Consider the following 127,030-nt stretch of genomic DNA (forward strand, 5'->3'; position numbering starts at 1 on the left):
TCAGAAGAAATTAACTTCTTCCTGCCTCGAAGGTACTGTCAGAATTCAGAGGAAGAAGCTGACACTGACCAGACACAATCCTGTGTTTGAATGGAGTTTATGCATCACGTATGAGGTGTATGAATATGCAACAGGCTGTTGTTTTTAAGGGTTAATCCTCTGTTAATGTGTGTCCTTTTTTGGGCTTATGCTGCCCAGATAAAGGTACCCGGACATCCCTAACTCTTTGTCTTTATTGTCTCATATTGTCCTAATCCAAATTGTCCAAATTATTATTACTCTAACTGTATTACTCTTTTTATAACCATTTTATTACTATTAAACTTTTAAAATTTTAAAAACAAGTGATTGGCGTTTTTCACAGTGGATGAAGGGCACGGCACGGTATGGAAAGGCAGGGGAGGGGGATCAATTGGCTGTGATCCTAATTGCCTAATTGAACAGAATTGCCTAGTCCCTGTGGCAATTTTGGTATGCACAGGGATGGAGGAGCCCAGGAGGTTGTGTTTCCTCTCCCAGGGGATGGGGTGATGTCCAGGGTGATGCCAAGCGTTGCCTTGAGTCAGCAAAGCCCTGAGCTCAGGACGCACCTGGCCGGGAGCAGAGAGCGCCTGGAGCTCCTCACAGGGACAGCAAGGTGGCAACTGGGGGCAAGCACAGCAGGGACAGATCCTGGGCTGATTACTCTGACCTTACTCAGTGGGAATTTTTGCCTGAACAACAACTGAGTAATCACTTTGCCTGTTGGCACACACATGACACACCATTGCGTTTTATATGGGAGTTGTCTCGATTTCTAATTAGTTTGTGCTTGTCCTGGTTGTATTTTGACAAAACAGCACTAGACAAGTCTATTTTCTTCTCCCCCCTCCTGTGTTTAATAACACCTGGGAAGCATCTGGGGGATCCAGCTCCCTGCTGCAGCCAGAGCACAGCTTGGAGGTGCACAAGGACAGACTCACTGCAGGCTGTGGGTGTGCTCCAGGGATGGTGGCAGGGAAATCCAGCTCTGCTGCTGGGCCTCAGGATGGACAGGGGCTTTTCCACCATGTTCATGGCTGGGTTTTATCCACCATCTCCTGTCCCATAAGGTGCTGTGACTGTGACTGCAAAGATGTGCCCTTGTGCTGTGTTTGCTGAAGGCTGTGGGGCAGCTGGGGTTCATGGGGCAAGGAAAGCCCTCCAACACCCTCTGCCCCCTGATTTCAGCTCTGATTCACCACCTAGGGCACAGGTCATGAAGCAGTTCTCTGCCCAGAACTGCCCATTTGTGGTTTAATGCTTCTCCACAATCAGAGTGTTTGGGAAGAACTCCCAAAGCAGCGCCTCCGATCCAGCTCTGCTCCAAAATCCCCAGGCTGCCTGACCTCCTCCCCACCACACACCCTGACCTGTGATGACTCTTCTCCCCAGCCCAATTTCCTGGCCAAAGTGCTCCAGCACACACTTAACTTGTTATATAACACCCTCTAAGTGCTGTAATGTGTTTCAGCATCATCACAACATCATTTTTGAAGGTGAGAAATAAAACCCCGGCACCTTCACAGATCTCTGCCACCAAAGGTAATTGCAGAATTCATTCCAGCTGAGGCTGAAAGGAGAGATAAGGCAAGTTGTACAAGAGGGCTCTGATTTGTTGGAATTGATAGAGATGCCCCTTGCAGACACCTGCAATTTTATTTCTAAACCCAAAGCAGGACATGTGTATGTAATTACACAGCAACGTGCTTTTAGCTGTGGATTTAATAGTAAGGCACCGGAAAGAAAAACACCACGTGTGTCAAAGTAAATATTGTCCTTATGAAATGGAGTGATAACAGCCCAAATCAGAGCCCAGAGTGCAACACACACTGCAAAAAGCCCCAAAAGTGACATTTCTGTACAGTGGAGGGGTTCACATCCCTCCCACAACCTCCCTGAAGCTGAAGGGAGTGCAAAGAGCAGCCAAGCCCAACATTCTGTTCAGTCTTAAACCTTCACCTGTTGCAACAAATGTGTTGCTATAGGAGATATACTGCCAGCATTTAGCACCTTTAAAATCTATTTTGATCTGCAGATAAGATCAGTTTACTAAAACAAGCACAGAGATTGCAAAGGTCTTGTTGTTACAGCTTAGAGCAGAGCAGTTCCAGCAAAGCTTTGCAGGGCATGGGTCAAGCAGGCCATGCCAAGTTTAATAGCTGCAATTTAGGATGCTGCTGCTGCCTGCTCAGGTGTTTGCAACCCAGGCCATTACACTGCAGGCCCAGCCACCAGCAAGGCTGGAAAACAGAGCAGGGCTGAGCTCAGGCTGGTTCAGACCCTTTTGTGGGCAATCCCTTGGCACCAAAGCAGCCAAAGCACAGGTGCACAATCCCTGCCACTGCAGGGACACTGCCGAAAGTCACACTGACCTTAAACCACCGTGGGTACTTCTGGCCCAAATGAGTTTTTTAACCTCGTTTCACTGGCACAATTAGAAGTGTGCTCAAATAAGGAAATTGGGCAAGAACCCAAAAGCAGACTGGCATACAGCACCTGACGGGTTCCTTTCCAAAACATGAAGAAATTCAGATTTCAAAACTGGCCAGATGAGTGTTCTGCTCATTTTGAACACATTTACTATCCATCTCAAGTGCAGGATGACTACAGAATCACCAGATTTATTTAGGGTTTTTTTTGCCCATTACCATTTGTCATACAGACCTTGCTGTGTAGTCTGGCATTTTACTGAATAAGTCTGTTGACATATATAACTTTCCTTAACTGGCAAGGAAGTTCACTCTGAATCTATTTCTGAAGTTACCACACAGGATAACTCATTGCAACAGGATCTATAAATCCCTGCACACATAAAGCCTTAAGAAAAAACCCCATTACTCACTTGAACTTTGTCATTGTGTGACTGCTCTGCAGACTGCATACAAGAGGCAACAAGTGTACGTGCAGAGTTACACAAAAAGAACCTCTGCCATTTTCATACATTTTCATACACAAACTTGAGTTTCCTGACAAAAATATTTTTGAATGAAAAATTATTCTGACCTCAGAATTAAAATTTTTTTTTTGGTGCAGTTTCAGTTTTATCTGGGCAGCTCCACACCGCATTTCCAAAATCACTCACACAGGACAGAAATGTCCTTATTGTTTCCTAATGAGCTGGATTTCTTAGAACATTTAGACTTTTCTGGTATATTTTCTACTCATCCAAGCCAAATAATATTTCCTCAGTGGAGATGTTTTTCAGCACAGAAGCTTGATCCTAAAAGAAGAGAGGACATGACAAGCCCTAATTCCAGTTCAAGCTGGACACCTGAAAATCCAGTGGCAGCAACTGACAGCTTCTAATCTGAATAATTTATGAACTTTTTTTTTAAAGATAGTTTTATAGTTGGCATAAAAACATATAAGCTTTTCAACTGAAAAGGAAACCCAGGTTTCATTTGCCTATAAATATCTCCTTATCTACTCATATCTGTAGAGATACAGAATATCACCTGTACTAAGAACTGACCTCTGTACATTTTACAAGATATTCCTGTGCTGACAATAAACTTGTGCTTTTATGAAAGGGTCCCTTTGTTCCACACCTTTATACAACCCAGTTCTGTTGATAATCAACCACTAAAAAAAAAAAAAAAAAAACCAACAAAAGAAGAACAAAACAAAAAAAACCTCAAGACTCTCTCCTCCCCTCAAAAAATCCCAAGAATTTTAAGTGTGGATGAGTACTTGGGGAAGCAGGAAGACAAGGTGTCAACAGACAAGTTACCATCCCAAAGCATTCATGTTTAGCAGAAAAACAGATGAGGCAATAATAGTTCTTTTGAGGGCAATTAATTCTTGAAATTCAGATGAGACACTTGTCAGTCAATGGAGCTGCTTAGTGCAAGTAATCTCTCGGTCTCCCCAAAAAATATCAGCATGAAGAGGGAAAAAGAACATAATGAAAGAATCACCCCTAAAACAACTCTCCAAAGAGCATTTCCTTCCTCTACTAGTTGAAAAATTCCCTCCTACAGATTATTTTTGGGCTTGCTTTGTAAATATCTAATTTTTTCTCATTGTGGCTCAGCACTGAAGTAAATAATTTTTTCAGTGAGAGGTTTAGGAAACAAAGGGGAGGAGGAGTGGCTTGTTTGGAAACAGAATGACACAGCCGGACACACTCAATGTCAACAGAGATTTCAGTGCCCTTGCACAAGATGATATTGTGGGAGAGGTCTGCAGGGTAACTGGGTGAAATATTCTTGTATCAATAATGTATCATCATTACAGGGCAAATCTGTCTGTGCCAGGCTCAGCCTTGTGCCATTGGGACAGACACTCATTACCAAGTCACCTCTGGTTACAAGAAATAACAGATCATTTCTTTCAGCATCCCAGGAGTGACCTGTCTACAGACACCTGAGTTCTCAGCCCCAGCACACGGCTGGCACGACAGCCTTGGAGAGGATTGCTTCATTTGTGAAGAAAAATCTCAGTCTATTAATTACATTCCTGTGTTGAAAGATGCACAGATTTTAGAATCATGTTTCATGAAGGGTTGTCCCTGACAGATTTTATGTGCGCGCACTTTCCCCCCAAAAAACATTTTTGAAATAATTGTCCTGTCCTCCTAAGAAATCTGGTGTTTGGAAAATTATTTCTTTGAGTGAAGGTATTTCAAATAATACCAAGAAAACAAAGAAAGACAGCCACAGGAAGAAAACACAGATCCTTTTCCTGAGCACAGACTGGCATCTCCTCCCAGATCTTGCTGTGCAGCTCAGGGTCACCCCCAGCTCCATCCTCCCCAGCCCTGGCAGGGTGGCTGCTGCCCCTGCTCTGCCCCCTGTGCTCCATGCCCTGCTGCCAGGCAGGAGTTCAAGGCAAGGCTCAGCTCCACAGGTGGAAGCTCCTGCTCTCCTTCCTCCCTTCCTCCTCCTCCTCCCTCCTCCCACACCACGGCGGGGAGCCAGGTGAGGACATTGGGGTGTGCAGGGGGAGGGCAACCAGGGTTTGGCCTCTGAGCAGTCACCTCTTCTCTGTTTAATGCACTCCTAGTCTATTCTCTTATTCTCTGCTCCTTTGCTTTTTGGTTTTTTGGTTTTGTTTTTTTGTTTTTTGGTTTGGTGGTTTTTTTTTTGTTTTTGTTTTTTTTTTTTTTTTTTTTTTTTTTTGCATGAGAAGCCTGATGGTCACATCTAACTTCTCCTATTATTTTCATTTTTGTGGACCTGATCTTGCTGCTGTGAAAAATGCATGTACTTTATGACTTTATGACTGGCTTTTTGCAAATATTAAAATGAACATTATATGTGTTAGAAAATAATACTGTATTAGTTCTCTTAAGTAGTGTGTTAAATATAATCTTAGGTTATAAAAATTGTTAAAATAGAAACTATACTATGTAGGATACTTTTTTAAAGAAAGGACTTGCACTGAGATAGCAGCAACAGGACTCCTAAATCTTTCAGAGAAAGAGAATTTATTGCTCCATTATCAGAAGAAACAAACTTCTTCCCGCCTCAAAGGCGCTGTCAGGATTCAGAGGAAGAAGTTGACACTGACCAGACAGAATCCTGTGTTTGAATGGAATTTATGCATCATGTGTGAGGTGTATGAATATGCAACAGGCTGTTGCTTTTAAGGGTTAATCCTTTGTTAACGGGTGTCCTTTTTCAGGCTCATGCTGCCCAGAAAAAGGTACCCGGACTGCCTGTAACTCTTTGTCTTTATTGTCTCATATTGTCCTAATCCAAATTGTCCAAATTATTATTGCTCTAATAGTATTTCTATCTTTATAACCATTTTATTACTATTAAACTTCTAAAATTTTAAGAACAAGTGATTGGCATTTTTCACACTGCTGACTCAGGTAGGGGCCAACTCAAGTGTTCCATTCACTTAAATAAGTAAGTTTAATTCTATATTAAAATATCCTCAAACGAAATATTCTGCAGCTTCTTGTTCACGCTGCCCACTCGGTATGACTACACCTGTAACTGGACTTGTTTTTCTTTTTGTTCTGGAGTCCACCTTGGGCATGCAAGCAATCCCAAACTTTATGAAAACACAGATAGATATTTTTCTATATCTATTTCCATGGATGTTAAGGCTTAATGGGGAAACTAAATCTCAGCCTCAGTGCTACTCCTACTGCAAAAGCTGAGCTCCACAAAGATCAGGACATGTCTGTGCAGAAAGATAGCAGAGCACGTGGTTTGTGAGCCTGGTTTGCAAACCCAGACACAAAGTGTGAGCTCAGGGTTGTTTTGCTTTTCATGGTTTTTAGTGGACAAGAGCTGTTTGTCACAGGGGAGCCCTGCCAAAATAAGAAGAGCAGAGACAGTCCCACAGGCCTGAGCTTGCACAGGTCTCCAAACAATGGCTGGGCAGGCAGAGCTGTCTTGGGCACCTGGCCCTGAGCAGGGCAGAGTGACAGCAGGGACAGCTCAGTGCCAGCACTGGCTCCTCACACTTGGGTTTTCTGCAGGTTAAACAAAGCCTTTTCTGCAGGTTGAACAAAACCTGCAGTAGGTATGGGGATCATAAACTCTGCAGGGAGAAAAAGGCAACAAAAGGGGAAGAAATGACCCAAAAGTCAAAATGAGAGTTTGGAGCATGGAAGGACAAGAGGAGGCAGCAGAGTCAGACAAGTCAGAAATAGCAGCAACCTTAAGGGCTAGTCTGTGAAGGAACCATTCAAAAATCCCACTAATTAAAGACCAGAGAAAAATTATAACCTTGCTCCCTCTGTGCTTCTTGATAACAAGGTTTCTTCTACCAGATGAAGCCCTGACCTTAGAGATAGCTATTCCTATAAAGGAGCTACAAATAAAAATTAAAAAAAAAACAAACAAAATCTGCTACCATGAGGCCAGAGAGGAGTTTTTGGGCTGAGATCCCTCCCACCCTGAACTGCCAGCCCTGTAAGTGATGAGGAGCAGCCACGGCACACCTGGCCTGCCCTAAAATCTGCCATGTCTTCCCAAAGAGTGCCTTGGACACAGAAAACTCCTGGAGATTTCCTCAGGGGAATTATCCCTGAGCTAATTCCCCCCAGCAGGAATGGTGGCTGAGCTTCCTGCTCCAACCTGATGCTTGCTGGGGCTTTCAAAGCACCCAGCTTTGATAAATATGTGATAAATGATTTATCTTTTCCCCAGCACAGGTCGGCTCCCCTCCCACCTCACAATACCCCAAGGGTACAATTAAAGCCCTTCTGGATAACAGGAACACTCCCTGGAGTGCTAATCATGTCAAAGAGATTGCTGGAGCATTTAGAAACCTAAAGCTTATCTTCTGCCCCGTACAAAAGAGGATCTGCTTCTGCAGACATCCTAATCTGCAGGATTCTATTTAAATTTCAGGTGATTCCCAGTGCCACACCGGAGAATGAGAAAAAGCTGATTAGAAGCTGGGTGAATCAATATGTGCTGAATGGCCTAGAGAAGCAGGAGCATTCATCTTGGCAGCAATAAAACTGGGAAAGCTGTGGGTGGATGACTCAAAGGAACAAAGGGCTGCTTAGCAGCGTTGAGCTAGGGTAAAAAGGCCAGGAAGAAAAGCACCCATAAAACTTTATGACTAAGAGCAGAATGAGATGAGAAATGCTCTGGGAGAAGTGTTGGATCAGGAAACATGTCACTCAAACCCAGGGTGAGTCACAGCAGCTCCTGCCCTGACTCCTGCCTTTTAGGACATCAGGTCTGCCTTGCTGAGAAGGTCAAGTTCCCCTCTTGGATGTCCCCATGGAGGGGGAGGTTTCCTTCAGGGAATTCTTGGGACTACTGAAGGGAGATCCAAGAGCAGAGGAAAGGAGATCCACAGGAGCAGGGAGGTCATCCTTCCCCTGTGCTCAGCACTGCTGAGGTCACACCTCGAGTGCTGTGTCCAATTCTGGCCCCTCAGCTTGGGAAGGACCTTGGGACACTGAGCACATCCAGAGGGGCTGGGAACACAAACCCTGTGAGGAAGCCCTGAGGGAGCTGGGGGTGCTCAGCCTGGAGAAAAGGAGACTCAGGGCTGCCCCCATCACTCTGCACAGCTCCTGAAAGGTGCCTGTGCTCACCTGGGGCTGGGCTCTTGCTCCAGCAGCACTGACACACCCAGAGCACACAGCCTCGAGCTGCACCAAGGGAAATACAGGTTGGAGAGCAGGGAAAGGCTTTTTATGGAAAGAGCGAGAAAGTTCTGGAATGGCTGCCTGGGGGTGGAGTCCCCATGCCTGGGTGTGTTTAACAAAGCCTGGATGTGGCACTGGGGGCCAGGGTTCAGCTGAGCTGTTGGGGCTGGGCTGGACTCGATGGTCTTGAAGTTCTCTTCCAACCCAGTGACTCTGTGAATTCATTCTGCGGATTCTGAGAACCTCCCATTTCAGAGCAAGATAAGCGCGAAGGCGCCAGAGCCGCCCGCTGCCTGCTCCGGAGTTCCAGCATTATGACAAAGGGGAAAAAATTACCTAGAGGAGTTACAGGGCCACAGATGTGCCCTGAAGGACTCAAAATGAGGAGAAAGAGCAGCAGCCCTGGGGAAGAGAGGCTGAGCATTCAGCCAGGCTGGAAACGGGGTGACCTGGGGCCAGTGTTGCAGCGCTTTGTCAGGGCCCTGTTTGTTCTGCCCTTGCTTTATTTGCCCCGGGGATATTTAGGGAACTTTCTTCTCTCCAGTTATCAATTTGCAAGTCTCATGAGTGCTTAGCTCGCTTAATAATCTGGGTTTTGCTAATGTGTATTTTCATCTTGCAGTCTCTGTTCATTAAAAACAATTTTCTTGTAGAAATATAGGATAGTTTCAATATTTTGAAACAGCAACATGTGAGGTCCCATGGAGAGCTAGTGTTCAGACTTATTAAAAAGATTACTGAAACATTCAAATTAAAAAGATTACTGAAACATTCAAATAAGATTGTTTTCTGTTATGTTTCAGAAGCAGAATTCAATATTAAAAACAAATATAGCACTGGGATAGACACCTAAGGGTGCCTGGGGTTTTGTGTCTTCTAATGGTTTTGCCTTCCCTCTCATCACCCTTAAAATCCAAAATCCAGATTTTAGAATCTGGTCTGCTACACACCACCTTTCACAGTGATGTGTAGTAGACCATAAACAACACTGAGCACAGATTTGTAATTACAGGTTTAGTCATGAGGTCACTGTGCCCCTCACAGAGCTTCAGTCCAGACTTTGATTACTTTTAAAGATTATTTACAAAGCTCATTAGGAATGCTAACACAAAAATTCCAGAACTACACAGAAAAAAAACAAAACAGTGGGATTTTTAGGTTGTTGTTTGTGGTTTGTGGTTTTTTTTTTTTAATTTAGTACAGATATATTTGTTTTCATACAATCTGAACCACAGTCCTTGTCTGTGTGCTGATTTTCTGCCTGAAAGTCTTCAAACACCTCTGCTTTCTACAGAGATTTTCAACTCTTGCTGTCTAAAAAGGCAATGAGTGAGATTAAATGGGGTTCACTGAAGTGAAGCAGAGATGAACTTGGAGCCTTCCACACCCTTCCTAGCACTTCCAGCAAAGCAAAAGGAGAGGTCTGAGGCAGTAGTAATACAGCAGTGGCTGGAATATTCCTAATCCCACAGCAAAAAATGCAGCAAAATACTCAGAAAAAAATCTTCTGATTGCCAGGTGACCTTCACTGATTAGAGAGGTTTGCAAGGTCAGGTAAAATCTGTTCGCCTGCACACACACTTGGGTAGTTCCACATTGATGCTGATGAATATTGATTCCATTTTGATTCTAGACATTCTAAATAAATACATTATTGATTGTAAGTTGTTCGAATTGGATGTCTGTTCCTCTTCTGAGCACACAGCACATCCACAGTGCGTGGAACACTCATTTAAAAGTCTCGTTGCTTCCCACACCTCGCATTCCAGCTCTGCTCCGAGTAACTCTGACAGACGAGGGACACCTAGTGGGGCTGTGCTCAAGTGCCAGCACCACAAAACTTCTAGCAGAAAACTCTTCTTTATGTTTTAAATACATATTATATTGCTGGCTTTTCGCAAATATTAAGATGAATACTTTATGTAAAATGTTAAAATGAATTTGCTTTTATTTATTTTTTATTGTTATATTTATTTTTTATTATTTATCCTGTTTAGTCAGGAAAACATCCAGTAAACATGTATTAAAGACCCTAATATTAATATGCCAACTCTCAGCATCTACCATCTGAAGACAATATAGATAAAGCCCAAACTTAAAATATAAAGATATTATCTATAATATAATAAAGAAAACAGACCAAAACCACAGCCAAAAAACACATATACTCTAAAAAAGCAGACCCAAAAAAAGAACCATACAAAATAGTTCCTAAAATAGATAAGCTAATTGATAAAAATTAATAATATGCATAAAAGTCTATAAATATACAACAATTTGATGTAATAAAAATATTTAAAGAGTATTTCTGAAAATAAGTGTACTTTTAACTAAATACCAAACACCCAACTGTTTTTAACCTTTTACTTTGTCTCTTACTGTCCTTTTATCAGACTTTTAAAATTTTACCAAGAAAATAAACCTCCTTTTTCACAGTTAAAAAAATATTATCACACAGATTTTTTTTTTTAATTTAGTTGCTGATGCTACAGAAAAAAAAATCCCAGTGTATTTTCCCAAAAGTTTTCTCAGCTTGGGCACAGCACCCACACACTGCTTTGGTTCCTTTCCCTTTCCACCTTCTTTGCCTGGTGTTTGGAGTCAAGAGATTGCTGCCACATTTTGAAAGTGTTTCATGCCCTAAAGCCAGAATCCATTGGCATTAACAAGCTCATCAGCATCACTGCCTAGAACGGCTCCATGGCCAGCACAGCTCCAAACTCCAGGACTGCAACCAATAATTTAAACTGCAGACAGGCAGAACTTTTCATTTTTATCCCCTTGGAATGACTAGAATATTACCCTGTCAACAGAAAAACAAATACTTGCCTAAAATCTTATTGTTGAGTCACTTACACATTATTGGTGCTGTTGGCAGGGTTTTTACAGTGGGCACTGTAAAAATCAGCTCATAATTTCTGTTTTAATAAACAGGAGTAACAACATGAAGACGCTGTAGGATGCAGCCTGATCCTTGAGAGATTTTTTTTTTTTTTTTTTTGGTGGGCTAAAACACTTCTATCCTCTGGATTTCTCTAAGCTGGACCCTGCTGTTTTGGATTACTGCAGCTACATGAGAAGGTTTTTTAAAAAAGAGCCATAGCTAAGTGCTTTGTGTCACTTTGCGATTCTCAGTCCATCTTCTGCTTTAGTCCTAAACTTTTATTAGCCCAGAACTCTGGAAAAGTTATTTCCTACTTTTATCTCTTCCAGGGTATTGATTTGGAGCACTACCTGAAACCATGAGACACTGAGCAGGTAAAGCAACAACTTTATCCACTTCATTGCAGATTTAGCTAAAAGAGAAACACAAAGAAATGCCCAGACAACCCCTGTCCTGTACCTGCAGAACTGAATGTGCTGAGTACCTGCACAGTTCTTTCATGTCTCCAGGTAGATCTTGCAGTGATTGATAACTCAGCCTCTGCTCCAGCCTGCTCCTTAATTGCCTTAAATACCTGTTTCATCACATTCCCTCTGCTGGCTCCCAAATCTGAGAGGCAGACAAAGCCAGGGGAGTGATGTTTGATGGCTTCAAAGTCAAGCAGAGACAGCAGAACCTCTTCCCACCCCTCCCAATCAAAGCTGAACATACTTTAAGGGGGGATTGATTGGGCAGGGCCATTTCTCCTGCTCTCTCTGGTGGAAACACAAAGCAAAAAACTTCCCAAAAAAGCAGCACAAGCCTGAAGCAGGTCAGAGGATGTGGGGAGGGGAAGATGAATGGACAAGCAGCACCAATACAGTCAAAACTCAGAGACTATTTCAGTTTTTCATACTAGGAAGGTAGCAATGTTAAACTGGCAACTGAACCACTGTTTAGTCTCTCTCTGGATGAATTCACCAAAATGGGCAGGGCAATTCCCTGCTACAACAGTACTGTTAATTTTTTTATTGTGTGAAATCAAACTGCTGTCACAGTCATATTTTCTGAAAAATCCCCTTTGCCCAGCATTTTCTCCTGTGAAGCTGAGAAGCCTTGGCTTCTCCATGTTTTGCTGCTCTGGAATGTGGTCTGGAGATTGTTTACCCAAACATGTGAATTGTTTTTACTTAATGACCAATCACCATCAGCTGTGTCAGGCTTCAGGAGTCAGTCACAAGTTTTTATTATTCATTTTTGTTAAGCCTTCTCATGTATCCTTTCTCTTTCTGTAGTATAGTTTTAGTACAGCATTCTTTCTATAAAATTAATATAATAGATAATATACATTATATATCATGGGATATGCTGATAATATAGTAATATAATATAATATAACATAATATAATATAACATATAATGTAATATATAATGCAATACATAATATAATATATCCTATAATATATAATGTATAATATACTATATTATATATAGTGTATTATACATTATATAATCTATAATCAATAATACAATATATACTATAAATAATATAATACATATAATATATAGTATATAATATAGAATATAAATAATGCATAATATCACGTGTAATATCACATGTAATGTATATCATAAAATAATAAATCAGCCTTCTGAGAACATGGAGCCCAGTCATGTCCCTGACTGGAGGCAAGCTGCAGATAGGGACGCTGCTCCTTGGGGAGTTCAGGATGATGCCCTTCCCATCACCTGGGTGCCAGGCCAGCCCTGCTGCAGGAGGTTTCCCTCCTGCCCACCCTGCTCCTGCTGACTGAGCTCCCATTGTCAGCCAGGAGCTGCACAGAGGCTCCTTTGTTCCCCAAACCGAGGGGTTTGCGTAACACCCAGCGTGCAGTTCATGCTAGGACACTCTCTGAACATCCCTCCAGGATGACAGGCTGGGAAATTCAGAGCTCTGAGAGGGAAGCAGAGGTAGGATGAGCTGTCAGAGCATGAATTAGTACCTCACCACACTGCTGAGTGCAGTGAGCCCTGGTGCTGTTTCTCTGAGCAGACATGACGTGTGATGGTGTCTCTAGTGTTGAGATGACCCTGAGGTGTTGGAAAGTCTCTTTTTCCCAGCCCTGAGACTGAAGAAGGAGGCAGAATTCCTTGGCTCTGGTTCTCAAGGTTGTTTATTTGCTCTTCTCTACTACATTGTCTTTCTGACCTGCTGAGGTCTGTCCAGCAGGTTCACCACCCTCAGGGCAGCGTTATCTTTTTATACAAAATCTACGTGTACATTATTTACAATAATTTTCCAATACCTATCACCTGTGTTAGACAGTCTGTCTCTACTCTAAACCAATCCAGAAGTGCCACCATCACAGCAGAAAATGGACGACAAGAAGAAGAAGAAAGACAGGACATGCCCAGATTCCTCCATCTTGCCTTTTGAACCCCCATTCTAAAACCCCAAAATTCTACTTTTTCACCCTGTGATAAATTCACTATCTTTCTACTCAAACCCTTGTGGCTTGTAACTCCTCACACCAAGTTGGTAATTGTTTCCATGGGTTAAAATCAAAGGCACAGGTGGTTTTGACTCCTTGCCAAGGTCTCTGAGCCCCCTGCCACAAAGGCACCATCAGGGTCTTGAGTCCTCCAGGGCAGTCAGAGGAATGTCCTGGGTTCTGACAGACATGCTCTGGGCTGAAGGAGGAGTCACAGCAGACTATTCATGGACAGAGCCACAAGAGAACCATTTTTTTGTGGAAAAGTCTCCATAACATTAACAAGAGGGACTTCTCTCCCTAAGTGAACTGCAGAAAGCCTATTTTAGAGGTGGTAAACTGACTGAAATTTTAGTTTTGTTTCTTTATATTGCCAGTGGGAAAGAAAAGATTGTAGGGGGAGGAGAAGTGTCCTGAAGGTTTTGTTCTGATTCTTATTACCCTTTCTTTTAGTTACTGTTAATAATTTTTTCTTTAAACCCTTTTAAAGTTTTGAGCCTGCTTTGCCTTTCTCCTAATCCTGTATCACAGTAAGTACATTTTAGTGAGTGCACTGGTGATTGGCCAGCACTGAACGCACCACACTAAGTGGTGAACCAAAACCACTACAGGCATCACCAGTGCTTTTCCCATCACCCAGGGACACCCTCAGCTGTGTGACAGGAAAGCTCCCCTGTAATTACACCCCAATGAAAAACCAGAGATCTGCTGGGTTATCTCCCTTTCAGTGCTCTCTAAACCTTTGTTCAGTGCTAAAACAACACTGACACACTTGTTCCATCTTCCTCTTTGAAGGCCAGGACTTTTCCAGACTCTTGGTGTTGGGATTAAGGATTCTTCAGGGAAAGTGAGCAAGCCTTGCCCAGTTCCTTGTTTTGAACAAGTCATGAACCATCATTGAAACCCTACTGACAGATAAACAGAGTCAGCCTCTGCTTCTACCCTGAACTTTGAGGAAAAATAGCAAAGTTTGGGATATGAACAATCTCATTCTCTTTTTAAAATGTTTGGTTTTCTGTGTCTTATGCTACATTGTTAATCTTCAGAATATTTTTTAGCACTTCCTCCCCGAACATCCCCTTGGCACAGGGCAGAGACTGTGCCAAACAGTTCCTGCATTTCAAACATTTATCAGGATAAAGAAAGATTATCAACAGATAAGATGGGGAGGGGAGGATTAGCCTGCAAAGGCCACGAATACAAGGCAGACTCAATGGTTGAAGATTTTTTTCCTGTGCTTGCAGTGGGTAGTGACCCTGTAATCTCCCCTCTGCCTCCTCTGGCCACTCATTATTGTGAGGTTTCATCATCAGAATTTGTGTCCTGCCAGGCTGTTTTCTTCTCTTTTACAATGCTTCCCTACCTGGCTTCAAAACTTACAAGAGTTACAAATTCTTTTGCTTTTATCACTGTAGTCCCACATTGTTTTTTTAAACTCAAATATAAACTCCCAAAGGCAAGCTGTTAAGCAGAAATCCCAGGCTTCATTCAACAGCAGTAATAATATTTAAATATTTCCAGATGTCAGAAATGCTAAAAAATATTCTGAAGATTAACAATGTAGCATAAGACACAGAAAACCAAACATTTTAAAAAGAGAATGAGATTGTTCATATCCCAAACTTTTTTTTTTCCTCAAATAAAATTATTTTCCCCCCACCTGGAGTGAATAAAAGAGGATGAAGCTCGAGTCAGTGTTGACTGTGTGGGATTAATAATACTGAATTTTACAGTTAATTTTACAAATAAAATCTGATCAGTTTAACAAAGTTGAATCCTCCTCATATAAGGAGGAAGGATGGTTCTAAAACTTGTTTATTGTTCTAATCCCTGTTACAAAGGCCACAGTTTAATTGAAAATTAATTCTGCCTTGTTTTTGCTATTGTTTGCACAGCACCACGAGAGCACCAGACACTTTACAAACACCGTAGGCTGACTTAAATAACTGAAATATGAAAACATGACCTTAATGTGGAGGGTGGAAGCAGAGAATTCTTTAGTTACGGTCTCTGGCTGGTCCCAGGCTGTACCTTTTGCTAAGCTGAATAGCATTAGAGGTACAAAACTTTGCTTTGTGCAGCACTGGCACCAGAGGGAGGCAGGCAGGTCCAGGCCCACAATGGGTGTCCTGTTCCTCCAGGACAGCTGGTGTCCTCACCAGAAAACGCTGAAATGCCATCGGCTCCTCGCGTGTGTCTCGCACACAAACGCATCACTCAGATCACCTCACCCCAGGGACTCCCTCACAGAGTTTATTCACTGCAGCCCCACAAAGGCACCATGAACCCTCAGGTGAGGGCACACCATTGTACATTTCACCACCTAAACCAGCAGCACAAAAATGAGAGCTTCCAGAGGGGAGCCAACGCTCACAGCCTCAAATTTAGGCAGTGATACCCCAAAGTGAGGAGTGGGCAAACAGGATCAGGTAGAGAGGGCAAGTTCACACACAGCAGCCACTGAGGAGTTTGGAATTTTATTTATTTATTCATGTATTTAGTTAATGAAAGTCCATTTATGTCCACTGAAGAGGTGCATTTGCCAGCCACCACAACTCCTGAACCCCTTCAGCTCTGCCATTCACTATTTCAGTGCACAACATCCAGAGGAGAGCACAAAACTGCTCAGGGCACAGAATCAGGCTCTCAAAGTGAGACTCAAAGGAATTCTCATCCAGGAGATGCCTGAATAAGGCACAATTACAGCCTCAGTGTGGTATTTACTGAGGATGAAGTGTTTACAATATTCCATTTGCCTGTTAAGCAGTTATGCACTAATATATGACAGACTTTTAATGACAAAGGAACACTGGAAGCATGTGAAATCCACCATTCCCAGGATATCTGTTGCAACTTTGTCTTTAATCTCCTCCAATCTATGTAGCGTGAACAAATGAAAGACAAAAGCTTGAGTTCATGAGTCTGGACCCCAGTGGGGTGAGCTGAGGGCACCTGTGGCTCTCAAATCCTGTTAACCAATGTCAGAGTCTGGAGGCAGAGTGTCCCAAATCCACCTGCCTTCCTCTGGCTCCATCCCTCCTTCCCACAGCTCCCAACAGCCAGGGAAAATCACCAGCCACACTTGGATCCCTCAAATCCAACAATTTCCTTTCACCAAAGCAAAACTCAACCTTTTCATCCCACACCTTGTTTTGAAAGGTACCCAGTGAAAAGACAGAAAGCAGAACCAAGCAAAACAAAAAGGAGAATAACACTGAGATGCTTTCATTCTCACCTTCTGTCTCATGGAATAATCTTCCCAGGTGATGTGAGAATCCACAAAATCAGAGGGTTTTGCCAGGCCTTTCCTGGCACAGGGAAGTTGCAATAATTGCATCTCTTAGCCCAAAATGTACACTGCCTCTTAAAACAACAGCAACACACCCAATCAAAAAGAGAAACTCCCTACAATCTCATCAGATTATATAGATTCTGAGGGCACTGAAAGGGAAACACAGAGCACCTGGGAAGTCTTTAAAAATCGCAGCTGCAGGAAACCTCCTCGCATGATTGATCTATCAAGGTCTGACTCTGCAGAAAAACAAAAGTGGTTTCAGCTGTGTTTTAAGGCAAGCCACAAGCTTGAACAGGGGTTGTTGCTGCATGGCAATTTTGTTTTTCCTGTGGTGAACAGGATGGGCCTTTTGCTGTAGAGGAATGAGTTCACACATCTTTCAGGATTTGTCCAAATTAGCACATGGCAATACAGTGTGTGTCCCTCCACACCCACTGCTCCAGTGCTCTCTCTTGATATAATTAATTAGACAATTAATTACATTACAATTAATAAAGACAAAGGAGCAGCTGGGAATTTGCTGTGGCAAGAGACTGATATGAGGTGGCACTGCAGCCTCCCTGCTGCTTCCAGGCAAATTGAGGAGGAGATGCCCCATCCCTGGAAGTGTCCCAGGCCAGGCTGGATGGGGCTCTGAGCAGCCTGGGATAGTGAAAGGTGTCCCTGCCCATGGCGGGCAGGGGCTGGAACTGGGTGATCTTTAAGGTCCCTTCCAATCCAAACCATTCCATGTTTCCTTGTTTCTATCATAATGGTCCATCAAACATCACTTACAGAAGTTTGGGGTGTCTTGCCTTGCTGAGGAGCAGAGCTGGTTGTGCTTGATAAAGAATTTGGTTCTGTAACCTTTCAGTACTGACAGGGCAAATCACTCCCCTGTGTGAGAAGTTAAAGCCTTGCTGTGGCTCCAGGCAATGGTTTAAATTCTCTGTTCCAGGTCTGCTCCAGAGGCAGCTGTGTCACTCTCTTGTTCAATTCTTCCTTCTCTGCTTTGCTTCACAGCCACCCTTTATGCTTCCACATCCTTTGCCAAAATTCTGTCTCCTTTAGAGCATCTTCCCTTCAATTCACCTGCTGCTCCACACATCCACCTTCCACACAACCTTGCTCCCCTGGAAGCTCTCCTGTTTTTCAAGGCAAAATTTTGTTACTTGTGCCTCTGTTTGCCTCCATCACCTCTGCTGCTTCAAGCCCCTCAGCATCCAGCTCTCATCCTGCCCCAGTCACTCTGCAGTGCCTGTGGAACTGAAATATTTGATATTTCACTGACATAATTCTGAGGTAAAGGGCACTCCACAGCTCAAGGCATCTTCAGTCAGATGAGGGCAGTGTTACAAAACAGGTAACAGAGCTGCCCTTCCCTGCTCCTCCTCCCTGTGCACTGCTGGCTCTGAAATTATCTGGGCTGGAAGCAAATAAACTAAAAAATAAAAAGGGAAAGGGAAAGGAAGAGGAGATTTATGCCAACTCATCACAGAGTTGACATCAAGGCCACACTGGCACATTTGCAGATGTGTGGCCAAGGACAAGGAGAATTTCTGAGGCAGAACTTCTCTGCCACAGGCAACATCTTCCTGCAGCCTAAGATTTGTTTTTAGACCTGAAATTTGAAATTGATCTGGCACCTACTGCAAATTAGAATTCCTTTGTGTGTACATCACTCTTTTATTTGAATCTCTGTCCCCTTCCTCTAAGTTCTTCCAAATTGGTTGCCACAAGAAATTACTTGGAGTAGTAATTTCCTTCTTTGAATAGCCAAGTGGTAAAGATGACAATTCCTGCCTCGGTGTAGTGGTGGAAGCCAATCTCTAGCATATGATAAATTTAACATATTTAGTGAATTTCCTTGGAGAAGAGAGGGAGTTGGTCAAATCTAACAGAGCAATCTTTGCCAGCAGAGAAGTGAAGTCGAGCATATTCAGGATATTTAACTTTTGGAACAGCTCATTTATGATTAATAGTTCATTTTCAGTGCAGTACTCTGAAAAGCAGCCATGGAATTGCCATTGGTGGTAATATAAAAATTGCAGCTAATTTCACAGGGAACATTTTTCTTCACCAGGTTAATTCAGGCTGAGGATATTTAATTCTGCTAGTCTGGTCCTCAAGGGGCTTATTCTACAGGGAAGGAGCTGAACAATACTAAGAATTGGCCTCAGAAGCAGTGGGTAACTGGAATACAAACTAAGGAGAATGGTAAAACTCATCTAGCAATCCTGCAATGGGCTACAGGTTGAATTAGCAGGGTCCATCCATGAGGATGACAGGGATGATCTGGTGTTTAGGCTGAGGTTATAGGCTGGACTTTACCAGAATCCCCTGATCACAGTTCCCACAGACATGAATTTAATTCAGTACTTGAGCAAAATCACTTTCTTCCTCTTCTCACTCTTTCCTCTACACCCAGAGCCATGATTCCAAATTCAGTTCCAGGCCAGGGAAGCAAACAGTGCTTGAGTTTTTAACAGTTGCTTGATCACTTCATTTTAACGTCAAACTTCATCTCAGCATGATTTTCCTTCCATGAAAACAGCTACCAAATGCTGGAATTCAAGTATTCAACATATAAAATGGATAGGATTACTACTAACACAAATGAGAAATGAAATAACAATGTGGTTGCTAATCAGAAGAATTTTTACCTAACAGTTAACTCACAGGCAGAAAGCTGTATCTGTAAATTATATATAGGCAATCTATTAGCAGTATCTCCTCCATGAAATATTGATTTGAGGTTATTTCTCCATCATTTGCCAGGTGGTCTCCAAAGGCCACCTTGGCAGTTGCTAAGGAACAGCTCCACAGCCCAGGGAGGGCAGCCCTGACCACTGCTCATGTGCACAGTGACATGGTCTGGGGTTTGTAAACATGAATGCAGTTTGTGTGCCTTCAAAAGCAGATTTATTGACTGAATTCTGTTGGTCTGCAGATGATGTTCAGGGTAGGTACATGTAAGGAGTAAAAATGAACCTGATTTGGATGCAAAATCCTGAGGTGATGCAGAAACTACTACACCTTCCAGCTTCTATGCATGAGAAGAATTACCAGAATTTTTTTGTGTGTTTGTTTTTAGGCCTGAAGTTTGAAATTGATCTGGCACCTATTACAAATTAGAATTTCTTTGTGTGTACATCACTCTTTTATTTGGATCTCTAGCCTTTGGCTTCAACAGCTTTAAACTAAACAAGGCTACAGAATTTCCCTGGAAATCCTGTGGGGGAGGTTTTGCTCCTGATCTTTCCCACCACTCTCCTTGGGGCTTTCTTGAATTGTACTCAGTCAGTTCCTGAATACAAAACTTCAGTGGTGGAGCAGGGAGGAAAGATTCCTTCCCCCATCTGCAGGCACTGCTCTCATTTATACTTCCAGACTGTGTTTATTTTATTTTCATAAACCCATGGCATTGCTGACTGATGACCTCCTGACCTCCACTTTTGACCTCCTGTAGACCTAGAAGTCTTTTCTACAGAATTTGCCACTGTTTTGACAGTGAACCACTGCAGACTGCTAATGGCACGGCTGTCCAAGCAAGTTTTTGCTCCCACCCAGCAGCAGTAGAGCAAGAATTTTTAAATCTTGCTGAATTAAAAATTTTAATCTCTAATTCAGCAAGATTAAAATATTTTAGTCGATTCCTTTTGGAAATGTAATCAAATAAATGGTTAACAATAATGCAAATATGGAATTGTCACAATAAAGCAGGGCTGTATCTCTGCCTGTACCATAAAGTAGGATACTAATTTTAAAAGAAGAAAATATGAAAAGTGTAGCATCCAAAAACTATTTCAAAAGCCTGACTCAGGTTAAGGTAGAATACTAAAAGGGGGAAAAGTCCCAAATGCTGATATCCTAAGCTACTTTTATTGGCTAAGACTCCACTGTACAGTGTGCAGTATTGGGAGGGCAATTCAGCTTACCCTGATGTAGCAGCTTAGCTCACATGAAGACCCCTACACATCAGGAAACTAAATTTAGGCATCTGTGTCTGGAACCATGCTCATCCCCTGCCATTCTGTCTGTCTGTCAATGTCCTCTCCAAAAAAACCTGTCCCCAATCATGGGAGCTGCCATGCAGATCTCACAATTATTGTGCTGAAAGGTGGAATTCTCTTTCCTAAAACCCAATCCCATTCCCTGAAAATGCCAGAAAAGCTAAACCAGTACTGAGCCAGAGGGAAATCACAAAACCAGCAGCAGGAACACCAGGTGTTGTTGTGTTTTCATTTAGACACACACCACCCCCATTCTCCTGCTGAGGACCCTTGCCTTTGTTCAGATCTGGAGCAATCCCCAATGGGGATGCACAGGGCAGCAGAGTGGAGGCAGGGGAGGAGGTGGAGAAATGCAAATCCCCCTTTAACCCTCTTTTGGGAGGGGGAGGGCAGGGGCTGGGTAGGCTGAAGCAGGAAGCAGGATTTATCACCTCGGCTAAAATTCCATTAACCATTAACTCAGGGGAGAATCTGGGCTATGGGGGCTCTCCAGAGCCACAAAAACAGGGAATACATGGGCCCCAGCACAGTTATCCTCCAAAGGGCATGGATATGGCTCCACACAGAGCTGGGCAGAGCTGAGGAAATTAATGGAATTTTGAAATTTTTTTAGTTTTTTTTTTCTTCCCCTAATATTTCTGTTATTATATATTTATAGTTAGTATTTGCAGCTATTTTTATAGCTAGCCTGCAGTTTAAGATAACATGTTTTACTCATGCTTCAGAGATTATAAACTATACTATTTGTTCTCCCAGTTGTGACCAGAAGGTTAAGCAACACTGAAGGAGAGGAAGAAAGATGGAGCAGCTCCAAAACCCCAATGCCAACAATCCAAATCCCTGTGATAAAATACAGCAAGATATCTCCAGGCTTTTTTCTTACCCATTCTCCCACACATCAATTTAGATTAAAATACAGGGGAAAGCAAGAGAGAGAGAGAGAGCACTGTCTGTGCAGCATTTCTGGATGAGAGGTGCTGAAATAAGTCCTGCTAATCAATAACTGCTTGTTGGAGCACTGGCCACGTTGAGGAGATGCAAACACCACAGCTCTGTTGTGTATAACACACATGGTGTGAGGCCAAGTGTGGCAAAATTTCTTCAGTCCTTATCTTTCCTTCTTTCCTTTTTTTTTTTTTTTTTTTTTTTTTGCTAGAAGGCCTAGCAGTTCCTTATTTGTATAAAAGATAATCTACCTTTCAGACCTTTGTGTCTGGATCCTGTTTATTGTGCTTATCCTCACAATGCCAGGCAGGTAACCGCTGTCTGCTCCCCATTTAATAGCTGACAGAAGGAAAACAAATAAGAATGAGGTGAAGCCTTGTGGAACGAAACTCAAATCCAAATTTTTAGCAGCACTGAAGCCCCCCAGGTGTCGGAACTCAGTGCATCCCTCAGGGTGTCCAGAGTTGCTGAGGACCCCACCAGGGGGCTTGGAGACCCTGGCACACAGCCCAAAACACCTGGGGATTTGATTTTGACCCCTGGAGCAAGTTGGCAGGTTTGTATGAGGACCTGAAAGTCACAGAGGTTTGAATAGTGTAATAATAAAATTATCACAGGGTGAAAATGTAGATTTTAGGATTTTTGGTGTGGGGGTTATGGGGACAAGATGGACTTGGGCGTGTCCAGCCTTTCTTCTTCTTCTTCTTCTTCTTCTTCTTCTTCTTCTTCTTCTTCTTCTTCTTCTTCTTCTTCTTCTTCTTCTTCATCTCCTTCTTCTCCTTCTTCTCCTCCTCCTTCTTCTTCTTCTTCTCCTTCTTCTTCTTTCCTTCTTCTTTTCTTCTTCTCCATTTTCTGCAGTGATGTTGGCACTTTGGGATTGGTTTAGAGTAGAACTGCACTGTCTAACATAGGTGATAGGTACTGGGAATTAAGTGTAAATATGTTATACATAGTTTGTAGTATAAAAGGACAACACTGCCTTGGGGGTGGTCAGAGTGCCTGTGGCAGCCCTGCTGAGCAGACCTCGGCTGGGCAGAAAGAAAATTTTATAGATAAGAATTAATAAACAACCTCAAGACCGAAAAGTGAAGAGTCCAGACTCGTTCTTCAGTAGCGCGGGCTGAAGCAGAGACATCCTGCACATCCCGGGGCAGCAATTAACAACAGCTACCCAAGACCCAGGCCCCCATCAGCTGCCATCCCTGCCTCTGAAGCTCTTTGCTGTGTGACCCGGAGCCCTTGGTCATGAGGAAGGACAGAGGTCCCTGCCAGTTCCATGCATCCCAGAACCTTCTTCCTGGGCCAGTGTTGGAACCCAGGAAATTCCTCTGGCTGCCCTGGAGGGCTCGAGCCCCTGCCCAGGGGGGCTCAGAGACCTTGGCACAGAGCCCAAGACCCCTGTGCCTTTGATCTTGACCCCTGGAAACAATTACCAACCTTTATATGAAGAATTACAAGTCAAGAAAGTTTAAGTAGAATAATAGTTAGTCACGGGGTGAAAAAATTGATATTTGAGGTTTTTAGAATGGGGGCTCGGGGTCCCAAGATGGAGGAATTTGGGTGCACCGTGTCCTTTTTCCTTCTTCCTAGCCTCCATCTTCTGGGTGATGTTGGCAGTTTTAGATTGGTTTAGAGTAGAAGCTCACTGTCTAACATAGGTGATAGGTGTTGGGAAGTTCTGGTAAATAATGTACACGTAGTTTTTAGTATAAAAAGACAACACTGCCTCTGAGGTGGCAGTGTGCCTCAACCCAACCTGCCAGACAGACCTTGGCGGGTTGGAGAAAGAATTTTATAGATAAGAAATAATAAACAACCTTGAGAACAAGAATAGAAGAGTTCTGACTCCTTCTTTGACTGCCAAGCTGGGAAAAGAGATTTTTTAACACATCTTGGAGTCACTCTGAGCAGAAGAGAGTCCAAGAGGCCAGACTGAGTTTTTGCAGATCATCTGATCCCGAAGGTCAGTGGGGTGGGAAATGCTGCCTGGGACATGGACAGGAACAGGGACAAAGACTTCAGCCCACCTGCTGTGTGATTTGTGGCCATAACCTGAGCGTGGATTTTCCCTGTGCCAGGATGGTGGGTACTCCACAGGTATAGAGAGTTGCTCATTCTCTTATCAGTGACCTTCCTTAGGACATCTTCTGTGACCGTGTTCAGAGGGTCTGAGGTTGAGGGAAGAGATGAGGATCTGACTCCATGTTTCAGAAGGCTGATTTATTATTTTATTATATATATTATATTAAAACCATACTAAAAGAATAGAAGAAAGGATTTCATCAGAAGGCTGGCTAAGAATAGAAGAGCAAGGAATGATAACAAAGGTTTGTGGCTTGGCTCTCTGTCCGAGCCAGCTGACTGTGATTGGCCATTAATTAGAAACAACCACATGGGCCAATCACAGATGCACCTGTTACATTCCACAGCAGCAGATAACCATTGTTTACATTTTGTTCCTGAGGCCTCCCAGCTTCTCAGGAGGAAAAATCCTAAGGAAAGGATTTTTCATAAAAGATGTCTGCGACAATCTTCATCCCCATATCCCATTATTCTTTCCTTTAGATTCTTGCAGAATCTAGAAGATTCTAGCTGTAGCCCTCTTCCATCCTGCTTTCCTGTGAAAGGAGAGAGGAGAAGACAAAGTTCAGGCCATACCTTACCCCCCTACATAGCACTCACACCCATTTCTAGAGGTGTCTCCAAACACACAATCCCATGTTTTTCACTGATATTTGCACAGTCCACTTGCACACATTGCTAGGTCTCCTAGCAATGACTTCACTTGGTTTGAAATGTGCATTAAATTTATACCCTGTAAACGACTTCACTTGGTTTGAAATGTGCATTAAATTTGTTCCCTGTAACTTGAACTGCTGAGAGCCCCAAAACAGCACGTGATGGGCACAGTTGGATGGCAACGTGCCTGAGAGGAACAGAGCTGTTGTGCAAGCACCAATTATAAGATTATAAAATAAAAGCCCTTCAGTAGCAAAACAGCCCAACGGAAATGTCACTGTTCAAACTTTTGATTTATTCATATAACGAGGCATGAAAGGGCACCTTCAACTCAGTTTTATGTTTAACTGTTAATATCCTTTATCTTGTTATGGTAATTCCTTGGGCAGCCAGACAGATATGAAAAACATGTTGCCTTCCTTATGGCTGATGGTGAAATTTTGTTCTCTAACAGCAGCCCACAAATAAAATTGCTGTATGTGTAAAATAATATGCAAAATTATTTTATTATAATGAGGCTTTTGCTTAACTTTGTGCCTAAACTGGGCTGCTAGGTGCTTTACCTTCTTAATCGAATGAATTTGGGCAGAAAATTGATCAGAAAGAAAAGCTCTGGAGACATTATATGCTAAAACAAGAAAGATCTGCTTAGGTCCTAAAAATATAATAGATAAAGGAAACATGGAGAAAAGGATTTACTATTTTCCCTGAAACTCAGATTAGGTTTTCCTCCTGTTACATTCCGCAGGTATGTCCTTGCACCAAGCTCTGCAAAGAGCTCCTGTCCATGTCTGTGGTACTCTCGTCTTCAAATTTATGTTCACTTCAATCCATTAATTCTTGGGTTGTTCTGTGCAGGGCCAGGAGTTGGACTCATTGAACCTTGTGGGTCCCTCCCAACTCAGAATATTCTGTGATTCAGTGAAAGGCAGGTCACTGAGTATCACCCATGGCTCATGGGAGGGTCAGTCAGCACTGGCTGCTCAGTTTGTGCAACTGAGTTTTCAGAATCTCCACCCCACAACCTCTCTGGGTCCCAGTCTGACCAGGGTCATGCTGATATTTCCTTTTTCTGGTGCCTACTCTCAGAGATTCCAATGTTTCAACCTGTGCCCATTGCCTCTTGTCCTTCTAAGGAGAACCTGGCTCCATCCTCTGCTACATGGCAGTGATAAATTCCCTTGTGCTGGGAATTTAAATTCTCTTCTGCAGCTTGAACAGTCCCAGCTCACCCTGACTCTTCTTATACATCCTGTGCTCCATCCCATTGACTGTTTTGGTGGCCCTGTGCTGGACTTTCTCCTAAAAATCCATATCTTGACTTGGGAGCCCCAAACTGGACCCAAGGCCTCACTAGAGCTGAACCATTTGCCATGGTCCTTCTGAACAGCGGCCCAGTGCACAGACTGCTTCCACAGTGGGAACTTTTATTGCTCCCTGTCCTGCTGTCCTGGTCATTAATAAAGGTTTAAACCACTGCTGGTCTGGATATTGATGCCCCAGGCACGTTGCTGGACTTTGGATCACTGAGGGGCTACAAACAATGCTCTGAGCCCAGCAGTCAGGCCAGCTTCCCGCCACCCTTATCACCCATTTATCCTGTCCATATCTCACCAGTTTGGCAATGAAGATATGGAAGGAAGCACTGTGAAAGGCCTTGCTGGAGTTTAGGATATGGTGTCCTCTTCTCTCCTTTCGTACAGAGAGCTTGTCATGCCATCTCTGAAAGTGTTCAGGCTGGAAGGGCACAGCCATCCCTGGGTACATCCATGTTAGCTCTTCCAAATCAACCTCTTGTCCTTCCTGCGCCTGCAAGTGGCTTCTTAAGAGGATTTGTTGTGTGACATCCCCAGGGACTGAGCTGGGGCTGACCATCCTCTACCTCCCCCAGCTGCTCCTTGCCCTTCCTCAGGCTGGGTGTTTTATTTGGCTTTTTCTGTCATCAGGAAGCTCACTGTGAATGACAGAGTGGCCTTGCAGTGATAGAGGCCACTTCCCCAGCTCCACAGATGCCTCCCATCGTCTTGTCTGTGGCTAATTAGCCCAAGCCCTCGTTAACTCTGTGTTCCCTGCCTGTGGTTTTGCTCCCACAGGCTCTGCTGAGGGACTCAGACTCCTGAAGGGCAGAGAACCAACCTGAGCAGTGATGAACCAGGCAAAAATGGCACTGAGCACCTCAGCCTCTTTTTTATTAGGCACGGGGTCCCAAGCCCCAGGCCAACATCTTCTTTAGCCTTCATTTCAGGGACATTTATTTTAAAGGAAGAGCTCTTGTCCCTCTCATCCTTTGCTAGATTCAGCTCCAGCTGAGCTTTGGTTTTGCCAACCATATCCCTGCATGCTCTGCAGTGCCTCGGGGCACCGACCAGGTGGCCTGTCCTTGCTTTCTCCTTCTGTGTATTCTCTTGGCTTTTTCTGGTATCTCTATCAATTAAGATCACCACACTAAAAATTCGAGCTTTAAAATATTTTACACAAGCACACCACTGCAACATCACACAGTCAATAGAACCTTTTCATCCCAAGTTCCAGCAGAAGTAAAGTTTTCTGATTTCTTTTCCCCATTTCATTTCTGATTAGCTCCCATCTTAATGGGATTTATTTTACTATTTCATTTATTTTATTTATTTTGTTTTAAAATATTATTTATTTTATTTTTTAATTGTATTTATTTTCAATTTTTAAAATAAATAATTTTATTATTTATTTTTAAATAAATACTTTTATTTAAATAAAACAATTTTATTTTAAAATAAAAATTATTATTTAATAATTAAAATTTAATTTTAATTAACTTTTAGTTAAAATTAATTTAAACTTTAATTTTAATTTTATTATTTTTAGTTCATGTCTTCATTTTCTCTAAGCCTCCTCATATCACCTCTCCCCTCAATGTTTTGCTGCAAATAAATCCTTGTATAATTGCATTGCCTTTAATTGGTTACCCCTGGGGTTAATTTCATCTGGTTTCCAACAATATGAATTTACTACATTTAGCTGAATACATAATTAATATTAATAAACATAATTTTTATTAATAAACATAAATTTTTAAAAGCTTGTGGTGCTATCCAGTCTGATAAGTCTTTGCCAGCTGCTTTCTAACTATATAATTATTATTCTTCAGTATAGTTACTTGTGTAAGCTTTGCATTTTGGCCCTATAATTTTAGAATTTCTGAACGTGTTACTGAAGGCAGGTTTTGGAGGAGGCAGAAGGATAAAGTTCAACCTCCTCTTCTCAGAATCTCACTTCACTGTTCTCTCACACACACCCATAAAACAATTCAAAATCTCTCCTTCCACTGTGGCCTGCAGTTATTATTCTGACGCTGTGATTCATTCAGTTCATTCATGCAACAGCATGCACATGCATTTGAGATGTAAATATATTAATCCTATAAAAACTATTGCTTGATAATCTAAGGACTTATGGCCAAACAAAGGATCTGCAGTAATAGGAGTGGTAATAAGCACTGTACTTTGGGCATACAGCTTCATTTTCAAAGAACCATAAATACCGTGTGTAACAACAAAAGAAAAAGTGAATAATGAATGAGAAAGTTCACACCTCTTGCTGTCATTTTGATCATTAATTTTTATTTACTATCAGGAGTTAGGTGGAGGCAAACCCACATACTTTCATCCTTTCAATTTTCTTTCTGGCATTAAATATATTATTTATATTTATGCACAAAAGCTCTTTCACTAAATAGTATTGAGCAATTAGAACAGCAAAAACTTTTACACTGAACCCACGGACTTTATTTTCCCTTCAGAAATCTGGATCTATGTGTCTACTTCTGTATCTATCTAGGATTCAAACATGCAAATATTTTCTCCTCTCTACAGCCCTTTTTCATATTCAGTAAAACAACTGACTTAACTTTTTTCTAAATGGCTTTCCAGTTTCATTTTTTGAAACCTTTTGTACCTTAGGTAAATCTTAGTACTGGAAAGTCAAACAAACAAGAAATAAATTTTAGTGAGAAAAAATTGAGAAAATCCTATGGAGTTTGTTTCAATATTTATTGAAATGAATGAATGAACTAAATGAAATTAAAAAGTTTACATTTTCCAATTATCTAATCGGGTTTTGAATTAAATTTGACTTTCTGAAGTCCCTGTTTTGAGAGCTGAATCAATCTTAAGGATTTTGACTAGAAAACAAAGGGGAGAAGGGAAAAGATACATGAAGCTGAAGTTCTTAACTTTGTAAATGATATTTCACCTTCTAGCACTTAAGATACTTTTCTGAGAGTACTAAAATCTTACAAGTAGCCTGGTTTGTTTTTTTGTTTTGTTTTTTTGTTTGTTTGGTTTTTTAAATTTTTGTTTGTTTTGTTTTTTCTTGTTGGTTTTTTGTTTGTTTGGATTTTTTTGTTTGTTTTTTTATTTTTTTTATTATGACTTTAATTAAGCTGTGTCTGCCCCTGCTCATTAGTACAGAATCATCGAGGCTGGGAGATAGCAGTGAGATTTTCCAGTCCTGCTGCCAGCCCAGAGTTTGGGGAAAGTTTGGAAAAGTTTGGGAAGTGGCACCACAAGAACCTCATGAGGTTCAACAAGGCCAAGTGCTGCACCTGGGATGGGACATTTGGGAATCATGGAACCACAGGATCCTCAAGGACCATCAACCCCCTAAAATCACACCTAAAACATGTCCCAAAGTGCCACATCCTCCTGAACATTCCAGCAGTGATTCACTGCGTCCTTAACAGGGATTTTGCTCTGTGCACCTTGGATTTTTGGGTATTTTCAGCATCTAAAGGGCACAGCACTCACCCCAAGCTCCACAAAACTCATCCCACCTCCCCTTTCCCGTCAGAGGAATGTCTGGCTCCGTATCTATGCCATGCAAAAACTCCCCAGGCTGGAAAGCAGAGGGCTCTGCAGGCTCACTGGATTGTCCCCTGCATTTCCAGCCCAGAAGGGCTGTCCCAGTGCAGCCCCAGCCAGGGGCCAGAATTTACCCTCAGAAATTTCACTTCTCAGAGCCAGCAGCCCTGGCCACGTTGCAGGTATTACCTGTACTTCACCTGTGTTGCAATCAAGGGCAAAAATGCTCCTTTGCAATCCTAAACTTGTGCTTTTAGGCAAGATGTTCCACCAGATTAAGTGCAGGAGGAAAGGGTCAGTTATAAACTATGCATGCTTGTCCTCACTGAGCTATGTAAGGTCAGCCTTTGCTGATAAGGGTGAAGATACACTGTATTCCTTTAAAAATGGGGTGCCTTATGAAGAAATAAACTGGATTTCAAAGGAACTGGCTGCTGCCATTTATTTTTCAGAGCAGTCATTGCTGTCATTTCAGCACAGTCTGTGAGAAGCTGCGTGCTCACTGCAGTTATATAGTTGATCATTTGAATAATCTCTAAGATTTAATATTAAAATGTTGTTATATAATGACCAGAATGGACTTGGCAGAAGTTCACAACAAAATGCCAGTGAAGAGGGTTCTGAAACCCCCTCTCTTCTGGACATCACACTCAGAGAGAAGGTTTCCCCTTTCTCTTGTGTTGTTTTTGTGTTTTTTTTAATGGAATTATATTTTTAGAGGGGCCAGAATGGAGCAATCATCTTGTAAATTTAAGATCAGGAAAGCATGTCAGGAAGAGAAAGAGGTGGGTCAAAAGAGGAGGAAATTGAACTGTTCTGTGGTGGTTTTGTTGAAAAAGCCAGGAGGCGGATGTGGGTCACACAGAAATGAGGGAGGTGTTCAGGTCAGCAAGCAGCTCATGTCCACATCCAGGCAACTCCTGCCAGCATCTCTCAAGTTCTCTTAACATGACCAAAAAACCTCCTTTCTAAGGGATGAATGACACTAAAAACCCCAAAGAACCAAAGTGATGAAGGCATCAGTGGTACCATGCTGTCCTGGCATCTCACACCCCGGACAGAATTGTCTGAGGAAAACCTTTACAAGAGGGTGTCCTGCAACCTTATGTTTAGCAGAATAGGTAAGACATGCACAAAAGAGCTCACACTAGCTTTAGACTCACCAATTCCGTTTAAAAAAACCCCAAAAAACCCCAAAAAACAAGCAAAAAGGTCCAGCCAAAACCAAGAAAAAAATCCATCACAGGACACAAAATAACTGCTTTTCAGTTTGTTTCTCATGTAGCTTTACTGAAACAAGTTTTTCAAGTTGTCTTGAGGCTGCCTGTTTTATGCAATACACCATTAAATGTTTTTCATCTTGTTTTTTCAAAGTTCCTGCAAAGCCTGTTGCAACTGCCTGCCCCTTTGATGCTGATAGAGCCAGGCTGCCTCCCCAGGAATGTGTCTGCCCATCAGTCAGGCTCTGGAAAATTTTTGGAAGATTTTTTGTAGTCAACTCTTTATGTCTTCCACCTCTCAAACCATCCTGTGGGAGCCTTGTGTATTGTTTTGAGGTCCTAATTTCACTCTTGTATGTTGCTTTGGGGTCAGATGCTCTGGGACAAAACTAAACACATGCAGGAAGTGTCAGAGTCAGTAAGGCTCTTTCCTGAAAAAAAATATTTTATTTTTCCCTCCAAGATCTTGAAAGCTGTATTTTTTCTTTTTTTTTTTTTTTTTTTTTTTTTTTTTTTTTTGGCAGTGGTGTCCTCCATGGAGTCTGTCACTGCAGCTGTGAAAGGCAGCATGACGAGATGGACCATCCATGAATGTCCAGGGAAAAAAGAGGAATTTAGCTCCCTCTTTATCCTGAGGAAAGCTCCATCTTTATCCTGAGGAACTGGGCTTTAAACCAGAAAACTCCTTGAAAAAACACAGGTTGTGCTTGAGTCTTCCCTTCAGGAGATCTCAGATTTGGCTGTGGGTCTCTGCACACTGAACAGCACCTGTGAGGAGGAGAAGATCAGACAATCTCTTAAGTAAAATGAGGATCATGATGTACCTGAGCTTTCCCAGGCATTTCAGTAACTTCTGAAGTCAGGCCTGAGTGAATGTCAAGCTGGCACAAGGCACTGACATTCCTGAAGGACATGGAACAGCAAGGCCAAGGATGGAGGAGGATGCCAGCTCCAAGCTTGTTCTCAGACTGGGCACAGCTCTTAATTTCTGGACACGCTTCTTAAAAAGCTCAGGGGCTTTACAGTCTGTGCTTTCCTGGGTGCACTCCTAAAAGCCTTGGCAAAGGTTTCACACAAGGACAGAGAGTTCTCTGTGTGCACCAGGAAGGAGAACCAGCTCCTTCTTGATTTGGCATGGGTTTTCACTCCTGAATAGCTGCTCTGTTTTCTTTTTCCAGGCAAGGTTTCAATGGGACACATCAGATATTTGGCAGAGTGCTTTAAAGCTCAGTCTTGGGAGGAATGGGTTAAAAAGCAGAGACTGGAGGAGGGTTGTAAATCAGCCCAGGTGACCTTGCAGCTGGAATAACCCTTGATAAGCCTGTGCAAACAGCAGGGCCAGAGATCCCCTGGCATGGGCACCAGTTTAACAATTTCTGTGTCTCCTCTTGGTTGCCTCTGCTTTGGGGATCCCCTGCTGACAGAGGTAATGGAGATCAGTTTATTACTTGGGTTTTATCATAAATTTGTGGCTATTTGTGGTTGTTCTGGCTGCCTGCCTGTGCTGACTCACACACACACCCTGGAGCTGACAGAACCCTGCCTGCACCATGCCAGGCATTGGGAAAGCTCTGGATTTCAGGTTTAACATCCACCTGACTCTGAGTTCTTCCACAGCACCTCCATTGGCTAAACCAAGGCTTTTTACAGATCTACCAGCTTCTGAACATACCTGAATCCCCTTTGGTGCAAACTCCTACCACAGATGTTATAGATGGATAATGAGATGATTGGCTCTCACAACTAAAAGATAACTGTTGTGTGAATATTAAAAAAAGCTTTAGTGATGTATAGTTATGTTATTGTGGTTTAGATGTCCTCTGTTCTCCCCACAGTTCCCTTTCCACCTGTATTGTTGCCATCACACAGCCTGGGCTGTCCAGGACAGGTACAAAGAAGCTGCACAGGTGTCCCTTGCATGGGGCAGCTGGGAATGGAAAAGCTTGGGGGTGCTCAGGGGGTGAGCATGGCAACAGCTGAGCTCCAATCCAGTGACAAGAAAGCAGTTTGCACTGATAAATGGCACAGAAGAGCTGCCTGACAGACTTTGGGAGGGGCCAGGGCTGGCTGATGCAGCCCCCAGGGGTATAAAAGCCTGAGCATCCACCTTGAAGATGAACTGGGGATGTGGTGTGCATGAGGGGCTGTTCCCAGCACTGCAGCTTTTTCCTTATGTAGTCCTTTGTTGTATCTTTGTTAAGCTTTAATAAACCTTTTTAAATTTTCAAAATGAGGAATTGTTTCTCACAGGTGTGTTTCTGTTAATGACAAACCCTCCTGGGGAGGAATCCCATGGAAGCCTGTGCCATTTCCTAGCATCATTTGCAGCTGTCCACTGTGCACCTCAAACTCCTTTCAGCAAATATTTTATAGTTCAGTGAAAACACCCTGCTCACCCAGAACTTGTGGGTGGCAGCCAATCACCCTGGGTGGCTCAGCCAGGTGGCTTTGTGCACTCCATGCAGAACCCAGGAGGGAAAATCAAGCTTCTGATCCATAACCCCAGTAGACAATAGTCTCAATAGAAGGTAATTTGCAACTGCTCTGCTCCCAGGGGACAGAAATAGTGGCCTGGGAACAGCATGTGCTGTGTGAGGACTGGAGTGTTATGCCTAAGTAAAAGTGCATTTCCACATTGTTCCTTCCAGGGACTTCAAGGGATGCCCACATTCAGGAGGTAACTCCAGACAGCCTAAGCATCAGTGTTCTTGTGGACACTTAACCAGAGACGAAAACACAAGAGAGAACCTCAAAAGCATCAGAGTGAAATCAGGGTGCCTCAATGTATTTTTGTTTTGTCCCTAAAGACCCATGCCTTCCACAGCTGCTCCTCTGCTCTGCAATTTCATGCTCTGTAACCATTTTTCTCTGAAGCCAAGCCAGCCCCTTCTTTATCTATCACAGCATCCCTTTTTCTGAATGTCACACCAAAAAAATTGTCTTCTCGCAGGTTTTAAACCAATCTGTGTCCAAGCAAGTCTCTAACCTCCTGCTGTTAAGGGAGATTCAAACTTTCAGGCACCTCTGAGAGGGATGCAGGTTTCCTTTTTAGCCTTTTATTATTTTCACTTTCCTTTTATTCAGGATGGGTGGGACATCTCTCTGAGCAGGACAGCAGTGTTATGGGTGGAAGCCCACTGCTTTCTTTTAAAAATGAGAGCAAGCTCCTGGTACTGAAGTGATTTCAGCATTTATTATAATAAAAAGAGAGGCCCAAAGTGTGAGGGCCCGCAGGCCGAGCCGGAGCATTCCCGTCGCTGGGGCTGCTCAGCAGTGATGGCCCCGATATTCCAGATGGAGCTGCACACATTCAGTGGGTCAGAAACCCCTTTTTATCCTGGTTTTTGTTCCTCTGGATTTGTTTCTTTTTGGATCCTTCATTTGCATGAAGGTTTAAGGCACTTGATTGTCCCATTACAGTTCTGTGCAGGCTGGCTGGTGGTACCCTTGAGTACCATATTTCTTATACCTGCCCTTTTAACCCCTTTTACAATATAATAACCAAACTGACAGTACATGCTTAACGGTCTATCAATTACTTTACAACAGTTTCTAACCTATATTTAACGCTTTTGCTTTTCAGTTTGTCCTGGTTTAGGGCAAACTTGGGAGAAAACCTCCACATGACCCCTCACCCCCAACCGGTTTGGGAAGTATTCCTCAGAGAGTAGTGGAAAGAATCTGTTTATTTAAGAGGCACAGCACCTCCCAGCACACAAAATGAACAATACAGGATGACACCACTCTTTCACTGCTCTGAAAAAGATGACAAATTCAGAAAGTCTCTCTTGGGGGTGGTTGCTCTGTTCTCAGTCCCTCCGGCGCTGGGGCAGCTGCTGCCCAGAGTAGGCCCCGCTGGGCCACAGGGTGCAAACTCTCGGTGTTCCCAGGGCCCAGCCCGGAGCAGGCTCCAGTAGTTCCAGAAAAGGGAAAGGAAAAACAGTCCAGGGGAAAATTCTGACTGCTTAGCTAAATTAACCAATGAGCAGAAGCAAAAAGCATTCCCATCCATAAGATGATCCAGCATAAACACAACACACAAGCATCATAACGTCACCCCAGAACACAGTTTTAGCTCTGGGTGCATTTTGTGCACAACAGCATCCCCAAGAACGGGCACACAACTTCAGGGGTGCTTCACAGGACTGCTCACCTTCTGCACTGGGCCACGGGATGTCCCCAGGGCAAGAGGATTGTCCCTTGTGACCGTGTTCACAGGGGTCTCAGGTTGAGGGAAGAGACAAGGATTTGACTCCATGTTTCAGAAGGCTTATTATTTTATTATATTACATTAAAACTATACTAAAAGAATAAAAGAAAGGATTTCATCAGAAGGCTAGCTAAGAATAGAAGAGCAAGGAATGATAACAAAGGCTCTGTCTTGGACTCTCTGTCCAAGCCAGTTGGGCTGTGATTGACCATTAATTAGAAACAATTACTTGAGACCAATCACAGAAGAACCTGTTGCATTCCACAGCAGCAGATAATCATTGTTTACATTTTGTTCCTGAGGCCTCTCAGCTTCTCAGGAGGAAAAATCCTAAGGAAAGGATTTTTCTTAAAAGATGTCTGCGACAGTTCCTCTCTCACAAGACAAGCTGGCTGAAATAATTTCTGCTCTCCTGCTTTCCTCCTGCAGAAGGGAGCACCTGAAGCAGCTGTTAAGGGATTATTGCTGCTGCTCCCAGAGCCCTTTGAGGATGAATCTGTGCAGAAACAGCAGCATTAGGATTCCCCGTTCACATGCAAATAGGTGAAATCTCACCACAGGCAAACCCTGCTGTTCTTGCCCCGTTCAGAGTCTGACAAACAGCCTGACCTCCTGTCGGAACCCAGGAAATTCCTCTGGCTGCCCTGGAGGACTCCAGCATCTGCCCGGGGGCTCAGAGACCTTAGCACAGAGCCCAAGACCCCTGTGTCTTTGATTTAGCCCTTGGAAAAAACAATTACCAACCTTATATGAAGAATTACAAGCCACGACAGTTTAAGTAGAATGATAGTGAATTTATCATGGGGTGAAAAATAGATTTTTTGGGGTTTTTAGAATGGGGGTTCAGGGGGCAAGATGGAGGAATCTGGGCATGTCCAGCCTTTCTCCTTCTTCTTCTTGTCCTCCATCTTCTGCTGTGATAGTGGCACTTTTAGATTGGTTTAGAGTAGAAGCTCATTGTATAACATAGGTGATAGGTATTGGAAAGTAATTGTAAATATTGTACACGTAGTTTTTAGTATAAAAAGATAACAGCAACCCGGGGACAGGCAGAGTGCCTGGAATGTCTTGTTGAGCAGACCTCAGCTGGACAGGAGAAAAAAAATTATAGATAAGATACAATAAACAACCTTGAGACCGAGATCTGAAGAGTTCTGACTCCTTCTTGGAGCACCAGGCTGGGAGAAGACTTTCTAACATATCTTGGGGTCACTCTGAGCAGCTAAAGTCCCACCTAGGTAAGAGTGAAGGCTGCACCTCCTGCAGCATCCTCACACGTGCTACAATTTCAGATTACATCAAATTTACCTTCTCTGGGTGCACAGGATGCAGGAAACCCAGTGGCCTCCTGGGAATCCTTTTATAAGTGACAAACTCTGATTGCTTGAGGTCAAGCAGTTTGTGCTGATGAAATGACTCATGGGCATCTGGGCTGATTTGTCACCTTTAGCATATCTAAAAAATTCCAAGTCTTCTCAGAAAGGGATCAAACAAGTGCTGAAGTACAGACTGCTCTCCTGAATTGTTAGCTCCAAGTCTGCCTTTCTGGGGCGTGCAATGGGATGCTAAAATCTGGCTATTTTGTGAATTTTTTGCCTTAAGGTCTTCTCACAGTTGCCAGCACTTAAAGGGTGATTTCCTTTCTGATTCTCTGTAAGGATCCTCTGTTCTCTGTAAGGATATCCTGAAAATCATATTTTTTGTGTGGAATCCCATAGTTCTTATTTAAAGTGTAGTCACTATTAAAAGACTGTGTATTGACTAGGCTTTTCCAACAAATCTGACTGGTATCAAAATGCACAAACTTAGGATAACTTAAGTTATCCTTAAGTTAACACTAACAGGATAATTTATAGGATAACACTTAGAGGATAACTTTAAATAAGAGGGTTATTTTGTATTAAAAAGCTGTAGGAAAAAAAAAAAAACATTAAAACCCATCCAAATGCTGCCAACATCCACGACATGCACTCTGCAGAGGTGTCCACCTTGGCTGTCCTGCTGCTCTTCGAGGGATTATCCATCCCACAGCCTGGGAATTGTTATTTTCCAAGGTCTGCATTACATGTGTTTACCAGCTGAGCCTCCCAGCTTTGGCACTGGTGCTCCTGATAAGCCAGGCTCCCTTGGGAAGGGGCAGGGGACACAAGCACCGAGCTCTTGCATCACTCCTGAGCAGGAATCTGGAGTTACAAACTCTCTCTGCCACTTCAGCCGGTTCAAGAAGAGGTGAACTCCTTGGTTTTGTACCACAGGCACCTTGCAGCTGTGGTCAAAGGTGTGGAAATCCTCTTTATCCGGTTCAGTAGGACTAAATTCACAGGGAGCAGGGGCAGAGGATTGTTTTGTTTTGAAGATACAAGAAGGGCAGAGAAAGATAAAACACAGTAAAGGTTTCATGACTGCGTAGTTAATATAACAGCTGCCACATGTATAGGCATGAGCAGAAATTACAAAACCAGGGCCATAAATAAAGGGAAAAAAGAAAGGAAAATTTAAAAAATAAATTGTAATGTGCCTTCCTCAAAATCAGGACAGGATGATCCTGAAATAGACTTTAAAAAATAAAACAGGGAATGGAAATACAACTGCCCCACAACAAATACAGCTTGTTGTGCATTAGGCAGCATGTAGCAGCAAAAAAAAGGTGGCAAAATAAAATAAAGTCCCTGACTAAAAACACATGTTCATAAAATTAACTATCAGTGGGTTAGCTTCACTTACCTGGCTTCCATTCATGCCATCCATTCTTTATTTTTTCCTTCAAAACCTGCCCACATAGACAACAAGATAATCAGCATTTTGCAATGACCCACCTGACTAATTAGTGATAGCGGTAAAATGTTAAGATCTATAGCAGAGGCTTTGTCAGCTTTGGGTATTTGTGAAAATCCCCATTTCTTAGGGCCATTTTCCACAGTGCCCATGCAACATTGTTGAGTGGTTTTTATTGCACCTGCACTTTGAGCAGTTCCATGTACAGCAGCACTGCAGATGCCAGCCCTGGCTGGTATTTATGAGACTGTTGCCGTTGTGCACACAGAAATATTTAAGAGAACAGGTCCACCACCAACAGAAACTCGTCTCAGCCAGCTTGTACTCCTTTCCCAGGATGGGTTCAAATTACCTTCTGAAAATTACTCACCTGCTGCTCCTACAGGAGGCTGATGACCAATGTCCAACCAACCCCAGAGAAAACAAACACTTCCAGCTAACTGCTTTTAGCTTCCTGTGAAGCTTTGGTATCTTTCAGTGTGGCTGGGTTTTGATAACAAAAGAGATCTATGAACTAAAAAATCTAGAAATCAATTTGGTTAACCTAGCATGGGAATTTCCTTTTGGAAAATTTACTTGTTTAATTACAAAGTGTTGGAAATGAGGTAGAGGTTGAATTAAAGCATCAGTCTTTCACCTCTTAGAGGAAAACTCTAATGCCACAGCTCTTGTTGCTGACCAGAAAGGATTTCCTTCCTTGTGCCACCTTCTCTAAAGAGAAGAAGTATTTTGGCTTTATTTGTGCCTTCAAACACAAGGCTTCTTTCCACAGGCAGCAGGCAAGCAAACAAATTCTTTCTTAAGCAATTCAAGGAGCCACTGAGGCAGAATAAAGAGAGAATCAGACCTAAATTAAGACTGATGAAGTCAGACACATTTTAGTCATTAATGAGGAAAATGCAGCAAGGGTGACAAGAGTGTGACATCCTACTACAAGTTAATAATTTTTATACCAAGACATGGAAGACTGGCAACTGTGATTCAGAAATAATTCCAGAAATCACCAGTTTTTCTCCACTTGAAACTATATTCATAGTGCAAATAGGTATTTCATTGAGTCACTTCAGTTAAAATCAAGAAGAAAGGTAAAATAAAATAATTGAAACTATTGGAATCAAGGTGAAAAATCTTGCCTTAGTCACAAACAAAGTTGTCTTGTCAAAAGTTATGGACAACACATTTGGCTGCTTCCATGGAAAGCACAGCTCCCTGAAAACTGCAGAAGCAAACAGCACTTTCTCATAATCACAATTTAATATATTTGTCCCTAAGTGAATTACTGGCTTGCTGCAGAATATAAACAGATGAAACTGAGCTGCATTTTTCCTCCTTTATAACCTGCCTGATCCAATGAAGTGGATCAGTGCATAGTTGGTGACCAATCAGTGATTTACAGTTTTCTGATTTCATCTGCTCCATTTATCACGGAATTAAAACAATGTCCAATTGTTGATAATAATCAAGTACTTTTATACCTGGTGCAGGAACAGGCCATAAAAGCTTGTCTATCTGCAGGTAAATATAAAGAGGACACTTTATTGTTACCCTTTTATAACAGGTCAATCAACAAGTCTCCAAGCATTTTACAAATATTTGGTTTAATGTGAATATAGCTGTTCTCCTCCTGACATTGAATACCATTAATTCCTTTTTGCACAGTAGGAAATGCAGGCAGATAGAAACTGCAGCAAATCTAGAGCTGAACTGGTATGGAAAGTGGAAAAAAATCCCCTGTCTTTATTATTCAGACAAACAAAAGGCAATTCTTTTCAGATGGGATTTATCGCTGGGTATCTCATGCAGGTATTCAGAAAATTCAGCTGTTCAAAAGGTCTTGTTCATTTTATAAAAATTTATCTAGGATAGAATTATTACCAAATAAATGAAAAACCACTGATCTTTTGGGGGCTTTAGAAAATAAGGGTTTTTTTAAAATATGAGATGGCATGGTTAGCAGTCAACATTTAAAAAACATATTATGATTAAATGATCAGTTGAGAAAATCTGACTTCATTAAATCAATGTTAAATTGTCCAAGATTACATCCAAAACATAATTTTTGGTTTCTGATTCAGAAAAAAAACCACCGTAATTTAAGATTTATTGTGCTTTGTTTCTTTTTATTTTACTAATTTGTATTTTTTCTGTATGCATCAGGAAGACTAAATGTATTTGATTCTAATTTGTACTGAAACACAGTTCCTTCTCTGGTTGCTTGAAGCCAATCACATAAGAACTGAGTAGGTTTTCTTTTGCAAATAGAAAAAAATTAAAATGTTAATTTAAAATGCAGTTTTGACATTTCTTTCTATGAGAACAGTGAGATCATTCTGCATTGAAACTCCAAATTACTGATGCATTGTAGCTGTTTCAGACCAGGCTGGCATATGAGTAACTAAAACTTGGCTTAATTAGCTGAGCAGTTTGGATTTATTGCTGCTTTGTGCTGCAAGTGCAAGACAAAATAAACTATCAGATCAGTGAAAAAAAAACAACTCCCAAGTTTCAGGAAAAAATCATTCAATAAATGAAAATTGGCACTCAATTTCTGTGCCACAAAAGTAGGATTGTTTTAATGTGGATAGGAGGTCAAATTTGTAGGTCAAATTCTCTTCTGATATGGGAAAATGCAGCTGTATTTACATGATACACCCAGAAAAATCCAACAAAGAGCAAGGATTTGAATTTTTATTCTCTCTTGTTATACAGTAACAGAGGAGAAACCCATTGTAACAACACACACCTGAACTAAAGTGAAGGTCACTTATTATTCCTGCCTTCCCTCTGCGAGATAGCAAAGAATTTAATTTTGTAACTCTAAAACTTTGCCTCTGTACCAGAAAACTAAACTGGGAGAGGAAAGGTAAAAAAAAAATTAATTGAGAACTAAAAAGAGTCTGGACAATTTTATGGGTTTCCATCTGTGTGGGGCTTCAAAGTCTTACAATATTTTCCGAAAGGCAGGGAGAGAAGTGAGAATGTTCACGAGGACACACCTTTCTAATCTGCAGGCCCATGAGACCCTCTCCTGCTTCCCAGATAACAGAGTAATTGGTTTAAGTTGTTGTGTTTTTTCAGCATATTTAGTTAATACCCTGACAAAGAACCACCTTCTGCTTCATTCAGCAGCTGGAATAATAAAAATAAAGATTATATTTGAAGATGTTTGCCCATTTATCTTGATTTTCAGCTATACCTGCAGCAGGTAAATTTATATGTGTGGATTCCTGATAACACCAGCCAGATGCAAATGTACTTCCAAAGTCAACATACATTCAGTTTAAGCTTAGTTATTGAATGACTAATTATGTTTCCAGGTTTGGTGTAGTTTTATGGGTGAGTGGGTACCTGTAGTTTCTGTCAACCACTGAGATCTTTCATGGTATCAAGGGAAGGAAAAAAAACAAGGGAAGAAAAAAATTCAGAGGACAGCATATATTGAATATTGGTGAGGTTTTTTCCCCAGTTGTGGGTTTTAGCACCGGAATTCCCCGGAGATGGCTCTAATTGCAGCTCTATTGGAATGGTAAAAGGAAGTTTTGTGCTGTAATCCCAAAGTGTCAAGGGCAAGCTCACCCTGAGTGCTTGGAGTAACTACTGGATGTTTGGATTTGGGGAGACTTTATCTCCCCCTGCCCTGGGGTTCTGATTAGACACCTGAAACACAGGCAGAAATCAGAATACAAGGGAGCATTTGGCGAGTTGGGCATTAACCGAGTGGGAAATCGACTTTGACAAAGTGCCCTCAGAAACAAAGGGAGTTGTGACAAATTACCTCATTGTGGGCTTGGCAAACACGGGACAGGTCCCCAGTCTCCACTCTCGTGACCAGTGAGACACCATGGGGCTGAGTCTGGAGGTTTGGGGTGGATTTAGGGAAAGGTTCTTCCCCAGAGGGTGCTGGCACTGCCCAGGCTGCCCAGAGAATGGGCACAGCCCCGAGGCTGCCAGAGCTCCTTTGGACAGCACTGCCAGGGATGCCCAGGCTGGGATTTTGGGCAGGGACAGTAGCTGGACTGGATGATCCTGATGGGTCTCTTCCAACCGAGAATATTCCATGATCCTATAAAAGGGTGGGCAGAGCTACCTTATGGAACCTCGAGGAGGTGCCATAGGAAGCCAAAAACAACCAGGATGTAGAATGTAAGTGATGCCAGACACCAAAAAGGAGCATTTATTCATCAGTTTATTTATCAGTTTATGTATTTATTCAGCTGCTTGGCACCAGTCTGGGGAAAGGTTACCTTGCATTCCTGTGAAGAACCAAAGAACACATCCCAGCGTCCAGAAATACAGGGAAGGAAGTGATTTGCTAAGCATTTAACTTATTAATAACTTTTATGATCAATACCATTGAACTTATTCATATTTAAGTGCAATAAAGGTGTTTAGAGCAATTGCTGGGTCACACTGAAAGTCTCCACACCCTGAATTCTCAGCAGAAACCCCTGGGCTGCCCAGCAAGAGCACATCCCTGTCCTGGACACTGCCTGCTCCCAAAACATGCAGCCACTCAGAAAAACCAAACCCTGCCCTGATCTGTCCTTTAGAGATTGTTTGAAACCCATTAATAAAACGAATGCTCGGCACGATTTGAAACACGATTACGCTATCACGGAGCAATCTGGGATGAGATAAGAGGGACAGGAGCTCCACAGGGGAGGAGAAGCTGAACTGACCAGGCAGTTTCTGCTGCCAAGGGGAGGCACTGACCCCCTCTCCATCGCTGCCAGGCTCTCCTGTTCCTCTGACCTTTGTCAGCGAGCTGAGTTAACCTCGGGCAATATTAACCCAGGCTGGGGAAGAAAAAAAAAAAAAAAAAAAAAGGAAAAAAAAAAAAAGAAATAAAAGCTTTTACTACTCTAGAGCCCTGCAAGGCCTTTTAGTGAGCCAGATACCAACCAGGAGGGAGGGAATAACTGGGGGAAAGAGGGTGGGAATGCCTGTGCCCTGACCAGCTCAGCCTCTCCGAGAAGAAAAGGTGTTAACAGGGTAAATCAGCGAGCTGCTGGCGAGCGCCCAGACCTTCAAGGCTGTAACTCAAGCAGAGCTCCATTCATCTGAACCGAGCTGCTCTGGTGTTGTTTCCGAGCCTCCTAAAGGGTTTAGGAGCAGCACAAAGTGTTTTTTACCTCCTGCCCTGTTCTTCTTGTGACACCTGAATTGATGTGATACCTTCAATGTGGCTTCATACAGACAGACAGGAACCAGAATATATATTTTAAATCTCTCTCCTTATCTGTAGCCATGGTGCAAGACATTAGGGCAAATCCAAACTGAGCTCCAGGATATTCTAAACTCAAAAGAAATAGAATTTTGAATTCTAAGTTATTAGGTTATGAATTGAGAGAGAAATGAGACACCATCAGAACAGGAGTACATAACTTCCAAATGACTTTCAAAGAAAAAAAGATGTGAATTTCCAAAGAAAATAAGTGTGCAGCTTCTCTAGTAGAACTGAACAGATCTTGAGGGATTTTTTTTAATTCCATGATGCCAAGTAACAATTTGTGGGGTTATTTCCCTCCATTTAGGTAAGGAAACTTAACAGGGAAATCTTATGACCAGGTACCCTGCTTCAAACCTGAAGCATCACTAAGGTCTGAAGATCTTGCTGTAAATTAAAGACAAGGATGTGCCACACAGGTGGGCATGTTAGAGACCACAGAAGGTGACACTGCAGTGTTTTGGTTTGTCTGGGATGATTTTACCTTTTGCTTCAGGTGAAATTTGAGATAAAATTGCTGCAACTGAGTCCATACTGGAAAATGTCTGAATCTCACTGATTGCTTTTGGGTGCTCAGGAGCATTTTGCACCCAAAATGGTGCAATTTTAAAAAATAAGCTAAAGTTTAAAGATGTTTTAGACAATATTTCTCAGGGTTTTGTACCTAGGGGTGGCAGATTCGTAGTTCTCTCTGAACAAACACACAGACCTGGAAAAATACTGAAGGTACGATTGATAGAATTCCTTGATATGCATTTGGAAATATAAACAAAGCCCAGACACTTGCATGCCAAACTTGTGTACTTTGCCTTATCTGCAGTCCCCCTACAGAGATATTAAACATAGCATGCAGCAATATTGCAGCTAAATCAGAGCTGTTATTAACAGTGAGTGGAATTTCTTCACTTGGGAACTTCAGAGTAGTACTGGAAAAGTTTTGAGATGTGAGTGGATTTTATCTTTAATTTTTTTTTTTTTTGCTGTGGAGCTCAGCTTTGGCAAAGAAAAACCCTCCCTCACTGTAGGATTTCCTTACAGGTGGCACCACAAGCTGTGAGTACCGCGACCATTGAGATGGCAGTAATTCCCCAGAGCGCCCCGTTATTAAATGACCCTAAAAAAGCCCAAAGAAAACGGAAGTCATTTACCCCGGCCGGTGTTTTACGAGCAACCTTTATCAGGTACTGACCTGCCCAGCTCAGGGAAGTGGCTGTGACTCCTTATTTTCCTGCAACACCCTGAAACGGAGGCCAATAGGGACGAGTTCAATAAACAGGGCACAGCCGCAGCACGCTGGGCTGGAGCAGCGAAACCCAAACCCGGGGGTCTTACACGGGTAGGGGGCTCAGACACCGCTTCTCCTTCGGGAGGAGGAGGGCTGGGGGTTAGGGAAGGGAAGGGAAGGGAAGGGAAGGGAAGGGAAGGGAAGGGAAGGGAAGGGAAGGGCAGCCCGTGTCCCTGCGGGCCTGCCGGGCTGTGGTGGGCCCCGGGCCGGGGCGGGCAGCGCCGGGTCCCGCCCGCCGCGGGAGGAAGGGGCCGGGCGGGCGGCGCATCCACCTGCGGGCACCTGCCCCAGCCCCTGTCCCGCACCGTGACTCCTCCCCGGGCAGCACCGCCCGCTCCCGGCTCCCTCCGCCGCCTCCCAGCCCCTGCCGAGCTCCCGCAGCTTCCCCCAGGTAAGCGCCGCTCTGCCCGCCCGCGGCCTCCGGAGCCACCCGTGAGGGAATCGCCATCCCGGCCGCGGCGAGCTGCGCCGTGCTGGGGTTGGTTTTTAGCTAAGAAACTTCGCTGTGCTCTTGGGGGGGATGAGGAGGGAGCGCGGCGGTGTCTGGAAGCCCCGTTCCGCGGGGGAGGAGGCGCTGGAGGAGTGAAAAGCGAGAGGCGGCTCTCCCCGTGCCCCCCTGCTGTCCCCGGTGTCCCCTGGCCGCAGCCGGTGTCGCCAGGGCGAGATGCGGCGCGATAAAGTCGCGCTCTCCCGCGGGCCGGCGTGTAAGGGAAGCCGGGAGCAAAGTAACACGGAGGAGGTGGATGGGGAACCCGGGAGCCAAAGACACACAGAGGAGGTGGATGGGGAAGCCGGGATAGCCAGGAGCCAAAGGAACACGGAGGAGGTGGATGGGGATAGCCGGGAGCCAAAGGAGCACGGAGGAAGAGGATGGGATAGGCAGGATAACCGAGAGCCAAAGACACATGGAGGAGGTGGATGGGAGAGCCAGGATAACTGGGACTAAAGGAGCAGGGCGGAGGTGGATGAGGATAGCTGGGATAGCCGGGATGGAAAGGAGCCAAAGGAGCAGGGAGGAAGGGGATGGGGAAGGCAGGGTAGCCAGGATAACCAGGAGCCAAAGACACACGGAGGAGGTAGATGGGGAGGCCGGGGGAGTCGGGATAGCCGGGACCAAAGGCGCAGGGAGGAGGTGGATGGGGAACCCAGGATAACCGGGAGCCAAAGACACACGGAGGAGGTGGAAGGCGAAGCCAGGAGCCAAAACAGCACGGAGGAAGGAAGGAAGGAAGGATCTGGATGGGCGCTGTGGGTTCAGTGAGAGCGCGGTCCGAGGAGCCGCAGCGGGGAAGGTGCGGACGGAGGGCTCGGCCGGAGCCGGCCCAGCCCGCACCGTTCCAGGTGAAGCTTGTCCATCTCCTGCCCTGGTGATGAAGGGTAAAAGATTGGGCAAACTCCTCAAGGTCGCAGAGAGAGTAAACCAGAAAAATGTTTAGCTCTGGGGCCTCTTCAGTGTGTATTGATGCATTGGGTTTCAGCAAAAGCGCTAATTTGGGGTCAAAGTTGGCACAGCTCCTCAAGTGATTTTGGAAAAGTAACTTTCAGAAGAGCTGTACCATTGAAACTTCTGTGCCAAAGCTTTGCATGCTGAGGTGAACCCAGTCCATACCTCCTCGCAGGTGGCTTTGTGTTCATTGCTTGCCTGGACCTTGAAACTCAACCTCAGCTTCCTGGGTGGGTGGGTGTCCGTGAATTGAAGGCAGCATTGTCACACTGAGCCTTTGTCCTAAGTGGCCCTGTTTGTCCTGAGTCAAGTGACACTAATGTCTCCAGTGCTTTAGAAAGAGCCCAAGGAAGCAGCTTGGAATATTTGCATCATCTAGGTAAATACTGGGTGGGGAAATGTTGTGTGTGGCATAAATCAGTGAACTGGGAAAAAGGCAAATTGTGGCTTTTACCTACAGTGTAGATGTAAAGCCAAAAGACAGGTGGCTAAGATAAATGCTGATGTCAAAGTAGGACTTCATGTGCCTTTTTGCCTTTCTTCCTTTCATTCTTAAACTGTTAAAATTTATTCTGGCTCATAGGACAGTCAAACTAGAGCAAATCTATCACAGTAGCTTAGCGTGAAATTGGATGTTGATGGAAAAACAGAGCAACACATTATTGTGGGATGCTGGTCAAAATATTTGCCTTGGAGTTGCCAGTCCTGAAGATCTGGGCTTTTCCTCCTGTGCCAGTCCAGGGCTGGTCCTCACTGAGCAGCTCCAGTGCCTGTGCCTGCAGCAGTGCTTCCCCCAGGCTTTGATGTTGCATCCTGAAACCCTTTCTGGCAACAGGAGCCTCCCCGTGGAGTGAATTCAAACCTCCTGCCAGCAAGATTTGCTTTTCACTCTTATCTGCCACAGACCTCTTAGAAGTGGTTTGCAGCTCCTCGGGACCTGTAGGTCACGGGTTAAAAATCGCTGACCTGGACAGGTATCTAAATAAATCTGGTTTGTTAACATTGCTGGGTTTTATTTTCCTGCAGTGTGGGTACCTAGTGCTGCCTTATTCACATCACATTATTTGCAGCTCAAATATGGTAAACAAGTGCTCCTGAGAGGTTTATTTCCTTGCAAGTGACTGTCAGTGACGTGGACAGACACTTGAATTTAGCCAGAGGGTAATAATCAAATATGAAAATGATTAGCAAACATGCTTCTGCCAGAAAGTTATTTGCTTATGCCTTGGAAGAAGGGCAAGGGCAGAACCTGGGATGTCGTGTAGGGGAAGTAAGAATCCAAAGGCCGAGCTGGCTGATGCTGCATCCTCCAGCTCCTCCTGTGATCTGGTAGTGGTTTGTAGCTGCTGCCTGAGCAATGGGTCCATCTCCTACCATGCCAGGGCCTCTGGTTCTCCTGGGCCCTTGGTCCTTTCTGGTTCAGAAATGGTTGGTTTCATAGGGTTAGGGTTCTCAGTGAAATGAGAAAAAAGGACAGAGCATTTCAGCCTCCTTCCTCACCCCACTGCTCCTAACAAAGCACGTTACGTACTTGTGGCACACTGAGTTTGAAGTAAATAGCTGTTTTCAGACAGATGATGATAATAATAATAACAAGAAAATTATTTGTACTATGAGTATGGCATCCTACAACTTTTTAAAATGTGTCTGCTCCCCTCAGAGATTTTTAATGCCTCCTTTTTTTTAGCACGTGGAAGTAGAATTAATCTTGATTTCCTGGCCTGGGGAATATTCCTGTGGACTTCAGTGAGCCGCTGCTGATAGTGCTTATCAAGAGGCACTGCTTTTTAACACCTCTTGATAAGTAGTTGTACATTATAATGGCTTTTTAGGAGCTAATCTGGAATAGCTTCAAAACTATTTCTTAGGAACTGTGAGAAGGACGAGGTTTTATTTGTGGCAACCTGGTAAATATTTGCACAGTCTCACAGAGTTCTCTGAAATACTTGTGATGTTACTGCACAGGCACGCTGAATAGAGCTCACCTCAGTTGAGAAGGTTTGTTGAAAGGCCAGGACACTGCCGGACCCTGATTTTGGTGACTTTGAGACATTCAGTCAATTTGTCTTTGATCCCTGCCAAAGGATAAATGGAATGAATTAAAATCACTTCTTAAAATCATCACAATAAAAATACTCAGTGCCACTTCTTCAAGAAGTGTCTAGGAAATCTTGTTAATGAAATGGGATAAAAAATCTTATTTATCTCCTTTCCTTCTTCATTCATAACTGGATTTTTTAAACCTTTCTATACTTCATGTGCAAGTCATCATAATTTTTAGTACTGACTGTTAAACAGAAATCTTCACCATGTTTCTTTCCTCCTGTCCAGGTGACAACTGTCCTGTGAAAAGTTCATAAAAATGAATCTGAAATCACCTCTTTGCTTGTTTGCCCTCTTTTTAATTTTTGTTTTAAATTTTGTTGCCCCACTAACCTTTTCTCCACACCATCATATCATGATTATATTATGTTCACATTTGTGTTGTTGAAACTTCTAGGTGGTCATAAAATGGTTGGAAATAAATAAAAAAAGCAAGTAATATTTCCTTTCTGGCATCATCAATGCCATAATGTGTTGGCTTGCCCTTCTTTAAGGTTGAGCTTTGCACTGAAATGACTCCTTTGCTATCTCAGTGAGTTCTGTTGGTTTGCTGGATACAGAGAATTATTTGGATGGAATTTTGGTTGCAGTGTGTTAGGTTCATGTAGAATGTTTAGGATGCTTTTATGCTTCCTCCTTTTAGAGGATGAACTTGACTTCATTCATTTGGGCTTTGACTCTTCTGTCCTCTTCCATTTCTATTTACTTGTTTTTATCTAGGTCGAACTGTGAAGAACTAGTTCAGTGTTTTTTTTTTTATTGTTCTGGGGTTTCTTTTTCAATTGCTGATAACCACCACAGGACTCAGCAAACAGCTAATGTTGTTTCTGTTTCAGGAAATAGCCTGAAACACCTATTGGAGCAATATGTAAATTTGTAAATGCAGGAAGCAAGCTGTTGCCAGTGTAACTCTGCCTTCTTTGGCCAGCTGAATTCCCAGTGTTGAATTAGGATATCTGGAGGTAGTTATTCCATCCTATTGACTTGGGCATGGAAACAGCCTATGGGGAACTCTGTGTAAAAAGCTTTGGAAACCAATAAACAATTATGGCTTGGTGTGTGCTGAGGAAGGGCTGTTATTCCTTGCATGGAGAGCCAGGGTAAAAGGCAGCAGGTCTGGTGTCATTACAAAATCCTGCTTAGACTTTTAGGGTTTCTTTGCCTTTCATTCTGTCTGTCGCCTTTTTGGGATGTTGGCTCCTGGCCAGCAAAGGGCACAGGAGGTGTGAGGGGGCCGTGAGCTGATGCTGCTGTAAATGAGGCAAAATCAGAGTCTCGTTTTTGCCCCAAATTCACCAAAATTCAATGAGCGGTTTAGGAGCACATGGTGGTGAGGACCAGCTGAGCAGCACAACTCTCCAGGGCACAGAGGGACTGTCACTGTGGCAGGGAGGAGGACAAGCCTCTGCAGGGCTGAGAGTCTGGACAGTCCATTTTTGATTAAATAGGATGTTGTAAATGAAGTACAGACCAACTGTGCTGCAACTTTTACTTAAAGACCTGATTTGCAGAAATATGTAGAAAAACTAATTAAAAAATCCAAAAAAGCTATTGGATTGAATTTGGTTTGAATTAATCTATTATTTTTATAATTTTTTTGTATTGTTGTTTGGTTGTGTTCCTTTTTTGGTTTCATTTTTGACAAATTTACTGGAAATAGTGATGCATTCCTTTAATCTTAATGACCCATGATTAAGATAGCATAAAATTAACACTCCTAAGGCATATGTAAAAATCTTGGATACTTCAAATAGCAGCTGCCAGCTAAGGCAACACATTTTGCTTTATTCATCAGTGATCTGTGTCAGTGGTGGCTTTTTACTCTTTGTCACTTCTGTCATTAGAAACAGTGGCTTTTTTCCTGTACTTTGAAAGTATTTCTTTTATGGAAGAAAAACCCACTCAGTTTTGGACCTTCTGCGTTGCTGGAGGTGTAAATGCTGGTTCTGCTCCATCCATACTGGAGTTTTTGAAATTTAGGGGCAGGACTGATGGGTCCCTTTCATTATTTGGTGCTGGAAGGTGATAGCAAGCCAACCCTCAAGCCTCTGGTACCCTGTGACACCTTGAAGCTCTGATGGGGAACTCCATCCCAGTTCCCTTCCTGGGACCTCCACCTCTATTTAAAGGACTCCTGAAGTTTGTTTTTTTCAGAAGCACCCAGTAAAGTGTTGTAATAGCTGAGCAGACCTCAGGAGGAACGAGGGCGGTGAGAGGGAAGGACATCTGTACACTCCCACTGAACTCTTGTGCACCGAGTGGGTTTAGGACACTTTTCAATGGTCTATTTAAATTCATCTGATGTGTGAGGTGAGTTAGGGGCCAAATATTGGACTAGATAAGGCAGAACAGTCCCTTGTAGCTCTCCAGTTGTTGGGGAGTGTTTGATGGTCACTTTGCTTCTCCATGACCCAGCTTCCTTATCTGAGAAGCTGTTGCACTTCCCTTGATGTGTTTGTAAAACATTTTGAAGTGTGGGAGTGATGTGTGCTTAGGAAAACCAGATTATGTCATTATTGGATGCTGCAGATTGATTTTTTGCCTGAAACATTTACAAAGCTAACAGGAGTTCAGTGATTTTGGTTTCCTGTAGTTTTAAAACACTGACTAATATAATATAATGTAATATAATGTAATGCAATGTAATATAATGTAATGTAATATAATATAATGTAATATAATATATAAATAATATAATATATAAATATATATAATATAATAGATTATATAATAGAATATAATTATAGAATAGAATAGAATAGAGTATAATGATATATAATATAGTATAATTATATATATAAAATACCATAAAATACAGGAACCTATGAGTTCCTGTACTTTATAACAGGTAAAGTGTTATTAATCAGAAGCTGGATAGGAAATAGATTAACAAGAACTAAATTGGGAGTGGTGGTGGAACACCAGCTAAGTAAGACAGACATTGTTTTTCCTCAGTTCATTTGAAAACCAATAAAACCAAACCAAAACCACTCCCAGAAACTCCCCCAAAAGAGTGAGGAACACTCTTCCCTGTTAATTTGCAAAGCCTTTCAAATGGTAATGTGAAAAAATTTGGGATTTTTTTTTTGGTCATAGTACCTGTTGGCTTATCTCGAATCACCACTTCTCTCTGGTATCACTAAACCTCCTAACCCTTTTATTCCTTCTCCTTTTCAGAGAACAAGGAACAGAAACAGCCTCCTGGGATTTGTTTGTCCCCAAGTCTGGGCAGAGCTGCACTTCCCCACTGCTGTGAAGAGCTGGGCAAGGATGGATGGGACATAAAGCAAAGCAGAAGTCCTGGAGCCTTAGTCACCAGTCTGATGGACTTTCAGTGAGTATGAATAAGGCTCACCTGTCTGCCACACAAATAAGTGCAGTGGTGCATTATTTACATGTTTGCTGATAAGCAAATACCAGCATCAGCCTTCCTGAAGTGTCACAAAGGATTGGCATGCTTGAGGGGCTGAGCAGCTGCTGAAATCTGCTTCAGTGACATTTGCAGTTCAGTTTTGGGTGAGATGATGCCTTGACAGAGGTTTTAAAGGATAACCTATTACTTTGGGCTGAATTATGTTGTGCTTTTTCACTGCTTCAATGTGCAGGGTTTTCCTTGCAAGGTAGAGACAGGTATTTCTCAGTGCAGGACTAAGGCACTTTTTAGGCTTTTTTTTCTTGTAGAGCAACATGAGAGGACTCAGCAGACAGCAGCATTTATTAGAATGATTTCTTGTGGAGGTGTATAACTGCCTATTTTAGATCTGTACCAGCAAACATTTTTGTATTTCTAGTGTCTGTGGCAAACATTTTCCTATTTCTTGTGTCTGTGGCAATCAGTGGTTTTGCTCCACGTTAACGTTTAACTTTAAAATAAACTTCTGGATGCTTGAAACATGCAGTGCAGAGCCTCTCTTTACCCCTGTTTGCAAAACCTTCAGTATTGCTGTGGCACGGTTCCCCTGCAGTGCTTCTCTCCCTGTTTTTGGTTCAGTGGTTACAACACACAGCCAAGAAAACAACTCTTTAGAACACAAAAAAGCGAAAAAAACGTGGCCTGTGGGGGCTGCAGGTATCGTGAACTGGTTGAATTTGTATTTGCTGATGCTGTGCTGGTTTCTGTGTCATAAACCTCAGAGAGACACTTGAGTAAGTGTTGAGAGAGGGCCTGGCCATGGCACTGACACCGTGTGGGTCCCTGCCAGGAGATTCTCTGACTCTGGTTCTGCCAGCCAGAGTGAGCACTGACTTGACCTTCTCAGTTTGTGCTGCCCTCGTGCTAATGAATAGTTGCCACTGTATAATCCTCAGGCTTGTATTGAGAGGCTGCTGAGATCTGATTTCATGCTGCACCTTGATTTGTACCTTCTCTTCAAATACTTCCGCTTGGTTTGGGTTTGATTTTTTTAAAATTTGTTTTATTCCCCCTCTCTGCAAATCTGGCCTCTTTCCAAAGGGAGAACTGACAAGAAAGCTGGACAAAGCCTCCAGTTGTGATTGTTTTCTTTTTTGTTTGTTTGTATAGGTTCACACTTTACTCCCCAACACTTGAATTGTTTCTGTACTGTTGACAAAGGAAAAATGACCTCTACTCTAGTAAGTAAACAAAAATATTCACAATATTCCTTTCTCATTTTTTTTCTTTTAATTTGGTTTTATTTCTTTACACATAACAGCCCATTGAGCGATGTCCTGATTAACAAGTCTTTTAAAACATGGACTATTTGATGTGTTTCCTTTTTGGCCAAAAGGGGGAAAGAGCTGTGAGGCAGGTGTAAGAGCCTCGAATTAACCAACATTTCAAGATACTTTTAGGGGAGATTTATGCTTTTGAGCACATACTTTTGATTTTTTTTTTAACCTTGTTATAGTGGGGTAGGTTAGAATGGCTTCTGACTAGTTCTTAAAGCTCTTGCAGGATAAATATTCCTGGAATAAATATTCCTGGAATAAATATTCCAGGATAAATATTCCTGTTGCAGGCCAGTGTGTGTCAGAAATAGCTTAGGTGTACCTGGTGCTGTCACAGCACGAAATGGGGCTGTAAGCATTTATCCTGGACCTGCACAAAGGCTGTTACTTGTCAGCATTTATTTCTGTGCTGGTGCAGCCCACAGCTGTCCCTGCTGGTTATTTCTACCCTGTCAGACGTCCCAGGGCAAGCATTTGTGCAAACAGCTTGGGAGGGCTGGGCTCAAGAATCCTTCTTAGGCTGGGCTGCTATGGAAAGCAAGAGCAGGAAACTGATCTTGTCAGAGGATTCCCAGCCTCACTCTGTGCTATTTTTATTATTCAAACCGTGAGGTTTTGGCCATGTCCTGTGAATCTCTCTGTCTGTGTACACTGGAGTCCCCAGTAAGTGCTCTGTGTGTGTGGGGTGTATTTTACAGAGTGGCACTGGGAGGTTTTTTGTCCTTGTTTCTCACTCTCTGCTGTTCCCTCCCTCCCCACACCACCCTCAGGGTCCACCACCGCCATACTACGAGAACAGGGGCTTCCAGCCAGAGCCCCCCTACGCTGCCAGGCCGGCAGCAGGTGCTCACCCCTACCCACAGCTCTTCTCCACAAACCCTCCCTCCGTGCCAAGCTACATCCCAAGGGTTGCCACCCACCAGTCCACCAGGCCAGCGGCGCCCCCGCCCAGGAGAACCTGTGCAGCCAGTAAGTTTTGGGGGGGTTTCTCCTGGTTTTGTGTGAAAACCCACTGGGAATATTTCTCTGTCTGCTCTGGGGTGCCCTGACCCCCAGGGCAGCACTGACTTTGATCCTCATTCATGGAGAAAGTTTCCTAGACTAGAATTGTAGTCCAGGAATCTAGATTCTAGAATTTCTAGATTCTAGTTTTCCTAGAATCCACAGAAGTGTGAAATAGGTTTCTGATGAGCAGTGAACTTGTTAGGTGCTGTGGAAACCCAGGGCACTGGGAATATTTCTCTGTCTGCTCTGGGGTGCCCTGACCCCCAGGGCAGCACTGACTCTGACCCTCATCCATGGAGAAAGTTTCCTAAACTTCAAGATAGACTGGAATCCACAAAAGTGTGAAATAGATTATAGAGAGCAGTGTAGAGAAATTGAGGTTTTGGGGTTTTTAGTGTGTTGTGGATGGAAGCAAGATGGAGGGCACAGGGTGTTGTCCTGGGTTTGTTCTTCATGCTTCTTCTTCCTTCTTCTCCATGGGTTTGGGTGGCATTTTGTAATTGGGCAGAAAAGTCCCCATTGCAGCTCTTTGGGATCAGTTATTGGGGTAAAAGGGAAAATAATCCAGGTGTCAGTTCTTCATTGGATAGTTCAGTCTTAAAAGCCCTTGTACCAAGAGATTGTTGGCCATTTTGTGCCTTCTAATGAAAAGCTGCTGAACTCACAGCAGTGAGACTGTTTTACTGATCAGAAATAATAAACACCTGAGTGTGAACATGAAACACCATCTCAAGTGCCTTCAATCCAGACCCAGAGAAACCCACAGCTGGTACTGCCACAGTTTTGGACCTGAGATTTGTTGAAGTTAGATAACAAAGGAAAGGGACTTTCCCTTCCCCGTTGTGCATTGAAGGAGCCACTTCCTTCATGCCTTTCTTCCTGTTGTGAAGAAGTGACAGCTGGCTGGGGTGCTGGTGAAGCTGGGGGCTTTGGGAGGAAAGATGGTGGAATGGGGAAAAGTCAGGCTAAAAAGGACTGATTTTAATGTCGAATAAATAGTGCTGGTGGGTGGAACTTGCTGGTGGGTGGAAATAACTTTATTTGTGAATCTAATTTCTCTTTTCCTTCTTGCTTTCACTTCAGGTCTAAGGAAAACCATAATAATAATATTATCTATATTAATAGTAATTTGTTGTGCAATTGCTGCTTTCTTCATCTGGTATTTTGGTAAGTTATTTTGTTTTCCTGTTTTTTTTAAGAAAAGATGTATTAAACTTTTCAAGTTAGATATATCAATTCTCATTTTATGCTTTATTCTGAATTAAGAACAGCAAAGTCTTTGTTTCTTTTCTCCTAAGAGATGAACTAATGTTGCTTCTTAATGGCTTAGTTTTGTTTGTGGGTTGAGGTTTGTTTTTTGGTTTTTTTTTCTTTCTTTTTAATGCTGCTGCTACTTTTCAAATTTGAGCTTCACTTGATTTCAGGTGAAGGGAGGGGATTGTAATAAGTGTGCAAACCTTAATTGCAGGAGTGTAAATGGTCAAGATGTGTTTTGCTTTGCTAAAATGGAATCTCTCTTGGAGCAGAAGTCACATCCATTTTTTTGTCTCTGGGGGGCTTTTGTGTAAACATTGCATGAGCCCAGCCTGTCTCAGCACTCTAAGTTGTACCATGGATGTTTGCTTTGGAAATCATCCCCAGCTGGGGTGGCTGAGCTCTGAAGCAGGGCTGGACCAATTCTGTTCACCTCAGGTGAAGTTTGTCTTTCAATGAAAGCTGTTTTGCTAAAAAAGCAGGAAACTAAAAAAAATCTGGTGGTTTTAGGAGCCCCTCCTTTCCATTCTGCTCAGGAGAAGAGAAGGAGAGATCCAGTGGAAGGTGTCCCTGCTCGTTGCATTGGGGTTGGACTAAAATGATGTTTAAAGACCCCTTCCAAACTACTCTATGACTTTAAGGGAGTTCATTTAGAGCTATGAGGATGACACTTTGTGTTCTTAGGGGAATTTTTTTGACTCATTTTGATTTAAGCAGGGTGAGTGTAATCTTGTTTTAAATAAGAGCAAAAGTACATAATTGAGGCACTCAGTTATGTGCCTTTTCTACCTGTTAACACTTTGCCAGTGCAAAGCTTATTCCTTTCTGACAACTTCATGGTGCCTGATTATTCAGGGGAGGCCAGTGGCCCAAACCCAATCAGCTGCACCAGAGACTTGATCTGTGCAAAGGAATGAGCAATCCATCTCTGCTGGGGCAGGCTGGGTCCCTCCCACCTCCGGGTTTAAAGAACTGCTTCCAACGTTTTGCTCCATCAAAGTGGGAAACTCTTTGAGAGCTGGGCTGGTGTGGGTGGTCACCAATTGTTGTGGGTCCCAGGATGAGGTGAGAGATGAGAATTGACTCCAAGTTCTTAGAAGGCTGATTTACTATATTATCATATCATATCATATCCTAAAACTATACTAAAGAAAGAGAAAGGATACATCAGAAAGCTAGAAAGGATTGAATAATAAAAACCTGTGACAGAGTTCCAACACAGCTGGGATTGGGATTGGTCATTAATTAAAAACAATTCACACAGAACCAATCAAAGATGCACCTGTTGGTAAGCAACCTACAAACCACATTCCAAGCAATCAGATAATCATTGCTTACATTTCTTTTCTGAGGCTTCTCAGGTAGAAAAATCCTGGCGAAGGGATTTTCATAAAATATCACAGTGACAATGTGCAGCCTCGTGGCTGTGTTTGTGTCTCCCTGCAGTAGAGAACAACTGTCTGAGCTCCCTGATTGAGTGTGGCTCCTCAGGGGTGTGCATGTCCCCCTCCCAGTGGTGTGATGGAGTGAGCGACTGCCCCAACGGGGAGGACGAGACCCGCTGTGGTGAGTGACAGCAGCCAAGGGCTGGGGGAAAATTTCATCAACTGCAGCAGCCTGGGGGCAGATTGCCCTGTACAGAGCTTGCCTAAGCTGCAACAAGGCTGTTTTAGCCTAAGGTCTGTCTTTAAAGTGGTTTAGGATGTGTGTTATGTATAGATACTCAGTTTGTTTCCAGCCCGATTGAAAAGCTGAAATAAAACGCTCAGGGGTTTGAGCTGCCTTGACGTTGAGTCAGTTTTTTAAATCTCACCTTTTAATTTGAGTGGGGTTTGTGCAGAACTGGCTCAAGCATTGTCTGTGGATGGAACAGTCAGTGGTGACTTCTCAGTAAGCTCCAGGTGATAACAAACCTGGTGGTCTTCAGTCAGGATTGGCTTTTTCCATGTATTTTGCATTCCTCGTTCTCCTCTTAGTTCTTCAACTAACTCATTTGTGTAAGAAAGCCTGGCCTGTTCATTGCTTTGAACTGACAAGATGCCAAGGGAAGCTTTAGAGCTGAAGGTAGAAGGTGGAAAAACCTTGATTTGTCCATTCCAGAGGTTTGGCATCTTGGGTCATGCCAGCGCCACACTGGAAACTCCAGCTGTGCTTTAAATTCTCTCTGCAAACTTTTATTCAGCACATTCTCATGCAGGGTTAGCATTTGCTGGCAGCTGTTCCACCCCATTTGGTTGAATAATGGCTTCTTGGAGAAGCCTGTTTCAATCTGCTCTTTTGCTTGAACTGTTTTTTATTAAATTCTTGTGCAAGCAAATACATAATGGGACGTGGAATGTCAGAGCTAATTGCTTCTGGTTATATTCTTGCTTTACAAAGCACTTCTCTGGAGAAATTTGGTGTATTAAGAGAATATAATCTCTTAATAATAAACATATTAATAAGATAATATGATCTATTTTTCAATATATCATTTTATTTATACACAGTATGTAATATATTAAGAAATATATGGTTGCATAAGAAAAGATCAGGAAATTTTCATTTTCGTTTTCATTCATTATTGCAATATTTCTCAGTGATAGAATATAACAGAGAAATTTTAGCATAAAAGCTGAAATGAAAGGATGAACCCTATCTTGTACATTTAATTTTAAAACTGGTAGTTCTTATAAATTGCCTTACATGAAAAGAAGTCATTGCCATATTTCTGTCTACTGGCTATTTACTCAGAATTTGAGTAGAAGGGAGCATTAAATTAAGATCAGTTCATGCATGAAGTGGATATTATGGGTAACTGCTTCAAGAAGAGAGAGCAGTCATAATAGCATGTGGTGTTCTTAGTTTCCTTTTTTTTTTCTTTTTTCCCTTTCTTCCTTTTCTGGCAGTTAGACTTTTTGGACCAAATTTTATCCTGCAAGTTTATTCACCTGTCAGCAAAGCCTGGTATCCTGTTTGCCAAGATGACTGGAATGATGATTATGGGAAGATTGCGTGCAAAGACATGGGCTACAGCGTGTAAGTGCAACCTCTGTCAGTCTCTGCTCAGAAAAAGGAAGGTTAAAATTTCCCTCTTGCCATTTTTAATGTGTCTGAAACCTTGCTGTGAAAATGTACTGGCAAAGGCATCTCTTCATCTTGCCCTGTTACATGAGGTGCATACTTATCAGGTAAAAATATGATATAAATTATATAAATATTATATAAAAATATATTATATTTATAATATATATTTATTTTAAATATATATTTAAAACATATATTTATATAAATTATATAAATAAATGATATAAATATTTTAACCCAGTGACTGTGGCTGGGCGGCACCACCAGGGTTCCACGTCCACAAAAATAAATATAATAAACAAAAATAAAGATTTCTAGTGCTGTCATGTCAGAAGCTCTGGCTTGGCACAGCTCATTGTTATGACCTGTTTGAAAACTGAAAGCACTGCTGGGTTTCATGGTGGCCTTTCTGTTTTTTAGGGATACATATTTCTACAGTCGTGGGGTACCTGACGTCAGCTTTAAGAGCTACATGAAGCTGAACACAAGTGCTGGGAATATAGACTTGTACAAGAAGCTGTACACCAGGTACCTTTGGTTAATAAAATCCTCTCTCCTTTCATCCAGGCTCTCTCCAGATGCTGGAAGAGGTGCAGGTTCTGCCTGCAGCACAATGCAAGCACAGCGGGGATTGTTGGAGGGAAAGAAACTTTGCTTTTAATCTGATTGCAGCAGCTGTTCTTCCCTCTTTTTAAAAACACAGCTGTCATTTTTCCATCCTCCCTGTTCTCTTCTAAAAGAAAAAAGTGTCCCATCCTCTGTGCTGCCTAGAAGGCTGCCATGTCAAAGGTGTTTTTCTAAGGCTCTCTGACCAGCAGCAGGAGTTTGTGCATGGTGACAAGAGCTACAAGCTGCCACACATTCACAGCAGCTGGCACAGCCTTTTTTTCAGTCACATGAACACACAGCATGCAAAAATGGATCCTCACTGTGGAAAGCTGTGGTTTTCACAGGGGTCTCATGTTGAAGGAAGAGACGGGGATCTGACTCCATGTTTCAGAAGGCTGATTTATTATTTTATGATATATATTACATTAAACTATACTAAAAGAATAGAAGAAAAGGTTCTCATCAAAAGGCTAGCTAAGAATAGAACAAAATGATAACAAAGGTTTGTGGCTCAAACTCTCTGTCTGAGGCAGCTGACTGTGATTGGCCATTAATTACAAACATCCAACATGGGCCGATCACAGATGCACCTGTTGCATTCCACAGCAGCAGATAACCATTGTTTACATTTTGTTCCTGAGGCCTCTCAGCTTCTCAGGAGGAAAAATCCTAAAGAAAGGATTTTCCATAGATGTCTGCGACACCACCATGCCTTGCATTCACCAAAACTGTCCTGTGGGACACTGCAGGCATGAGCACAAAAGGTTTGTAAGCCTGTTGAGAAGCAAGATGAAGAGAGAAAGTGGAGCTGATTTAGGAAGTTTTTGCAGAAGAACTAAACAAGGGAGCTGCAAGGAGTTTGCAGGCACAGCAGTCTACAGGTTTTGACACTGGACACTTCAGAGTGGTTTAATGATAATAAAAATGATGCTTTCTGTCACAGACATCTTTCAGGAAAAATCTTTCCCTTAGGATTTTTCCTCCTGAGAAGCTGAGAGGACTCAGGAACAAAATGAAAACAATGATTACCTGCTGCTGTGGAATGCAACAGGTGCATCTGTGATTGGCCCATGTTGGTTGTTTCTAATTAATGGCCAATCACAGTCAGCTGGCTTGGACAGAGAGCTGAGCCACAAATCTTTGTTATCATTCTTGCTATTCTATTCTTAGCTAGCCTTCTGATGAAATCCTTTCTGCTATTCTTTCAGTATAGTTTTAATGTAATATATATCATAAAATAATAAATCAGCCTTCTGAAACATGGAGTCAGATCCTCATCTCTTCCCTCATCCTTGGACCCTTGTGAACACCATCACATGTTGGAGGCCAGATGGTGAAGAAAGGAGGGAACCCTCTGCAGGAAGATGGGGCTGAAGGCAGGGCATGTATCTGGAAAGGGCAGAAAGCAGCTGGAGGGTGGGCTTGGCTCTCCATTTCCTTCACTGAGTGCCTGAGATGCTGTTTGGTGTTTTTATTTCTCCTGCAGTGGTTCCTGTGGCACAGGAAGTGTGGTTTCCCTGCGCTGCATAGGTAACTCCCTGGCTTTTGCAAACTTCTGCTTCTTCATGCTTTGAAATGCCCTGGCTGGCAAAACCTTTTGGACCTGAGGCATTTACTGCTGCTTTTGCATGGGCAAATGATTTAACTCTGGTTCCCAAATAATGCAGTTCTAGGAGCAGGGTGGGAGAGAGGAGACAAGGAATACAGTGGATCCCCAGTTGCTTTTGTCTTTGCTGCCACTGGTTTCTTTAAATGACTTGTGGTGGAACTCCATATCCATCCCCCAGCACTGTGTTGGGATGTCTGTGGCACGTTTGCTCTCCAAGATTCAGCAATTGGGTGGGCAGTGCATTTTTGATGGTTTGATTCCTGTCCTGAGGACTCTCCTGGCTTTTGGCTGCTTTGTTGCACAGCAACAAACAAAAAAATCCCTCAAAACCCCCAGACCAAAACAAAAAAACCACAAACAAACAAATAAACAAAAACAGAAACAAAACAACCCACAAAAAACAAAAAAAAACCCAACCCAAAAAAGCTCCAAACCAAACAAAAAAAACCCCAAACAAACAAACAAAAACAAAACAAAGGAACAAACCAAAACCAAAACCCCAAAAACAGTGTCTGAATGGCCAGAGACTCCTGAAAGGTTGGAAGAGTTTAAGGTGAACCAAGGGCAGCAGTTGGCAGGTGGGGTTTGCAATTTAATGAGGTTTGGGCAATGGCAGACTTGGGATTTGGTGTCAGGGCAGGGCTGTGAGCTGTGCTGTGCCCACCATGGTGTGTGCACCCCTCTCTCGGCCAGGGGAGCCTGGGGTGCAGAATCCACCTCCCAGCCCCCTCTTTGATGAAGCTCTGTGTGTGCCTGACCTTTCAGAGTGTGGCCTGGCCAGCAAGAGCGCGAGCATCATGAACAGGATCGTGGGCGGCAGCGGCGCCGTGCTGGGGCAGTGGCCGTGGCAGGTCAGCCTGCACGTGCAGGGCACCCACGTCTGTGGGGGCTCCATCATCACCCCACACTGGCTTGTGACAGCAGCACACTGCGTGGAAGGGTGAGTCCCCCTCTGGTTCACAGAATCCCAGAATCACTGGGTTGGAAGAGAACTTCAAGACCATCGAGTCCAGCCCAGCCCCAACAGCCCAACTGAACCCTGGCCCCCAGTGCCACATCCAGGCTTTGTTAAACACACCCAGGCATGGGGACTCCACCATTCCAGAACTTTCTCAGCCTTGCTGGAAAAAACCTTTTCCCTGCTCTCCACCCTGTATTTCCCTTGGTGCAGCTCAAGGCTGTGTGCTCTGGTTGTGTCAGTGCTGCTGGAGCAAGAGCCCAGCCCCAGGTGAGCACAGGCACCTTTCAGGAGCTGTGCAGAGTGATGGGGGCAGCCCTGAGTCTCCTTTTCTCCAGGCTGAGCACCCCCAGCTCCCTCAGGGCTTCCTCACAGGGTTTGTGTTCCCAGCCCCTCTGGATGTGCTCAGTGTCCCAAGGTCCTTCCCAAGCTGAGGGGCCAGAGCTGGGCACAGCACTCTGGGTTTGGCCCTCACCAGTGCTGAGCACAGGGACAGAATGACCTCCCTGCTCCTGCTGGCCACTCCATTCCTGATCCAGGCCAGGTCCATTGGCCTTCTTGGCCACCAGGGCACTCTGCTGGCTCATGGTCATCCATCTGTCCAGTACCCCCAGGTCCCTTTCTCCAGCCACACTGTCCCCAGTCCATAGCATTGCAGGGAGTTATTGTGGCCAAAATGCAGGACTCGGCACTTGGATTTATTAAACTTCACCCTGTTTGCCTTTCTTCAAGCTGAAATTGCAAAAGTTAATTCAATTCTCCCCACTTTTTCCCTTAACACTGAATTTCTCCCCCTGCCTGGCATGCAGGAGCTCGGGGCAGTGTTTTGTCTGTGTTGTAAATTTGAACTATTAAGGAAAGATTGGTTCTGGAGGAGGGTGGCTGCAGCTCATCTGTCTGCTTTCTACAGGAAGCCTTATTTTATATTTTGTCTTATTTACAAAATGAAATGGGTGATGTTGAGCACAGATACCCGCCCAGTTCAAGACGTAAACTCAAGGCACCAAATTTAATGCCAGCCATACAATGTTTCCATGAAGATGTTGAATTACACTGTGAGAAAACCCAAAGGGAACTCCCCCCCCCCTCCGAATTCTCAAATATCACACTGCTGTAGATATGATCAATTTAAAGATGCCTGTGCCATTTATTTCTTCGTATCTTTTTGCCACAGGGTACTAAAGTCCAAGTCAGTATTAAATACAGATTTATATCTATCCAAGGAGCACTTTATGTAGCCATCAACAAGAAAAAAAGCTGCTGCTTTGTACATTTTTCACCTATAAAAGAGACTTTAGGATTCTGTGGTACCCTCAGAAAGGGCAGAAATTTGTTTAAAAGGTGGCTCCTTCTGTTGGAGGGAAAACCCCAAAAGAAAAACATTGTAATGGTTGGTTGGCTGGATCACAGTTTGAGGCTGAGGCAAGGAAGAATATTTGTCCTTAACCTTGAGAAAGGAATGCAAGTGTTTGATTTCTGCCTGGAGATCTTATCCCTCCTTTGTTGTCTGGATTTGAGCTCTGCAGTGTGCAAAAGCTTTGGGAATGGCAACCAAGCTGCAGCTGGCACAAACCTGGTTTTCAGCCTGATCTGGGTTTTTTTTGGAGCTGGGGTGAATTTCAGGCACAACTGCCTTGGCACTTCTCATGGAAGGAGTTTTAACACTTGTAGCAAGTTTTCTGTTAAGCTTTTGTAAACTGTGCTGGAGCGCAAGAGGCTGCTTAAATAGCATGCTTAACTTTAAAAAAACCCCACCAAAAGCCAAAACCAGCCTAAAAAAAAACCCCTGGTGCTTTCAAGATAGTGAAATTCTTTCACTAGATCATGTTTTTACTAATTCTGACTTCTGCTGATATCAGTGACATGTGAGACTTCAGAAATACCTGCCTGATCCCTCAGTCATGGAAATCAAAAGGCTTCAGTGTTGCAGTCTCAGACTTAATTTGTTGTGCTGAGTGATTAAGGGGATGGGCAGTGATACTCAACCCACTGCAAAGATTTTATTTAATATATTTTTGAAACTAGAGCCAGGCTTTCCTCAAGTTACATGTCTGGCAATTTGTTTGTCTTATTCTTCAGAAATGGTAGTTAAATGCATGTGCATTTTTGGTCACACAAACATTTGATTACATGAAGACAGTTTTTTGAAGGTTCTAATCCCTGTCTTGTCACCACAGAAGGAAACCCTGAGACCTTTTCTTTGTTCTGCAGGCGACTGTCTGACCCACACAGCTGGAGGGTTTATGCTGGGATTCTCAATCAGGATGAGATGCTCTTCAGAAGTGGATACAAAGTCCAACTGATAATTTCCCACCCAGATTATGACACAGACTCCAAAGACAATGATGTTGCCCTTATGAAGCTGGAGACACCACTGAGTTTTACTGGTGGGTATTCTGCTCCCTCCTAATAAGGGAAAAATCCAGTGGCAGTGACCACACCCTTTAAAACTTCTGAATTTCATCAAGCAATCCTTGTAGACATTTATTGGAAGAACACAAAATGATCCTAGAGGCAGAGGGCACAGCCTCTGATTTCCTATACAGGATTTATTTAAATTGGTGACAGGGATAGGGGGTTTGGGCTCATCTCAATAATATATTTTTGCCTCAGAATGCTCTGTGGTGCTTCAGTTTAGCCACTGCTGTGTGTGCAGAAAGCTACAGGTGCAGTGCGGGAGCTGCTGATTAAATCCCAACTCAAGTCAGGTCAAATGTTGTTTAAAAATCCCTTCAGAATTCAACATTACAAGAAGTTTCTTTCATAAAAGCAGATGTAGGTTGTTTGTAAGCAATCAGTACAGAATAAAGAACAAGCCATTATTTAAACTTTAAGTGCTTTTTGTGTACAGGCCCTTTGTGTTTCAGTGCATCAGTTTAAGGCTACCAGGAGTGATCTGAAAGGGATTTTCTGCTGCTGAGAGCAGGGAGATTGTCTGTTCTCCAGCTTTTTGTGCTGCACACTTCTTGTATATATCAGTACTGAATCCTGCTTGTCTTGTGATTATTTTCAGCAGAGTTTTGCAAAGAGAATGCAGAGCTGTAGTTTCCAGAATTTTTTCTCCATCTTCTACAGCTCAGACGCACTGGTGTTAATTGTTCTTTTTAACCTGATTAATTAAGGTAGAACCACTAACTGCTTGTCCTTCACTTTGAGGTGGAGATGGGGTAGATTTGAGGTGGAGCTGGGGTAGATTTGAGGTGAAGATCAGGTACCCCTCAGGGAAAAGGCAGCTCGTAAACTTTCTGCTGCTTCTTGCGTTGTCTGCCTGCAAGGAATGCAAAGTAGAGAGGGAATGCATGATGTGTAAGTGGTGGCCATTTCAATTTATTTTGAGTTCTGTCTGAACATCCATCTTCTGTTTGTTTTGCAGAAAATGTGAGGCCAGTTTGTCTGCCCAATCCAGGAATGATGTTCCAGCCCAACCAGCAGTGCTGGATATCAGGGTGGGGAGCAGAGTACCAAGGAGGTAAAAAGTGCTCCTGGAATATTTTGATCTTTCACATAAACCAGTCTTCTTCATCCTAAGAATATTGCTGCATGGGCTCACGGGGCAGTTTGAATTACATCTGTTCATACACTATTTTTTAAACCATTTTACAGCCCCCAATATTTACCCAGGGCATTCTGTCTCAAAGCAAGTTTTGCATTCAGCAGACTGCAAAGGGACCCTCAAATCAGTTTTGGGGGCCAGAAATGCCCACCCAGGAGATAATTCTGTGCCCCTGCTGCAGCAAAGGTTGTTGCATGCCAAGCATGTCCTGTGGATGTGGGAAAGGGCAGGAGCTGCTCCTTTTCATCACCTCAGGCTGTAAGAGAATAATGCAAGTAAATTTGCAAGACTGGAAAAAGGAAAGGGAGGAAAAGGGTGTTTTGGTATAAGAAAGGTGCTGTGGGAGGTCCTCTTGACCTCTTGTAAACTTCTTATGTCTTAAATTTCCATCCTGGTGCTTCTGGGAATTTTATTTCATCTTGGCTGCTGGGATTTTTTGTAACAGCAGAGTAATGTGATGCTGATTCTGGTTTTGTCTTTGCACATTTGTGCCTATCCCAATTCCAGGTAAAACATCAAATAACCTGAATTACGTTGCGGTGCCCCTCATAGAACGTTCCAGGTGTAATGCTGTTTATATCTACAATGGCATGATTCTGCCTACAATGATCTGTGCTGGAGACCTAGCAGGGGGAATTGATTCCTGTCAGGTAATTATCCCTAATTAATAGCTAATAATTGTGTAAAAGATGAAATGATCTGATTATTTTTGTGGGCTTGCTAGTAGGTTTTTTTATCTCTCTGTCATTCTCTCTGTCATTCTCTCTGTCATTCTCTCTGTCATTCTCTCTGTCATTCTCTCTGTCATTCTCTCTGTCATTCTCTCTGTCTATGTTTCTGTCTTTCTATCTTATCTTTCTCTATCTTTTTCTATCTTTATCTCCCTCTCTCTCCCTCTCTCTCCCTCTCTCTCCCTCTCTCTCCCTCTCTCTCCCTCTCTCTCCCTCTCTCTCCCTCTCTCTCCCTCTCTCTCCCTCTCTCTCCCTCTCTCTCCCTCTCTCTCCCTCTCTCTCCCTCTCTCTCCCTCTCTCTCCCTCTCTCTCCCTCTCTCTCCCTCTCTCTCCCTCTCTCTCCCTCTCTCTCCCTCTCTCTCCCTCTCTCTCCCTCTCTCTCCCTCTCTCTCCCTCTCTCTCCCTCTCTCTCCCTCTCTCTCCCTCTCTCTCCCTCTCTCTCCCTCTCTCTCCCTCTCTCTCCCTCTCTCTCCCTCTCTCTCCCTCTTATCTACCTACCTACCTACCTACCTACCTACCTACCTACCTACCTACCTACCTACCTATTAAAAATAAATCCTGTGCTCTTCCAAAATTAAAAATTGGCATTTCATCTGCTTGGGCTTCTGGTTCTTTTGGTGGTGCATCCCTTTAAAGAGGAGAGCTTTTGTTTCATCATCGGAATGGCTGCCAGTGCTGAGTTCTCACTAAATTCCCAAGGGGGGTGAGGCTCCTTTTCAATGCTTCAAGGATGGTTTGTTACCTGGTACTTGAAAATGATCAGATGCTCCTCATAACCACAGCATTATTATCTTTATTATATATAAATCACAGTGTTGTGGCTGTGAACAATAAAGCCAATAATGCCAGTCTTACTTAGAGGGCTCTGGGCAAATTATTTTCATCCCATTGGAAGCAGGCATCATTTAACACCAAAATTGCCACCAGTCTTGTTTTAGTGACTCCCTAAATGGCAGGTGGGTTTATATTGAAAGTAAAGCTGTGTTCCTGGGTGAAATGGATTGTGTTTTTCCTGGTGGCTGTGTCCCTGACAAGGTGTTTGTGTCCCCTGCAGGGTGACAGTGGAGGTCCTCTGGTGACTCACCACCACTCTGTGTGGTGGCTGGTTGGAGACACCAGCTGGGGCACTGGCTGTGCCACTCCCAACAAACCTGGAGTGTATGGGAATATGACTGTGTTTACAGACTGGATTTATAAAAATATGCAGGTAAAATATTCAGAGTTTTTTCATAAATTTTAAGGCACCACATCCTGAAATGTGGTTCTACTTAAAAAAAAAAAAAGTGACTTGCATGGTAACTAAACTGTTTTGTTGGGAAGCATCCAAGTGATTGTTAAGACAGAACCTGAGCCTTTGTTTTCTGTTTTGTTTTGTCTTTTAACCAGGCAAACAGATGACAATACTCTCATTGCTAATCGATGTTCCTGAGGACAAGAATGAATGAAGCCATGGGGGCCTGGGATATTTATTCACTTTGTGGTTGATTTTATTTTTCCTCTTTGATTTTTCTTTTTAAAAGTAACATGAAGGATTGCACACTTGGTTCTGTGCTGGCTACAGTGACAGATCTTAATCAGTGAAGGATTATCACAATGAGCACCTTTCTTCTCCTTGTGGTGCTTGGCAGACTCATTCTGTCAGCTGCTTGCTGAAATGTCTCTCTTTTGTTGAGTAACTTTCACTTGATGATCAGGCTTATAATGACAATTTCAATCAGAATTTGATTTCAGATTTTCGTAGCAGGATGCTGAGAGAGTTGGTTTAGTAGTTTTTAAATTAAATGTTAAGTAATGTGAATGTTGAATCTCCGAGCTGCTGGTTGGCAATTTTAAAAGAAATTAATTTTTTTTTTTTAGTATAGAATTACAAAATGGTTTGGGTTGGAAGGAACCTTAAGGATCATCCACTTCCAACCCCGCTGCCATGGGCAGGGACACTTTCCACTATCCCAGGTTGCTCAGAGCCCCATCCAAACTGGCATTAAACACTTCCAGGGCTGGACCATCCTCAACTTCCCTGGGCAACCTGTTCCAGTGCCTCACCACCCTCACAGGGAAGAATTCCTTCCTAAAATCCAATGTAAATGTGCCCTCTTTCAGTCTGATGTCACTAGCCATTGTCCTCTCACTCCATGTCTTTGTCCACAGTCCCTCTCCAGCTCTCTTGTAGGCTCATTAGGGACTGGAAAAGGTGGTGAGATGTCCCCAGAGCCTTCCAGAGGCTGAGCAACCCCAGCTCTCTCAGCCTGTCTCCCAGCAGAGATGCTCCAGCCCTTGGAACACCTTTGTGGCCTCCTCTGGACTCTCTCCAGCAGGTCCGTGCTGGGCATCCCAGAGCTGGATGCAGTATTCCAGGAGGGGCCTCAGGAGAGTAGAGGGTGAGGCATATGTATCAAGGGAATTTTTCATGCACTACAGTACAGGCACAGAAAATAAAAAAAAAAAAATACTCACTGTCTATTCAGGTAGTTAAAAATCCTCAGGATCTCAACACAGCCGTCAGTCAGAGTCAGACTGGTGCAGTCTGGCTGCCTCAGACCTTACAAAAATGTGCCTTAAGCTGCTCTGAACCTAAAATGGGAGAGTTGTCCATGTGGGATTTGGAGAGGGATGTCCCAGGCAGGGATGCTCTGGACAGGGATGTCCCAGACAGATGCCCGAGGACAGGGATGTCCTGGATAGAGATAGGCTGGATAGGAGGATGCTCTGGACAGGGATGTCCCAGACAGATGCCTGAGGACAGGGATGTCCTGGATAGAGATAGGCTGGATAGGAGGATGCTCTGGACAGGGATGTCCCAGGCAGGGATGCTGTGGACAGGATGCCCTAGGCAGGGATGTCACAGGGATGTCACAGACAGGGATGCCTAGGGCAGGGATGCCCCAGACAGGCATGTCCTGGATAAGGATGCCCTGGATAGGGATACTCTGGACAGGGATGCCCTGGATAGGGATGTCCCAAGACAGGGATGCTCCAGGCAGGGATGTCCTGTACAAGAATGCCCTGGACAGGGATGCTCTGGACAGGGATGCTCCAGGCAGAGATGCCCCAGAGCTGCAGCAGGAGCAGTCCCAGTGCTGAGGGCCCTGTCTGAGCACATTGAAGGTGACTTTTGACCTCTCCCTGCTGTGGAAGGGCAAAGGAGTGCAGGCAGGCTGTGCTGCGCCTGGAGCTGCACACACACACACACACACACACTGGGACTGGATGTTTTGTACAAGGAAACACAAAGCTGCGTTTCTGCAGGACCAGATGAACTACCTCATTTGTTAAATTTGGCTTCTGATTCCTTAGAGCTCTCCTTTATGTATCCACCTGTATGTTTTTAGCAAAATGTAATTTGTATCCGAGTGCCACCCGACTGAGGATTTTGAAAATAATTTATAATCGTGGTAGAGGATCAAAAAGCCATATCAAGTCACTTTGTTAAGGATAAATCTTTATTGAATGAAATGACTCTAGTAGTCTTGTTTTCTCTTTTGGTACTGAAATGCAATTATCTTACATGTAAACACTGCTCCAAATAAATTGGGTTTTTTTCCTTTTTTTTTTTTTTACAAATAGTTTTCCTTAGTTGTGCTTTATATCTGTTTATTTGGGTTTTGGTTTTGAATGCAGTTGCTGGATTCAGTGTATGAAGTGCTTTGAGAGTCTGATTGTAAAAACCCAAACCAAAAACAAAAACCAACAAGAACAACAAAAAAGAAAAACAAGAAGGTGAGCTGAGAGATTATTTTAATCCCAGTATTTCAAACCCAGGGAAATAGAGCAGGATGTCCAGGAATGCTGAGTGGTTTTGGTGGCTGGGTCTGATGAAATTACTCTGATTTAATTGAATTAGATAAGGAAGTTTAGCCTGCAGGCAGTGGCTGAGGGAGTCACACCCTATTCTGTCATTCCCCTCCTGCTGCCTGCAGCAATGAGTCCCTGCCTCTCCTCTCCAGGTGTGAGATGGATGTTTGCAATAGCACCTGTGCACCTTGGGGGATGGGGGAATGCCATGAAATAACCAACGAGTTTAAAGTACTTCCAAAAGAGAAATTTAAAAAAATGAAGTTTTTCTGAGGCTTCTTGCAGCACTGCAAGTCACTAATAGCAAAGTGATGTACTGGGAGAAAGGGGAAACTGGCTGCAGTGTTCAAGAAGGTTGAGGAAGCTGGATGTTGGGGTGAATGCTGTACCAAAAGTCACACACCAGCCACAGGGACAAACCCTTTCTGTCATACCCAGCCTGAGGAGAAGGCTTCTACTGTAGGAAACTTGGAAATTACTACATCACACACTGGGTATAAGCACATTTTTTTTTTCTAGCTGGATGCAGACATTACTTTTGGTTATCAAACCAAATCTTCCATGTGAAAAATGTCATGAACACAGTGTGTGATGTACTTTGTATCAGCTTTCATGAAATGAAAGTGTGGTGTTTGTGAGGGTTTCCAGGATCAGGGAAGAGATGAACCTGACTCCACGCTCTCAGAAGGCTGATTTATTGTATTATGATATTTTATTATTAAAGAATACTATACTAAAACTATACTAAAGAAAGAGAAAGGACACATCTGAAGGTTTAACAAGAATGAATAAACTTGTGACTCCTCAGAGCCTTGACACAGCTGGACCATGATAGGTCATTAAATTAAAACAATTCACATGCTGGGTAAACAATTCTCCAAATCACATTCCAAAGCAGCAAAACAGGGAGAAGCTGAAGCTTCTCAGCTTCCCAGGAGAAGAAATCCTGGTGAAGGGATTTTTCAGAAAATATCACAGTGGTATGAAAGAGCTTTTGGAAAGGTTCTCCTTGCCCTGGGGAGGGAAAGGAGAAAGGCAGCAAAACACATGCTGAGAGACCCTTGTAATGTTTAACATCCTGGGAGGTTTCTTTCCTTTTGGACATCCAAATTCTGCCCACCAATCCTGAAATTTCAGGTGATGCTGCAGACATCTGAGAGGAGGATCCTCTTGGCCTTCTGCAAATCAGAGAGCTGGGAAAGGAGACTGAACAGAGCCAGTGGCATCCTCTGGATGCACCAATCACATAAAGGAAATAAACTTCATTTTCCTTCTAGGCTGGAAGGGTTTCATGCCTGCTGTGAGCTCCTCTCTCCCTCCTGGGCTGAGGTTTAGTGGTGACACTTTGCAGAGGTGTCTTTTAGGTGATAGCAAGAAAGAGAACAACCCCAGCAAGCCAAAAACACAAAGAGAAGTGGGAGATCATCACTGTCATGCACTAAGCTTCATTAAGGAAAGCTAGATAATTTGTTTGTGAATGATACAGCTTCCATCATTAAAAAGAAAAAAAAAACTCCAACAAAACATACAATCCTCAGAGTGTTAGCTTTTTAATGATTATTCCAGTGGTTACACAGAGTTCACAAAGAAAATGTTTTAAAATGGGATAATGTTTATTTAATCACAACTCCCCCAGTGGAGCTCTTTATGCAAAGGCAGCAGTTCGCATATGATTATGGAAAATAAAGAATAACTGAAAAATAGAAAAATAGTATTAAGGGTCTGGGCTGATGCTACATTTTTATGGGATTATACGAAATTCTTCAGTAATGCTAGAAGATGAGGAGAAAAAAAACCTCATGAAAAACAGAGAGATTACAACAAGCTGAATTCTCTCAGGTACTGGCAGGCTTTGGTGAGACGATCAACTCTTTGGCTGAGGTAATTCCTGGTTTTAGCAGCTTCAGAATCCTCATCAAGGAGAAAGTTTAACTTCTCTTTATCTTGCAGAAGTTGCAGCATTGAGGTCTGCAGGTTTTCTCCAAAGTCATGAAGGACAGAAGACAGGATGATCAGAGGGATCTGATTGGCAAGGCGTTTGCTTGCTTCCTGTGAGATGGAGGGGGAAAAAAGCAAAATACTAAATTGATAAAAAGAACTCAAAAATGAAGGATCCATAGGTAATCTGGTAAAAAAAGTGGCTCCAAGGTTTTGAAATGTTGGACTGAGTTACTGTTCAAGAAGGGAGTGCTGCTGTGAACTAAAAAATGTTTGCAAACAATGTCTTTTGCGCCTGAAATCTAAAAATTAAGAGTAATGGGGATGTCAGCTGTTGCTTTTCTTCCCTCACCAAACTAAAGCCAAGGCAGATTGTCCTCTGCTCAGCTCTGCCAGCTCTCACTGGGACAAGTTATAGAAGGACATTCCTGACAAGCAGAACTTGTGCCCAATTTCTGGTGTCCAGCTTGTCTTCACCGAATGCTTACGATATGTTTTGATGCAGGAAATCAGAGAGTGATTTTTCCTAAAGCTGGTAAATTCCTCTATTAGATGGTTAAAAAAAAGGTAAATTCCTCCATTAGATGGTGGTATTTAGATGGTATTTCTGATGTGCTTGTCCTTTTAAACTTAAAACAGCTTTGGGAGGAAGCTTTAGCCTTAAGGGGAAATGTCCTCAGCAGCAGTGAGACCAGACTGTGCCTACATTACATCTGTTTTTATCCCCATGAGATGATCTCCTGTGTGACCTGACCAACTGCCTGGTTCATTTATGGATGCAAACAGATTGATCCAGAAGAGCTTTTGGGGCCCTTTTCCCATGGATATCCACAGGGTTTGGGGGCCCACCTGGTGCTTTAGGACAACAAGAGGTTCTAAACTCTCCCAGCTCTGGGAATTGGCTGCCTCCAGCCCTCCTGGAGCTGGGTGAGCACTTAGACCTAAGTGCCTGGCTGCAATTGAGAGGTTCTGTCTTTCTTTTTGTGGTACAATTGAAAATGGCATTTGAAGACCCTATAGGGTGTAGGCAGCCATGGATATTTAACTTCCATCTCATTCAAACTCTATTTGGCCTTGCATAAGTCAGTCCCAAGGAACTGTGGTGCCCTGGCATTGGGGGGATTGTTGAAAATGGCTCTCAAGGCATTTACATATTTAACTGCAGATAAAACATATAGCAGAGTGTGTAGTAAGGTGGGATGGATGTGCTTATGTGTGTAGCAAGGTGGGATTGTTGAAAATGGTTCTCAGGGCATTTACAAAATTATTTACCTGCAGATAAAACATAAAGCAGAGTGTGGAGCAAGGTGGGATGGACAAAGCCACTTCTGGCTTTGTTTCTTGTTCTGTGAAAATCAAGGGTTTTGTCTTCATCAACCTGAGCAGCCTGACCATTTAATTGCAGGAATTTGTCACAAAGTCTGCTCTTGGAATTGAAAGTGAGCTGCTACCTACCTTCCTGAATCATTAATATTGAACTTGTTGCTTTCTGAGGGAGTTTTACAACAAAGCAAATCTTGATCCTGCATGTTCTGTTTCCTTTCTTTAATGTGATCCTTTGTTGAAACACCCCATTTGTCCTCAGAGACTTCACTTACAGGGTGCTATCTGCAGTACAGCAGATGCACTCTGATCCCTACAGACAGCTGATATATTTTAATGTAATGTTTTATTACTGCTCCTCCTGCTGTAGCAGTTTAAGATCTGACTGCAAGCCACTTTCTGCTGGCTGCAGGAATGTGCAGAGTGGCTTGAGGCTGGCCTGAGCCAGACTGGGAGGTAGCTAACAAGTGGTTTGGGAGCCAGCTGTCACTTTGGCACACTCAGGCTTTTCTAATCCCCAAATCCTGCATCCTGCTGATAGAGCCCAGCTTTGCCCTGACTGCTCAGAAGCTCCAAGTGGTTTGCAGAGAAGCTGAGCATGCACCTGAATGAGACACTGAGATACTCCTGGCTATTCCCTGCACAGTGCTAGCAGGGCACACAAGGCTGTGTTGACTCCAACAAGATCTGGCTGAGGGGGATCTGCTGTGGCATTCAGGGGGCAGCAAATCTGCCTGTGAACTCACAGAGAAATAGGCACTGGTGTGAGAAACCATCTCCACGACAACAGAGGGGTCCTTTGGAGCAATCTGAGACTGCAGAGTTCCTGGGGACCCGTTGAGAGCGTTTGCTGCCTTAACAGTACTTAAATCACCAATGTAAAGGTCATCCTGGCAGTACACGATTTTCTCCATTTTAAACTGGGCCCGGATATGTCTTTCAGCATCTGCTGCTTGTTTCTCTCTAATGTCTTCAATTTTCACCTGGAAAAGAAAGGAACAAGAAGTTCTGAGATATTTGCTCCCTTTGGGAAGGTGCCAGTGCTTAGCAGTGTCCCCGGGGAATGGCAAGGTGGGCACAGTGTTCAAATGTCCTTGTGCAGCACTGTCTAACCCCAGAACATGGGAACATGGAGTAATGCTTTGGATTGTAGTCTCTCTCTTGTGAAAGAGCAGGAAAATGTGGCACTTTTGTCCCGCTCCAAACTTGGTGCTCGAAACCCAAAGGAAAATATCTGTTGTCAGCAAACCAACCCTGTCTAACCCCTCTCTGTCTGGTGCTTTTACTGCAGCCATCTGACTCTTTTTGATACTTCCACCTAAAAGTCTGTGGGGCTGGCAAAGTTCCCTCAGTGATGCTCAAATTCCCTTAAAATGTATTCCTAGCATTCCTAAGAAAACACCCCCTATATTTTGTCATGTCCAGTGCTTGCCAGGCCTTCTTCACTCTTCATTCCTCTCACTGTGTTACACCTAAAGACCCTGCCTGAACACCTCTGTGTTTTGATGAAATAATTTATTTGTTCACTGTCTGGTTGGCCTGGGAGCTCAGTAGGGTTTGACAATGCAAATGAAATAGCAAACCAGCTATTTCACTCACATTTGCCTCTGAGTTTCCTTTTTCAGCAGTACCCTGTGAGTGGACTCTGTTTCCTGGCTGCCAGCATTGCTTCTGGTCTTTTCCTCAATGCTTCTCATCTTTTCCTCAAAGCTCTTTCTGGAAAAGGCCTTCAAGGACATGCACACCACTGAACTCCACCCCAAAACCTGCCAATGCCCAAACTGTGAGCAGCCATCTTGTAGTTTTTTCATGGCTGGATGATTTTTGGTTTGTCTGTTCCTGCTCCCTTTCAGCAAAGGTGAGATTCCTGCACTGGCTAAAATCCTGGTTTGTTTTCAGAGAGGGAAACACAGTTGAGCACTCTGAGAAATCACTGCAGGACTTAAATCTGAAATTAATGATAAACTCTTCAAGGTAGCCACCCCAGGTTTTCTTTGCACTGTTAAGAATTTGAGCAGAATGAATAAATAATGTATATATTAGATCTTGTCAAAGTTGTGCAAAGTGCACTTTCATTAGTGCCGTTATAATCATGCCATCATTTTCAGGCTCTTTCCTATTTTCCTGCAAGAAATTCCACACTTGCATAAGGGTAATGCAGTGAGACAGGTACCACAAGCATGGATGTATTTACAAATGCCATTCTGTCTTTTGAGAATCTCAGCTTATAGTAGTGTCTTACCTTGGCAACTCTGCTTAAATTGTGAAAATTAGCAAAATTCCTTTTAGCAACCTCCGTAAATTTCTCTTCAACCAGTCCTGAGGGAAGAACAGAGAGACAAAATAAAGTCAGGTAAGCAAGTGAGGATTTTAAGCTATTGTTAATATGAGACTTGGGAGACTATTCATTTTCTCCATTCAGAAATAACTGAGCTGCTGTACTGGTGCACTCTGCTTTTATGACACATACAAACAAGCAGAAATTTAGATTTCCAGATCCAAGAGTGTGACCACTTAACACCAGGTACTTCTACTGTACTGCTTCCTTGCTGTGTTATTAATTATAGTTATTTTCTATTTTTTATAGTTATGCTCTATTTATTATCATTATTTTCTAATTCCCTTCCAAGAGCCACTGGTAAAAGCATTAATAAATGCTGGAGACCATGTGTAGAGATTGAAGGCTCTAGAGAAGGAGCAATCCCCAAGCTGAATCAGATTTATTTCCACACTGAAGGATCCTGAGAGCATCAGCTTCTCCTGGAAAATAAACTTGTCAGGCCCAGCAGTGTCCCCCACGCAAGAGCCTCCCATGGGCTGGGCCATACTTATCACATTGTTCAGGATCTCAATTGCTGGCTCCTCCAGTTCTCTGATCTGCTCTTTTATGATGTCCTCAAAAGTGTTGTAGTTGCTGAAGCCTGGGAACTCCCGTCCGCGGTATCGGTCTTCGTATTTCCACACTTTACCAGGGACGTTTTTTTTAGCTGTGATGGTAAAATAACATCGCTTTGCTACTAAATCACTCAATGTATATGTTTCAGGTTTAAGAAGAAAGTCTATTTATCCTCTTTGAGTTGTTCTTGAGAGGAGAAACTACTGAGATTTTTTTTGTTACCACAGAACAGAGCTAATGCATTGCTGCTCTCTGAATGAGCCATCCCACATATTGCATCAAGCATCTGGCTGACAGAAATTATGTTGGGCCAAAAAAATTCTGGTTCTTCTTGACATTTTTACCCTCACAGAATTAGTTGGCCATTACCAGTCACGTCCAAGTTTTAAAAAAACCCCAAACAAAACAAACCTCCAAGCTCACTAAACACTTTTTTTCTGGGGAATCTACTGTTAATTAGTTATTTTTATTTAAGCTATCACAGCCAGTATTTCTTTGTTGATACTATACAAATTTGCTCATTTTTTTCTGTGAGGTATCACCTTAGCCCAGAGCTAAAGTGGAAAAGAAAAACCCCACCCAGATTCTAAAATATTAATAGCAATAATAAAATAAAAATATTAAGAGCAAAAATATAAATTATTATCTAGGTTGTTGTTATTTATTACTATTCATTGTCGTTACAACGCCAATGAATAGTAATAAATAATAACAACCTAGATAAAAATTACAAAGTAATTACAACCTAGATAATTGTTGTAACTTGGAATAATGGTTCAGAATACCTCCAACAAATTCTGTGCCTGTGTTATTGCTGTGGTGGGAGAAGAGAGACAAGCACAGACCTCTCTGTAATGACAGCACTTAACACAAACTGTGTCTGTGTCCCCAGGACACCACAACAGATGGATGCTCCTGGCTTCTTGCTCTTAATTTTCTTGGAAAACATTTACTGAAGATGCTGTGTCTGGGTTTAAAAGCAAGGGGATGGGCTCTCAGGTCAGCTGCCAGGATGGGTTCACAGAATTCACAGAATGACCAGGTTGGAAGAGAACTTCAAGATCATTGAATCCAACCCAGTCTCAACACCTCAACTAAACCCTGGCACTGAGTGCCACATCCTGTGGCATTCACATTCTCTGAACTCCTTCGCCCAGGGTTTTTCTCCTGGGAAGCTGAGAGACCTCACAGAAAAGGAAAACAATTCTTATCTCATCTGCTTCTCCTGTGTTGTGCTCACGTGGAATGTCTTTGGAGACATGTCTTTGTTTACCCACAGGTGATTGTTTCATTGGATTCTGCTGTGAGTTGCTTTGACTCATTGGCCAATCAGAGCCAAGCTGTGTCAAGACTCTGGAGAGAGTCACGAGTTTTCATTATTATCATTTTAGCATTCACTAAGTATCCTTTCCGTATTCTTTAGTGTAGTTAATATTCTTTAATATAACATAGTATTATAAAGTAATAAATCAGCCTTCTGATAAAATGGAGTCCTCCTCATCATTCCTTCCTTTGTCAGTGGACCTGAATTTACAATACATCCAGTCTGTTTTTAAACACATCCAGGGATGGTGACTCCACCACCTCCCTGGGCAGACCATTCCAGACATTTATCACCCTTCCTGTAAAACACCTTTTCCTAATATCCAACCTGTATTTCCCTTGGCCCAGCCTGAGCCTGTTCTGTGCTTACCCCTCGCAGTACACTCCAGGAGAATCGCGCCCCACCCGCGGAATTCCTTGCGGATCTTGGTGTACAGCCTGACCTCGTCCTCAAACAGCTGCTCCTCTCCTCGTGTGCTCTGAGAGATCTCTTGGTTGAAGAATTTGATCAACTGCAGTGAATTGAACAACAAGCAGGCAATTTAGTGAAGTTTCATTTCTTCAGATTAATTTGTGGATATTAAGTAAATCTGCAGTTGTTTGATGTTAAAGCAGGGACACAGTTCATAAAAAACATCCTTTTCTTAAATCTTTTATGCTCTTAGCTCTTGGTTTGGGTTTTTTTTCCCCCCCAAACTGTAACAACTAGAGGAGAACAAACTTTATATTCTTTTGGTTTTTCCCCTGTAGAATTTTAGAGCCATTTACTAAATTCTAATAGGCCAGACTTGTGTGAAGTCTGATGAGCTTCCACAAACACCTCTAAAGCTTATTGAAGGTTTACTGAGGGAGTAACTCCGTGAGATGAGGCACTTAGATGGACCTGCAAACCACATTTTGATATCAGGAATACATTTGATCTTATGAGTCCTGTAAACAATGGGAACCCTTCCAAGTGTTGAGCACCCAGGAGTTTGTTTTCCATTGCTGAGATGCATGATTTTGACCCAATTAACCAAGTTTCATTTTCATGTCTCATAAACACAGGAAAAATTTTTAGAAGAGGCCATGAGCTCCTGTGGTCCATTATTTTTGCAGGTGTGGTTTGTCTATGTTACCCTCACTAAAATGATGGATACCACAAACTTCCCAGTGGTCCATGCTGATGTTTTGATAATTTCAGGCAGTTTCTTTTTCTTTGTTACAGTTACCTCCCTGCTCTGCTCTGTGACCAATACTGGTACTTACATCTGTGAGGTAAAACAGCTTCTCAGACTCTGTTTCAGGTGTGCCTCTCTTGTACCTCTGCAGCTCCTGCGATGTTTTATAGAGGGCATCGTGAATTTGGCTCTCCAGTGCTGGCAAAGTTTTCTGGGGAGGAGACAGTGAAGAAGAACATTGAGAAAGGTTGAACTTGTCAGATTTTGGAAGGAAAACAAAATCCCTCTAAGAGTGATCTACACCTGCATGGGATCTTTGCTGTTTTTACAAATCCAAGACCTTGCTGCCAGTGTCCCATGTGGGACAGTGGGATAACATAGAAAAGCAAATATGGCTTTTATTGAGGACACTCAGGAACCAGGATCTGCCTGAGGGATCAGGCTGGACCTCACTGAGGGCTGGGCAGAACAGCTGCAGTCTAGGGCAAAATTTCACCCACAGTGAGCCAAAAACAATGTCCTCACAGGTTGTGCCAGGAAAGTGGTGACTGCCCAATTCCTGATAAATACCTGATGCAACATGGCTGCTTAGTTTCTTCTTTTCTGTAAATTTACATAAACAATTTTTTTTCTCCTTTGAGACTGAATTTAGATGTTCCTTATATTTTAGCATCTTCTCTTAATGGAATAAGATATATTACAGATATATTTATCTGCAATAAGATATATTACATGCAGATATAGTTATACCAAATGAAAACCCCCAACAGCCTTACAGTAGTATATTAATATAATAGAACATCTTGATGTTTTGAAGACATTTTCAGTGGAATAGTAATCATTGTTTCACTAAGCTGACACCAGTAACTCGTCACCCAGGTGATCAACACTTATAAACAAAAAGAAATATCATGGCTGTCATTGAAAAGGCAGGAATTATGAGTCACAAATAGATGAAATAATTTGTTCATTGTTGATCTGCAGTTAAAAGGCAAATCTGAGGACAGAGTGGGGCTTTTTACCTCTGCCTCTCAGTTCAGTTTGTTCTCTGATTACTGAGTTGAAGCATCATTAAGCACATAAAGATGGAATCCAACTGCAGCCCAAGGCTGAAGGGTTGAACTTGTTTTTAGGTAGTAACTGCTACAAACAGCTCAGTATGGGCTTCTGTTACTTACAATAATGTGTTTCACAAGTTCATCTGTGAGCTTTTCTGCCAGACAGGGGATAGTAGCCGTTCCCCCTTCCATAAAAGCCCTGTGAAAAAAGAGGAAAAGGTGGGTTTGGACAGCCAGGCTGTGCAGGGCAAGGAGGCAGCACTGATGCTCTGCTCTGTTTTCACTAATTTTATTACACAATTTGAGTAAAGAAAGGGGCTCTGGGCCATGCTAGTGCAGATGTGGCAACTGCCCAGGACTCTCTGGGTTTATTCAGGAGTTGTTTGACAGCTACTGACTGAGCAAAGGGAAACAGAAAAATCTGAGAAAAGCAAATTCTAACAGCAGATGAGTGTGCTGTTCTATTATTTCTTCATGTGTGAAGTTCACAACCCTTGTCAGCTGCCATTCTCTGCATTATGATTTATTTGCTGCTGAGTCATGTGGGCAGCCTGTGTCCTCAGCACAGCCTTTCTTTCTCATGCTGTTCCTCCACGTTTTCCAGTGAACAGAAACACTTCAGTGCCTGATTGAAGTGCTCAGATGCTTTAACTTGAATTCTTTGGGACTATTCGGAACTTCTGAAGTTCATAGCATTTCCCCCATGTATTTTGCATCCAAAAAAAACCCAAAAAAATTTTTTAAAAGTTTATTCAGTATGTAAAAATCTTCTGGATTACTGAAACACAACCCTACATGGGCAATGAGAAATATTGAGAATAATTGATATCTGTTTGTAACCCCTAAGTAGTTAAATCTCAGCAAATCAACAGGGAGCTTTGAGGTGACTTTAACATGTTTTTGATGAGAACTTTTCTGTGAGGAGTACCTGAAATGTGTGTGATTCTCAAAGAAGTGTTTCTCCTGCTGGATTGCAGCAGCCAAGGTCAGTTTGTTGTGGATGTCCTGCTGCCCACGGCACTTGACAATCATGTAGCCCTTTTTGAGGGGGATCACCCTATTCTGCAGTATTTTAACAATGGCCTCTTCAGTTCCCTTGTCCACCAGGTCAGGTTTTGTGAGGATTCCTGTGAAGTTAAAAAAGAAAGTTAACCACCAAGCAGGAACACTCTGTACCATGCTTAATAAAGCAATTTTTTTTGTATTCCCTCTCCTAGAAAGTTCTCAGCTCTCAGGCAGTAAAACTCACTCTGCAGTTCCTCCCAACATACCTTTTGCTTTGCAAACCTTTCTTTAAAGGTTTTTTTTAAAGCAAAGCTTTTTTACCATTAACTTCACATCCACTACCATTAACTGAGATTTTCAGCTTCTAGTTATTCATAACAGGAGTGCCAGCAAGACACCAAACTAAGGGATTCTTGGAGCTATTCAAGAATTGTGACTAGAAATACTTGCAAATATATTCTTTAGGCTGTTTTCTGTTTTGTTTTTTTTTTTTTTTTCCCTCTTCTTCTAGTAGCTAATTTCACAGACCACAGAACATCAGACCTCATGGGAAGGAAAAAAAAATATTTTGCCTCCTTTCCAGCTCATAGCTTAAAAAATGATCTCACCTATTGTCCTTTCTCCAGTGGGGTCCACCTCTTGAGCCATTTTCAAAGCTTCTGTTGTTGCAATATCCACGTTACATGGCACCACTACCAAATTGATTGTCTCTTTGCAGCCAATAATTCTTTTAAGTAGCTTTTTGATCTGCAATTCAATACAGCAGTGAGGAGGTTCAGTGAAATCAGACACTTGCTTGTAGGATGTGACAATTTCTAGCAATATGAGCCACTGCCTGATGACATTAAATGCCACATATGCTGAGGATAGGGTTACATGCTAGAGGATGGCATGGAAAGGGGCCAGCAGAAGAATGCAGCCTCTTTCCTTATGTCAGGTTTAATCCAAACATCTGGCATTAATGAGACCAAACTAATGTTGTTAAGACTGTCTTGGCAGCTATGTGGAGTTTAACCTCTTGTGCATATATAATCTTTCATTATAGAAATATTAAGGGTATTTGATATCTAACACATGTAAGAAAATCAGGTTTTAGGTATGTATGATCTTTAGGTATACACTTATGGAAAGAAAGCAAGCTCAATTGTGCTGATAAATCTCAAATTTGTACCTCTGAAAGCAGCACAAATGTCTTTGGCTTATTTTTCAGTGGAATAATTGTAGGAAAGTTTTACAAAGCACCAAAACTGAACATGCACATGACATCTAGTTGACATTTTTCTATGTTTCAATGCCAAACTAAACGAGTTCCTCATAATTTGTGTTATTTTGTAGAAGCTTCACAGAGCACTGTGGTGCTTATTCCATGGTAAAAAAAAAAAAAATTCCCCTGGATTTTGGTAAAATTGCCTCTCTTTTCTACTTCCCACCCATCCCAGCTTCTGACAGGCTGCAGTGCTGCAGACTCCATCTCTGGAGCATGCAGACAGCTGGGAACAAGGGAAATGTTTGGATTTTATCACACCTGCTGCTTTCTTCTCAATACAACAGAAAGATTGCTATCTAACTCTGGAATGAAATTACTCTCCTCCCAGAAAGTAAAGCCCAGACAACCCAATCTTGTCTCATTTCTATTTGGTATATCTAGTTGAGCTTGGCCTCATCTTATTGCAAGTTCCCATTTAAAGGTATTTTAGGAGAAGCAACACACCCAGCTCCTGCACATCACCCTAACTTTTCCTACCTTAGTTTTATTTAAGCAGGCCTTATCCTGCCAGAGTTTTATTTGCATTTCCCAGCATTTCTTCTAACAGCAGCCAGAGGAAGAGCAGAGATCCCCTCCATTTATTCTGTTTACTTCACTCAAGGTCTGCTGGGAGCCCCCAAGGGATGAGGCCCTGGGCACAGATTGGCACACGAGGCTGAGCTTTACCTGGTCCCCGATGTCTTTTGGCTGGTCCCCCACGGCCACCCTGGCAATTCCAGGGAGATCAATTAGTGTCAGATCGGGCACATCAGGGGACCGAACTTCCAGGGAAATTAATTGCCCGCTAATGGCGCCTCTAGGACCGGCCACCACATCCTGGGCTATGAAAAGAGCAAGGCAATGAACACAAGCTTCAAACGATGCATCAAACCAAAGGTGAACACAAGCACTTTGAAATGTACCAACTACCAACTAAGGTTCTTTCAGGCTTGGCGTTTTCTTTCAGATCCAGCCACACACTTTAATTACCTTAATTCATACCAATTGCCTGGCCAGTTTTGAGAATATCCAAATAATGTATTGAAAAGCTAATTAAAAAAAAATAGAAAGAATAGCAATTTATGCAAGAATCTAAGGAAATTATCATGCAGAACAAGTTGAAGTGAAGTCCTGTTGGAATATGAGCTGTAATATTTTACAGAACATATATTTATGGACTCTCATGTATGCAGACAAATACATGTAAATAAACCACAATGAAAGGGATCAGGTAAAACACTGGTCAGTTGTAGAAATGCTTCCTCAACAAGAAGAGACTTTGTCAGCATTAATTAATCCTTGGATGCTGTGAAAGAAATATAGGTGTTGTTCTACATTCTTCGCATTTTGATAGGTACATTCAGAGTAAATTGTCCCAGATATTACAAGGCAATAATGCTTGAACTGTACAGAGAAGCAAGCAAACTCCAGTCATTCTCATCAGAGATTTTCAGCTCTTTAATTACCTTAATTCATACCAATTGCCTGGCCAGTTTTGAGACTATCCAAATAATGCATTGAAAAGCTAATTTAAAAAATAGAAATAATAACAATTTGCAGAGCTGTGCTTGATGCCTTAAGTTTTAGCTTTCATATTTTTTAGATTCTGTACTGCCTTAGTGTGTGACTTTGAACTTCATATAAAGCATTAGCAAGTTCTCCTCACAGTTCAGTCAGACAAAACAATCCTCCAGCCTGAGAACCAAGGACATCATTGCAGCTTCAGGCCCAAAAAGTGCAAACAACAAAAAGGCCCAAAAGGCCCAAAAAGTATAACAATAGCAAATCGAGGAGAGCAGTCTGGGAGGATGGGACTGCATAACCTGAAGCTGAAATTGGACAATGAACCCCAATATGGAAATGGACCAAAACTTATAAAAGTGTGAAAATTTGTGTGTGTAGCCACAGCCAGGCTCTTGTACTACCCAAGAGCCTTTGGGTACTGTATCCTTTGAAGGCCTTTTAAATAAAACCCTACTTTATTCCTTTAACTCTGTCCAGCCTCCAGGTAGCCTCTCTAGGAATCATGCTAGTCAAGGATGTAAGGACAATCCAACTTTCACACTTAGGGCAAAGTGCTTACTGCCTTTTGGGTAAGAACACTGATTTCTTACCCAGCATGAAATGACGTGACAGTAAAGCTGAGACATGTGAAGGGCAGTGACTGAGCCCATGGTCACAGTACCTGGCAGAAGCTCTCAGTCCTCCACTCTGCCTTCTTGCAATTTCCTCCAAAATAATAAGATTTTGAGGATATTGCAAGAGAGACACCTCAAGCACTCTCTGGGCTTTTGAACTGATGACAGGAACCATTTAGGTCCCATGTTTACAATTTGACAGAAAACCTCCCCAAACCAGGAAGCCAGGAAGCCACCACCCAGGTAAGGACACAGCCTGAGCATTTATTATGGACCAGGATAAAAGGACCATGGATCAGGATAAAAGGATCGTGGATCTAGTGGGTGGCATCCCTGCCCAAGGGGTTGGAACTAGAAGACCTTCAAGGTCCCTTCCAATCCAGGCCATTCTGGGACCATCATCCTAAATCATCTTCACCACTGGAGCACTGGAGCAACTCCCTTGAGAGAAGTGAGTTGTGCTGACCCAGCTTCATCTGCTCTGAGTCCAGCTCTTGGTGTAACTCCACAATCACCATGGATGCTGTGAGAGGAGGCTCTAAGAGGAGGATTCAGAGGAGATGGAGCCAGCCAAATCCACTCACCTTGCCTTATTGCTCTGTCTACCTCAGAGGCGTTCTGGAGCTCCTGGGTCACATTTCTGTAGGAGATCTTCCCTTGCCATGCCTGCCCTTCAGGCAACCTCTTCAGTTTAAGCTCCAAGGGACACCGAGTGACAATACCTGCAGCAGTTCCAAAGGCAGAGGTTGTGCATGAAACAATGCCTTGAGGTGTGTGGTGTACACAAGGTTGACTGTTTCACACAAAAATGTTTCACACAAAAACGTGGAAATGTTCCAAGAGATGCTGCCAGAGGGGAATTGTCCAACTTCCTGCTCAGAGCAGGATTGTCACCAGTGCTAGATGAGGTCAACCATGGCTCTTCCCAGACATGTCTGGCCCTGCAAACCTCCACAGATGGAGTTTCGCTCCTCTCTGGATGATCTATTTCAGTGCTGCAGCCAAATCCTATGAAAAACCTTTTTACAACTCCAGCCTGAAAGACTAGATTGTATTGTAAACTCACATGGAACTTGCAGAATTTATGTGAGTAAAAAAACACACACAGAGCTGGAAAGTGGATCTTCTTGAGCTGTAAAATCTTTCATCATCTCTGACTTAAATAATGCTTTAAATAAAGACCTTTGTACACTTTTTACACACAAAAATAACAAAAGTTATCTGTAAGAAAATGTAGTTTAAAAAAACCCAAACCAACCCCAAAAGCAAATTTAAAGACTGGTTTTCCATGTGAAATCAATACTCTGCTGCACTGCTGCTTTCTGGGAAATGCACATAGCCAGCTGGGGCAATCACACTACACTTCTTACTCCTGGTCTTTTGACCGTCAGGAACACGTGCCTTGGATTTACCTTGTGGCGTCTCACTCGCACCTCCATTTCTCAGTCATGGAATTATCCAAATCTAGACCAAATAAAAAAGGAAAAAAAGAAAAAAAAAAAATCCTTTTCATCTCATCAAAGAGAAAACATGAAAAAGTGAATTCTTACCATTGCCCCTGGGGAGAGCAACACCAGAGAGGGCTTCCAGCACAGAGCTTTTCCCAGAGCTCTGGTCTCCAATCACCGCGATCGCTGGCAAGGACAGATCCTTTTCTATCCCAAGAGCTCTCAGGCTGTCAACAAGATCAATGCAGGGTCGGATCTTCTCCTCATATTTGTTGTACAAGGTGTGTTCTGCAGCCTGTTAGAGTTAAACTTACAGTGAATTTTCCATAATTAAAAAAAAAAAAAAGACATTTTCTGTTAATCATTCTTTAGTAAAAGTTATTTAATGGCATCAAGCTTTACTTATATCACTGTGCATCCTTGCATCTCCATGTAATAAATATGTGTCTGTAAATATGAAATAAACAGTTGAGGGTGGCTCACAGACCATCCTTAGTAAAAATAACAAAATTTGGGAGCCATCCTGTAAAGATAAAGAACACCTAACTAAGTGTGGTTTGTTAATTTTTTTTAATAACAGTTTTTTTTAATAACTGCCATTTTCTTTCACTCATCCACAGATGTACTGAAGCATGTGTATGCAAATGAAGACTGATCCCAGAAATCACTGAATTTGGAAAAAAATAGCTTATTAGATGTTTGTTTTGCAGTTTGAAGATTTAGTTTGTGCACAGGCACCAGAAGATTTCTGCTGTAACATTCTTAGCAGGTGGCTGAAATCTTTTAGATCATCATGGCTCTTCCTTCTTTGCCTCATTTTAGGCTCACATAAGGCATGAACATGAGTGGGTTGTTTTAAATGACTGATTATTGTCATTTTCTGGGTTTGACACAGGTCCAGATATTAACACAGGCTCTTCATTTATGTGAAAACAAAACAATTTCCAGTCTTTGGAAAAACTGGTCCATCTGCTGTTAAATATGCTCAGCTAAAGTATATAAAGATCAGCTTGGTCTCTTCTCCCTGTTCCTCTCTCCATGTTCCAGTGACTGCTGCAGTTAGAAATGCAATTTTGGGAACACCAATATGTTTCAGACATATTGGGCCAGGCACATTCAAGCCTGATTTTTTGAGAACAAAAAACTGAAGTTTCTCTCCATCACTTTTATCCAAGAAAAATACTTCTAGAAGTATGTCAATGGATTAGATGCACTCAAACAAAGCAGATTTCAGATTTTTTGGTTCAAGATGAGAAAGGAAGCACACATTATTGGAGGCAGGCATATTAAACCCTTTTTGGTAACCCCTGCCCACTCTCTTCACTTAATAGCTAGTAAATTCTCAAAAGACTTCAATAACTATGTCACAGACTTAAAACCAACCTGTGTTCAGTGTTAAATACCCAAGCAGGTTATTATTAACCTTTCTGTGCATTTCTGTTAAGGGTTGAAGAGCCTCAAGAAAAAAAACCTTGGCTTTTATGATTTCTGTTTAATATTTGTTGCTAGGATTGAAACAGACACATGTCACACATTAAATTGGCTTCTAGGCTGCAGCCATCTCTTTTTTTAGACCTGCATTATTAATGTCAGCAGATTAATTACAAGTATCTCTATTGCCACTTACATGAATAATTGCTAGGACTCATCCCAAAAGTTCTCCTTAGACCTCACAAGTGCAGATTGACCAAGAGACAAAGGAATTCATTTTGGGCCATAAAGTGAAACAACAGAGTAAGAGAGGGGAGGATCTGTGCCCTCTTCTTGCCTTACCTGATCCTCTGCTGAAAAAAACTCCTCCTCTGAGTCCCGGTCATGGTTAGGTTTGCTCTCAAAGAACTTGTAAAACTGCTTCTCTGGCCCAAGATTGTCTTCTGGTTCTGGTGGGAGAGGCACTTTAGCAGCTTCTGGAAATGGTTTTACAAAAGAAAATACAAACCCCTCTTTCTTGGGGGTATTTTTGTTTTTTTCAGGTTGTTTGAATGCCGCTTTCTTATTATCCATGGCCTGCTGATTTTCTGGGTTTGAACGTGTGTTGTCTGCAAGTGCTTCACTAAATACTGATCAGTGCCTGGTCCAACCACTCCGAGATGCAGCCTCTGAAACCAAACATGGGGAAGTGAGTGACTCCACCTGGCAACAATGATCAGAGCAGAGCAAATCAAACACCACTTTTATTTTCTGATCCAAACCCTTGGTAGGTACCAAGCGCCACAGCTCTTTTCAAACCACTAAAATTGCTCTCCAGAGGATAGACTTGAAATACTTCTCCTTACCTCTCTTAAATTCTCTTTTAGGTATAAAAAAAAAAATTGCCACAGGAAAAACAATATTTTTTTGGGGGGGAAAAAAAGTTACACCAGTTTTTGCAAAAAGCAAATTCTCCTCAATGAAAATAATGCTGAAAGATGTTTGGAGAAGCTGGTTTGAAACTTCTGACTTGAATTACTTCTCCTTACCTCTCTTAAACTCTCTTTTTGGTATTAAAAATTGCCACAGGAAAAACAATATTTGGGTTTTTGGGAAAAAAACAAAAACAAAGTTACACCAGTTTTTGCAAAAAGCAAAATCTCCTCGATGAAAAAATTGCTGAAAGGTGTTTGGAGAAGCTCAGTCAGTATCAGGGCAGGATTGGAGGGAATGTGAATTCTTCCTGGCTGTGGGCTGGCTCCAATCCATAGTCTGCTGAGTGCCCATCTCACCTCTTTTGTGGAAGAAATCCTTGTAAGGGGCAAGTCTGACACCTGTTTTTGAAGCTCTGTATCTTGGTCCCCTCCCCTATAGCTTAAACCCTCTGCCAAAACCAGACTTTTCTTCACAGGATGTTAGAGAAGGGAGGACTAGGAGACTTTTTATTTCCTTGTTCAGCATTTCCTTATGGAAAAGTTTTGTTTTCTATGGGTGGCTGAGGAAATTAGTGGCTTTTGGTGTGACATTATCCAGGGAAGGTGATTTCCAGAGAAAGTGATTTAAGGGAAAAAATCCAAGAGCCTTTTTCAAAGCTAGATTTTTTAGCTTCCCTCTGCCAAAACCAAGATCTGTTTAACTCAAACACTTCAGAAAACAAATTAGGAGAACCACATCTTTGCTTGAAATAACTTCCTGTTCTGTTAATTTTTTTTTGTTGTTGAATTAAGTTTACAGGTTTTCTAATTTAAACATGCCAAAATAGTATGACCAGACACAATGCAGTTTATACTTTCAATGTGTAAAATAAGTTTAAAAAAAGCCCACACATTGCAGCAGAACAGTTGAGAGAAGGTTGTCGGCCAGGCATGAGAAACTGGATTCAGTGACTGTGTGGGCATTTTAAATTAGATTGATTGCTAATACAGCATGTAAATATTGCCAGTGCAATATCAAAATAACAACTCTATCATCTATTACAATGGATTATAATCAGGTCATGGTCCTTCTGCTGAGTCACAAGTGAGACCTCTTTGCTTCCAAAACTTCTCAGAGCAGTCTAGGTGCAAGCTGCTCCACTGTAGTCCCAGATTTGGTCAGTCCATGTCTAAAGGGTTACAATATCAGCAGGTTTTGGTGGAATGTACAGATTTCCAGTGTTTGGCCTTGCAGAATTCATCATTGCAAAGCAACAAAGCACCTCTGGAGCTACTTTAGGATTTTATGTCTGTATTTAGGCGGACCATGGGTATTTTACACCTGTCCAAAAGCACAGGAGCTGGACTTACCTTGTAAGCACCCCTGGTGGGGGTGGGGAGAGAAGGGATGGAGAAGGGGGAAAACCAACCCAGAAACTCCCTGCAGCTCCGTGACACCAGTTTGCCCTGTTGGCCCAGCCTCCAGCAGCATTTTATGTTCTTTTTGTGGCCAATGTGCACCAAAGTCAATCACAAACATCTCAGTTCCCCATCTCTGGAATGAACTAATTATGCAAACATCCAGATATCCTGCAATACCCACCTGGTGTGTTTACTCAGGACAAACCCCGTGGCCATCACAGAGGTGGAAGGGATGTGGGGAGGGCTGAGGATGCATGAGGAAATCCAAATACCTTTAGTTAACCTGTACAAACATCGAGGTGGGGTGCAGACCACAGGGTGCACACACACTCAACACCCCTGCACAAAGATACCTGCAGTCAGCACCAGAACAAACACCTGTGTGGATTTCTGAGGCTACACCCCTGGACCGGGAAAGGGTGGGTGGGCTCTGTGACCCTTCCCTGTGCCACACGGGCATAGTGAATTCTTTGTGTACTGAGCTGTGACAACATCGGATGGAAGAAGGGAGGAGAGGGAAACAAAAAAGCTGCAATTGTAAAGAGCCCTTCTACAATGGGCCAGAAGGCACTTGAGAAACATGACACCTGGATGACGCCACGATGCTGAAACTCTGCCAAAGTCCTCTCCCCAGAGCTGCCCCTGCCTCCTTTGTCGGGACAGTACTGATTTCACTGAGATTTACCTTCAGAATTTGCCTGCCCGTGTGAGGGAAACCTCTCCCAGCACAGCATGGCATTTGCACAAACACCAACCTGCCAAAGAGGAGTTCCTTTGTTTTTCTGTAAGGACCCTTTGGCTTTGCATCTGTAGAAGATGAAAAGCCCCTTCTAAAAAATCCCCTCTCGAACCCAAGGTGCAGAGCTGCAGTGCTGAACCCACACAGCTCCTGGATTTACTCACTCTCAGTCCAGCCAGAGGAGCACATGGATTTCTGGCTGACCCACCCTGTGACTTCAGGATATTTGGGTAAACCTCACAGTTTCCATGTTGTATGGTTATTAACTCCAGCTGTTGTCTCATAAAGAAAATGAAGCAATGAAAATCTTATGATCCTACTCATAAATAGTGCTGGCTAGATCATCTTGCAGAATAATGGCTTAAAAAAAAAAAAATCTCTCAGTTGTCTTCTTTTAAAGACGAAATAATATTAATATATTTTCTTTTTTTCTTCCCCCCCCCCCCCCCCAGAAAGCAGAAGATCCTGCTCCTGGAAACCCTATTTAATCACACTTACTTTAGATGCTTTATGCAGCCATGTCACATTAAAAGGAATAAAGATAACAGTAAAAAATTGCATTATTCTTTTTAGAAGAAGGAAGGGAGAAACTTACCCTCCTAAGTGTCCTGTAGAAAGGAGAAGCACTGACTTTCTGAAACTTCTTCAGATGCTTTTTTACTTACAGGCTCCACCTTCCCATTGTGACAACAAGGAGCAGAAATGAAACTAAATTCTCACAGGAGAAGTATTTGGCTTTTGTGGAAATGACCCGGCTGTTTCAAAAGACAGAGTTGCCATGAGTGGGCACCACTTGCTTACTTTGCACGGGGCACCTCAGAGCCAGAAGTTCAGAGAGCCAGAGAATCCTGGAGTGGTTTGGGTGGGAAGAATGTAAAGATGATCTTGTTCCACCCCTCTGCCATGGCAGGGACACCTTCCACTGTCCCAGGCTGCTCCAAGCCCTGTTCAACCTGGCCATGGACACTTCCAGGATCCAGGGCAGCCACAGCTGCTCTGGGCACCCTGTGCCAGGGCCTCCCCAACCTCTCAGGGCACAATTTCTTCCTAATATCTAATCTAAAGCTACTTTCTTTCAATTTAAAGCCATTCCCCCTTGTCCTATTACTACCTGCCCTTGTAAAAATCTCTCAGCCTTCTTCTCACCAAAGCCTCTCAGAAGAGCAGCCACACCTCTGTACAGCAGCTCAGCATCCAGCAGATGATATCCAGGTGAAGCTAAGCTCAATTATTGCGGAACTTTTAGTGAATTATGAATTGTTAATTAATCACTGAGTAGCCTTAGGATATTTAGCACTAATGCAACAAATGCATTTATCAAAGGCAATTCTGAATCTGTTACAGCTGTCACCTCAAAATACAACTCTTGACTTGACAAAACTGTCCCTATGAAAGGCCTTGGAGAGGCTCTGTCAGGCAAATGTGAAATTCCTGCTGTTGAGACAGCTTTGTGACAGCCCTGGAAATAATAATGCAATGTGTTGGGTTTTTTACTTTCGTTTCTCTGTATGTTTAGTGAACAGCAGAAATGAAACTCCTCACAACACAGCTGACCTCCTCCTTCCTTGGCTGTATTGCTTAATAGAATGTCACAGACAAACAGCAGAGGTACTTGAAAATATTTGAGCAACAACATGCCTTTCCTCCCCCACAAAAAGGCATCTCAGTGAGTCAGTTCACTCACACCTGAGGCAGAACCTGCTGGCTCAAGCTGCTGTGCCCCACTCCCACAGGTGTTGCCTGCTGGGGATGCTGGTCCTGTGCCATCCCGGGGACCCTTTCAGCTTCCTCGTCCCTCCATGCAAAAAGCAAGTGGCTGAGGGCCCCCTCCACAGGAGAAGGAGTATTTTTTTCCCACCTCCCAGTGAGACTTTCCATCCCAGCCAGGGTGGCAAACCACACCACAACTCACCTGGGGCTGTGCCTTGGCTGCTAGAGGCTGAGGGTGTTGGATGTGGGTGACAAGACAGCAAAGTGACACACAGTGTGATTTGTCTCTGTTATGCACTGCTTCAGGACAGTCCAAGTTGTTTCTCATGACCTTGTGGTCTTTTCTCAACATCACAAGGTCAGGGTGCTTCCTCTTCTGCTGTCTTTGCTCTCCTTTGCTCTCTTTTTTTTTTTTTTTTTTGTGTGTTTTAGGTTTGGTTTTTTTTTCTGTTGTTAATAGGCTCTAAACTGTCAAGCAACATCAGTATACTTTGTTCAGTCAGGGGCTTTGCAAGCTGGATGCAGAAACCCCCCTTGCTTCTCACTCCCTCTGGTTTTGCCCATTGCCTCGACTGATCAGCTGTTCTCAATTCCTGCTGTTCTGGTGGCTTTCCAACTGCCTTACTCAGGTCCCTGGGTCTGACTGCACAGCACTCACACTTCTCTGGACCCAGCCCTTTCTCCTCACTCCTCACCTGGCAGTGACTCACAGGACTTGTTCCCAAGCTCTGGCTGTGGGTGGCAGGACACGGGGCACAGGCTGCAGCAGGACACTGCAGCTCTAAGCTCTCCTGGCCTCGTTCACCATCCCCATCCTTGCACTTAACCATACAGGAGATCAATCTGAAGGAGATTCTAAGTCATACTCTTATCCCAAAATGGCTTTTTTCACCCTGTGTGCAAGAGGCTGATCCTCACACAGAGTTGAGGTATTTGGTTTATTTACAGTCTTGCACAGAAAGAGATGCTGGATGGCAAATCCAAAAAGCCAGCCCAGTGACTATCAAAACTTGTCACTATTTATACAGCAACAAAGGCATTAATGTTCACTGGCTTCCAGTCACAGAGTTCTCTTATTAACTAGTATTCTATCTTCTATTGATTAAATGGTTCCCTCACTTATTTTGCTAATTAGTCCTCATGCTCAGTCTTTCTCTTCTTTTAAATCAGTGAGTTTTTGGGTTGGTGGGCAGTGAGTCAATGGTTGTGATCTCCCTTTGCCAAAATTACCCATTCCTGATTTGATCAGCTGGCCCTGCTTTGCTCCTTGCTGTCTGGCATTGTCTTAGTTTATTCACCCAGTGTCCTTGCTTTGTTGGTTCAGCAGTAATTTATGCCTGGCTGCAGTTGATACATTATCTCAAGTTTCTTCTATTCTTTCTTTTTTCTACAGCTCCTGCAATTACTGAGACACATTAAACATAATTTATCTTTTAGGGAGTTGTTCATCATTTCCTCCAGTTGAGGTTATGAAGCCACAACAGCACTCAAAAGCCTCACTTTTTATGAACATGACACATTTTCCTGAAATTAATCACAGGGATGACTGGCAAGTCAATTGCTTCACGATTTTTAAAATGCAAATATTCAGTGCTGCAATTAAGACAAAGCATAATAGGGTTAGCATTAAGAGAACGGGTGAAGTAACTTAGTGAAAATCCCTGTGAGCTGTTGTGACCTCCTAAAAAGAGTGTCCCACCATCAAAGTTCTGGCAGGAATAGCAGCACCTTTCCTCCTGTTGGATTTCCCCACCTGAATGCTAAGATGGTCTGGCTCTGCTCATCCTCCAGAATGCAAAAGAAAACATCTCTCAATCCAAGGTCCATGATAATTTGTTTTATTGCTCTTAAATCCTGTATCAGCCTGTACTGCTGAGAACGAGGTGTCTGATTCAGAGTGACTCCCTCCAAGCAGCATTCAGGATGTCATTCTCAGGTTCCTCTGAGCTCTGGTTCATTATTAAACAGATCCAAGCCTTCCATGCCTTTTATTGTGAGATACATAGAGGTTTCTGAAAAAGGATTTCAAGAATTTAACTTTCAGACTGCACATCCTGTGTCTTGGTTTGAAAAGACCAAGCGTCTGCCTTGACATTGGGCACAATTCTGCTTTGGTGTCTGCTAAGGAAGGCAGGAGCCTCCCTTGAAATGGAAAATGTAAATGACTTCCCTCCAAATTATTATTATAATTTTGAAATTAAGGGGCTCTCAGGCATAGATATGGGAGTAGGAATAACAGTTCTTTATTAGGGAAAAATAAAAATAAAATAAAAATGCAGTGATACAAAACAACCCTGCCAGAGTGAGAACAGTCCCTGTCCCCTGTGTGTCAGGGCGGTGTCCCAGCCCCATCCCAGGGGGGCTCAGCCCTCCTGCAGTGCCAGCTGTGGCTCTGCTGCAGCAGGGATCCTGCACAAGGGGGGAGTTTTCCTCTGCAGCTCCAGGGCTGCTGCAGATGGGCCTGGGCTCCCTCTGGCCATGCAGGGCAGCAGAAAGCTGCTCCTCTGGCAATGCAGGGGGCAAAGGCTGCTGTGCTGTGCCAGGCCCAGATTGGATCCAGGCAGGAATGCTTGGCTCCTCCCCTGGGCGGAGCATCTCCCCATGGGATGCTGGGATTGGATCAGCCCTGCAGGGACACTCAGTGGCCCATTAAGATTGATAGAAGATATTTTCTGGAGAGAAGATTGGTTGTGGAAGAGATAAAGAAAACTGCCCCAGGAACAGCAGAGAACTGCCCCAGCTCTGACAGATGGCAATAGCCACCCCCAGGCACATCTTGCTTTTCCAACCCAAGACATCCTGGCATACAGAAGCTCATGAGTTAATTCAGTGTCTCCGGCTGTGCATTCCGTGGGTTGTAAGAATGGCTGTGAAACTCATTTTCCTATTACCCCAACAATCAGAATTGTAACTTTACTTAGCAGACCCTTGCAGTGGGTTATTACCGAATGTCTGGCTCTGCTATCCACTAGAAATGCCTGGTTTCTGTTGATATATTATCTTAAATTTCTGTCTTCTACTCTTTGTTTTCTATAGCTGCTTCAATTACTGAGACATGTTAAACCATAATTGATTTATTTGGGAGATGCACATCAATACTAATGATTAGCTTATGAATTTGCAGCAGTGCCTTTGTTAACATGATCAGTTTGGTTTTGTTTAATCACAGGACTATGTAGCAAAAAAAGGAGGACTCTGAGCAGCATCACTTGCTGTGAACAGTGAAATCAGGGTTCTCCTTTCTCCGCATGTCAAGAGTTCAGTTCTCCTGTTTTCTCCTGAAACTGCAAAATAAAAACTTGACCCCTTAGTGGGAAATTTTTTAGTGTGAGGCATTGAAAAGAGTTTTCATATTTATGTAGTCATTTATAACAGCTTCTTTCACTGGTATACAGTTCTACAGATTACCACAACAGAGAAATGTAAAATAAACTAAGCAGAATTTAATTCAAATCTGAGAGGACCGAGTATGTTCTGAAATAATTTTAATGAAGAGAAAAATGGGGCATGATGCAAAAGATGAATGACCAAGCATTTGTCAAAGCAATTTCACATTATAATTTAAAAAGAAATCAAAAAACAGTGTAAATGCACTAGTTGGCAGATCATTCTGTGACATAAACCACTAGGAAAAGTTGGCAAGATCATTCTGTGACTTATACCACCAGGGAAAATCCTTAATCATAAAATTATTCAGATATTATACTGGATGTTGTCTAGTCAAACCTTATAAATCAAAGTGATTCAGACTGTGCTGTCTTGGGCTTTATCCCAGTGAGTCTTGTAAACCCTCAGGTATGGAAATTCCAGAGAATGAAATTCTTTCAAATGATTGACTAATGGCTTTTTTTTTCCTTCTTCATTTCTGGTTGGATGCACCCCCCATGTTTCAGTCCCTACCCAATGTCTCTTATTCCCCCACTGTGCATCTCTGCACAGAGCCCAGTGCCACCCCCTCAGCCAGAGGTGCTGGGGGGCTGCTCCAGCCCCATCCCCTCCCCAGTGTCCTGGCTGTGCCTGGGACAGAGCTGATTTTCCTTTTGGTAGCTGGTACAGAGCTGTGTTTTGGAGAATAGTGTTGATACTACACAGATGTTTTGTTCTTGCTAACTACTGTTTACCCTCAGTCAAGGACATTTCAGTTTCCTGTGCTCTGCTGGTGAGGAGAAGCACAAAAATCCAGGAGGGAGCAGAGCTGGAATGGCCAAAGAGATATTCCATACCAGGGAATGCCATGCTCAGGGTTTAAATGGGTACAGTTAGCCAGAGGGGTCCTACTGCTGATCAGGGACAGGCTGGGCATCAATCAACGGGTGGTGAGCAACTGTACTGTGCATCAATTGGGCTGAATTAAAAAAAAAATTAAATTAGTAATTAATATAATAATGTTTTACTTATTCCAATTATTCAGCTGTTCTGATCCCAGCCCAGAGGGTTTTTTTGTGATTCTCCTCCCCATCCCACTGTGGGGGTGATAGATGAGTGAGTTGCTGCCTGGAGGAGCTTTGCAGTTCCAGTGCAAAGATGCTTCAGCACAAGCTGGTAGAGACAAAAAGCAGCCCATGAGGTAGGAAGGAGTGGGTGGTGATTTGAAAGGCTTTAAAATAAATAGAAGAATGGAAAGGTCAGAGAGAAAATATAACTGGGGGAAGGTGCATTCTTGGGGGGGGGTGGTGCATGAAAGGGTCTGAAAAATACAGAAGTTGGTAGAATCCTCTCCATGGTTCAGAGCAGAGAGACAGACACAAACCAGACCCATTCTCTTCAGTTCCTGAGCCTCGTTCTTCTCTAGTAAGGGATGAGCTATAGGGAATTGTGTGATTTGCTGTGTATGAACACTTCCATCTCTTCCTGCAAATGTCCCAGGTATATTTGTCTGCTGTTTGGCTTGGCTGAAGTTGGGGTCACAGTGTTTGACATGCAGGTTTCATCCTTACAATGAGAGGAGCAGTCCTGAAGAGTGTGAAGAGTGGGATGAAACCAGTCCATGTTCATGTGAGTGGCCATCACTTTGTGGCTTCCTGTCAGCCACAGAGAGGGAGCCAAGAGGGCAATTTGTCTGTGTGTGGTTTGGTGAGGCCTGATTGCTTTATATTGGATATTGTTATAAAGGGGAATCTCTTTCCAGTACAAAAATACCTGAAATTTGAGAGATCCAAATTACTTGAAGCCGTAGGAGCTGCTGACATCACTAATACCAGGGTAACCCCACTATCCAAATAATGGGTTTCCTATGGGTTTTCTGAAGCCTCAGTTCCTTCCTACCCTTGCCTAGTGGGTTGTGTCCTCTTCAGCTGTGTGCAGAGACCTACAGTTCCTGTTGTCTACTCACTGCCTGGGGGCTTTCCCTCCTTCCAGCTTTCCTGCACATTTGTTGTGCATGAAGCTTTCTGGGCAGAGAGGTGGTTCAGACTGCGCAGGGCAGACAGGGGAGGTTCAGGTTGAACACCCCAAAGAATTTCTTCACTGAAAGGGTTGTTAAGCATTGAAAGGGGGTGATGGTGGTGTTCAAGAAATAACTGCATGTGGCACTCAGTGCCGTGGTTCAGTTGACACTGTGGTGTGTGGTCAAAGGTTGGACTCGATCTTGGAGGTCTTTTCCAATCTAATTGATTCTGTGATTTGTTGGACTTCAAGTTTTCTGGGCAGAGGGGGTGGTTCAGACTGTGCAGGACAGACAGCATATCTTCTGTTTTTACTACAGTGATCCTTCCTTCCTTCCTTCCTTCCTTCCTTCCTTCCTTCCTTCCTTCCTTCCTTCCTTCCTTCCTTCCTTCCTTCCTTCCTTCCTTTGCAACTTCCGCAACTTCCTTCCGCAACTTCCGCAACTTCCGCAACTTCCGCAACTTCCGCAACTTCCTTCTGCAACTTCCTTCCGCAACTTCCTTCCGCAACTTCCTTCCTAACTTCCTTCCTTCCGCAACTTCCTTCCTTCCTTCCACAACTTCCTTCCTTCCTCCCTCCCTCCCACCCTCCCACCTCCCTCTGACCTCTCTCCCTCCCTCTGACCTCCTTTCTGCCCCCTTCCTTCTTCCCCTCTGTAATCCTTGCACAGTTCCCCCTACCTGGAAGTGCCCACCCCACGCTGGAGCCCGGCACATGGAGCTCACCATCCTGGAGACTCTGACCCCTGATCACCAGAGGGAATCTGCAGGAAGGAAAGGGACCAGAGCCAGCTGTCACCCCCAGGGTTGGTGTGTGAGGACTGCCGTGGCTTCCCTGGTGGACACAAGTGTTTCCTGCATTTGAGTGTTGAGCAGTGGTTTAATCCATAGGAACAGGATTGTTTGGGGAACACGTGGATTTTCTTGGGCTCCTTTACTGCAAATTTTGTGGTCATCAGAAGTGATTGTGGAAGTGGGTAAAGCAAAGTGAAATTCAGATGTTCTGCTTGAGAGGCATGGAAGAGACTGTGGTTTCAGCTGATGCTTTTTCAGAGTGTTTAGTAAATATAAAAATCTAATGAGGTAGAAACTTGGCTTCAACTTTTAAACATGGAGATTTATGTTTGCTTTCTGCTTTATACAAAATATTTCCTTACTTCTCATAAATATTTATGGAGAGTCCTGTAGCTAGTCCCATTCTCATATGAATTCCCAGGCTGGTTACTTTTGGCCAGAGCTGGATTCATCAGCCAGAGCAATGTTGTTCACCTGAAAATGCTGTAACTCTTAGCTCTGTTCACAAACTGTCTGTCCTGGTGTGTTTGCCAAAGCCATTTTGCCTGTCTGGACACTGAATCTTGACCTAGGGTTTTTATCTTTTACAGGATGAAAATCTCCACACTTGGCCCAGAAGTAGCTTAAAAAGAGTGTCTGAAGTAAGGCAGTCTGAAGTCAGTCCAGGAAATGACATCTGAACTCCCTCTTTGTTGTTGTCCATACTCCTGAGTTTTTCAATTTCATCTTGCATTTTCTTATCTCTTTATAAAATGATGAAATTTCCTATTGTAGAGGGATGGTAGAAACTTCACTGAATAAAGGAGTGAAGATTTGCTGAGAAGCAACAAAGAGCCTAACCCACCAACAGCTGATAAAGTGAAGTATTTTTCTGTCTCTGAATTTCAAGGTAACAAGAAGCAAAAACTGATGTCTCAAAAAAGAAAGAAGAGTTTTAACTGTGCAATGGATTGGACACTTCTCCAAAGCAAACTCCACACAACAAGATTCCCAAAATTAAATAACCTCAAAGAGCAGAAGCTATCAAAAAAGGGGAAGAGGAAAAAAAAAAGGAAGAAAAATATCCCCCTTTAAGACAAGGACCATTTCTTCAATCTTCATAACAAGAATTAAAACCTTAATATCTAGAATATTAAATCTATTTGTTCAAGGGTTACTGAAATCTGTTAATGATCATTATGATTATGGTATTTAAACAGTTGCCATTGGGACATTTACAATTAGTGATATTTTTCTCTAAACATTTTTCTACTTCCTTAGTTTCTGATAATGAAATAGGACAGTGTTATCTGTTACAGATAAGGCAAATAAATGCAATTCCTCACAGCTGTTTAGCATTAAAATATTACAGTTTGGGTGGGACAGGGAGAGTCTGAAACCTAAAGCACAGCATGCAGTGTGTTTGTCCATGAACTGCTCAGGTGCAACTGGCTTTGCATGACCTTCCTCTTGTCTGTCTCTTAAATCTTGTTACATTAAAAATTACAGACATGAGTTCCTCAATTCATGTAAATTACTACTGTCAACAGGAAATTAAGTGGTAGCAAAGGATCTGGCAGAACAGTGGTGGGGGATTTTTGTATCCCTCAAGGTGAATTAAGCACATGTTTGTGCTTAAAAGCAAAGAGATTTAATGAACAACATCCAGAGCAGAGTCCTGCTGCCATAAGTGGTTTTACAAGGACAGTGCAAAGATGTGGCATGGGCTGATTCTTTACATTTGCCCTGGTATCCATTGTGTGAGCACTGGCCTGGGGCACCTCATCCCCATGGTCCAGCCCCCAGCACCAGATCTGCTGCCCAAAGGTGGGCCCTGAGTGCTCCCATTGCATCCCTACCACTAAAATGCTGCAGCATTTTTTATCTCATCAGCCAGTGGAACCTCACTCCCTCACAGGGAGCAGCACTGGCTCTGGCATCCCCACCTCCAGCCAGGGTAACCCTTTCCTGTGCTCATATCCTCCATGCCAGATCATTCTTTAGTCCGGAATTACCATTGCTAAGCACTTACAATTTGAATTATCCCTCCTATGCCATACTAGAAAACAGGTTATAGTTTTAATTAATGCTCACTCTTTGCTGTGAAATACATCAGTATCTCACTGACACATTCACTTCACTGCAGCAAAACACAAACAGAGGTGCAGACACCAAGCATGGACTGTGAGAGAAGGAAAATGCTTCCCCACAGCATGGAATTGAGTCATACAATCAGTGCAGGCACTCAGGGTGCAGCTGCAGGAGCTGCAGGTTGAGCTCTGGGGGGTGGGAGCCCCAGGCAAGACCCAGCACTGACCCTTTGCCCCTCAAAAGTCACAGGCACCTGTGGCACCAGCCAGGGAAATAAACTGCTTTAAAGATCCAGATGCCTGAGATTGCTATGGGAAACCTGGGATTGAGCTGCCAAGTCCACAAGCAAGCCATGTCATCTTGGGAATAAACATGGGATAACAGCATCATGGAATTTGCAGGGCCACATCTGAATTGCACCAGTTGTGCCTTATAAATGTTCAAGAACTTCAGAAACAATCTTTTTCCAAGGAACAACAGTGATCCCTGACTGATCACATGTATGTTTCACTGATGTTTTCTGGCTAAATTACATTTATGTGAAACAACCCTTGTAAAACTCTAAATGCAAATTCTTCTGTGGGAAATTCCTGGGATATTAGACATCAGTATCAGCATCATTAGAAAATTATGGTTGTAGTGACATATCCACAAACAAGGAGTATTTATGCTCTGCTGAGCAGGAAGAGGAAGCCTTCCTTTCCTTAGTTTTATTGCATCCCTAATGGACTTAGGGCTAGCCCAGATAGACAAGGGATGTGTTGCATGCCTGCTGAGGTGCCCTGCAGTAAAAACTGTGGGAAACTATATTTTAGGTAACTCATGAGCCTTCAGTTTTAGTATAGTGCTATGAAAGTTTTAAGATAACAACAGCAAAATAAAATGTCCTTTTTTTGGTCTGTGGGATTGTTAGGCAAGGGATCAGAGTGCACCACTGGACTGGGGTCCTATCTGATGGGAATGTTACATAATCCAGAAGGGGAGAGCTGGGAAATTCACTCTGTTGAAGTTCCCCATTGTATTTAGGGAAGTCCTCTCCCAGAACAAGGTTATTGAAGCATCGAAGTCTGACCATCCCTCAGCCCCTCCTCTGCAGGGTTTTCTCAGCTGCCATCAGCTGGAGTTCTACACAGACATGGGGTGTGTGACAGGGAACCTTGAACTTTCTGTGATCCTGGCCCATTCCCTGAAATGACACAAAAAAAGCCCTCACAGTTCATCCAATAAGAAGTGGGACTCAGTAAAGGACAGATTGCTCTAAATCAGTTACTGATTGTTGGCTGAGCTGCTCAGTCAGGCCAGTGCTGTAGTCAAAGTGAGCAGGGATGCAGGGAGTTCTGGCAGACCCTGTGCTCCAGACATTTTCCATACCACTAACAATCACCAGTTGTTTATTTGTGCAGGAGCTGTAGCTGTGTCCCCCAATCCTGTCTGTCAGACTGAGCAACCAGTTCCTAAACCAGGTCTGACTATAAGGTACTTGCACATGCACATCTATGAGGAGTTGTAAGTGAAGGAAATTAAAAGCTTGATCAGGAAATCCTCCATGTCAGGAGAAAGCAAGGACCACAATAAAAGTGAGATTCCCTGATATTTAATATTGGACAACTGCAACCATGGGGTGTGTCTTAAGAAGATAAAAGGCAGACTCATGATAAGGCACACAGCAATGACCTGTGAAGGGCAGGTGAATATTTGTTTTTCATTCATCTGTGAAAGGGGATTTTGCTTTTAACACATCAGCTCCTGCAGCACAGTGACAGAGGACTGATTTACTGTTCTGATTTATTTTTGTAGCTCATTGGAATAAATAGTCCTGTTGATGCAGTGAGTATTTGGCCTCCTGTGTCTAGATCAAGATTTAATGGTTTCTAGGTGGAAGGGCCTTAAAGATCATCTAGTTCCAACTGATGCTCTCTTTCTGAGACCTCTTTCCTATTTCTATCTCTCTACCTCCCCTTTCTTGGTAAATAAAATCCACGTTAAATAAAATCCGTATGTTGTTCTCATATGGCCTCCTTTGCACCTGCATTTGGGCAGAGGCCTCTCTCCCTCATGGGTTTGTAACACCTGCTCAGGGTCCCTTCCAGCCGCCAGCATTCCGGGATTCTGTCAGCTCCTCTCTTCCCTCTTCTTCTTGCCTCTGCTTTGAGCTGGGAATGTGCTTGAAAATGTCCAGCAAAGAATCCTTTGCTGTCTGCTCTGGGAGCCCATGTGGCTTTGGGACCTCGTCATCTGAATGTGTCTCTGTCACCCCAAAATGCCTTCCCTGCCCCACTCTCCCTAAGGAAAGTCCCCTTTTGCCCATCGTTGGCAGCAATCTTCTCATCCCATTCTGCCCATTCTGGATGGTGGGGCAGAGCATGCTTTCAGTGAGTTTGCTGGTGACACAAAACTGAACTGGGAGGTGTGGCTGACACACCAGAGGGCTGTGCTGCCATCCTGAGGGATGTGGACAGGGCTGGAGAAGTGGGCTGACAGGAACATTGCAAAGTTTTGCACAACAAAGTGCCAAGTCCTGCACCCAGGCAGGACACCCCTCATCCCAGCCTGCAGCTGGACATGGAGCCACTGCCCACAACTCCCTGGCTGTGTCCATCTGGCCAGTGGCTGTGCCCTGAGGAGCCTCCAGAGCCAGAGTTCTGCAGGATGGGGCTGGGGCTGTCGTGTGGGACCTGTCCAAAGCTCACAGGGGCCTGGGCACGTCAGGGGCTACAAGTGCCCAAGGCTGGGGTTGCTCCATGCTAGTTCCAGTGGCTGTCGAAGGGGTGCTGGGGGTGGCCCTTGGTGACACAGGTGCTTGGTGTGCCCTGGGGTTCCCAGACCCAGGAGAGCCGCCCTCAGGAGGAAGCAGCTCCCAGGATCCCTGTTCACTAGACCACAGCAGAGATGGAAGAGGACAAAGTGAACCCCAACTTCCAGCCCCCCAGCCCCTTGCCCAGTTGGCTGAACACCAGGCCCTCAGTGGGCACTTGGTGAGGGCAGTGCATGGCTCAGTCCTGCCCCTGTCAGGGACTGAGGAGGAGGGGGCTTTGCCAGTGTGGAGGAAGAGCAGGAATCTGACATGGATCATGAGCTTTTCCAATGGGGAGATGTTAGGAGCTACCAAGAGATCTCAGACTGGGAAGAGTCTCTTGAGTGAGAGCTCTCCCAAGGAGATGTCAGTAGCTGTGGAGAGCTCTCCAGCTGGGATGAGGAGAGCAGGAGCTGTCCCAGGGAGAAGCCCTCAGCTACCAAGAATTTTCCATGGGGAAGAATGCAAGGAGCAGGGCCTGTCCCAAGGAGCTGTCAGAAGCTCCCCAGAACCATCTGACTGGGAGGACTCTGTTGGCCAAGAGCTTTCCAAAGAGGAAGACTCTGCTGGCCAAGAGTTGTCCCAAGGCAATGGTAGCAGAGCCTGTGTGCAGTCCAGTTGGGACAATGATGGAGACAAAGAGCTTGCTCAGGACAACCGGGAAATGTAAGTGTCTGCAGCGATGGGGTCAAGCCCTTGCTGTGGGAGAAAGACATGGCACAAACTGGGTTTCTTTGAGCTGAGTGAAGAAGAAGAAAATATGGAGCAAAGACTGGGAGTTTTTGGAGAAAATGGGCTCCCAGTGCCTGTCCCTCGAGGCCTGGGTTGAGCGTGGGGCAGCTGAGCCGAGCCCCAAGTGCCGCTCTGGGCCTCGCCTCCCCACCTGGCAGCCCAGGGCCTCCTCAGAGCACGGCGGCTTCTCCCGAGGAGCAGGAGGCAGGGACAGAGAGCCCGGTGGCTGCCCAGCTCAGCTGCCCAGGGACCCCAGGCCCTCAGGGAGCAGCCGGCTCCCCCCAAGAAACGCCCGTCCCGCCTCAGGCGGGCGCTGCGGGCACTGCTCTGCTGGCCCTGCCTGAGGGCACAGCCGGACAATCAGTGCCCGCTGCCAGTGCCAGGCCCGGTCCCGCAGGCCCAGAGCCTGCCCGGTGCCACACGGGCTGCCTGTGATGTTCCAGGGCTCAGGGACATCGCTCCTCATCGGGAAAATGGCCTGGCTGAGGCTTAGGGCTTGAGAGGCACCAGCCATGTCAGAGCCAAGGGCAGGGGCACAAAGCCTGGGGAGAAGGAGCTCCTGCTCAGAGGGGACACCAAGGATGCAGAGTGACAGCCACAAGGACATTTGGCACAACTTCCCAGATATGGACAAAACTCATAAAGCTAACTCAGCAACTGTGCTGAAATCAGCTCCAGCTGGGTAAAAGGTACTTCTGGCACAGGGAGACAGCAACCACCCACTCCTGGACCAGTGACCCCAGAAACCTAGCGAGAAAACAGAAGAGACAGACTGGGCACAGAGAAAGACTAGTTAGCATAAAAAGTGGGGCAATCTTCTAGCCAATAGAAAAATATTAATACATTAATATTAAGGCATCAGTAAATTATTGCAAATTTATATTAGTTAATAATAAGAGAAAATATTAACTTAATATTTAATTATAAATAATAAATATAAAATAATAAATAGAAAAACAGATTAGTATTTTAAAATACAAATGTAAATATAGCATATTATTTAATCTTTATAATGTCTATAAATAATAAATCTCTAAAAATAAAAAAATATTTTAAATATTTAAAGATAATATATTGTGTAATATATGATATAGAACATTGTAGATTACATATAATATTAATGTAATATCTAAATATTTAAAGATGATACTATAAAATATAAAAATAATAATAAAAAATAATAAGAGAACCATGTAACTGATAGGCAATGAGCATGAATGCCTTTGTTCACTAAAATGTATAAATAGTGAAAAGTTTTGATAGTTACTGTGCTGTCTCTGTGGATTTGCCACCCAGCAGCTCCTCCTGTGCAGAACTGTAAATAAAGGAAATAGCTGAACTCTGTGTGGGGATTGGCTTCTTGTACATGGGGTGAAAGGATCCCTTTGGCACAGCAGCTTTGCCATGGCCACATGGATAAAAGCTGCTGCTTTTCCAGGCAGGCTCAGCTGTGCCCGGCCCATCTCGGAGCCAGCCGGGTGCGGGCAGAGCAGCAGAGATCTGAAACTCGGCGGCTGCGCGGTCGCTGTGGCCCAGACAATCCCCCAGCAGCCACGAGAGCCCCTCTGGGAACGAGCACCAGATCCCAGAGGGCGCCTCTGCCAGCTGCCCCCGAGCCCCTGCAGCGAGGAGTTGTGGTCCAGGTGTTTGGGGAACCTCCTGGGGCTGCTGGGCCCAGCTGTGTGGTGTTCCAGTGAGCACCTGGCAAGCTGAGTTCCCCCACAGGGACAAGGGTGGCTGGTTTGGAGGTGTCCCTTGGTGCCTTCAAGAATCATTTGTCAGGGTCATTGTCCTGGCTGGGTGGCCAAGAGCAGCCTCCCACAAAACACTGCCAGGGAATTCCTATGAGCTAGGAATTCCTAAGAGATAAAATGCACAACCACATAGGATTTATCTGAGAAGTACAAGGTTGAAATGTATGTTGCTTTTGGCTAAAACATACCTATTAAAAATATGTTTTATTTTTAATGAGACCTGCAATAGAGATGGGGACAGGCCAAAAGGTCTATTCTTTGGATAGACTTTGGAAGAAGAACCTGACAGTGTAAAATCTGTGTTTTGGAGAAGAAGCTACATTTCCTATGCTGCTGACAACCTCTCCTGGAAAGAAAACAAAACACAAAACCAAACCAACCAACCAAAAAACAACAACACCATCCCTCAACCCAAAACAAAATGAAAACACAGCACAAAAAAACCCACAAAAAAACAGAGCAGAGAACTGAAACCAAAACTGAAACCAAATCCCCAGAAATGAAGAACTGCTGTCACTCAAATGGTATTAAGCCACCCATCTCAAACACCTGAATTTTAGTCATTGTTCAGCATCTCACTGCAGCTAAGAAGAGATCACATAAATCACAGTCACACATTACTTCCCTCCAGGCACTATGTTTAAATAAAAGCATCAGCTTCTTTTTGCTTGTCTGGGTGGATTGCTCTTGGTCAGAATTTTCCTTTAAGCACAACCTGCCTCAAAAAGAGCATCTTTCACTTTCTTTTCCTGTCTTCTATTTTTCTTTTAAGTATAGTGAAAACTTCCCGCTTTGAGTTAGATAACACCACACAAAGAACATGAAGAAACAGTTGCCACTGAGGAACTGAAAATGTTACTTATTATTTGATCAATATTTTCAATGGCTGCCATCAAATTGGACTGCCAGGGATCCAGGGATTTTTAAGAGACATGTCAGGACCCTGAAATACTTCTCATGGTCTTAAATGGAGAAGTAAAAAAGGAGCTTTGTCCAGGTACTTTTTTCTTTATAGGACTGGTTGTCATGTTAACATAGGAGGTAAAAATGGGAGCATCTAAAATATGTTTCTACGTGGGGGCACAAGGGATCTCTATGTGTGGAATGCTCTGCTGGGGATATTTGAAATGAGAACCTGCCCCTGGCAAAGTGTAGGAAAGGAAGCTTTGGCATGATAGGGACAAAGCTGCTGGTGTCCCCCCAAAGTCACCTCCAGCCATGCCTGTGGTTCCAGTGTCTGCCCAGGACAGGTAAGCACCAGAAGGTTGGGTACTTCTAGAGGTGCAGAGGATGTGGAAAACCACTGCTACCATCTGCTGTGCCATCCCACTTCTAAATCTGCAAACCTGTAAGTTTTCTGTGCTGTTTAGGCTGTTTAGGTGGCCTAGAAAGGGCCAGGGATGGCCTTGAAGAGCCGACGCTTCAAAGGATGAGGAGAGACTTCTGATCTTGTCTCGGTCTCGGTGTTTATTAATTGTTTATCTAAAAGATTTTCTTTCAGCCCGACAGAGGTCTGCACAGCAGCCAGCCATGAGCACACTCTGCAAGCCCCCGGGCGGTCACTTATCTTTATACCCGAAGTTACGTGTACAATATTTATAATTTTTCCCCAATACCTTCTACCCTTATTAACTGGTGCACTTTTAGTAATAACCAATCCCAAAGTGCCACCATCACCACAGAAGATGGAGGCCAAGAAGAAGAAGAAGAAGGACAGGACACGCCCCAATTCCTCCATCTTACTTCTTTAGATCCCCCTGTACCGAAATCCTAAACCCTGTGTTTTACACTCTAACTAACTTATCCCTTCACAATTCACCCAGTGAAACCTTCCCAGTCCTCATACAGGTGTCGTCTCCTGTGTTGGATCAAAGTCCAGCCACCAGACACTTCTGGCAATATTCCAGGACTCCTGAGCCCCCCAAGGGTGTTCTCGGCCACTCTGCACCTCCATCCTGAGGTGCTGAGATCCCACACAAACCCACACCCTGAGTAATGCCACAGCCTAAAGCTCAGGGCTTCCCATGGGATTTGCCTACTGGGGTTAGAAAAAGATGGATTGCTGTGCAGGCTTTCACCTTACTGCATGGTGGTGACCTCACTTGTGTAATAAGCACCCAGAGGTATTTCCCAGCACTTTCCCAGCTCAGGGGAATGCAGGAAATCAGTTCCTACCTGCTCCTTGTGGTTGGCAACACCAGCTGGCATGGAGAACATTGACCTCCACCACTGCAGCTGTTGTTTTCCCCCCAGATTAAATTTTCAGAATTAGGATTCCATGAAAAAGCTTTTCACTTCTTCCTAGGAGGCAGTTCTTTTAAAACTCTTGAAACCGTGGGTGCAAAGTCAAAATTCCACTTTCAAACCAACTCTTCAAGACTGCTTCTAATCTGAAAAGTGATTGAAAAAGTTGGCAAGTGATCACTTTTGCGTGATTTCTTCAGGTCAGACAGTTGTCAAAGTACTTGAGAGTCCTCTTGCCATATTTAAATACTGTGTCATAAACAAATGAAAACAAAGCTGATGATGGCTGTTGAGCACTGCAGATTATCAACACACTTCAGTCCAGCCCAGGTGACTCAGCCTCATCTCTTTAAAAGTGAAAACACCACGGGTTAAAGACCATTTTGCAGGAATTCGTGCTTTGAAAGGTTCTCAGAGTGATTTGATCTTTGTTTCAAATGAAAGAGGTGCAGCTTTTACTGTTGCAAAGAGTGGAACACTTGTACAGAGTGTGAAGAACAGAGCCAATGTAAAGCATGAGAACGTTGTACTTCACGGTAACTGCTAAACAGAAATTGAAATAAAATTTAATTGTAATTGATATGAGATTAATTGTGGCCTGGAGCAGGAGGCAGTGGCTGTCAGACTGCACAGAGCTCGAGGGCTGTCTCAGAGCTTGGCACTCTTGAGCACTGCCAGCCATTAGCACTGTAATTATGTTATTTTTATAATTCAGGCATGTAGCAAAGGGTGATTATGATGCAAAGGAATAAATGTCCTGCCAGAAACACAAGCACCACCCAAAAAATTATTATTATTAAGAAGAATGACTTAATGTGGAAAAACATAGAAACAGTATTGAAGTGCTCAGTTTGTACCCACCTCATCATCAGCAAGGTGCTAAGGAGCAACCACCGAGTCTGCCAAAATCAAATTGAGTCATACTAATTTAAATTGATTTTTTGGCAGTGTCTCTGAGCTATGGAGTAGTTTGCAAACCAGTAGCAGGAAACTTTAGGGATTGGTGAGAGGCACAACACCAGAAAGCTGCTGGGAACACAGCAGTGACTACAGGTGGCAGACACGGTTGGAGATTTGAAGCTTTCAAGCTTCATTTAAAGTTTCAAAAGGGGCTTCAAGCAGGAACCACAAAACGAATGTTTTAATATCAAGAAAAAATGTAAGGAAAGATTAAAACAGGTGGGTTCAGTCTAGGCAGGAAGGAGTAGATGAGGACAATCATCAGACACACCATGGAATGATATAAAAAGAATAGTGATGAGTTATTCTCCATGTAATTGGCTTGGTCCTTTTGGGTTAATTCCATATGGTTGGGGAATAATTAGAATAACAGTGGAATGCTGCAGGAAGCAACTTAAGTTATGGAATCAGCTATATGGGAGATGTCTGAACCACAGGGGGACAAACACCACTTAAGACTGTCCAGACACATGCTGTGCTTTAAAAAAGGGAAATTGAATAAATGTTTCTACAGCTTCCTTTCAATCATGTGCTTGATTCTATATTTAACATGAACAACACTTAGGCTTGCATAAAGTCCCTACATTTTTTAATGTAAGTTGAACTTAAAGGAAGAAAAAAAATTAAATCAAACTATGTAGATTTGCAGCTTGAATTTGGCAAAATAATTCAAGTAACTGGATCTTTACATGTTAGCATTGCTGTTCTGTGTTGCCAACATCACTAAAAGCAGCTCAACAAATGTGCCTGCTCTTGCCATTCTTTCTCTCAACAGAAGAATGTTATTAATAAACTGACATCAAAGTAATTTGCTGTATTGCAAACGGTTTTAGATTGCAATTTAGACTAAGTGCTGTTTGTGTATTAGTATTTAAAGGGAACCAAAAGAAAAGACATACAAAAAAGAACTAAGTAAAACCAAAGCCCTAAAAATATTAATGACAATCTATACTCACTTTCACAAATCCTGGCATTTTATGACTGAGTTCCTGAACACTGCATTTCCAAACCAGACTATTTTATTTTCACTTCTTATCAAAATACCTGTTTGCTTTCAGATTAGAATAAAACCACAGAGAGCAAAGATAGTTTAAAAGCTGTGCATTTGCCTTGTGTAATTGGTGTTCATATGCTTATTGAGTTCTGGAGGCAATTCATTACAGTCATAGGTATAAAAATATAGAATTGTCTTTATTAATGAGGTATGCATTTGTTCAGATCAGGTCTCTTGGGATACAGCCCTCTATTTGGATTTCAGCTGGCCAGCCTTTGTATCTGTTCTTTGTCTGGTCAGAGTGGTTTATCTGTAAAAATAAAATAAATGAAAAAAAAATCAGTATCTCTTTTTTTCTATTTATATATCAGTTTCTCAAATCTTATACAAGAGGAGGGGGTAATGAAGGAGGATTGGGAAGCTGAGGAGAATGTTGCACATCTTGCTTAACATAATGGGTGAAGATTCTGCCAGTTTCTCTCTTACACGGAGTGCTTTATTTATTTCACAGATGGCTATCATGACATACACTAAACTGATTATCTTTGTCCAGCAGAAGCTCTGAAATGTGAAGAATATTGCAAAAATATTCCGCACCAACACAACCTAGGAGTGACCTGCTGGGAAAAAGCTCCATGGGGAAGGACCTGGGGACAATAGCTGTCCCTGCCCAGCAGAGACCAACGAAGCCAATGGTGTCCTGGGGTCATTGGGATGGGCACTGCCAGCAGGTCAGGGCTGACCCTGCCCCTGTGCCCAGCCCTGGGGGCACCTCTGGCTGCTGTGCCCAGCTCTGGCTCCTCAGCACAGCAGGGCCAGGAGCTCCTGGAGCTGAGCAAGGGCCTGGAGCAGCTCCATGCCCAGGAAAGGCTGAGGGAGCTGGGGCTGCTCAGCCTGGAGAGGAGCCCCAGGGAGAGAGAGGGGCTGAGCCCTGCCTGGGCCTGCCTGGCCCTGTGTCTGTCCCTGTGTCTGTCCCTGTGTCTGTCCCTGTGTCTGTCCCTGGCTGTCCCTGCCTGTCCCTGTGTCCATCCCTGTGTCCATCCCTGTGTCTGTCCCTGTGTCTGTCCCTGCCTGGCCCTGTGTCTGTCCCTGTGTGCAGAGCTCAGAGCAGGCCCAGGCTCTGCTCCAGGCCCAGCAATGGCCCCAGAGCCACGGGCAGGGCCTGAGCCCAGCAATTCCCCTCACAGGAGGCACAACTTCTGCCCTGGGCAGTGCCCAGCCCTGAGCAGAGCCCAGAGGGGCTCTGGGGGCTCCTCCTGGGGACATTCCAGAGCCACCTGGACCCAGCCCTGTGCCCTGTGCTCTGGGATGGCCCTGCTGGAGCAGGGAGGTGGCACCAGTGACCCACTGTGGGCCCTTCCAGCCTGACCATTCTGTGATCCAGTGATATTCTGGGAAAAGAACCCCACTGTGGAACTTTGACGAGGCTGTGGAGGGAATCAGCATTGTGGTATTTTTGGGGTCCCCAGGATGAAGGAGGAATTGAGAATCTGACTCCCTGTTCCTAGAAGGCCAATTTATTATTTTATGTACTTATATTAAAGAATGCTGTACTAAAACTATACTAAAGAATAGAGAAAGGTTACAGACAGAAGGCTTAACAAGATACTAATGAAAAACCTGTGACTCTCTCCAGAGTCCCAACACAGCTGGACTGTGATTGGTCATTAAGCAAAAACAATTCACATGTTGGATAAACAATCTCCAACCACATTCCAAAGCAGCAAACCCAGGAGAAACAAATGAGATAATATTATTTTCATTTTTCTCGGAGGCTTCTCAGCTTCCCGGGACAGAAATCCTGGCGAAGGGATTTTTCAGAAAACATGACAGTGACACAGCATCATCAAAGGACCTGAACTCTGTGTTGGATTTTCTCATTTCTGTCTGCCTCAGTCCATGATGAGCATGATTGGGCTTACAGAAACTGAACATAACAAGGGCACAGATGCAAACAGAAATCTCTGTGAAAAATAGTATCTTTAGTCTTCCTGCAACCTGTGGACAAGTTATTCCCAAAGTTTTTGGTTTTGATATACAGACAAATATAAAGTGAAAATGAAACAAATCTGACCTTTTCTTTTTGGATATTATGTGGCAGAGTGAAGCCTTTGGCAGCTATAAAAACCCAACTTGATCTGAACTTTATATTCTTTATTTCTTTACTTCCCAGTTCTTCTACTAATTTTTTGGCGCCATCTTTCAACCTAGGAAAATGTAGTGAAAAAATGAGTGTTAAAAATTCAGGATGTGAAAAATGATGAAAAAGATCATGGCTGATTAATGCTTTACATTCAGCATTAAGCCTGCAGAAGTAAAAATGAGATTTAAATAGTCTTGAGAGCTGTGGTAGCAGCATCACATTGAATTCACAGAGAGAATTGAATTTATAAAATTTTTTCCTTCTCAGTAAGTGACTGATGTTAATACAACCTGTTTGTAATAGCATAGCAGAAAGGAAAATGTATATCAAATACTGTCTGGTGTTTCAGTCCTTCCTAAATAAGGACAAAGGTATCAAACATGGATTAAGCATTTTCCTGAATAATACTGTATTATGAACTCAGCTAAAAACCCCCAAAGATTCAAAAGCACCTGAAAAATCAGATTATGATGGTAGAAGGAACGCAGACTAGAGACATCATAATTGGAGGTGTGGATAAATAACATTTCAAAGTAAAGAAGATTGTGACCCAGAGGTAACAGCAACATTTGGAGTGCTTTTAAACAACATAATATCTACCCATCCTAGGGAGCACCAACACACAGATATGTGCAATCATGGAAAAGTCATGGAATTAAAACTTTTAGACAAGAAGTGAGAGAACAACTCTGAGTGTAGAATGGAATTTACCATTCCTTTACACCAATTCCCAACATGAATTTTCCAACTTTTCACCTCTCTGCCCCGCAGGCTCCATAACCTCCTACCTGGTGCTGCCATCATCTTGAGTGGCCATCAGAAGGAGGGTCCCTTCTGGTGCTTTCCTGATGAAATCCATCATCTCCCCTGAGTGGTCTGTGGAGTCATAATAACACAAATTATTAGAATAACAGAATAACCAGAATAACACAGCTGCTTATTCCTGGCACACACATCACATTCCTTCTCATGCACCCACAGTCACCAGCATTTTTATGGAGTCAGGGAATCACCTTCCTGTGCCTCAGAGCATTCTGGTTCTCCTCACTAATAGGGAAGGAAATTTGCCATTCAAAGTACAGAAAATGTGTTAAAAGCTATTCTTAAAGTAGATAATCTTTCCAGCTATGTGGAATGATGTTAAGAGACAGATAAGCAAATTTCCTATGATGATTTTATAACTAAAATAAAACAAGATATGGCAGGAAAAGGAATTTTGCTGAGTGAAGTATCTGGATGTCATATCTCTTTAGGTGCTATTCCTACCAGACTGAAATAATGGAGACCAAAGAAAAAGACAAAACAAAAAAGGGGAAAAGAACAAGATAATTTAACAAAAAAGATCATTAACTATCTCAACCAACAGGAGAAATTCAGCTTTTCAGGCTAAATTTGTCATCATATCTGGCCAGAACATATTTTATGAATACAGCAGCTGTTTGTTTCTAGCTGATCCCTGTTGAGAATACAAAGTCAAACAGGAAAGAGGAGGATAATTACATGAATCTGTCTTTTCTTAATGCAGAAACACTAACAAAAGCTCTGTTGGACTCTTTTCTTACCTCTTGCCCACATTTCAAAAAATTTTGTCGAAATGAGTTTTCCTGTTTTATCTGTAATTAAAAAAAAATCTAAATATGAGCAAATATTATTTTATTCAATAGGCAAACCTAGAATTTTCAGCTAAAGCTAGACATCCCTAATTTTGAGTATTATTTGGCTTCTTTTGTTTCAGTTCTTAAATTGGAAGAAATATGAAATAACAAGTTTAAGATTTGGGGAGAATATTTTGTTTTGCATGGTCTCCGAATCATCAAAAGTGACTAAAAATTTTTATTTCTTCTTCTTTAAAATAATTTTCTCGTGTGTGCTTCCATGTTTTTATATCTAAATATAATATAATAGGTCACAGCTCTAGATAGGAAAATTGGTTAAGCCTAAGACTATTTGAATGAGCTTAATTCTATTCTGTGTAGTGTTTGAGATGTTTAACCTTTCATCCATAAGGCACGAATTAAGAACAGTCATTATCTTGCCTGATCTAATTAGTGGACATGTAAAAAAATATATTTTGCTACAGACTGGTGCAGGATAATGGACAGATTTACCTGCTCTATTTGCTACCATCTTGCTTGTGCCTTCAAGATGAGTATTTCTCCTCTTACTTTCATTTTAAACTCATTTTTGTATTTTATACCCAGGAAAGATTTTATGATTGTTGGAAAAAAAGGGGCAGTAGTTTACTGGGGAAAAATTTGTAACAGATTCTTGTCAGTGGTTAATTTAATCCTCAGCAAAATCATACAAGTTTAGACAAAGTCAAGATCTTGCTTAGCAATTGTGAGACAAAAAAAAATTAAAATATAAGTGTTTTGTGATCAAAGCCAGCTTGACTGTGCCTGTGAACTCCCTTTTTTCCCCCTCCCCCACAAGATTTAGGCATTCATTTTTTTCCTGGACCCATTATTGAATACAGTGCACTTCATCACCGTTCCCATTCATCTAAATCAAAATTTAGGATTTAGGTGCCTCCAAACCTAGAATAAAGCACACCTGCTGCTTCCAGTGCTTTTACTGTAAGCAAACGGTAGTTTAATATTAATTCAAGTTTGTCTTTCTGTATCCTGAACAAGTGTGGAAAAGGAATTTGTACCATGGCTACACCTTGAGGCAGAACTGCAGCTCTCAGTTCCTGCCTCCCCCTTATCAGTGAGCAGCAGATATAATTTATCAAGGACTGAAGCTGAAAGCTGAGTCCTGCTGCTGGAGATCACAAATATTCTTGCTGTGCTACAAATCTTTTGTCTAATAAAATACATCTGTGTGCACATTTTCTATTCTGTTTTCCTCTATTGATTATGAACATGTCTCCTTTGTTTACCCAGAAGACTGTTTTTATCACACAGATTTGTTTTTCTTACATTCATGTGAATCAGGTTTGCAATATTTTCCTTTCCCTTCCATACTAGATGGTAAAAAAACCCACAAAACAAAATACCCAATCCCCCCAAGAACACTGGTAATTTATTGCAGTCCAAAAGTATGTGTCTCTTTAACATTTTTTTCTCTTACTTACAATTCACAATGGCAATGATTATGCCACTTTCAGCTTCATAATTCCCTTCATTTATAAACCTGGAATTGAAATAAATACAATATCAGTAAAAGACACCTGTCCAGAAGCTCTGTGCAAAGTTATGTTTACCAGGGCGAAGTAATTTTCTGATACTTACGTTTTCTTCAGTTATTTAGTTCAAAACTCTATTGTAAACAAGAGCTTAAAAATCTTGCACAGTGTATCAGTAAGTTTCGTTCAACAATGACTCTTTCAAAATGAGCCAGATCAAGAAAATATTTCACACATTTGCAGCCAGGAAGATAAAGCAGGAAAAAAACCCCAAACAAACAAGATGAGGTGTTTTTGTGACTCTACTCTCTGTGGATTATGTCTCCAGGAAAGGTCACTGCAAGGTTTTGAAGTTATTTCACCTGTCCAGTTTGAAAAGCTGTGAAAGAATCTGACTTTCAGAAGGTGCTGAGCAGTCAGAATTCTGTAAATCCTGCACCATGAAAATTAAAAATCCTGCTGAAAACTAACAATTGTATGCAGCTTATATAGAAGAACAAAGAAAATCACTGGATATTAGGTTAAAAAAAAAAAAAAAAGACAGAAGAAGAAGAGTTAAATACTGTCAGATAAATTCTGAAGTTTTCCACCAGAATGGAGCCCCTGGTAGGAGCTCAGTTGCTGCTACTCAACCCAAATATCTTTACAAAGCACTGGATTAGGTGTAAAGTTAGAATGGTACTCACTCCTCATCCTCAAAACAAATTTTAGGCCTCCTCTGTTTGCCACCACCACTGAGGATGCGATAGACAAAGTTCCCAGGTGGGCAGGGAGCCCAGAGGCCACACTTCTGCCTTCTGGGGGCTGGGGCTGCAACAGCAAAGAGGAAAAAATGTTTTATTGGATGCTGCGTGAACAATTTCAACATGGGATGATGCCCCTAAAGCCAACCTGCTGCTGAACTCAAACATCTGAACGCAGAATCCTGGGATCGTGGCAACTTCATCACAGGTTGGTTTGGGCTGGAAGTGATCACTGATTCCAAAGAGGTATAATCCAAAAAAATTGAAAATAAGGTAATTATTATCTGCTATTCCACATAACAGGAAATAAGAGCTACCAGGATGAAGGTCTCCTACCAACAGCTTGAAGTGAATAGTTATCATTCTTATTTTAAGACCTCTTTTCACACAATAACTTAGTCATAGAATGACAAAAATATACACAGTAAACCACCTGGTCAGAGTAGAGCTAAAAAATAATGAGAATTTACTTACAAAGTTTAGTTAGTGGTTCAGCTGTTTATCATAAATGTAACTTATGTGCAATAGAAACAAAGCTGCAGCTTTGCACTCTTTTGCCCAGAAGTAAATTAGTTGTTCTTACATCAGTGTTCAAATAATTACTTTTGTACATTTGCAAAACTAGGCTGACATTGTGTTTCTTCAAAAACAGTGTCTAAGAAAAGGTTTAGCTTTGCTTTAATTAACTTTACAGTCAACTTCACTCTTATAATAGCACATACAAATGATTTCTTAGCTAACAAGCCATTTATTATTTAGCACATAAATACACAATATCAGATACAGTATAAGAAAGAAAAAAAGGAAATAAATACAACTACATACCCCTCAACACTGGTTTCTTTCCAATCTCTTGAAGTGCAGCAATTGATACTGTATTTTGGGGTACATGAGCAGCAAGAAAGTATCCCAAATACCAAGCAGCCAAGGATGTCAACAGGAATCCAAATAATCTCAGAACAACTGTGAAGGGGAAAATAAAAAGGATAAAAACCCAACAAAAAACATAAAAATGTTTTCATAGCAACACAAAAAATCTTGTTATTTTTTCTGGCACTGCTACCCAAACTGGCTGGTTTTTCTTTGATTCACTGTGCTAACCACAGCCTTCAGAGATGTGGCAATGGAGTATTAGGTGAATTCCTATCTCCAAGGACAACCCCTTTTGTTTCTAAAACTTGATCTTCAAGCAGAAAATTCCCCCAATCACTCTCTTCAATCCACATCCATAGCATCTCAAAGAAACACAAAGTTTAACTCAATCCTTGTAGGATTTTTGACTCTGAAAAGTAAATACTGGGTACTACAGAGGTGTTTTGCAGTTACCGTTGATTTTTTGAGACATGCAAACACTCCAGGAATTGTTTTAAATACTGAGCAAGCAGGGAATTTTCTGCACCCACATTTTTAACATGCTGGGTAAAAACAGCATAGCCCAAACAATCCCCTTCACACAATGAGCTCTCGCTGCATTCACAGAATCACCGAATAATCTGGGTTGGGAGGGACCCTCAATCTAATTAATTAATCTAATTTGCCCTTCTTTCAATGAGCAGGGAATTCTTCAGCTGCATCAGGCTGCTAAGAGCCCTGCCCAGCCTGACCTTGGGTATTTCCAGGGATGGGACAGCCACCTCCTCCCTGGATAACCCGTGCCAGTGTTTTAGCACCTTGTTGTGGAAGGTTTCCTCCTCCTATTGAATATCTGCTTTTCCTCAACACCAGAAGTGCTGACGGCTTTCCTGATGAAACACACCACCTAATTTATGATGCTAAACTAGGAAATATCACACTGCAGCAGTGGAATAGGTTGTTTTAGAGGCATGAGTCACTTCCTGATCTGCAAAGAACCATCCTTCAAAACAAGGGTCCGTTAAAGTGAAAGTTATTCATTTTGTAGTCCTAAAAACTGATTTCAACAGGACCAATGTCCAAAACTATGCATAATGTTTACTTTGCCAGCTCTCTAGAAAATATCTTGTATTATCCAGTCTGAACCTTCCTTATAACTGTTTACACTCATGAGATAATTCTCTCCTTTCCTTCTTTGAACTGTCTTTTATAAACATTAAGATTTCTGCCCTACCCTTTCTCTAGAATAAGGCCAGATTTTTCACTTGTCCTCATCAAGTCCTGTTTTGCAATTTCTGCCACTCCTGTGAATTCTGCCCAATTGGTCTGCATCCAAATTCTGAAAAATTCTGTTACTCTGGTTATTCATGCCAGAAGGAACTTTGATTTTTTTTTTTTCCGGAAGAGCAGACTTTATTCACACAGGTTCTGTTGATAATCTACCATAAAGACAGATTTTTTTCCTCTCTAGCTACTCCCTCTTTGTATTTCTCCACGTGGTTATTCCTGCATTCTCCCAGCTTTAAAAATAAAAAGTCCAATGAAACATTGCAGAAACATTTGTGTGACTGCAGGGAAAATATTGTGAAAACTTGGTGTGTTTTCATCAAAGGATTAAGTTTGAGTAAGTAATGTAATGGATCTTCAGCTATTATGAATTTCCCTGCGTATTACTCATGAGAAATCTCTCACTCCACCACGAGCAGTGGTGCAAACCCACACTAAAATAATACTGAAATTACTCTGACACGTCATTTGAGCAGTGATGTGAGCACAAACACTGACAAAGTCCACATGCACAAATCAGGAAGCTGCTGGAACCAAGCAGAATGACCTTAGCTCTTTCTCAATATTAAAAAAAATTACCAGATTTATATACAAAATATATTTAATTAATATAGGAGGCCAAGTCACAAGTTTCAAAGACAAAACCCTGGAAGAATGAAGTGACAATGACAATTTCATTGAGAGATTTCAGTGACTATTTTTGGGGAGAGGATGTGGCGTGGTGCATTGCAAAGATCTGTGAGAGCACCAGTCAGGTTTTGTTTTGCTCATTCCACAGTTAGCATGGCAGGTTTACCTTTACAATATATTTGCACTATTTTTCATCCTTATTATGGAGCAACTCTGTTGCAAAACAGGCTCAACAGGGCAGCATTTTATCTAAATAGAAGAGAAAGTACAATGTCTAACTGTTGTTATGCCTGATGTTGTTCCCTGGTGGAAATCATGGAACAGATTATCCTGAGTGTGATCACGTGGCACAAACACGATAACCAAGGGACCAGCAAAGGTTTAGGAAAGGCAGGTCCTGCCTTACCAACCTGATCTCCTTCTATGACCCCCCTGGGGGATGTGGGGAAGGCTGTGGATGTTGTGTGCCTGGACTTCAGCAAAACCTTTGACACATCTCCCACACATCTGGAAAAGCTGCAGCCCAGGCCTGGACAGGTGCACCTTCCCTGGGTTAAGAATTGTCTGCTCAGGGGTTTTGGGGGATGGTGCCACACCCAGTCCTGAGTGCTGTCCCCCAAGGATTAATTCTGGGGCTGGTCAGGTTCAATGTCTTTATTGATGATCTGGGTGAGGGGATCAAGAGATCAACTGCACACTCAGTTTGCAGACAACACGAGGTTGGGTGGGAGTGTTGATCTGCTGGAGGGCAGGAAGGCTCTGCAGAAGGATCTGGACAGGCTGGATCAATGGGCTGAGGCTTGGATCAGGAACAGGGTGGCCACAGGAGCAGGACCTGCCTGTATTGGGCACTGGTGAGGCCACACCTCGAGTCCTGCATCCAGTTCTGGGCTCCTCACCACAAAAAAGGCATTGAGGGGCTGGAGTGTGCCAGAACAGAGCTGGGCAGGGACTGGAGCCCCAGCAGGGGCTGAGGGAGCTGGAAGGGGCTGAGGCTGGAGCAAAGGAGGCTCAGGGGCCCTCGTGGCTCTGCACAAGTCCCTGCCAGGAGGGCACAGCCGGGGGGGTCGGGCTCTGCTCCAGGGAACAGGGACAGAAGCAGAGGGAGCGGCCTCAGGCTGGGCCAGGGCAGGCTCAGCTGGGACAGCAGCAGCAATTTGCCCATGGAAAGGGAGCTCAGGCCTTGGCAGGGCTGCCCAGGGAGCTTTGCAGTGCCCATCCCTGGAGGAGTGAAAGAAACAACTGGATGTGGCACTCAGTGCTACTCTCCATTTCACAGAGTGGTGATCAATCAAAGGCTGGACTTGATGATCTTGGAGGCTTTTCCCAACCTAAATAGTTCTGTGAACCTATAATATATTCTGTATTTTATTTAGAACTATGTCTTTTAAGGCTCAATAGATTTCCCAACTGTCCTGCATAGTTTGTACCTGGTTCTCAAAACTCACAGTATATTTTCACTGTCAACCAACTTTTGCTTTTGCTTTCTGGGACTCAGAAGGCATCAAGAGATTTCATTGACCCAAACTGCTGGGTCCAGCTGGCTCTCTTAGGTTTACTGAGGTTATTTATCCTGCACACATACATTCATTTTTGGGTTTCTCCACTGTGCAAACCTCTACACAGTTAACAGCAAAGCCATAAGCTCAGACAAAGTTAAGGTAATCAAGAGCACAATAAAGCACAATAAAGCACGAAGTGCAGCCTGCATGCAGGGAAGTCAGACTGTGCTTTTGTTGATATTGGAGGCTGTGTTTGCTCAGCACCAAGGAGCACCATGGGGACACTGAGCTACAGAGGTGTTGCTGTGCCTCCCTCATTCCATTTCTGCCATGGAGGAGTTCCCTGAGAGTTCTATCTTGTCACTGTCATGAGGCAGGGACACTCACGATACTCACAGTGCCAGGCAGAGGAGGTGGCAGAGAGAAGCCAGGAGGAAGGACAGTCAGGATGGAGGTGTGGCAGGACACGTAAAACAGCAGAACATAAGGAAAAATGACAGAATCACAGATTATGCCGAGTTTAAAGGGACCCACAAGGATCATCCAGTCCAACCCCAACAATCCCACCCTGTGCCTGAGAGCGTTGTCCAAACCCTTCTTGAGCTGTGTCAAGTTCAGTGCTCCCTTCTTCCCTGGGGAGCTGTTCAGCGCCTGACCACCCTCTGGGTGAAAAACCTTTCCCTAAAATCCTAATATCTCCCTATCCTACTATCTCCTCTCCCCTGAGAGAGTTTCCTGCCCTTCCCTCGTGTCCTGTGTCAGCATTTCCACCTTTCAGCAGCTCCCAATTTCCCTCGTCCCTCAGGCACCTCTTGGCAACAACTCAATCACTAAATACAAGCCCAGGACTGGGTTATTCTGTATTTAGCTGATCCCAAACCCCTAGGCAGCCACACCTCGCTAACACACACCCATCTGCACACAGCTAGGCTTGAACACAGGAAAAAAACTAAAAAAGGACAATATATTTAAGACTCGAGCATGACTTATTCCAGACTAAGAGCTGGGTTTTGAGCCGGCATCAGCCCTCTCGCCCCTTCCCCTTGGCCATGGGGGTCTCATCCCGCCCGGAGCGGCTCCGGGGCGCATCCTACTCACAGTGCCGGGTCAGCTTCATTATTCCTCCTCTTCCTCTTCCTCCTGCCCGTCCCTCTCGCAGCCTTCCCCTGCCAGCACCGGGAAGACAGCGGGAAGGGGAGCGGCTGTCTGTAAGCGCCGCACCGCCCCGTTAAACAACTTTAAATTACTCTCCGCAGAGAGCACCCAGCTGGCCCGCGGGACAGGAGAGCACATGTGCCACTCATTTCCTTCTTTTTCCTTTTCTTTTTCCCTCATCTTTTCCTTTTCCTTTCCTTTCCCTCTTTTTTCTCTTTCTTTCCTTTATCGCTTTCTCTTTTTCTTTCCTTTCTCTCTTTCTCTCTCTCTTTTCTCTTTCTTTCCTTTCTCTCTTTCTGTCTTTCTTTTTCTCTCTTTCTCTCCTTGTTTCTCTCTCCCTTTCTCCCTTCCTTCTTTCTTCTTCTCCTTTTCTTCTGTGCTGTGGGTCCTCACAGATCATCTGCTCCCAACCCCACTTCCATGGCCAGGGAATGTCCCCCTGTATCAGGTTTCTCAAGCTTTGGACACTTCCAGGGATGGGACAGTGCCCCACCACCCTCACAGGGAAGAATTTCTTCCTAATATCCAACCTAGACCTACTCTCTTTGAGTTTGGATCCATTCTCCAGGTGAACCAATTATTTTTGAGTCTGCTGAACCCAACCCAGGGCTTTTTCCATTGGAGACCCCTCCTCCTTTTTCCACAGCTCTGGGATGACACAATTTCCACCATGAGCCCACCCTTCCTTGGCTCATCTTTTCTTGTGTACCAGGTGTTGTGCACCATCACCTGGGGGTTTCCTTCCTGCTGGGGTAGCTGGGTCACTAATTTTCATTTAGAGAACTGTGGCAGTACCAGTTGTGGGTTTCTCTGGGTCTGGATTGAAGGCACTTGAGATGGTGTTTCGTGTTCAGACTCAAGTGTTTATTATTTCTTATCAGTAAAACAGTCTCACTGCTGTGAGTTCTGCAGCTTTTCATCAGAAGGCACAAAATGGCAACAAACTCTTGGTACAAGGGCTTTTAAGACTAAACTATCCAATGAAGAACTGACACCTGGATTATTTTCCCTTTTACCCCAATAACTGATCCCAAAGAGCTGCAATGGGGACTTTTCTGCCCAATTACAAAATGCCACCCAAACCCATGGAGAAGGAGGAAGAAGCAGCATGAAGAGGAAACCCAGGACAACACCCTGTGCCCTCCATCTTGCTTCCATCCACAACATACTAAAAACCCCAAAACCTCAATTTCTCACCAAGTGATACACCTACACTGCTCTCTATAATCTATTTCACACTTTTGTGGATTCTGGTCTATCTTGAAGTCTGGGAAACTTTTTCCATGGATGAGGGTCAAAGTCCCTGAGCACTGGGTTTCCACTCAAACTACTCTGTGATTCTGCAGTTGCCCTTAAAACCTCTCAGATTTAGTTTCCACTAAGCTCTTTCATTCCCTCTGCCTCTAATGATGCACAGGAATGATGTTTAGCTCAGCAAACAAATGAATAAAATCCTGCAGGAGGGCTCATATAGGAACTGCAGTCAGAGTGGGGCTTTTGTATTCCTCCCAGGGCACTGCTGAAAGCTGTAAATGTTTGCAGTCCCTGCAGGAGAGGTGTTTCTTGTCCTTGTCTGTGAGTTGTATATTATAATACCCTGTAAATTGCAGGTAAAACCTAAGGGAGTAATTGCTGCAGGTTATTTTCAAATGTCCTGGAGCTTGCAAATGAAAAAGCAACGTCCCACAAAACCTGGGTGTGTGAATAATTAAAGAGGTAACATGGGACAAATAAACTTAAGCAATGAGAAGCATTGGACAGAAAGTAAAAAGAGTTATGAGGTGGCAAGAGGAAGTTAAGGACAACACTAGGCTGACATACTTTTTAAAATATGCAGTTACTTCTGCAGGAAGTGTTAACCTGCATAAGAAAATGATGCCTCTGTTAATAAATGATTGAAACTGCTGAAGACTGCACTTCTAGCCCTTAAAGTAACAATAATCCAGCTCTTAACCCAAAACACTGTATGGTAAACAAATGAAAAATTCATATATTTTTATTAAAGCAAGGAATATTAACTAGGAGTTGGGATAATTTAGTTTTGAAATAAATTTATTGTTTGAGTAGTGGTGGGTCACAGATTCCATAGGGAAAAATTTTAAGCCATTAGGAACTTTGTCACCACCTCAATACAGTGAAAAACCCACTTCACTGGCCATCAGTGTCTACAGGAAAAAATGAAATTTTGCCTGCTTTTACCCACAAGAAAAGTGTAGCAGTATCTTTTTCATTACTGCCTAAACTACATGGAACTACACCCGGGCATTTGCTCCAAATCCTGGTTTGCTGGCCTGCCAAATCCCAGGGACCCAGTGGCTGAGGAGATTTTAAGTGCCTAAGGAAGAGGAAACTCTAAAATGCTTTACTTCATGTATCTCTTTTGTATCTGCAAAAAAACAAGCTACACTTCTTTCTTTAGTGATTAATCAAAGATGCGAGGTGCAAAACCCTTCTGAAGGATCATTTCTGATTGAATCCTGCAGATTCCTCTAAGATTTCAAATTCATTCTGTACTTTGAAATCTTAGAGGAAAAACTTACAAAATATTAATCTGCACTCTCAACTCCTGTGAGGCTGTGAGACCCTTTGGTGATAAGCAGGACAGGAAATCTACTCAGGAAACAAATGACACCGAATGGAGCAGCTGAGTGCATCTACAGGGTCTTACTCTTGTCTTATCACCACAAGACCCAGTCAGCAGAGGAGGTTTATGGTCTGACCCAGTTAAAACTGCACCAGCCAGTTCCTGCTTGCCCTTTGAGCCGTGGCACCAACAGAGAGATTTTCTGCATCCACCTCACTTGACTAACAAATGAGCAGAAGTGTCATGCCCGCCCTTGTAAGAATTTAATTTGTGTTTTCTGCTTGCCCACAAATGGCCAGCAGTGGATTTTCTGTCCTGCCAGGACAAGTTCAAAGAATTTAATGATTTAAAAGGAAGGCAGAGTTAGCAAGGCAGGGGGAGAACATTGGACTAAATCTTTGCTTGTAGAGATCAGAATAACTAAGAAAATAGATCTCTTACATAAAATGTGCAACTGGTGTCTAATTTTACCTAAGACTCGGGGCAGACAAGAACATGCGCATGGACAACAGGGGCAGCAGTGTGGAAAAGCAGTTATTTAATTCACCCATAATTCACCATGTGCCTGTGCCATAACTCAGCATCCTGTGTGCTGGTGACATGAAGGGGAACATAGAGAAATAGAGATGTAAATGTGTATTGTATTAAAATTACTGTTGATTTTTGTTTGATTTTTTCTGGTTTTTGTTTGTTTCTTTGAGTTTTTTACCCTCCCCCCTTTTTTTAAATACCTTCACTGTCTTCATGAAACCCAGGACTATATACTTAAAACAAGATGAGAACTTTTAGATACTTCTTTTGTGGATATAAAGGATTAAATTCACCTTCCCCAAGATAAGCAAAAATGGGTCATTTAACAAAGGGTAAAAAGCAAGCATTGATTACTTTCAGCTGATAAGCTGGAAAACCTGTAAATTTGTGAGTCTGGGGTATTTCTGGCCTGCTGAACAACGAAGGTGGGGCTAATTTGTGTGTTTTTCTTCTGCTTTGTTAATCCGGAGAAACATATGGAGAATATATTGAATTGCAGTTGATCCAGATAGAGGTGATACATCAGCAGTCAAAAATAAATCAGCAGTTAAAAATCAGTATAAACGACAAGCCCAGAGAATGTTCAAGCTGTCCAACAATAAAAACAATCTCATTCAATAAGAGTACAGAAAGATGAAAGTAATGTTAAATTTACAATTAAAAAGCACTCAAGGGAAAAGTAAATAGCATTCTTACTCATAGTACTTCAGAACAATTCTGGGTGCATGAAAAGAATTTGAAGAAACATAATACCTTGTCTATTCATAGAAAGCAGTCTCATCTAGCTAACAGCTGTAAAAATCAATACTCTAATATTTGTGTAGGCACTGGCAGCAGAGATCCCTGTATTCTTTGCAATAACCTGTATTTCTTGGGAAGAGCTATTGAATTCCCTAGCCAAACAGATGATGAGTCAAGGTGTAGGCAAGTGGTACTTGTCAGCCTCTACAAGGAAAAAAAAACAAACCAAAGAAACCACAAGCCATTTATTTTTAAAGAGTTTGTTTTGGTGGAGAAAGGGGAGAATAGTAAATGTTTACTGTTTTAGTAAATGTTCACTGTTTAAGTGGCCATCAGAATTACACATTGTACTGGAAATTACACAGAGCACTTACATTGCCAACCTTCACGTATTCGTGTACACTCCAGTGTCATTATCAAAAAAATCTGTATTCTTGCAACAAATTCTTGCTTTTGTGTTTCACACACAAACTTAAAGGCTGTTTTGTCTAAACAGGCCAGTTTTCATGGGCAAAGATGAGCAAGGGTGTGGTGGTGTTCACAGGGGTCCCAGGATGAGGGAAAAGAGGGGAACCTCGACTCCATGTTTCAGAAGGCTGATTTATTATTTCATTATATATATTATATTAAAAGAAAATTATATATTAAAACTATACTAAAAGAATAGAAGAAAGGATTTCATCAGAAGGCCAGCAAGGAATAGAAAGGAATGGTAATAAAATCTTGTGACTGACCTGAGAGTCCGAGCCAGCTGTGATTGGCCATTAATTAGAAACAACCACATGAGACCAATCACAGATGCACCTGTTGCATTCCACAGCAGCAGATAATCATTGTTTACATTTAATTTCTGAGGCCTCTCAGCTTCTCAGGAGAAAAAATCCTAGCAAAAGGATTTTTCATAAAAGGTGTCTGTGACACAAGGGAAGTGTGAACAAACAGTTTTACAGTTTTGGATTCAATGAGCCTGAAGTCCGAGGGCGCTCTGAAGATGATGGTAATTCCAAAAGCATAAGAGAATTTTAAGCACAAGAAAAAGAATGAAAAGTTATGAGCAGAGTTGTGTAACAATGGGATCATGGAATGGTTTGGAAGTGGATTTTAAAAATCATCCAGTTTTGATGTGGGCAGGGACAATTTTCTCTAGAACAGGTTACTCAGAGAGAGCCCCATCCAACACTTGAACACTTACAAGGATGCAGCATCCACAACTTCTGGGGGACACCTGTGGCAGTAATGGAGAAGCTTTGCTGAATATCAAGACAGAAATAAGCAAAACCTGCCAGCTTTGAAGGAAAAATATTAAACAGTTGGTGCCACTTCTTGTTACTTGACTAATGCCCTCCATTTGCAATATTCACAATAAATATACTGTGCTGCCTTTAGAAAGCTCAGGGCTTAAAATAATGGACTTTGTAAAGAGGTGTTTAGGTGGGGGGAAGAGGGAGATGATAAATGAACAGAAGACCCTAAGCTAAGGACGTCTGAGGATGGATATTCAAAAAAAAATGAAAGGAACTTTTAAGGGAATTCAGACAAAAAACCAGAAAGTTCTGAAAGGGCTTGAGGCCTTGTGCAGGCTGCCCTAGAGCAGAGGCTGGACAGAGCTAAAGAATAAAGCAGGGATTTATTAAAATGGATGCACCTTGGGCAGCACCAGAGCCCAGCCAGGGCTGCACCCAGGATGAACCAAAATGGCCCCAAAATGCACGGCCGGGCACGGGCTCTGTCCCTGGGATCAGTTCTGCTCCATTTGCACCTTGCAGTTCATTGTCCCATTGCAGCTTTAGCCCTGCAGTCCCACCCTGCTTGTTTTTCTCTCTCCAGCCACGGGGTTTGTGCTCCTGGGCTGAGATTTGGCTCATTTGTCCTTGGTGCCCAGCTGGAGCAGGAATTGTTTTGTCTCCCTGCTCTGTGCACAGAGCTCACCATCCCGTTTAGTGTGCAGAAGTTCACACTAAAGCAGCTCAGAATTTGAAAATAGAAAAGTTAAACCTGAGGTTTCGAGTTTCCAAGAGCTGGAAAACGCCGCTTGGGCTCCACCTGGTGAGGAAAGAGCGCGGAGCAGGGATTGGGGACAGGGATTGGGATTTATGTCCCTTCCCCATCCGCATCCAGGGCAGGAACAGCCCTAAGTCTGACCCGAACCCATCAGCAGCTCCACCTTCTCAGCTTCACGCTTTCTCTGCTCTGCTCTGCCCCGTACTGAAGCAGGATTATCTGTAATTCGGGAATAAACAGGAAAAATCACCTCGGAGCTAAACTTGGCTGCCTCCCCCTCCTGCCAGCATCAGATGGGATCTACACAGCCAGAGAGTCACAGGAGGAATTTGGATGGATATAATTTATCAGCTTTGAAGTTCTTCTTAACAGGATTTTAAAAGACACAGGATAGGTTGAAAGAATTAATCATTTATTTTACGCAGCATAAAATCTGATTTTTTTTTACATAGTGTTTATCTGAAAATGGCAAGACCTGAAAGTACAAAGTATCAATTTTTGGAAAATTGAGTAATGAGGCTTGACAGTAAGTGGGACAGAGATCCTAACATAACCTGAAGATTGAATTAGAAAGACTATACCCCTTTGTTCCAAAGTTTGATCCCATTTTCTTTTCAGTCAATGTTAAAAACATTGTCTAATAAAAACAAAACAAAACAACAGGTGAAGAAATGCCTCTGTAAGTTGACCTTAAAGGTGAAATCCTTTCCACACTTCCTGAATAACATAACAGTTATTGTAGTGTTAAAAGCCTTAAAAGATCTCTGCATCTCCGTATAAAATTTGCAATAAAAAAGGTGAACTGCCTGTTTTCAGGTAAGTCTTCAACACTGAACTTTGTGTAGTTTATGCACACACAGAGTATTGGCTACCAAAGCAATTTTCCCAGCACATATTGCAATAATCCATGCCTTTGTGCTATCAAGAAATTGTTAGCTGTCTTTTCATTACCTCTAAGCATTCTCAACTCTGGTTTTTATACCACAGAATTTTCCAAAGGACAACCATGCTGCAAATAAAGCCATTTAAACATTCAGCTCCATAAACCCTCTCTGAAAACACAGGAATAAACATGCCCTTTTCAGGTTTGACTTGTGAAAATGTGAAAATGTGAAAATTTCCCTCATCAGAGTGGGACAGGATGGGAGGATTGTTACAAACAATGTCTTTATTCAAGTGTTTTGCCTAAATACACATTGCTGTAAAATCAGACAAACTCCGTTGCTCAGATGGAGTTTTTAGGACAAAAAATGTCATGGATGGAGCTCTCAAAGCTCCTTGTGGTTCTGCTCTCCACCTCTGTACTTCCCGAGGATGGAAAAAAAGAAGATACAGGACCAGGGCGTATTTCCAAGTGGGATGTGAAAAAAGTCCAGGGAATGTAGTCAAATACACAAAGGAGCTCTTGGCACACAGTAAAATTCAGGGACCATTGGCACAGGTAAAGTTCTGGCTCCAATTCTTCTCCTAATGGCACTGTGAGTATTTTCAACC

General features: G+C 43.0%; 3 protein-coding genes across 5 annotated transcripts; 1 reads left to right on the forward strand and 2 right to left on the reverse strand.

Annotated features, from left to right (window-relative positions):
* The first annotated feature begins 44,281 nt into the window (after nucleotides 1-44,281).
* TMPRSS2 (transmembrane serine protease 2) lies at nucleotides 44,282-68,514 on the forward strand. Of its 2 annotated transcripts, none has more exons than XM_058825024.1 (15): nucleotides 44,282-44,361; nucleotides 50,695-50,851; nucleotides 52,040-52,110; nucleotides 52,977-53,175; nucleotides 54,295-54,378; nucleotides 55,912-56,031; nucleotides 57,354-57,483; nucleotides 57,952-58,059; nucleotides 59,627-59,670; nucleotides 60,515-60,689; nucleotides 62,919-63,094; nucleotides 64,081-64,176; nucleotides 64,768-64,910; nucleotides 66,046-66,198; nucleotides 66,378-68,514. In XM_058825024.1, the coding sequence occupies exons 3-15, from the start codon at nucleotides 52,096-52,098 to the stop codon at nucleotides 66,387-66,389; spliced, it is 1,455 nt and encodes a 484-aa protein (XP_058681007.1). In that variant the 5' UTR covers nucleotides 44,282-44,361; nucleotides 50,695-50,851; nucleotides 52,040-52,095; the 3' UTR covers nucleotides 66,390-68,514. The 2 variants fall into 2 exon arrangements, with proteins under 2 accessions (XP_058681007.1, XP_058681006.1); XM_058825023.1 differs by lacking the exon at nucleotides 44,282-44,361 and adding an exon at nucleotides 45,716-45,793.
* Nucleotides 68,515-70,322: 1,808 nt separating this feature from the next.
* Nucleotides 70,323-89,424, reverse strand: LOC131572200 (interferon-induced GTP-binding protein Mx-like). The gene is made up of 14 exons (XM_058825244.1): nucleotides 89,399-89,424; nucleotides 86,092-86,417; nucleotides 84,421-84,613; nucleotides 83,455-83,592; nucleotides 81,420-81,574; nucleotides 80,095-80,233; nucleotides 79,410-79,608; nucleotides 78,602-78,680; nucleotides 77,512-77,634; nucleotides 76,634-76,775; nucleotides 74,873-75,031; nucleotides 74,287-74,363; nucleotides 72,791-73,027; nucleotides 70,323-70,832 (listed from the first exon to the last, which is right to left on the reverse strand). The coding sequence occupies exons 2-14, from the start codon at nucleotides 86,320-86,322 to the stop codon at nucleotides 70,599-70,601; spliced, it is 2,106 nt and encodes a 701-aa protein (XP_058681227.1). The 5' UTR covers nucleotides 86,323-86,417; nucleotides 89,399-89,424; the 3' UTR covers nucleotides 70,323-70,598.
* An 18,817-nt stretch (nucleotides 89,425-108,241) lies between these two features.
* On the reverse strand, nucleotides 108,242-119,683 carry FAM3B (FAM3 metabolism regulating signaling molecule B). 2 transcript variants are annotated; one of them, XM_058800274.1, is made up of 9 exons: nucleotides 118,921-119,023; nucleotides 115,079-115,216; nucleotides 114,402-114,485; nucleotides 114,197-114,320; nucleotides 113,460-113,518; nucleotides 111,946-111,996; nucleotides 111,172-111,259; nucleotides 110,315-110,447; nucleotides 108,242-108,550 (listed from the first exon to the last, which is right to left on the reverse strand). In XM_058800274.1, the coding sequence occupies exons 3-9, from the start codon at nucleotides 114,454-114,456 to the stop codon at nucleotides 108,461-108,463; spliced, it is 600 nt and encodes a 199-aa protein (XP_058656257.1). In that variant the 5' UTR covers nucleotides 114,457-114,485; nucleotides 115,079-115,216; nucleotides 118,921-119,023; the 3' UTR covers nucleotides 108,242-108,460. The 2 variants fall into 2 exon arrangements, with proteins under 2 accessions (XP_058656257.1, XP_058656256.1); XM_058800273.1 differs by lacking the exons at nucleotides 114,402-114,485; nucleotides 118,921-119,023 and adding an exon at nucleotides 119,623-119,683.
* Between the last annotated feature and the right edge of the window lie 7,347 nt (nucleotides 119,684-127,030).

Source organism: Ammospiza caudacuta, chromosome 2, assembly GCF_027887145.1.
Source record: "Ammospiza caudacuta isolate bAmmCau1 chromosome 2, bAmmCau1.pri, whole genome shotgun sequence".
In the NCBI taxonomy this organism is placed as follows: Eukaryota; Metazoa; Chordata; class Aves; order Passeriformes; family Passerellidae; genus Ammospiza; species Ammospiza caudacuta.

Bases quoted from the DNA above. Each gene is read 5' to 3' on its own strand.
- TMPRSS2 (XM_058825024.1), top strand. The intron at 59,671-60,514 runs GTAACTCCCTGG...CTGACCTTTCAG, and splicing joins GGTTTCCCTGCGCTGCATAG to AGTGTGGCCTGGCCAGCAAG. The intron at 64,177-64,767 runs GTAAAAAGTGCT...TCCCAATTCCAG, and splicing joins GGGAGCAGAGTACCAAGGAG to GTAAAACATCAAATAACCTG.
- LOC131572200 (XM_058825244.1), bottom strand. From the start codon at position 86,322: ATGGATAATAAGAAAGCGGCATTCAAACAACCTGAAAAAAACAAAAAT. The intron at 73,028-74,286 runs GTAAGACACTAC...TTTCTTTTCCAG, and splicing joins ATTTAAGCAGAGTTGCCAAG to GTGAAAATTGAAGACATTAG. The intron at 70,833-72,790 runs GTGAGTTCACAG...TCCATCTCACAG, and splicing joins ACACCAGTGCCTATTTCTCT to GAAGCAAGCAAACGCCTTGC.
- FAM3B (XM_058800273.1), bottom strand. The intron at 111,997-113,459 runs GTAAGTAAGAGA...TTTTAATTACAG, and splicing joins AATCATTGCCATTGTGAATT to ATAAAACAGGAAAACTCATT. The intron at 110,448-111,171 runs GTAGGAGGTTAT...ACATTTTCCTAG, and splicing joins CAAGATGATGGCAGCACCAG to GTTGAAAGATGGCGCCAAAA.